We start from the raw sequence: 138,686 nt of genomic DNA, 5'->3' as shown, positions 1-138,686 counted from the left end.
CATTGAATGGGTACCAGGTAGTATTACTTTAAAGGGTGTGCATTTCCTCACCCAACCTCACATTTCTCTTAGCGCAAACAGTTTCCAGCCTTATGTCTCATCCTGCTGTGGGTCTAGATGTGTTCAATCCATGTTGCATCACCGTCCCTGAGGAAAAGTTGTAAGAGGTTTTCTCTGTCTCTCTGTCGTTTATTTTTTTCAATTTATTACTATATTGGTTACAGCTGATTTTCAAAGCTCTGTTTCTTGCTGCTGTACATCCACTTGATTCACGTACAGAGAGACATCAATAAATTCTTTTTCAGATTCTTACCAGTCGTATATATTCTTTTCCGGTGACTTGAGTGTGCTGAGTGCAGTTCTTTTAGCTACCGTGTAGGCCTTGTTGATTATCAGTTTGGTATTTGGAATGGTATCTTTGCTAATTTCAACCTCCTGGATGATGCCTCACCCCTCCCCACCTTTCCCGTTTAGCAGCCTTATGCGTGTTTTCTACATATTTGACTATGTTTTTGTTTTGTAATTTATTTCATGTGTAGCCATTTTGGATTCCACCTTTAAGTGATATCTTATGATATGTGTCTTTTTCTTTTTGAATTCTGTCACTTAGAATGATCATACGTAACTCCTCCGGAGTTGTTACAACTGGCCATATTTCATTGATTTCCAGGCTGAATAATATTCCACTCTACCTAAGTACCACATCTCTATCCATTTTTTCCCTCCAGAGACATTTAAGTTATATCCTAGTCGAGGATCTTTTAAACAGAGAGGGGGTAAACATTGGGGTGCCTGTGTCCTCTCGATTTTTGTTTTTCCCAAGATATACGCCCATGAGTGCAAGTGCCCTATGCTCTGTAGCTCATTTTTTAGATGCTTTAGTAAACACAATACACTTCTCCAGAATGGCCGTTGGCAATATACATTTCCACTATAAGTCTCACAGGGCTCCCTCTTCTCGTTGCCCTGTCCTGCATTTCTGTTGTTTATGCTTTATGAGGATGGCTCTTCTGACTGATGCGAAGTGATATCTTTTGTAGTATTGACTTCCAGTGCCCACCTGTTTGGTTGGCTAAAAAAGTGTATGCCCTTTTCTTGAATATATACAGAAAAGAACGCATACACCCTTTTTGGCCAACTGCAATGTTGGCAATGTTCAGCTCCTTTTCTTGTGCTTAATGGCGAGTCCTTTCTACCTCCTCAAATCCCTTTCCTGCCATTCTCCCTTGCTTACAAGTCCTTTTCTCTGACTTTCCTCAAGACATTTTTCAGTGATGGATATTTTCAACTCTGCAGTTTTGTGAATTTTACTGCCCCTGAGTTCCATTGTTCAACTCGTGTTTATGGGAACTGGCCACAAAGCAGCGGGATTTCCTCAAGCCCTATACTGTTTCCATGGGCAACCCTAGCCTTTGGTCAATTCGTCTTCCTGATTGGAAATTAGAGTGACATGTGCCTGTCTGAACACCTAGGACTTGTCTCTCATTGTTCCTCATCCTTCCGCTTCATCCTCTGGACAAATTCCAAACTGTACGCAACAGGATGTTGACAGTGCTGACATCTCCAAGTGGGGAGACTGTTAGTAAAGACGCTGGAGGGGTGAACCCGAGCACCAGGAGATGAGGAGATGAGATGCCTTTTCCAAACTCTTCCCGATCAGACGGTATACCATCCTCTGGGTGTGACAGACATGTTTTAGCAGTAGGAAGAGTCCCATTCATGTAAGGAGAACACCAGGGCTTTTTCAAAATCAGTGTCTCCCCGAAACCCAAACTGGGGAATTTTTTAAGCTACGGCTACACATATGTTCATTAAGGGCCTTGGGAAGTAGGCAGAGTCCAAACTTTAGATGATTGAAGTCTTCAGGGTCAGAAGCACTCACCACCAGCTTCCCTTAGGCTACACTTTAACTGTCATTGATAGATGATGTCAATAAAAATATCTATTCTTTTTCAGATTATTTCCCCTTATAGGTTATTGCAAAATGTTGAGTGTAGTTCCCTGTGCTATACAGTAGTTCCTTGTTGATGATCTATTTTATACATAGCAGTGTGTATGTGTTCATTCCAAACTGTTAATTTATCCCTCCTCCCACCTTTCCCCTTTGGTAATAATAAATTATAAGATTTTATACTTCTCAGAAATGGGGGAGCTGAAAGAGAGGTATCATTTTCAATGGAAAAGCATTTAAAACAAGATTGAAGGTTTAACCAAGATTATTAGCTGTACATCCTTGGAAAGAAATCACTTCGTTTCTCTAATATTGACCTGACAAATAAGACAAACCTTTTCACTGAACTTGCTTATAAAAAGTGATGGAAATATCAAATGGAAGTGTTAAAAACATCTTATTTTACCCGAGCCTTATACACTGTTCTATGTTAACTACAGTTTGGCTCACACATCTGTTCATTGAGGTTACAATAGTCTCAATTTCTGTTACTGATCCTCCAGAGTGGACCCCAACAAGTGTCCCCCTGCCCAGTGTCATTGGGGCCAACAGATCGAGACTGAGTTTGGTTCACAAGCAAAGGAAACTTTATATTTTGATCAGAGAATGGAGAGGTGAGAGCATGCACTACCCCGTGGGCTGTGGGCTGGGCTGCTGTGTAGAGATCCTGTCAGAGTCAGTGGGAGGGAGGGAGGCGGCGGAGCTCTCGAGGGCCGGGTTGGCTGTAGCTCAGGCTCTATATCGTGGAGTCTGCACTGGGCCCCAGGAGCTGAGGTGTCGACCCAGCCATTCTGCACTAGGAAATCTGGTCTGAAGTGCCGGGTGTGGAACCTCTGCATGCGGGACCCTAGGAGCACGTGAAATTAGACAAAGCACAAAGGATAAAAAAGGTTAGACTTGACTTTATTGCCCAGATTCTATTTTTATCTCCCAGGGATTTTTAATGGGCTTTGCTGGGGACAAACCCCTCCTCTGCTTTTTGTCCCGTTCCTCATTCTTGGAGTGCTGAGGGTGCAGACCCTTCTTCTGTAACTGCTGAGTGCTGAGTTGGGAGCCCTCATACCCTGGGGCGAGGGTCAGAGCTTCTCCCCAGCAGCCTCCCGGTGACGTTGATTGTCCCCAGGACCCCTGCCTCCCTGCTCGTCCACCTGAGCACCAGCATTGGAAGTGTTATAGATTCTAATGACCTTTAAGGGTCCAGGAAAGAGATGTGCAGAGACGCTGTGGGGGCCGGTTTCACCCCGCCCCACATTTGTTCGGCCACCTTAGGCTGACCGTCTCTGCCAGCCTAGATGCTCTGACCAGTAGTCTGCGCTTTCTTCAGTTAGGCCCCTGAATTAACGTACAAACAGCACCAGGTGTCAGAGCCCTGCCCGCTCAACTCCCAGACAGTCCAGGGTCAGTGGTGACCAAGGACCATGATGGCTACTGAGTCAACAGCCTTTTGAAGTAAACAGGAGTCCAGCCGGTCTTATTGGCCACCATCATCACGGTGTCTGTCGGCTTTTCTATGGTGACAGTGTGGTATACTGTTCCCCCGCCAAGATTATTAGCTCCCCTCTGGGTGCAGTAAGTCCTGCAAGCAGTAGTCTACTCTTTTGGGACACACTCTTGTTGTTTTATGAGAGAAACTCCAGGTCAAGTGATGTTCACACGAGTCGTCATGGTGCCCTGTTGCCCCCGGTTATCTCTCTGGATGTTGGAGTTGGAGGGCCTCCTCACTCGAGGTCGGTGTGCCCACGGAGCGAACCCTGCAACTTCAGGGCATGGTTGGTGGTTAGGATCACCACGTGGGGTCCTTTTCCCTTAGGAGGGAGGTGGCCTTTTGGGCTGCTGATTTCCAGGTTTTTAGATACCGCCAGTATCTTGGCCAGATGTGGCAGTGGGCCAAGCCCCTTAGTGACCGTAGTTTATCCTACCTGGATGGCATTCTTGCATTGTTCCATTTCAAGTGGTCCCAGTTTTTGCACTAATTCTCCAATGGCGATTCACCTTTCACCGGGAATGTAAAGGTCAAAGGGTTTAGCTAAATTAGGGAGTTCCAGGGCAAGGGTCTGAATTGACTGCTCTTTCCATTCTTGAAAGGCCACTTCTGGATTCTATTCAAAAGGATCATCATCTTTTCCTTTCAGTGTTTCATATAGAGGCCCAGCTAGTAGACTGTAGCTAGGGATCCAGAAGCAGCAAACCCTGGCCTCCCCAGGAACCCCTAAGCTGTCTTCTAGTTTTAGAAAGGGGTAAGGCTGAAAATGGTTTCTTCCCTTTCCTGGGATGGGCTTCTCTGACCTTCTGTGAGAATGAAGCCCAGGCAGGTCACCGCAGTCTGTGATATTTGAGCTTTTTCTTGGACAACTTCTATCCTTTATTGGCTTGGTAGTTCAGAGGCCTCCTTAGTAGGGCTGGTGATCAGAATGTCGTCTGCATATTGAAGGAGGGTTTCCTTTTCCAGAGGTAGAACTTTTAGGTCTTTAGCTAAGCTTTCCCCAAAGATGGTGTGGGAATTTTTGCACCCTTGGGGCCAGACGGCCCGGAAGTATTGTTTTAGTTGTATGTGGAGTCCTGCCACTCACAAGCCAAAATTTCTTGTGACTCTGGAACTAATGGAATACAAAAGAAGGCATCATTGAAGACTAATACAGAATACCATGTCCTGGTGGTTGGTAGAATGACCAGCAGGGTGTAGGAATTAGGAGCAACTGGAGGTATATCCTCGGTGGCTTCACTGACTGTCCTGACATCCTTTACCAGGTCCCCAGCAGCCCATGGGGCTCTCGTGGTCAGACCAATCCCAGAATATGGAGCTCACCTGGGCAGGTACCCCACCCCCACCCCAGCCCACGGGGCTCTCGTGGTCAGGCCCCTCCCAGGATACAGAGCTACCCTTGCAGGTACCGTGGCAGGGCTGGGCACACAGGAACCGTGCACATAGCCCTCATTGCAGAGCACCCCCAGCTCACCTGTCGCTCAGAGCTGACACAGAGCACCTCAGAGCAGGACTTGAACTAACAAACAGCAGCTGCGACAGCCTGGGCATCACTCCATGAGGCCTCCCTCCACCTGGTCTTCCAGAGACTTCCACTGCACCCGGGGCACCAGGCCTCTGTCTCCAACCACCACCCACCCCTCCTCTGCCTGACTCCTTGGTTCCTCTCATTAGGAGAGGGTTTTCTTGAAGTTGTCTCCCACTCATGGGCCAGATAAAATGATTAGAAAACAAGCCAAAGCTGCAGCCCCTTGTCTATCCTGACTCTCAGGAGCCCACACCTGTTCCTTGGACCTGGCCGGTTCAGCAAGTTCCATTTTCTGCAACTGTGAGCCCCTGAGGGGTGATGATTGGCTGACCTGGGCAGCCTTACCGTGCCGGCCAGCCCTCCCCAGGTGTGCCTGGGTTGAGATCAATATAAATACCACTCCAGGCAGCAAGAGCCCCTGCAGCCGTGCCTGACGCCATTTTCTCTGCCCTGTCAGCAGTCTCGGGGCTGGGCTGGTGGGAGGGAGTGAGAGGCCACGGCTTTGTGGGTGGCCCAGTGTGAGTGGGGCTCTGCTGGACTTTCTGCAGCAGTTGCCAGGCTGCCACCTGCTAAAGAAGAGGATGTGTCACCCATACCTGCTGCTGGAATTTCTCCCTGGGCAGAGGTGAGGAAGGAAAAAAGCAGTGGGGGCAGGGACAGGACGGGTATCTCAGGCAGGAAAATGGAAATCTTCCAGAAGAGCACCCAGGGCCAGGACCATCCTGGCTGGCCTGCAGGCACCAAGTCGGCCGGCATGCTGTCACTCTTGTGGCTCTATGGCCCTTCCTCTAGGCTTTCAAGTCCTTGTATATATTCAGGTGTTTTACCTGGGACGGGTGGGAATAGTTCAGCAGCAACTGGCCTGGGGCTCAGCTCACGTTTACTCACAGATGCCTTGGCACGGTGCCCCAGCTTTGCAATGAGGACGCTTGTTGCGTGGGGGCTGCTGGCTGAATGGGAGACGATTCCCCACCACTGACCAACTTCAGAATTGTTTACAACTGGAGCAAGTGCCCTGATACGGTTTTCCTCTGTGTAACTGGTGGGTTCTGTGTTTTTTTCTCTTTTTCGTTTTTGGTTCAAGGTAGATTTTATTCCTCTTTTTTGTATTTACAGATATAAGCATGGAAATAATTTATTCATATAAATACATGTATGTGCAGGGAATAATTGTTTTTTCTGTTTTATTTTTTAAATTTTATTTCTTTTTAATTTTGAATTTTATTTTATATTTTTATACAGCAGGTTCTTATTGGTTATCTATTTTATACATATAAATGTATACATGCCAATCCCAGTCTCTCAACTCCTCCCACCACCAACCCCCAACAGCTTTCCCCCCTTGTTGTCCATACGTTTGTTGTCTACATCTGTTGCTCTATTTATGCCTTGCAAAATGGTTAATCTGTACAGTTTTTCTAGGTTCCACATATATGCATGAATATACAAGATTTGTTTTTCTCTTTCTGACTTACTTCACTCTGTATGACAGTCTCTAGATCCATCGACGTCTCTACAAATGACCCAATTTCATTCCTTTTCATGGCTTAGTAATATTCCATTTTATATATGTACCACAGCTTTATGCATTCGTCTGTCTGTGGGCATTTAGGTTGCTTCCATTAACTCGATATTGTAAATAGTGATGCAATGAACATTGCGGTGAATGACTCTTTTTGATTTATGGTTTTGTCTGGGTATATGTCCAGTACTGGGATTGCTGTATCATATGGTAATTCTATTGTTAGTTTCTTAAGAAATTCCATATTGTTCTCCATAATGACTGTATCAATTTATATTCCCAACAATAGTGGAAGAGGGTTCCTTTTCTCCACACCCTTTCCAGCATTTTTTGTTTGTAGATTTTCAATGATGCCTATTCTACCAGGTGTGAGGTGATACCTCATTGTTGAATCCATTTTGTTGAGCAAGGGGTAGCTCTTGTCTATTACATATTTGGCTTATGGAACGGTATCTGTGCTAATTTCAAACTCTGCTTTTATGCAGCACCCCAACTCACCTTCCCCCTTAAGCAGGCATAAGTTGGTTTTCTAAACTTGAGACCCTGTTCTGTTTTGTAATTCAGTTCATGTGTAGCCAAGTTCACATTCCGTGTATTAGTGATACCTTATGATGTTTCTTTTTCTGTGTGACTTATTTCACTTAGAATCATCGTGCCTCAATGCACTCATTATGCTGGTACGGGCCTGGTGACATAGATTTCATTGCTGAGTGGTATTCTGTTGTACAGAAGTACCGCAACTTCTTTATCCATTATTTGCTCTCTGGGATATTTAACTTGTGCCGTAGAAGAGATTCCTGTAAAAAGAGCCATCCCAAATTTTGGGGTTGCTGTGTCTTTTTGATATTAATTTCCCTAAGCTATAGGACCATAAGTGGAAGTGCCCTAGGCTCTGTTGCTTTGTTTTTTAGATGTTTCAGGAAACACCATACACTTCTCCCGAGTGTCTCTTGGCAATTTACATCCCGCCCATCAGCATAACAAGGCTCCCAGTTCTCCATGGCCTGTCCTGCCTTTCTGGATTTTACACTTTATTCTGATGGCCCTTTTGACCGGGGGGAAGTGAGACTTCATTGTAGTGCAGATTTCCTTTGCAAGCTTGCTTGGTTGGCCAAAAAGGGCGTATGCGTTTTTTCCTGAATATATTCAGGAAAAAACGCATATGCCCTTTTGGCAAAGTGCATCATTGTGGACGTTCTGCCTCTTTTCCTACGCTTTCAATGCAATTCCAGTCTACCTCCTGAAATCGGTATCCTGCAATTCTGCCCCGCTTTCAAGTCCTCTTGGCAGCCTTACTTCAGTATATTTTTGGACGATAGCTGTCATTTATAACTCTGCAGGTTTGTGAATTACAGAGCCCCTGAGCTCCTTTCTTCAACTCACTTTCTTGTGAGCTGGCCGCAACACCGCAGGATTGCTTCAGGCCCTAATCTGTTTCCGCCACGGCACGCTGAGCCTTTGGTTAATTCCTCTTCCTAGTGGGAAATGAGAGTTAAATTTGCCCGTCCAGACACCTCCAGCTAGTCTCTCATTGGTTCTCCCTATTCCTGTTCATCTTCCGCAGAAATTGCAAACTGGGCCAAACAGGAGGTTAAAGGCACTGACTGTCCAAGTCGGGAGAGTGTTAGTAAAGCGCCTGTAATGTTGCACCCGAGTACCAGGGTATGAAAACTGAGACATATTTGAACACGTCTCCCGATCACACGGTTGATCATACTCTGGGTTCCACATGCATGTTTTAGCTGAAGGAAGAATACCTTAAACCTGGAGAGTTGAGACCCGTGGAATGGGTACCATGCAATATGACTTCAAAGGGTCTTCATTTGCTCACCGAACCTCTCCAATCCTATCACTGCTGCATTTATGCCCCAGTACACACGCTTGATTCTCTTTCGGAGACATAGCAATCCCTAGGTTTTAAGATACTTACTAGTCAGGTACATTCTTAGGCGTTTAATATGGGGTGTTGAGTCCATTTCGTTGAGCAAGGAGTAGCTCTTGTCTTTTCCATATTTGGCTTAAGGAACTTTATCTGTGCTCATTTCAATCTCTGGTTTTATGCAGCACCCCAACTCACCTTTCCCCTGAAGCAAGCATAAGTTGGTTTTCTAAATTTGAGACCCTGTTCTGTTTTGGAATTCAGTTCCTGTGTAGCCAAGTTTACATTCCGTGTATTAGTGATATCTTATGATGTTTCTTTTTCTGTGTGACTTATTTCAGTTAGAATCATCGTACCTGAATCCACTCATTATGCTGCTACGGGCCTTATGACATAGATTTCATTGCTGAGTGATATTGCATTGTACGTAAGTACCACAAGTTCTTTATCCATTTTTCACTTTCTGTGATATTGAACTTGTACGGTAAACGAGGTTCTTGTAAACAGAGGCGTCCCAAACTTTGGGGTGGCTGTGTCTTTTTGATTTTAACTTCCCGAAGCTATAGGACCATAAGTGGAAGTGCCCTAGGCTCTGTTGCTTTGTTTTTTAGATGTTTTAGGAAACACCATACACTTCTCCCGAGTGTCTGTTGGCAATTTACATCCCGCCCATCAGCATAACAAGGCTCCCAGTTCTCCATGGCCTGTCCTGCCTTTCTGGGTTTTACACTTTTTTCAGATGGCCCTTTTGAGCGGGGGGAAGTGAGACTTCATTGTAGTGCAGATTTCCTTTGCAAGCTTGCTTCGTTGGCCAAAAAGGGCGTATGCGTTTTTTCCTGAATATATTCAGGAAAAAACGCATACGCCCTTTTTGGCCAAGTGCATCACTGTGGACGTTCTGCCTCTTTACCTATGCTTGAAATGCAATTCCTGTCTACCTCCTGAAATCGGTTTCCTGCAATTCTGCCCCGCTTTCAAGTCCTCTTGGCAGCCTTACTTCAGTCTATTTTTGGACGATAGCTGTCATTTATAACTCTGCAGGTTTGTGAATTACAGTGCCCCTGAGCTCCTTTCTTCAACTCGCTTTCTTGTGAGCTGGCCGCAACACCGCAGGATGTCTTCATTCCCTAATGTGGTTCCGGCATGGCACGCTGAGCCTTTGGTTAATTCCTCTTCCTGGTGGGAAATGAGAGTTAAATTTGCCCATCCAGACACCTCCAGCTAGTCTCTCATTGGTTCTCGCTATTCCTGTTCATCTTCCACAGAAATTGCTAACTGGGCCAAACAGGTGGTTAAAGGGACTGACTCTCCAAGTGGGGAGAGTGTTAGTAAAGCGTCTGGAATGTTGCACCGAAGTACCAGGGGATGAAAACTGAGACATATTTGAGCATGTCTCCCCATCACACGGTTGATCATACTCTGGGTTCCACATGCATGTTTTAGCTGAAGAAAGAATACCTTAAACCTGGAGAGTTGAGACCCGTGGAATGGGTACCATGCAATATGACTTCAAAGGGTCTTCATTTGCTCACCGAATCTCTCCAATCCTATCACTGCTGCGTTTATGACCCTTGTATACACGCTTGATTCTCTTTTGGAGACATAGCAATCCATAGGTTTTAAGATACTTACTAGTCAGGTATATTCTTAGGCGTTTAATATGGGGTGTGGAGTCCATTTCGTTGAGCAAGGAGTAGCTCTTGTCTATTCCATATTTGGCTTAAGGAACTTTATCTGTGCTCATTTCAGTCTCTGGTTTTATGCAGCACCCCAACTCACCTTTCCACTTAAGCAAGCATAAGTTGGTTTTCTAAATTACAGACCCTGTTCTGTTTTGTAATTCAGTTCCTCTGTAGCCAAGTTTAAATTCCATGTATTAGTGATATTTTTTGATGTTTCTTTTTCTGTTAGACTTATTTCAGTTAGAATCACCATACCCGAATCCACTCATTATGCTGCTACGGGCCTGGTGACATAGATTTCATTGCTGAGTGATATTGCTTTGTACATGAGTACCACAACTACTTTATCCATTTTTCACTTTCTGTGATATTGAACTTGTACGGTAAACGAGGTTCTTGTATACAGAGGCGTCCCAAACTTTTGGGTGGCTGTGTCTTTTTGATTTTAATTTCCCTAAGCTATAGGACCATAAGTGGAAGTGCACTAGGCTCTGTTGCTTTGTTTTTTAGATGTTTCAGGAAACACCATACACTTCTCCGGAGTGGCTGTTGGCAATTTACATCCCGCCCATCAGCATAACAAGGCTCCCAGTTCTCCATGGCCTGTCCTGCCTTTCTGGATTTTACACTTTTTTCAGATGATCCTTTTGACCGGGGGGAAGTGAGACTTCATTGTAGTGCAGATTTCCTTTGCAAGCTTGCTTGGTTGGCCAAAAAGGGCGTATGCGTTTTTTCCTGAATATATTCAGGAAAAAACGCATACGCCCTTTTTGGCCAAGTGCATCACTGTGGACGTTCTGCCTCTTTACCTATGCTTGAAATGCAATTCCTGTCTACCTCCTGAAATCGGTTTCCTGCAATTCTGCCCCGCTTTCAAGTCCTCTTGGCAGCCTTACTTCAGTCTATTTTTGGACGATAGCTGTCATTTATAACTCTGCAGGTTTGTGAATTACAGTGCCCCTGAGCTCCTTTCTTCAACTCGCTTTCTTGTGACCTGGCCGCAACACCGCAGGATGGCTTCAGGCCCTAATCTGGTCCGGCACGGCACACTGAGCCTTTGGTTATTTACTCTTCCTGGTGGGAAATGAGAGTTAAATTTGCCCGTCCAGACACCTCCAGCTAGCCTCTCATTGGTTCTCGCTATTCCTGTTCATCTTCCTCAGAAATTGCAAACTGGGCCAAACAGGAGGTTAAAGGCGCTGACTTTCCAAGTGGGGAGAGTGTTAGTAAAGCGTCTGGAATGTTGCACCCGAGTACCAGGGGAGGAAAACTGAGACATATTTGAACACGTCTCCCGATCACATGGTTGATCATACTCTAGGTTCCACATGCATGTTTTAGCTGAAGGAAGAATACCTTAAACCTGGGTAGTTGAAACCCGTGGAATGGGTACCATGCAATATGACTTCAAAGGGTCTTCATTTGCTCACAGAACCTCTCCAATCCTATCACTGCTGCGTTTATGCCCCTGTACACATGCTTGATTCTCTTTCGGAGACATAGCAATCCATAGGTTTTAAGATACTTACTAGTCAGGTACATTCTTAGGCGTTTAATATGCGGTGTTGAGTCCATTTCGTTGAGCAAGGAGTAGCTCTTGTCTATTCCATATTTGGCTTAAGGAACTTTATCTGTTCTCATTTCAATCTCTGGTTTTATGCAGCACCCCAACTCACCTTTCCCCTTAAGCAAGCATAAGATGGTTTTCTAAATTTGAGACCCTGTTCTGTTCTGTAATTCAGTTCCTGTGTAGCCAAGTTTACATTCCGTGTATTAGTGATATCTTATGATGTGTCTTTTTCTGTGTGACTTATTTCAGTTAGAATCATCATACCTGAATCCACTCATTGTGCTGCTAAGGGCCTGATGACATAGATTTCATTGCTGAGTGATATTGCTTTGAAAGTAAATAGCAAAACTTCTTTATCCATTTTTCACTTTCTGCGATGTTGAACTTGTACTGTAAACGAGGTTCTTGTAAACAGAGGCGTCCCAAACTTTGGGGTGGCTGTGTCTTTTTGATTTTAATTTCCCTAAGCTATAGGACCATAAGTGGAAGTGCCCTAGGCTCTGTTGCTTTGTTTTTTAGATGTTTCAGGAAACACCATACACTTCTCCCGAGTGTCTGTTGGCAATTTACATCCCGCCCATCAGCATAACAAGGCTCCCAGTTCTCCATGGCCTGTCCTGCCTTTCTGGATTTTACACTTTTTTCAGATGGCCCTTTTGACCAGGGGGAAGTGAGAGTTCACTGTAGTGCAGATTTCCTTTGCAAGCTTGCTTGGTTGGCCAAAAAGGGCGTATGCGTTTTTTCCTGAATATATTCAGGAAAAAACGCATACGCCCTTTTTGGCCAAGTGCATCATTGTGGACGTTCTGCCTCTTTTCCTATGCTTTCAATGCAATTCCAGTCTACCTCCTGAAATCGGTTTCCTGCAATTCTGCCCCGCTTTCAAGTCCTCTTGGCAGCCTTACTTCAGTCTATTTTTGGACGATAGCTGTCATTTATAACTCTGCAGGTTTGTGAATTACAGTGCCCCTGAGCTCCTTTCTTCAACTCGCTTTCTTGTGACCTGGCCGCAACACCGCAGGATGGCTTCAGGCCCTAATCTGGTTCCGGCATGGCACGCTGAGCCTTTGGTTATTTCCTCTTCCTGGAGGGAATTGAGAGTTAAATTTGCCCGTCCAGACACCTCCAGCTAGTCTCTCATTGGTTCTCGCTATTCCTGTTCATCTTCCAAGAAATTGCAAACTGGGCCAAACAGGAGGTTAAAGGCGCTGACTCTCCAAGTGGGGAGAGTGTTAGTAAAGCGTCTGGAATGTTGCACCCGAGTACCAGGGGAGGAAAACTGAGACATATTTGAACACGTCTCCCGTTCACATGGTTGATCATACTTGGGTACCACATGCATCTTTTAGCTGAAGGAAGAATACCTTAAACCTGGAGAGTTAAGACCCGTGTAATGGGTACCATGCAATATGACTTCAAAGGGTCTTCATTTGCTCACCGAACCTCTCCAATCCTATCACTGCTGCGTTTATGCCCCTGTACACATGCTTGATTCTCTTTCGGAGACATAGCAATCCATAGGTTTTAAGATACTTACTAGTCAGGTACATTCTTAGGCGTTTAATATGCGGTGTTGAGTCCATTTCGTTGAGCAAGGAGTAGCTCTTGTCTATTCCATATTTGGCTTAAGGAACTTTATCTGTGCTCATTTCAATCTCTGGTTTTATGCAGCACCCCAACTCACCTTTCCCCTTAAGCAAGCATAAGTTGGTTTTCTAAATTTGAGACCCTGTTCTGTTCTGTAATTCAGTTCCTGTGTAGCCAAGTTTACATTCCATGTATTACTGATATCTTATGATGTTCCTTTTCCTGTGTGACTTATTTCAGTTAGAATCATCATACCTGAATCCACTCATTGTGCTGGTAAGGGCCTGAAGACACAGATTTCATTGCTGAGTGATATTGCTTTGTAAGTAAATACCACAACTTTTTTATCCATTTTTCACTTTCTGCAATGTTGAACTTGTACTGTAAACGAGGTTCTTGTAAACAGAGCCATTCGAAACTTTGGGGTGGCTGTGTCTTTTTGATTTTAATTTCCCTAAGCTATAGGACCATAAGTGGAAGTGACCTAGGTTCTGTTGCTTTGTTTTTTAGATGTTTCAGGAAACACCATACACTTCTCCCCAGTGGTTGTTGGCAATTTACATCCCGCCCTTCAGCATAACAAGGCTCCCAGTTCTCCATGGCCTGTCCTGCCTTTTTGGATTTTACACTTTTTTCAGATGGCCCTTTTGACCGGGGGGAAGTGAGACTTCATTGTAGTGCAGATTTCCTTTGCAAGCTTGCTTGGTTGGCCAAAAAGTGCATATGCGTTTTTTCCTGAATATATTCAGGAAAAAACGCATACGCCCTTTTTGGCCAAGTGCATCATTGTCGACTTTCTGCCTCATTTCCTATGCTTTAAATGCAATTCCAGTCTACCTCCTGAAATCGGTTTCCTGCAATTCTGCCTTTCTTTCAATGCCTCTTCATAGCCTTTCCTCAATATCCTTTTTGAAAATTGTTGGCCTTTATAACTCTGCACGTTTTTGAATTGAAGTGGCCCTGAGCTCCATTTTTCAGCTCTTATTTTTGTGATCTTGCCTCATAACCGCAGGATTCCTTCAGGCCCTATTCTTCTTGTGGGACACCTTGCTGTGCCTTTGGTTAATTCTTCTTACTGATGTGAAATTAGAGTGACATGTGCCCATTGAAACCACTACATTAGTTTCTCACTGGTTCCCCCTAACCCATTCATCCTCCGCACTATCTGCAGACTGTGCGATACTGGAACTTAAAGACATTGACTCTCCATGTGAGGTTGTTGTTAGTAAAGCGGCTGGAATGTCGATCCGGTGCCCCAGGAGAGGAACAATGAGGTGTGTTTTAGAAACCTTTCCCGATCATATGGTATACCAGTCGCTGGGTTTCCCAAGCATGGTTTAGCTGTAGGAAGATTCCCTTCAACCTGGAGTGTTGGGACCCTTGGAATGAGTAGCATGAAGTATTGCATTAAACTTTTGGCAGTTGCTCACCAAAGCTCACCAATCCTGTCAGCCCCAAGTGTCCAGCCTTATGTCTTATCCAGCTGTGGGTTTATATGTGGTCAATCCAGGTTGCATCACAGCCCCTGAGCGAATTTTGTAAGAATTTTTCTCTCTTTCATTGTTTCTGCGTTTTGTTTTTAAAATTTATTTCTATAATGGGGTTTAGCTCATCTTCACTGCTGTGTTTGTGCCGCTCTGCACACACTTGATTCCCTTATGGAGATATATCAATACATGGGTTTTAAGATTCTTATTACTCAGATATATTTCTCTGCGGTGTATAGGGTGTGTTGAGGCCAGTTCATTGAGCAAGGTGTAGATCTTGTCTAATACCTATTTGGTTTATTGAACGGTATCTGTGCTAATTTCAAACTCTGGTTTTATGCATCACCCCACCTCTCCTTTCCCCTTAAGCTGACATAAGTGTGTTTTCTAAATGTGAGACACTGTTCTGTTCTGTAATTCATTTCTTGTGCAGCCATATTTACCCTCCCTCTATAAGTGATATCTTATGATATGTTTCTTTTTCTGTTTGACTTATTTCAAGTAGTATTATCGGACCTAAATCCACTCTTTATCCTTCTACTAGCCTTATTACATTGATTTCATGGTGAAGAGATATTCCATTGTACATAAGTACCACATCTTCTTTATCCATTGTTCTCTTTCCTGGGATATTTAAGGTGTACTGAAGTTGAGGTTCTTGTAAACAGAGTAGCCCTAAACTGTGGTGTGCTTGTGTCTTGTTGATTTTTAGACTTCCCTAGATATACTCCCATGATTGGAAGTGTCCTATGCTCTGTAGCTCTGTTTTTTAGATGATTTAGGAACCACCATACACTCCTCCAGAGTGGCTCTCGGCAGTTCACACACTGCCCATCAGCGTATAAAGGCTCCCTGTTCTCCATGGCCTGTCCTGCATTTCTGGTTTTTACAATTTTTTAGGATGGCCCTTTTGACCGGTGGGAAGTGAGACTTCTTTGTTGTGCACATTTGCATTGCTTGCTTGTTTCCTTGCCCATAAGGTGCATATGCGTTTTTTCCTGGATATAATCAGGAAAAAACGCATACGCCCTTTTGGGCCAACTGCATCATTGTCGAAATTCTGCCGCTTTTCATGTGCTTTAAAGACGAGTCCAATCTATCTCTTGAAATCTGTTTCTTGCAATTCTGTCTTGCATTCAGATCCTCTTCTTTGCCTTACCTCAACATAATTTTGGACGTTAGTTTTCATTTATAACTCTGCAGGTTTGTGAATTGCAGTGACCCTGAGCTCCATTTTTTAAGTTGCTCTTTTGTGAGCTGGCCTCAAACCCGCAGGATTGCTTCAGGCCCTATTTTGGCTCCAGCGAGGTGGGCTGAGCCTTTTTTTAATTCTTATTCTTAATGGGAAATTAGAGTGATATGTGCCCGTCCAAACCCCTACAACTATTCTCTCATTGGTTCCCCCTCTTCCCGTTCATCCTCCTCACAATTTGCAAAATGTGTGAAACAGAAGTTGAAATGTGCTGATTCTCCAAGTGGGGAGATTCTAAGTAACGTGGCTGGAATGGTGAACAGGAGCACCAGGAGAGGATAAATGAGCTGCATTTTAGACACATCTCCCGATCACATGGTGTACAGTCCTCTGGGTTTTCCATGCATGTTTTAGCTGTAGGAAGATCCCTTGAACCTGCAGATTTGGGACCCATTGAATGGGCACCAGGTAGTATTACTTTAAAGGGTGTGCATTTCCTCACCCAACCTCACATTTCTCTTAGCGCGAACAGTTTCCAGCCTTATGTCTCATCCTGCTGTGGGTCTAGACGTGTTCAATCCATGTTGCATCACCGTCCCTGAGGAAAAGTTGTAAGAGGTTTTCTCTGTCTCTCTGTCGTTTATTTTTTTCAATTTATTACTATATTGGTTACAGCTGATTTTCAAAGCTCTGTTTCTTGCTGCTGTACATCCACTTGATTCACGTACAGAGAGACATCAGTAAATTCTTTTCCAGATTCTTACCAGTCGTATATATTCTTTTCCGGTGACTTGAGTGTGCTGAGTGTAGTTCTTTTAGCTACCCTGTAGGCCTTGTTGATTATCAGTTTGGTATTTGGAATGGTATCTTTGCTAATTTCAACCTCCTGGATGATGCCTCACCCCTCCCCACCATTCCCGTTTAGCAGCCTTATGCGTGTTTTCTACATATTTGACTATGTTTTTGTTTTGTAATTTATTTCATGTGTAGCTATTTTGGATTCCACCTTTAAGTGATATCTTATGATATGTGTCTTTTTCTTTTTGAATTCTGTCACTTAGAATGATCATACGTAACTCCTCTGGAGTTGTTACAACTGGCCATATTTCATTGATTTCCAGGCTGAGTAATATTCCACTCTACATAAGTACCACATCTCTATCCATTTTTTCCCTCCAGAGACATTTAAGTTATATCCTAGTCGAGGATCTTTTAAACAGAGAGGGGGTAAACATTGGGGTGCCTGTGTCCTCTCGATTTTTGTTTTTCCCAAGATATACGCCCATGAGTGCAAGTGCCCTATGCTCTGTAGCTCATTTTTTAGATGCTTTAGTAAACACAATATACTTCTCCAGAATGGCCGTTGGCAATATACATTTCCACTATAAGTCTCACAGGGCTCCCTCTTCTCGTTGCCCTGTCCTGCATTTCTGTTGTTTACGCTTTATGAGGATGGCTCTTCTGACTGATGCGAAGTGATATCTTTTGTAGTATTGATTTCCAGTGCCCACCTGTTTGGTTGGCTAAAAAAGTGTATGCCCTTTTCTTGAATATATACAGAAAAAAACGCATACACCCTTTTTGGCCAACTGCAATGTTGGCAATGTTCAGCTCCTTTTCTTGTGCTTAATGGCGAGTCCTTTCTACCTCCTCAAATCCCTTTCCTGCCATTCTCCCTTGCTTACAAGTCCTTTTCTCTGACTTTCCTCAAGACATTTTTCAGTGATGGATATTTTCAACTCTGCAGTTTCGTGAATTTTACTGCCCCTGAGTTCCATTGTTCAACTTGTGTTTATGGGAACTGGCCACAAAGCAGCAGGATTTCCTCAAGCCCTATACTGTTTCCATGGGCAACCCTAGCCTTTGGTCAATTCGTCTTCCTGATTGGAAATTAGAGTGACATGTGCCTGTCTGAACACCTAGGACTTGTCTCTCATTGTTCCTCATCCTTCCGCTTCATCCTCTGGACAAATTCCAAACTGTACGCAACAGGATGTTGACAGTGCTGACATCTCCAAGTGGGGAGAATGTTAGTAAAGACGCTGGAGGGGTGAACCCGAGCACCAGGAGATGAGGAGATGAGATGCCTTTTCCAAACTCTTCCCGATCAGATGGTATACTATCCTCTGGGTGTGACAGACATGTTTTAGCAGTAGGAAGAGTCCCATTCATGTAAGGAGAACACCAGGGCTTTTTCAAAATCAGTGTCTCCCCGAAACCCAAACTGGGGAATTTTTTAAGCTATGGCTACACATATGTTCATTAAGGGCCTTGGGAAGTAGGCAGAGTCCAAACTTTAGATGATTGAAGTCTTCAGGTTCAGAAGCACTCACCACCAGCTTCCCTTAGGCTACACTTTAACTGTCATTGATAGATGATGTCAACAAAAATATCTATTCTTTTTCAGATTATTTCCCCTTATAGGTTATTGCAAAATGTTGAGTGTAGTTCCCTGTGCTATACAGTAGTTCCTTGTTGATGATCTATTTTATACATAGCAGTGTGTATGTGTTCATCCCAAACTGTTAATTTATCCCTCCTCCCACCTTTCCCCTTTGGTAATAATAAATTATAAGATTTTATACTTCTCAGAAATGGGGGAGCTGAAAGAGAGGTATCATTTTCAATGGAAAAGCATTTAAAACAAGATTGAAGCTTTAACCAAGATTATTAGATGTACATCCTTGGAAAGAAATCACTTCGTTTCTCTAATATTGACCTGACAAATAAGACAAACCCTTTCACTGAACTTGCTTATAATAAAGTGATGGAAATATCAAATGGAAGTGTTAGAAACATCTTATTTTACCCGAGCCTTATACACTGTTCTATGTTAACTACAGTTTGGCTCACACATCTGTTCATTGAGGTTACAATAGTCTCAATTTCTGTTACTGATCCTCCAGAGTGGACCCCAACAAGTGTCCCCCTGCCCAGTGTCATTGGGGCCAACAGATCGACACTGAGTTTGGTTCACAAGCAAAGGAAACTTTATATTTTGATCAGAGAATGGAGAGGTGAGAGCATGCACTACCCCGTGGGCTGTGGGCTGGGCTGCTGTGTAGAGATCCTGTCAGAGTCATTGGGAGGGAGTGGACAGAGCTTTCAAGGGCTGGGTTGGCTGCAGCTCAGGCTCTATATCGTGGAGTCTGCACTGGGCCCCAGGAGCTGAGGTGTCGACCCAGCCATTCTGCACTAGGAAATCTGGTCTGAAGTGCCGGGTGTGGAGCCTCTGCATGCGGGACCCTAGGAGCACGTGAAATTAGACAAAGCACAAAGGATAAAAAAGTTAGACTTGACTTTATTGCACAGATTCTATTTTTATCTCCCAGGGATTTTTAATGGGCTTTGCTGGGGACAAACCCCTCCTCTGCCTTTTGTCCCGTTCCTCATTCTTGGAGTGCTGAGGGTGCAGACCCTTCTTCTGTAACTGCTGAGTGCTGAGTTGGGAGCCCTCATACCCAGGGGCGAGGGTCAGAACTTCTCCCCAGCAGCCTCCAGGTGACGTTGATTGTCCCCAGGCCCCCTGCCTCCTTGCTCGTCCACCTGAACACCAGCATTGGAAGTGTTATAGATTCTAATGACCTTTAAGGGTCCAGGAAAGAGATGTGCAGAGACGCTGTGGGGGCCGGTTTCACCCCGCCCCACATTTGTTCGGCCACCTTAGGCTGACCGTTTCTGCCAGCCTAGATGCTCTGACCAGTAGTCTGTGCTTTCTTCAATTAGGTCCCTGAATTAACGTACAAACAGCACCAGGTGTCAAAGCCCTGCCCACTCAACTCCCAGACAGTCCAGGGTCAGTGGTGATGAAGGACCATGATGGCCACTGAGTCAACAGCCTTTTGAAGTAAACAGGAGTCCAGCCGGTCTTATTGACCACCATCATCACGGTGTCTGTAGGCTTTTCTATGGTGACAGTGTGATATACGGTTCCCCCGCCAAGATTATTAGCTCCCCTCTGGGTGCAGTAAGTCCTGCAAACAGTAGTCTACTGTTTTGGGACACACTCTTGTTGTTTTATGAGAAAAACTCCAGGTCAAGTGATGTTCACACGAGTCGTCATGGTGCCCTGTTGCCCCCGGTTATCTCTCTGGATGTAGGAGTTGGAAGGCCTCCTCACTCGAGGTCGGTGTGCCAACGGAGCGAACCCTGCAACTTCAGGGCATGGTTGGTGGTTAGGATCACCACGTGGGGTCCTTTTCCCTTAGGAGGGAGGTGGCCTTTTGGGCTGCTGATTTCCAGGTTTTTAGTTACCGCCAGTATCTTGGCCAGATGTGGCAGTGGGTCAAGCCCCTTGGTGACCGTAGTTTATCCTACCTGGATGGCATTCTTGCATTGTTCCATTTCAAGTGGTCCCAGTTTTTGCACTAATTCTCCAATGGCGATTCACCTTTCACTGGGAATGTAAAGGTCAAAGGGTTTAGCTAAATTAGGGAGTTCCAGGGCAAGGGTCTGAATTGACTGCTCTTTCCATTCTTGAAAGGCCACTTCTGGATTCTATTCAAAAGGATCATCATCTTTTCCTTTCAGTGTTTCATATAGAGGCCCAGCTAGTAGACTATAGTTAGGGATCCAGAAGCAGCAAACCCTGGCCTCCCCAGGAACCCCTAAGCTGTCTTCTAGTTTTAGAAAGGGGTAAGGCTGAAAATGGTTTCTTCCCTTTCCTGGGATGGGCTTCTCCGACCTTCTGTGAGAATGAAGCCCAGGCAGGTCACCGCAGTCTGTGATATTTGAGCTTCTTTTTGGACGACTTCTATCCTTTATTGGCTTGGTAGTTCAGAGGCCTCCTTAGTAGGGCTGGTGATCAGAATGTCGTCTGCGTATTGAAGGAGGGTTTCCTTTTCCAGAGGTAGAACTTTTAGGTCTTTACCTAAGCTTTCCCCAAAGACGGTGTGGGAATTTTTGCACCCTTGGGGCAAGACGGCCCGGAAGTATTGTTTTAGTTGTATGTTGAGTCCTGCCACTCACAAGCCAAAATTTCTTGTGACTCTGGGACTAATGGAATACAAAAGAAGGCATCATTGAAGACTAATACAGAATACCATGTCCTGGTGGTTGGTAGAATGACCAGCAGGGTGTAGGAATTAGGAGCAGCTGGAGGTATATCCTCGGTGGCTTCACTGACTGTCCTGATATTCTTTACCAGGTCCCCAGCAGCCCATGGGGCTCTCGTGGTCAGACCAATCCCCGGATACAGAGCTACCCTTGCAGGTACCGTGGCAGGGCTGGGCACACAGGAACCATGCACATAGCCCTCATTGCAGAGCACCCCCAGCTCACCTGTCACTCAGAGCTGACACAGAGCACCTCAGAGCAGGACTTGAACTAACAAACAGCAGCTGCGACAGGTCTGTGACCCTGGGCATCACTCTGTACGGCCTCCCTCCACCTGGTCTTCCAGAGACTTCCACTGCACCCGGGGCACCAGGCTTCTGTCTCCAACCACCACCCACCCCTCCTCTCCCTGACTCCTGGGTTCCTCTCATTAGGAGAGTGTTTTCTTGAAGTTGTCTCCCACTCATGGGCCAGATAAAATGATTAGAAAACAAGCCAAAGCTGCAGCCCCTTGTCTATCTTGACTCTCAGGAGCCCACACCTGTTCCTTGGACCTGGCCGGTTCAGCAAGTTCCATTTTCTGCAACTGTGAGCCCCTGAGGGGTGATGATTGGCTGACCTGGGCAGCCTTACCGTGCCGGCCAGCCCTCCCCAGGTGTGCCTGGGTTGAGATCAATATAAATACCACTCCAGGCAGCAAGAGCCCCTGCAGCCGTGCCTGACGCCATTTTCTCTGCCCTGTCAGCAGTCTCGGGGCTGGGCTGGTGGGAGGGAGTGAGAGGCCACAGCTTTGTGGGTGGCCCAGTGTGAGTGGGGCTCTGCTGGACTTTCTGCAGCAGTTGCCAGGCTGCCACCTGCTAAAGAAGAGGATGTGTCACCCATACCTGCTGCTGGAATTTCTCCCTGGGCAGAGGTGAGGAAGAAAAAAAGCAGTGGGGGCAGGGACAGGACGGGTATCTCAGGCAGGGAAATGGAAATCTTCCAGAAGAGCACCCAGGGCCAGTACCATACTGGCTGGCCTGCAGGCACCAAGTCGGCTGGCATGCTGTCACTCGTGTGGCTCCATGGCCCTTCCTCTAGGCTTTCAAGTCCTTGTACATATTCAGGTGTTTTACCTGGGAAGGTTGGGAACAGTTCAGCAGCAGCTGGCCTGGGGCTCATCTCACGTTTACTCACAGATGCCTCGGCACGGTCCCCCAGGCTTGTAATGAGGACACTCCTTGCGGGGGGGCTGCTGGCTGCATGCGAGATGATTCCCCACCTCTGACCAACTTCAGAATTGTCTACCACTGAAGCAAGTGCCCTGATAGAGTTTTCATCTGTATAACTGGTGGGTTCTGTTTTGTTTTTTTCTTTTTTGTTTCAAGGTAGGTTTTATTCCTCTTTTTTGTACTTATGGATGTAAGCATGGAAATAATTCATTCATATAAATACATGTATGTGAAAGGAATAACTTTTTTCCGTTTTTTAAAAAATTTTATTTTTCATCTTATTTTATTTATTTTTATACAGCAGGTTCTTATTGGTTATCTATTTTATACATATAAATGTATACATGTCAATCCCAATCTCCCAACTCCTCCCACCGCCACCCCCCCATGGCTTTCCCCTCTTTGTGTCCATACATTTGTTCTCTACATCTGTGTCTCTATTTCTGCCCTTCAAACCGGTTCATCTGTACCATTTTTCTAGGTTCCACATATATGCGTTAATATACAATATTTGTTTTTCTCTCTCTGACTTACTTCACTCTGTATGACAGTCTCTAGATCCATCGACGTCTCTACAAATGACCCAATTTCATTCCTTTTTATGGCTAATAGTCCATTTTATATATGTACCACATCTTTATCCATTCGTCTGTCTGTGGGCATTTAGGTTGCTTCTATTACCTGGCTATTGTAAATAGTGCTGCAATGAACATTGTGGTGAAAGTGTGTTTTTGATTTATGGTTTTCTCTGGGTATATGCCCAGTAGTGGGTTGCTGGATCATATGGTAATTCTATTTTTAGTTTTTTAAGGAACCTCCATACTGTTCTCCATAGTGACTATCAATTTACATTCCCACCAATCGTGGAAGAGGGTTCCTTTTCTCCACACCCTCTCCAACATTTGTTGTTTGTAGATTTTCTGATGATGCCCATTCTAACAGGTGTGAGGTGATACCTCATTGTAGTTTTGATTTGCATTTCTCTAATAATTAGTGATGTAGAGCAGCTTTTCATGTGTTCCTTGGCCATCTCTACATCTTTTTGGAAGAAATGTCTATTTAGATCTTCTGCCCATTTTTGTATTGGGTTGTTTGTTTTTTTAATATTGAGCTGCATCAGCTGTTTATATATATTGGAGATTAATCCTTTGTCCATTGATTCAGTTGCAAATATATTCTCCCATTCTGAGGGTTGTCTTTTTGTGTTTGTAGTTTCCATTGCTTTGCAAAAGCTTTTACGTTTCATTAGGTCCCATTTGTTTAGTTTTCTTTTTTATGTCATTACTCTAGGAGGTGGATCAAAAAAGATCTTGCTGTGATTTATGTTAGAGTATTCTTCCTATGTTTTCCTCTAAGAGTTTTATACTGTCCGGTCTTACATTAAGGTCTCTAATCCATTTTGAATTTATTTTTGTGTATGGTGTTAGGGGGTGTTCTAATTTCATTCTTTTACATGTAGCTGTCCATTTTTCCCAGCACCACTGATTGAAGACACTGTCTTTTCTCCATTGTATAGTCTTGCCTACTTTGTCATAGATTAGTTGACCATAGGTGTGTAGGTTTATCTCTGGGCTTCTTTCTTTTTTATTTTCCTTTTACACCTTTATTGGAGTATAATTGCTTTACAATGGAGTGTTAGTTTCTGCTGTATAACAAAGTGAGTCAATTATACATATACATATATCACCATATCCCCTCCCTCTTACATCTCCCTCCCACCCTCCACATCCCACCCCTTTAGGTGGTCGCAAAGCACCGAGCTGATCTCCCTGTGCTATGTGGCTGCTTCCCAGTAGCTATCGATGTTACATTTGGTAATGTATATATGTCCATGGCACTCTCTCACTTCGTCCCAGCTTACCCTTCCCCCTCCCCGTGTCCTCAAGTCCTTTCTCTATGTCTGTGTCCTTAATCCTGTCCTGCCCCTAGGTTCTTCATAAACTTTTTTCTTTAGATTCCATATATCTCTGTTAGTACACGGTATTTATTTTTCTCTTTCTGACTTACTTCACTGTGTAGGACAGACTCTAAGTCCATCCCCCTCACTACAAATAACTCAGTTTTGTTTCTTTTTATGGCTGAGTAATATTCCATTTATATATGTGCCAGATATTCTTTATCCATTTATCTGTCGATGGACACTTAGGTTGCTTCCATGTCCTGGCTATTGTAAGTAGAACTGCAATGAACATTGTTGTATATAACTCTTTTTGAATTATGGTTTTCTCAGGGCAAATGCCCAGTAGTTGGATTGCTGGGTCGTATGGTACTTCTATTTTTAGTTTTTTCAGGAACCTCTATACTGTTATCCCTAGTGGGTATAGCAATTTACATTCCCAGCAACAGTGCAAGAACGTTCCCTTTTCTCCAGTAAATGCCTCTCCAGCATTTATTGTTTGTAGATTTTTTGATGATTGCCATTCTGACTGCTGGGAGTTGATACCTCACTGTAGTTTTGATTTGCATTTCTCTAATGATTAGTGATGTTCAGCATCCTTTCACGTGTTTATTGGCAATCTGTATATCTCCTTTGGAGAAATGTCTATTTAGGTCTTCTGCCCATTTTTGGATTGTGTTGTTTGTTTTTGTGATATTGAGCTACACGAGCTGCTTGTAAATTTTGGAGATTAATCTTTTGTCATTTGCTTCATTTGAAAACATTTTCTCCCATTCTGAGGGTTGTATTTTCGTCTTGTTTATGTTTTCCTTTGCTGTGCAAAAGCTTTGAAGTTTCATTAGGTCCCATTTGTTTATTTTTGTTTTTATTTCCACTTCTCTAGGAGGTGGGTCAAAAAGGATCTTGCTGTGATTTATGTCATAGAGTGTTCTGCCTATGTTTTCCTCTAATAATTTTATAGTGTCTGGTCTAACATTTAGATCTCTAATTCATTTTGAGTTTATTTTTGTGTATGGTGTTATGGAGTGTTCTAATTTCATTCTTTCACGTGTAGTTGTCCAGTTTTCCCAGCACCACTTACTGAAGAGACTGTCTTTTCTTCATTGTATATCTTTGCCTCCTTTGTCATAGATGAGTTAGCCATAGGTACGTAGGTTTATCTCTGGGCTTTCTATCTTGTTCAATTGATCTATATTTCTGTTTTTGTGCCAGTACCATATAGTCTTGATTAATGTAGCTTTGTAGTATAGTCTGAAGTTAGGAAGTCTGATTCCTCCAGCTCTTTTAATTTCCCTCAAGACTGCTTTGGCTATTCGGGGTCTTTTGTGTCTCCATACAAATTTTAAGATTTTTTTGTTCTAGTTCTGTAGAAAATGCCAGTGGTATTTGATAGGGATTGCATTGAATCTGTAGCTTGCTTTGGGTACTATAGTCATTTTCACAATATTGATTCTTCTAATCCAAGAACATGGTTTATACCTCCATATGTTTATATCATCTTTGATTTCTTTCAGCAGTGTCTTATAGTTTTCTGAGTACAGGTCTTTTACCTCCTTATGTAGGGTCATTCCTCCGTATTTTATTCTTTTTGTTGCAATGGTGAATGAGATTGTTTCCTTAATTTCTCTTTCTGATCTTTCATTGTTAGTGTATAGGAATGCAAGAGATTTCTGTGCATTAATTTTGTATCCTGCAACTTTACCAAATTCATTGATTAGCTCTGGTAGTTTTCTGGTGGCATCTTTAGGATTCACTATGTGTAGTATCGTGTCATTTGCAAACAGTGACAATTTTACTTCTTCTTTTCCAATTTGTATTCCTTTTATTTCTTTTTCTTCTCTGATTACTGTGTCTAGGACTTCCAAAAACTATGTTGAGTAATAGTGGTGAGAGTGGACATCCTTGTCTTGTTCCTGATCTTAGAGGAAATGCTTTTAGTTTTTCACTATTGAGAATGATGTTTGCTGTGGGTTTGTCATATACTGCCTTTATTATGTTGAGGTAGATTCCCTCTATGCCCACTTTTTGGAGACTTTTAATCATAAATTGGTGTTGAATTTTGTCAAAAGCTTTTCCTGCATCTATTGGGATGATCATATTTTTATTCTACAATTTGTTAATATGGTGTATCACATTGATTGATTTGTGTATATTGAAGAATTCTTGCATCCCTGGGATAAACCCCACCTGATCATGGTGCATGATCCTTTTAATGTGTTGTTTAATTCTGTTTCCTAGTATTTTGTTGAGGATTTTTACATCTATATTAATCAGTGATATTGGTCTCTAATTTTCTTTTTCTGTAGTATCTTTGTCTGGTTTTGGTATCAGGGTGATTGTGGCCTCATATAATGAGTTTGGGAGTGTTCCTTCCCCTGAAAAGTTCTGAAGAGTTTGAGAAGATTGGGTGTTAGCTCTTGTCTAAATGTTTGATAGAATTCACTTCTGATGCCATCTCGTTCTGGACTTTTGTTTGTTGGAAGATTTTTAATCACACTTTCAATTTCATTACTTGTGATTGGTCTGTTCATATTTTCTATTTCTTCCCGGTTCAGTCTTGGAAGGTTATACCTTTCTAAGAATTTGTCCATTTCTTCCAGGTTGTCCATTTTATTGGCATAGAGTTGCTTGTAGAGGTCTCTTAGGATGCTTTGTATTTCTGTGGTGTCTGTTACAACTTCTCCTGTTTCATTTCTAATTTTATTGATTTGAGTCCTCTCCCTCTTTTACTTGAGTCTGGCTAAAGTTTTATCATTTTTGTTTATCTTCTCAAAGAACCAGCTTTTAGTTTTATTGATCTTTGCTATTGTTTTTATTTCATTTATTTCTGCTCTGATCTTTATGATTTCTTTCCTTCTATTAACTTTGGGTTTTGTTCTTCATTCTCTAGTTCCTTTAGGTGTAGGGTTAGATTGTTTATTTGAGATTTTTCTGGTTTCTTGAGGTAGGCTTTTATTGCTATAAACTTCCCTCTTAGAACTGTTTTTGCTGCATCCCATAGGTTTTGGATCATCGTGTTTTTGTTGTCATTTGTCTCTAGGTATTTTTTGATTTCCTCTTTGATTTCCTCAGTGATCTCTTGGTTATTTAGAAATGTATTGTTTAGCCTCCATGTGTTTGTTTTTTACGTTACTTTCCCTGTAATTGATTTCTAATCTCATAGCATTGTGGTCGGAACAGCTGCTTGATATGATTTCAGTTTTCTTAAATTTACTGAGGCTTTATTTGTGACCCAAGATGTGATCTATCCCGGAGAATGTTCCGTGTGCCATTGAGAAGAACTTGTAGTCTGCTGTTTTTGGATGGAATGTCCTATAAATATCCATTAAATCTATCTGGTCTATTGTGTCATTTAAAGCTTGTGTTTCCTTATTAATTTTCTGTCTGGATGATCTCCATTGGTGTAAGTGAGGTGTTAAAGTCCCTTGCTATTATTGTGTTACTGTTGATTTCCTCTTTTATAGCTGTTAGCAGTTGCCTTATGTATTGAGGTGTTCCTGTGTTGGGTACATATATATTTATAATTGTTATATCTTGGATTGATCCCTTGATCATTATGTAGTGTCCTTCCTTGTCTCTTGTAACATTCTTTATTTTAAAATCTATTTTATCTGATATGAGTATTGCTACTCCAGCTTTCTTTTGATTTTCATTTGCATGGAATATATTTTTCCATCCTCTCACTTTCAGTCTGTATGTGTCCCTAGGTCTGAAATGGGTCTCTTGTAGACAGCATATATATGGATCTTGTTTTTGTATCCATTCAGTGAGCCTGTGTCATTTGGTTGGAGCATTTAATCCATTCACGTTTAAGGTAATTATCAATATGTATGTTCCTATTATTATTTTCTTAATTGTTATGGGTTTGTCTTAGTGGGTCCTTTTCTTCTCTTGTGTTTCCCACTTAGAGAAGTTCCTTTAGCATTTGTTGTAGAGCTGGTTTCGTGGTGCTGAATTCTCTTAGCTTTTGCTTGTCTGTAAAGCTTTTGATTTCTCCATCAAATCTGAATGAGATACTTGCTGGGTGGAGTACTCTTGGTGGTAGGTTCTTCCCTTTCATCACGTTAAATTTATCATGCCACTCCCTTCTGGCTTGTAGATTTTCTGCTGAGAAATCAGCTGTTAACCTTATGGGAATTCCGTTGTATGTTGTCATTTTTCCCTTGTTGCTTTCAATAATTTTTCTTTGTCTTTAATTTTTTCAATTTGATTACTGTGTGTCTCGGCATTTTTCTCCTTTGGTTTATCCTGCCTGGGACTCTCTGCGCTTCGTGGACTTCGGTGGCTATTTCTTTTCCCATGCTAGGGAAGTTTTCAACTATAATCTCTTCAGATATTTTCTCGAGTCCTTTCTCTCTCTGTTCTCCATCTGGGACCCCTATAATGCGAATGTTGTTGCATTTAATGTTGTCCCAGAAGTCTCTTAGGTTGTCTTCATTTATTTTCATTCTTTTTCTTTATTTTGTTCCATGGCAGTGATTTCCACCTTTCTGTCTTCCAGGTCACTTATCCGTTCTTCTGTCACAGTTATTCTGCTACTGATTCCTTCTAGTGTATTTTTCATTTCAGTTATTGTATTGTTCATCTCTGTTTGTTTGTTCTTTAATTCTTCTAGGTGTTTGTTCCTTAATTCTTCTAGGTCTTTGTTAAGCATTTCTTGCATCTTCTCGATCTTTGCCTCCATTATTTTTCTAAGGTTTTGGATCATCTTCACTATCATTATTCTGAATTCTTTTACTGGAAGGTTACCTATCCCCACTTCATTTCGTTGTTTTTCTGAGGATTTATCTTGTTCCTTGATCTGGTATAAAGTCCTCTGCCTTTTCATTTTCTCTATCTTTCTGTGAATGTGGTTTTCCTTCCACAGGCTGCAGAATTGTAGTTCTTCTTGCTTCTGCTGTCTGCTCTCCAGTGATTGAGTCTATCTGAGAGGCTTGTGCAAGCTTCCTTATGCGAGGGACTGGTGGTGGGTAGAGCTGGGTGTTGTTCTGGTGGGCAGAGCTTTAATCTGCTTGTCTGTGGATTAAATAAAAGTTTAATAAAAAGTTTAATCCACTTGTCTGCTGATGCATGGGGCTGGGTTCCCTCCCTGTTGGTTGTTTGGACTGAGGCGACCCAGCACTGGAGCCTACCTTGCTCTTGGTGGGGCTAATGGTGGACTCTGGGAGAGTTCACGCCAAGGAGTATTTCCCAGAACTTCTGCTGTCAGTGTCGTTGTCCCCATGGTGAGCTGCAGCCACACCCCACCTCTGCAGGAGACCCTCTAAAACTAGCAGCTAGGTATGATCATTCACCTACGGGGTGACTGCTCCTTCCCTTGGGTCCTGATGTGCACACTACTTTGTGTGTGTCCTCCAAGAGTGGAGTCTCTGTTGAGACTCTGAGTCTCTGAATGCAGTTGAGACTCTGAGTGGAGTCGCACAGACTCTGGGTCCTGTGAAGCTTCGATGTTTTGTGGTTCTAGAAATCCTATAGGAGACAGTCCACAGCAGGTGAAGCTAATGCTGTCATAGAGGTGGTGAAACCAAAGATCTGCAGTTCCGACTAGAGGTGCTGATGTACAAACAGGACAAAATCATCTCATGTGAATGTAGTTCAGGCACGTTTAAAATGAATGCAGTCATGTTAATGCCTAACATCTTCTATCTTGTGCCTCTCCTCAAGGACCCCCTCCTCAGTTCCTGAGGCTCCTGTAAGTCATGTACAGGGGAATGGAGAGTGGGCTCTGTCCAGTCTGAGCCCTGAGTTACCCTGTGTGTATCTTAGGATACTTTGTATTTCTGTGGTGGCTCTTGTAACATCATCTCTTTCAGTTCTGATTTATTTGGCCCCTCTCTTTAAAAAAAAATACTACTGTTGTCTTTTATTCTTTACAGAAGTTTAATAAGTGTTTGATCTACTACCCTTACTCTATGTATACTTTTTGCCGTGAGATTTTTACTTTTGTTTGTTTTCTTGTTACTGTCAATAATTAGTGAGAATTCTTTTAAGCTACCTTCAACATTGCTTATAAAGCTGCTTTATTAGTGATGACAGAGCTTTAATGGAAGTCGTGTTCTGGTTGTAAATTAGAATGCAATGTGCCAGCAAAAAGCCCCTTAAGTGTATGTCTCATTACTTCTCGTTCTTTTTTTCCCCTTTTTTTCTCTCTTTTTTTTCTTGTTCTTTTTTTAATGTTTATTTTTTATCAGAGCAAATTTGATTAAAATGTTTTGTTTGTTCTAGGTGTGTAAGATGTGGTTCTTTTACACATATACATGTATCTATACTTCTTCAGATCGTTTTCTCATGTAGCTTGTGACACAATGTTGAGTAGTCTTCTCTTGGTATTCCATAGGTCTTTGGTGATTATATATTTCACATGTGTTTCTATATCTATGTTAACCCCAATATCCTAATGTATCCAGTCCTCACACCTTTCCATTTGGTGAACCATAACTTTGTTTAATGAATCTGTGATTGCCTTTCTCTGTGGAAATATCTTCATTGGTATCAATTTTTAGCTAACACCTATAAGTGATATTATAGGATATGTGTCTTTTGCTGTCTGACTTAGTACAATTTGCCTGATTACCTCTAGAATCATCGACGGTGCTGCAAATGGCATTGTTTCATTTTTTTCCCTAGATAATATTCCATCTGTACATGTACCAGTTCTTCTTTGTCCACTCACCTGTTGATGGACTTTTTGGTTGCCTCCATGTCTTGGCTATTGTAATACTGCTGCACTGCACATTTGCCTGCCTGTGTCTTTACAATTCTGTCTTCTTATGTTATAGGCCCAGGAGTGGGCATCCTGTATCATATGGTATCTCGGGGTTTACCGTTTAAATGCACCACGATTCTGTGCTCATTATTGGCTCTTTCCAGGTTACATCCCACTTAAAGTTGAGGGTACGCATTTCTCCACAACACCTTCAGCATTTATTTATTTATTTATTTTTAATATCTTTATTGAAGTATAATTGCTTTACAATGGTGTGCTAGCTTGTGCTTTACAACAAAATGAATCAGTTATACATATACATATGTTCCCATATCACTTCTCTCTTGCGTCTCCCTCCCTCCCACCCTCCCTCCCCTCCAGGCGGTCACAAAGCACCGAGCTGATCTCCCTGTGCCATGCTGCTGCTTCCCACTAGCTATCTACCTTACGTTTGGTAGTGTATATATGTCCATGCCTCTCTCTCCCTTTGTCACAGCTTACCCTTCCCCCTCCCCATATCCTCAAGTCCATTCTCTAGTAGATCTCTGTCTTTATTCCTGTTTTACCCCTAGGTTCTTCATGACATTTTTTCCCTTAAATTCCAGGTATATGTGTTAGCATACGGTATTTGTCTCTCTCTTTCTGACTTACTTCACTGTGTATGACAGACTCTAGGTCTATCCACCTCATTACAAATAGCTCAATTTCGTTTCTTTTTATGGCTTCAGCATTTATTGTTTGTAGTTTTCTTGCTGATGGATATTCTGACTGGTGTGAGCTGATACCTCTTTGTGGTTGAATTTGCATATGACTCATAATCCTTTGAAATTGAGCTTTAAGTCATGTCCTTTTTATTTTTCAAACTGTGATTACAGCTTAGCTCTTCAAAGTGTTTTCTAAAGTATGTGTTACATTTTGAAATTTATTGGCCATTACCTCCCTCAAAACATTTTGAGGGCAGGTTTCATTTACAGCCCTGCAGTACTTGTTCATATGAAGTGACCATTAGCACAGGCTTTAAAGCTGCTTTTGCAGGTAACGGCCAGATTGCGGCAGCCTTTCTTTGTTCCCCATGCTGGTACTAGGGAAACAGAGCTTCCGGCCGGTGGTCTTCCTCGGTTATAAATTAGAGTGGAATGTGCCCGGATAAACCCCCAAAAGCTGATGTCTCCTTACTTTTGTTTGTTTTTTTAATTTAATTTATATTTTTATCGGAATAATATTCCATTTTGTATATGGACCACTTCTTGGTGCATTGCTCTGTTGAGGGACATTTTCGTTGCTTCCAAGTGTTGGCTATATTAAATATTGCTGGAGTGCAAGATTGCCAGCTTGTGACTTTTTGATTCTCATTTTCTCAGGTGATAGTCCCAGCAGTGGGTATGACTGATTGACTAGTAGCTCAATGTTTACCTTTTCAAAGCACCTCCATTGTGTTTTCATTAGTGGCTCTTACCATGTCTCCCTTAGAGCCGAGGGTACGAACTTCTCCACAATCCCTTCAGCATTTATAGTTTGCAGCATTTTTGCTAATGGCCAATCTGACTGTTGTGACCTGATAGGTTTTTGTAATTTGGGTTTGCATGACTTTAAAAATTCCTAAAATTCATCATTTTCCACGCCTTTTTCCTTTCTGTTAAAAATCAAGTGTGAGTACAATCTATCTCTTGAAGCTGTCTTCTTGGAAGGTTGCCCTCTTTTGAATTTTTGGTGGATATTCGACCCCAGGATTTTTTTGGAGGGCAGATGTCATTACAGAACTGCAAGTTTGGTGAATATTTAGTGACTATTAGCACTGGGTTTAAAGCTGCTGTTGTGGGAAACGGCCACAAGGAGGCAGCATTTGTCCTTTCCCAAATCTGGGTACTAGGGCAGCAGAGCCTTTCTGGAAGTCGTGGTCCTAGGTTTTAAGTTAGAATGGAATGTGCCAGGAGGAACGCCCATAAGTTTATGTCTCATTACATCTTGGTTTTTAAAATTTATTTAATCGGGGTAATGATTAGATATTGTTTGTCCAGATGTACACAATCTGGTTCATTTGTACAATATATATGTCTATTCATGTTCAGATCCTCTTCCCATGTAAAATATTACAGTGTTCCATAGACCTCCCTTGCTATATGGTCCGTCTTTTTGATATATGTTTATTATATGTATTTGTATACGTATGGTAACGTTAATCTTAATTTATCCATTCTGCCCACCTTTCCTTTTAGATAAGCATACTTAATTTCTAAGTCTGTGAGTGTCTTTCTCTGTGGAAATATGTTCATTTGTGTTAGTTATTAGATAACGCCTATAAGTGATATCATAGGATATAGGTCTTTTGCTTTCTGACTTACCTCATATTCTGTGATTATCTCCAAGCTCATCTATGGCACCTCAAATAGCAGTGTTTCATTGTTTTCCATGGTTAATATTCTATTGTGAACGTGGACCACTTCTTCTTCATCCATACATCTGTTGATGGACATTTTGGTGGCTTCACTGTCTTGGCTATTGTGAATAAGGCTGCAGTGCAGCTTTTGCAGCCTGCGTCTTCTCGATTCTGGTCTTCTCAGGTGAGAGGCCCAGTGGTGTGACTGCTGCATCGAATGGTACCTCAACTTTTACTTTTAATCGTAGCTCCTTTCTGTTCTCATTATTGGCTCTTACCACGTTACATCTCACCAGCAGCTAGAGGGTACACAGTTCTCTAAAACCCCTTCAGAATTTATTGTTTGTAGACCTTTTGCTGATGGTCAGTCGACTGGTGTGAGTTGAAACCTTTTTGTACATTAGATTTGCATGAGTCTAATAATTCCTGAGGTTGAGCTTTCACCCATTTTCCTTTTTTTAAACAAGAGAGTGAGTCAAACTTACCTCTTCATACTATCGTCTTGAAAAATTTGCCAGTTTTGAATTTTATTGTCCATTCCCTACCTCAGCACAGTTGTTTAGGGCAGGTGTCCTTTGCAGCCCTGAGTCCTTGTGAATGTTAAGAGAACATTAGCTGTGGGCTTAACGCCGCTCTTGCGGAAAACGGCCACAAGGCAGCAGAATTTCTACATTTCCAACTCTGGGTTTTTGGGCAGCAGAGCCTTCCTGGAAATCGTGTTAGTAGGCTGCAAATTAGAGTGGAATGTGCCAGAGCACATCCCCAAGAGCTTATATCTCCTTACTTCTTGTTTGTTTTATAAATTTAATTTTTATTAATTATCAGAGCAAACTTGATAAAAATATTTTGTTTCTCCTAGGTGTACAGAATCTCGTTCATTATATCAATGTATCTGTCATTTATCTTTGCATTCTTTACCATGTAGGTTATTACAGAGTGTTGCCTAGACCTCTCTTGGTATTCCATAGGTATTTTGTGATTATATATTTCATATGTATTAGTACATGTCTGTTGACCCTCATATCCTAATTCACACATTCCTTACACTTTTCCATTGGTTAAACATAATTTTTTTTTCTTAATCCATGCTTTTCCTTCTCTTGGAAATAAGTTCATGAGTATCAACTTTTAGGTAACACCTAGAAGTGATGTCATAGGATATCTGTCTTTCACTTTCTTTCTTTAATTTGAGTGATTATCTCTAGGTCCTTATATGGTGGTGCAAACGGCACTGTTTCATTGTTTTCCATGGCTTATATTCCATTGTTTACATGGACCACTTCCTCTGTGTGCATTTTTCTGTTGATGGACATTTTGGTTTCTTCCAAGTCTTGGCTATGTTAAATATTCCTGCAGTGCAGGATTGCCAGTCTGTGTCTTTTCCATTCTGCTCTGCTCAGGTGATAGGCACATCAAAGGACCTACCAGATCACATGGTAGCTCAATTTTTACCCTTAAACCCACCTCCATTATGTTCTCACTACTGGCTGTTACCAGTTTACATCCCCCCCAGCAGCTGGAGGGTACACAGTTCTCTGAAACCCCTTCAGCATTTATTCTTTGTAGACTTTTTGCTGAAGAACATTCTGACGGCTGTGAGGTGAACATTTCTGTAATTGGATTTGCATGGCTTTATTCATTGCTGATGTTGTGCATTTTTCAATTCCCTTTTATTTTAAAGAGAAAAAAAAGAAAAGACAAAATGTGCGTAAAATATGCCTCTTGACATTGTCTTCTTGAAATGTTGACGTCTTTTGAATTTTCTGGTCGATTACGACCCCAGGACATTTTTGAGGCCCGGTGTCCTTTACAGTGCTGCACATATTTTGAATATTAAGTGACCATTACCTCTTGGTTTAAAGCTGCTGTTGTGTGAAACAGTCACAAGGCGGCAGCATTTCTCCTTTACCAAATCTGGTTACCAGGGCAACAGAGCCTTAATGGAAGTCCTGTTCTAGGTTGAAAATTAGAATGGGATGTGCCAGGAAAAATTCCTTTCAGTTTATGTCTCATTATTTCTTGTTCATATTTTTAATTTAATTTTTATTTTTTATCGCAGCAAATTTGATTACAATGTTTTTTTTTTTTGTTCTAGGTGTGCAAGATGTGGTTCTTTCACACACATACATATATCTATTCTTCTTCGGAACCTTTTCCCAGGTAGGTTATGACACAATGTTGAGTAGTCTTCTCTTGGTATTCCGTAGGTCTTTGGTGATTATATATTTCACATGTGTTTCTATATCTATGTTAACCCCAATATCCTAATGTATCCAGTCCTCACACCTTTCAATTTGGGGAACCATAAGTTTGTTCAATGAATCTGTGATTGCCTTTCTCTGTGGAAATATCTTCATTGTTATCAATTTTCAGGTAACACCTATAAGTGATATACGTTAGGTGTCTTTCGCTTTCTCACTTACTACAAGTTGCATGGTTACCTCTAGACTCATCTATGGTGCTGCAAATGGCATTGTTTCACTTTTTTCCCGAGCTAATATTCCATCTCTACATGTAACAGTTCCTCTTTGTCCACTCATCTGTTGATGGACTTTTGGTTGCTTCCATGTCTTGGCTATTGTAATACTGCTGCAGTGCAGATTTGCCTGCCTGTGTCTTTCCAATTCTGTCTTCTTATGTTATAGGCCCAGGAGTGGGCCTGCTGGATCATATAATAGCTCAATATTTACCTTTTAAAGGCACCTCCACCCTGTTCCCATTAGTGACTCTTACCAGGTTACGTCCCACTTCAAATTAAGGGTATGCATTTCTCCACAACCTCTTCAGCATTGATCGTTTGTAGTTTCTTTCCTGATGGTTATTCTGAATGGTGTGAGCTGATACCTCTGTGTGGTTGGATTTGCATGTGTCTCATAATCCTTTGAAACTGAGCTTTCAGGCATGTCCTTTTATTTTTCAAACGGTTATTACAGCTTAGTTCTTCAAATGGTTTTCTTGAAATATGTGCCACATTTTGAAATACTTTGGCCTTTACCTCCCGCAAGACATGATGAAGACAGGTTTCCTTTACAGCCCTGCAGGACTTGTTCATATGAAGTGACAATTAGCATAGGTTTTAAAGCTGTTTTTTCAGGTAATGGCCAGAGGGTGGAGCATTTCATAATTCTATGAAACGTAACTGAACACACAATATATATTTTTTCTTTTAAATTTCCATTGTTACTTTTTTAAAGTACAATTATAATTGAAGTTCTTTGTAACAAGTGAAATTTAAAAAATTAAAGGAAAAGATAATATTTTACCACTTGCCATCCTTTCCCATTTACTGAAACGACCAGCATAATGTGTAGATTTCTCATTTTATCCAGGTGTTCTATACATCTGGAATATCATGCTTCTCACTGTAGAAAAACAGATTTAGCTCTCACACTTTTTATAGGCTACATAACATTCCATAGAACAGAAGTACCAACTATTTCAGACTTAGCTTTTTGAGGGACACTCAGGTTACTTTCTGTTTTATTTTGTTGTTCTTTTTTTTGGGGGGGGTAGGAGTTTATTATTTATTTATTTATTTTTGTTGTGTTTGGTCTGAGTTTCCGTGTGAGGGCTTTCTCTAGTTGTGGCAAGTGGGGGGCCACTCTTGATCTCGGTGCGCGGGCCTCTCACTATTGCGGCCTCTCTTGTTGCAGAGCACAGGCTCCAGATGCGAGGGCTCACTGGTTGTGGCTTATGGGCCTAGTTGCTCCATGGCATGTGGGATCCTCCCAGACCAGGGCTCGAACCTGTGTCCCCTGCATTAGCAGGCAGATTCTAACCACCGCACCACCAGCGAAGCCCTCTATTTTGTTGTTCTGCTAGTTTGTTTTAACCCAAGAAAATATTTTTTTAAATACAAAAAAACAAAATTAAGCTAGGGGTAAGGATTAGGGTTTAGGGTAAGATTTAGGGTTAGGGTACGGGTTAGGATTATTGTATGGCTTAGAGTATGGTTTAGGGTTATGGTTATGGTACGGGTTAGTGTTAGGGTACAGTTTAGGGTATGGCTATGGTTTAGTGTTAGGGTACGGGTTAAGGTATGGGTTAGTGTTAGGGTATGGGTTAGGATTCAGGTACGGTTTACGTTCAGGGTTATGGTTAGGTTTAGTGTATGGGTTAGTGTTAGGTAAGGGTTAGGGTTAGGTTTAGTGTTAAGGAAGGGGTACAGTTTAGGGTACAGGATAGGGAACAACAAAGGGTTAGGGTTAGGGTACGTGTTAGGGTACAGTTTAGTGTTAGTGTACGGGTTAGGATTAGGGTACGGTTTAGGGTAAGGTTTAGGGTTAGGGTTAGGGGACGGGTATGGTTTGGGGTACAGTTTAGGGTATGACCACGGGTTAGGAGTAGGGTAAGTGTTAGGGTACAGTTTAGTGTTAGTGTACAGGTTAGGATTATGGTACAGGATAGTGTAAGGGTTAGGGTTAGGGAATGGGTACAGATTAGGTTGCAGGTTAGGGTATGACAACGGGTTAAGGTTAGGGTACGTGTTAGTGTATGGGTTAGGATTAGGGTACGGGTTAGGTTATGGGTTAGTGTTAGGGGATGGGTTAGGATTAGGATACGGGTTATGGTACGGTTTAGGGAAAGGGTTAGGATACGGGGTAGGGTTAGGATAAAGTTTAGTGTATGGCTATGTGTTACTGTTAGGGTACATGTTAGCGTACGGGTTAGTGTTCGTGTACAGCTTAGGGTTAGGGTTAGGGTTAGGGAACGGGTACGGTCTCAGGTACAGGTTAGGGTATGGTAGCGGGATAGGGTTAGGGTACGTGTTAGGATGAGACTTCTTTGTAGTGCAGATTTGAATTTCCCGCTTGCTTGGTGGGCCAAAAAGTGTGTATGCATTTTATCCTGAATATACTCAGGAAAAAACGTATACGCCCTTTTTGGCCAAGTGCATCGCTGCCAAACGATGTGCCAAACAGGAGGTTACAAGCACTGACTCTCCAAGTGGGGAGATTGTTAGTAAAGCATCTGGAATGGCGAACCCGAGTACCAGAGGACGAATAATGAGATGCGTTTTAGAAACCTTGCCCGATCACACTGTGGACCATCCTCTGGGTTTCCCACGCATGTTTTAGCTGTAGGAAGAATCCCTTAAACCTGGAGGGTTGGGACCCATGGAATGGGTAGCACGCAGTACTACTTCAAAGGGTCTGCATTTGCTCACCAAACCTCACCAATCCTCACAGCCCCAAGTGTCCAGCCTTATGCCTCACTCAGCTGTGGGTGTAGATGTGGTAAATCCAGGTTTCATCACAAGCCTGAACGAGTTATTTAAGAATTTCTCTCTCTTTCACTGTCTTTGTGTTTTGATTTTGAAATTTATTTTTATAATGGGGTTTAGCTGATTTGCACTGCTGTGTTTATGCCGCTCGATGCACACTTGATTCTCTTACGGAGACATATAAATACATAGGTTTTAAGATTCTTACTACTCAGATATATTCCTCTGCGGTGAATAGGGGGTGTTGAGTCCACTTCGTTGAACAAGGAGTATATCTTGTCTATTACTGGCTTATGGAACGGTATCTGTGCTCATTTCAATCTCTGGATTTATGCAGCACCCCAACTCACCTTTCCCCTTAAGCAAGCATAAGTTGGTTTTCTAAATGTGAGACTCTGTTCTGTTTTGTAATTCAGTTCATGTGTAGCCAAGTTTACATTCCCTCTATAAGTGTTATCTTATGACTAGTTTCTTTTTCTGTGTGACTTATTTCACTCAGAATCATCGAACCTAAATCCACTCATTATGCTGCTACGGGCCTGATGACATTGATTTCATTGCGGAGTGATATTCCATTGTATGTAAGTACCACAACTTCTTTATCCATTTTTCTCTTTCTGGGATATTTAAGTTGTTCCGTTGTCGAGGTTCTTGTAAACACAGCAGCCCTAAACTTTGGGGTGGCTGTGTCTTTTTGATTTTAATTTCCCTAAGCTATAGGACCATAAGTGGAAGTGCCCGAGTCTCTGTAGCTTTGTTTTTTAGATGTTTCAGGAAACACCATACACTTCTCCAGAGTGGCTGTTGGCCATTTACATCCCGCCCATCAGCCTAACAAGGCTCCCAGTTCTCCATGGCCTGTCCTGCCTTTCTGGATTTTACACTTTTTTCAGATGGCCCATTTGACCGGTGGGAAGTGAGACTTCATTGTAGTGCGGATTTCCATTGCACGCTTCCTTGGTTGGCAAAAATGGCCGTATGCGTTTTTTCCTGGATATATTCAGGAAAAAACGCATATGCATTTTTTGGCCAAGTGCATCATTGTCGAAGTTCTGCCGCTTTTCATATGCTTTAAATGCAATTCCAATCTACCTCCTGAAATCTGTTTCCTGCAATTGTGCCTTGCTTTCAAGTCCTCTTCGCAGCCTTACCTCAATATATTTTTGGACGATAGTTGTCCTTTATAACTCTGCAAGTTTGTGAATTGCAGTGACCCTGAGCTCCTTTTTCCAACTCGCTTTTTTGTGAGCTGGACGCAAAACGGCAGGATTGCTTCAGGCCCTAATCTGGTTCCAGCGTGGCAAGCTGAGCCTTTGGTTAATTCTTCTTCTTGGTGGGAAATTAGAGTGAAATGTGCCCGTCCAAACAACTACAGCTAGTCTCTCATTGGTTCTCCCTATTCCCGTTCATCCTCCGCAGAAATTGCAGAGTGTGCCAAACAGGAGGTTACAAGCACTGACTCTCCAAGTGGGGAGATTGTTACTAAAGCGTCTGGAATGGCGAACCCGAGTACCAGAGGATGAATAATGAGATGCGTTTTAGAAACCTTGCCCAATCACACTGTGGACCATCCTCTGGGTTTCCCACGCATGTTTTAGGTGTAGGAAGAATCCCTTAAACCTGGAGAGTTGGGACCCATGGAATGGGTAGCACGCAGTACTACTTCAAAGGGTCTGCATTTGCTCACCGAATCTCACCAATTCTCTCAGCCCCAAGTGTCCAGCCTTATGTCTCACCCAGCTGTGGGTGTAGATGTGGTAAATCCAGGTTTCATCACAAGCCTGAACGAATTATTTAAGAATTTCTCTCTCTTTCACTGTCTTTCTGTTTTGTTTTTGAAGTTTATTTTTATAATGGGGTTGAGCTAATTTTCACTGCTGTGTTTATGCGTCTGTACACACACTTGATTCTCTTACGGAGACATATAAATACATAGATTTTAAGATTCTTACTAGTCAGATATATTCCTCTGCGGTGAATAGGGGGTGTTGAGTCCACTTCGCTGAGCAAGGAGTAGGTCTTGTCTATTACATATTTGGCTTATGGAACGGTATCTGTGCTCATTTCAATGTCTGGATTTATGCAGCACCCCAACTCACCTTTCCCCTTAAGCAAACATGTTTGTTTTCTAAATGTGAAACTCTGTTCTGTTTTGTAATTCAGTTCATGTGTAGCCAAGTTTACATTCCCTCTATAAGTGATATCTTATGATAAGTTTCTTTATCTGTGTGACTTATTTCCTTAGAATCATCGTACCTAAATCCACTCATTATGCTCCTATGGGCCTGATGATATTGATTTCATTGCTGAGTGATATTCCATTGTACATAAGTACCACAACTTCTTTATCCCTTTTCCTCTTTCTGGGATATTTAAATTGTACCGTAGTCGAGGTTCTTGTAAACACAGCAGCCCTAAACTTTGGGGTGGCTGTGTCTTGTTGATTTTAATTTTCCTAAGCTATAGGACCATAAGTGGAAGCAACCTAGGCTCTGTAGCTTTGTTTTTTAGAGGTTTCAGGAAACACCATACACTTCTCCAGAGTGGCTGTTGGCAATTTACATCCCGCCCATCAGCATAACAAGGCTCCCAGTTCTCCATGGCCTGTCCTGCCTTTCTGGTTTTTACACTTTTTTCAGATCGCCCTTTTGACTGGTGGGAAGTGAGACTTCATTGTAGTGCAGATCTCCGTTGCAGGCTTGCTTATTTGGACAAAAAGAGCATATGCGTTTTTTCCTGCATGTATTCAGGAAAAAAACGCATACGCCCTTTTTGGCCAAGTGCATCATTGTCAAAGTTCTGCCGCTTTTCATATGCTTTAAATGCAGTTTCCATCTACCTCCTGAAATATATTTCCTGCAATTGTGCCATGCTTTCAAGTCCTCTTCGCAGCCTTACCTCAATATATTTTTGGACGATAGCTGTCATTTATAACTCTGCAGGTTTATGAATTACAGTGCCCCTGAGGTCCTTTCTTCAACTCGGTTTCTTGTGCGCTGGCCGCAGAACTGCAGGATTGCTTCAGGCCCTAATCTTGTTTCATCACGGCACGCTGAGCCTTTTGTTAATTCCTCTTCCTGGTGGGAAATTAGAGTGAAATGTGACCGTCCAAACACCTACAGCTAGTCTCTCATTGGTTCTCCCTATTCCCGTTCAACCTCCGCAGAAATTGCTAACTGTGCCAAACAGGAGTTTTAAGGCACTGACTCTCCACGTGGGGAGATGTTTAGTAAAGCGTCTGGAATGGCGAACCTGTGTACCAGGGGACAAAAAATGAGATGGGTTTTAGAAACGTTGCCCGATCACATGGTGTACAATCCTCTGGGTTTCCCATGCATGTTTTAGCTGTAGGAAGAATCCCTTAAACCAGGAGAGTTGGGACCCAGGGAATGGGTAGCATACAGTATTACTTCAAAGGGTCTGCATTTGCTCACCGAACCTCACCAATCCTCTCAGCCCCAAATGTCCTGCCTTATGTCTCACCCAGCTGTGGGTGTAGATGTGGTAAATCCAAGTTTCATCACAAGCCCTGAACGAATTATTTAAGAACTTTCTCTCCTTCACTGTCTTTGTTTTTGAAATTTATTTTAATAATGGGGTTTAGTTGATTTTTCACGGCTGTGTATACTGCTCTACACACACTTGATTCTCTTACAGAGACATATAGATACATATGTTTTAATATTCTTATTGTCAGATATATTCCTCTGCGGTGAATAGGTGGTGTTGAGTCTAATTCGTTGAGCAAGGAGTATATCTTGTCTATTATATATTTGGCTTATGGAATAGTATCTGTGCTAATTTCAATCTCTGGTTTTACACAGCACCCCAACTCACCATTCCCCTTAAGAAAGCATAAGTTTGTTTTCTAAATGTGAGACTCTGTTCTGTTTTGTAATTCGGTTCATGTGTAGCCAAGTTTACATTCCCTCTATAAGTGATATCTTATGATAAGTTTCTTTTTCTGTGTGACTTATTTCCTTTGAATCATCGTACCTAAATCCATTCATTATGCTTGTACGGGCCTGACGACATTGATTTCATTGTTGAGTGATATTCCATTGTACGTAAGTACGAAAACTTCTTTATCCATTTCTCTCTTTCAAGGATATTTAATTTGTACCGTAGTCGAGGCTCTTGTAAACAGAGCAGCCCTAAACTTTGCGGTGGTTGTTTCTTGTTATTTTAATTTTCCTGAGCTATAGTGCTATAAGTGGGTTTAGGGTTAGGGTTAAGGTTAGCATTAGGGAACGGGTATGGTTTAGGATGCGACAATGGTTTAGGGTGAGCGAAAGTGTTAGGGTACAGGTCAGTGTTAGTGTACCGTTTAGGATTAGGGTAAGTGTTAGGGTAATGCTTCGGGTTAGGGTTACGGTTAGGGAACGGGGACGGTTTAGGGTACAGGTTAGGGTACGACAACGGTTTAGGGATAGCGTACATGTAAGGGTAAGATTTAGTGTTAGCGTACGGGTAAGGATTAGGGGACGGGTGAGGGTAAGGCTTCAGGTAAGGGTTAGGGTTAGGGTTAGGGTTAGGGGAGAGGGACAGTTTAGGGTACAGGTTAGGGTGCGACAATGGTTTAGGATGAGCGTACGTGTTAGGATACGGGTTAGTGTTAGCGTATCGGCTAGGATTAGGTGACGGGTTACAGTAAGGCTTCGGGTAAGGGTTAGGGTTAAGGTTAAGGGACGGGGACGGTATAGGGTACAGGTTAGGGTACGACAACGGTTTAGGGTGAGCATACGTGTGAGGGCACGGGTTAGTGTTAGCGTACAGGTTAGGATTAGGAGAGGGGTTAGGGTAAGGCTTCGGGTAAGGGTTAGGGTTAGGGTTAGGGGACGATTTAGGGTACAGGTTAGGGTACGACAATGGTATAGTGTGAGCGTAAGTGTGAGGGCACGGGTTAGTGTCAGCGTACGGGTTAGGATTAGGGGACGGGTTAGGGTAAGGCTTCAGGTAAGGGATAGGGTTAGGGTTAGGGTTAGGGGACAGGAACGGTTTAGGGTCCAGGTGAGGGTACGACAACACTTTAGGGGGAGCGTAGGTGTGAGGGCGTGGGTTAGTGTTAACGTACGGGTTAGGATTAGGAGATGGGTTAGGGGAAGGGTTAGGGTTAGGGTTCGGGCTAGGGTTAGGGTTAGGGGACGGGGACGGTTTAGGGTCCAGGGGAGGGTACGGCAATGCTTTAGGGGGAGTGTACGTGTGAGGGCGCGGGTTAGTGTTAGCGTACGGGTTAGGATTAGGGGACGGGTGAGGGTCAGGCTTCGGGGAAGGGTTAGGGTTAGGGTTCGGGCTAGGATTAGGGGACGGGGACGGTTTAGGGTCCAGGGGAGGATACGGCAACACTTTAGGGGGAGCGTACGTGTGAGAGCGCAGGTTAGTGTTAGCGTACGGGTTAGGATTAGGGGACGGGTGAGGGTCAGGCTTCGGGGAAGGGTTAGGGAGAGGTTTCGGGCTAGGGTTAGGGTTAGGGGACAGGGACGGTTTAGGGTCCAGGGGAGGGTACGACAACGCTTTAGGAGGAGCGTACGTGTGAGGGCGCGGGTTAGTGTTCGCGTACGGGTTAGGGGACGGGTGAGGGTCAGGCTTCGGGGAAGGGTTAGGGTTAGGGTTCGGGCTAGGGTTAGGGTTAGGGGACGGGGACGGTTTTGGGTCCAGGGGAGGGTACGGCAACGCTTTAGGGGGCGCGTACGTGTGAGGGCGCGGGTTAGTGTTAGCGTACGGGTTAGGATTAGGGGACGGGTGAGGGTCACGCTTCGGGGAAGGGTTAGAGTTAGGGTTAGGGTTAGGGTTAGGGGACGGGGACGGTTTAGGGTCCAGGGGAGGGTACGGCAACGCTTTAGGGGGCGCGTACGTGTGAGGGCGCGGGTTAGTGTTAGCGTACGGGTTAGGATTAGGGGACGGGTGAGGGTCAGGCTTCGGGGAAGTGTTAGGGTTAGGGTTCGGGCTAGGGTTAGGGTTAGGGGACGGGGACGGTTTAGGGTCCAGGGGAGGGTACGGCAACGCTTTAGGGGGAGCGTACGACTGAGCGCGCGGGTTAGTTTTAGCGTACGGGTTAGGATTAGGGGACGGGTGAGGGTCAGGCTTCGGGGAAGGGTTAGGGTTAGGGTTCGGGCTAGGGTTAGGGTTAGGGGGACGGGGACGGTTTAGGGTCCAGGGGAGGGTACGGCAACGCTTTAGGGGGAGCGTACGTGTGAGGGCACGGGTTAGTGTTAGCGTACGGGTTAGGATTAGGGGACGGGTGAGGGTCAGGCTTCGGGGAAGGGTTAGGGTTAGGGTTCGGGCTAGGGGTAGGGGACGGGGACGGTTTAGGGTCCAGGGGAGGGTACGGCAACGCTTTAGGGGGAGCGTATGTGTGAGGGCACGGGTTAGTGTTAGCGTACGGGTTAGGATTAGGGGACGGGTGAGGGTCAGGCTTCGGGGAAGGGTTAGGGTTAGGGTTCGGGCTAGGGTTAGGGTTAGGGGACGGGGACGGTTTAGGGTCCAGGTGAGGGTACGGCAATGCTTTAGGGGGAGCGTGCGTGTGAGGGCGCAGGTTACTGTTAGCGTACGGGTTAGGATTAGGGGACGGGTGAGGGTCAGGCTTCGGGGAAGGGTTAGGTTCAGGGTTCGGGCTAGGGTTAGGGTTAGGGGACGGGGACGGTTTAGGGTCCAGGTGAGGGTACGGCAACGCTTTAGGGGGAGTGTGCGTGTGAGGGCGCGGGTTAGTGTTAGCGTACGGGTTCGGATTAGGGGACGGGTGAGGGTCAGGCTTCGGGGAATGGTTAGGGTTAGGGTTCGGGCTAGGGTTAGGGTTAGGGGACGGGGACGGTTTAGGGTCCAGGGGAGGGTACGGCAACGCTTTAGGGGGAGCGTACGACTGAGCGCGCGGGTTAGTTTTAGCGTACGGGTTAGGATTAGGGGACGGGTGAGGGTCAGGCTTCGGGGAAGGGTTAGGGTTAGGGTTCGGGCTAGGGTTAGGGTTAGGGGGACGGGGACGGTTTAGGGTCCAGGGGAGGGTACGGCAACGCTTTAGGGGGAGCGTACGTGTGAGGGCACGGGTTAGTGTTAGCGTACGGGTTAGGATTAGGGGACGGGTGAGGGTCAGGCTTCGGGGAAGGGTTAGGGTTAGGGTTCGGGCTAGGGGTAGGGGACGGGGACGGTTTAGGGTCCAGGGGAGGGTACGGCAACGCTTTAGGGGGAGCGTATGTGTGAGGGCACGGGTTAGTGTTAGCGTACGGGTTAGGATTAGGGGACGGGTGAGGGTCAGGCTTCGGGGAAGGGTTAGGGTTAGGGTTCGGGCTAGGGTTAGGGTTAGGGGACGGGGACGGTTTAGGGTCCAGGTGAGGGTACGGCAATGCTTTAGGGGGAGCGTGCGTGTGAGGGCGCGGGTTACTGTTAGCGTACGGGTTAGGATTAGGGGACGGGTGAGGGTCAGGCTTCGGGGAAGGGTTAGGTTTAGGGTTCGGGCTAGGGTTAGGGTTAGGGGACGGGGACGGTTTAGGGTCCAGGTGAGGGTACGGCAACGCTTTAGGGGGAGTGTGCGTGTGAGGGCGCGGGTTAGTGTTAGCGTACGGGTTCGGATTAGGGGACGGGTGAGGGTCAGGCTTCGGGGAATGGTTAGGGTTAGGGTTCGGGCTAGGGTTAGGGTTAGGGGACGGTTTAGGGTCCAAGTGAGGGTACGGCAACGCTTTAGGGGGAGCGTGCGTATGAGGGCGCGGGTTAGTGTTAGCGTACGGGTTAGGATTAGGGGACGGGTGAGTGTCAGGCTTCGGGGAAGTTTTACGGTTAGGGTTCGGGCTAGGGTTAGGGTTAGGGGACGGGGACGGTTTAGGGTCCAGGTGAGGGTACGGCAACGCTTTAGGGGGAGCGTGCGTGTGAGGGCGCGGGGTAGTGTTAGCGTACGGGTTAGGATTAAGGGACGGGTGAGGGTCAGGCTTCGGGGAAGGGTTAGGGTTAGGGTTCGGGCTAGGGTTAGGTTTAGGGGACGGGGACGGTTTAGGGTCCAGGTGAGGGTACGGCAACGCTTTAGGGGGAGCGTGCGTGTAGGGCACGGGTTAGTGTTAGCGTACGGGTTAGGATTAGGGGACGGTTGAGGGTCATGCTTCGGGGAAGGGTTAGGGTTAGGGTTCGGGCTAGGGTTAGGGTTAGGTGACGGGGACGGTTTAGGGTCCAGGTGAGGGTACGGCAACACTTTAGGGGGAGCGTGCGTGTGAGGGCGCGGGGTAGTGTTAGCGTACGGGTTAGGATTAGGGGACGTGTGAGGGTCAGGCTTCTGGGAAGGGTTAGGGTTAGGGTTCGGGCTAGGGTTAGAGTTAGGGGACGGGGACGGTTTAGGGTCCAGGTGAGGGTACGGCAACGTTTTAGGGGGAGCGTGCGTGTGAGGGCGCGGGTTAGTGTTAGCGTACGGGTTAGGATTAGGGGACGGGTGAGGGTCAGGCTTCGGGGAAGGGTTAGGGTTAGGGTTCGGGCTAGGGTTAGGATTAGGGGACGGGGACGGTTTAGGGTCCAGGTGAGGGTACAGCAACGCTTTAGGGGGAGCGTGCGTGTGAGGGCGCGGGTTAGTGTTAGCGTACGGTATAGGATTAGGGGACGGGTGAGGGTCAGGCTTCGGGGAAGGATTAGGGTTAGGGTTCGGGCTAGGGTTACGGTTAGGGGACGGGGATGGTTTAGGGTCCAGGTGAGGGGACGGCAACGTTTTAGGGGGAGCGTGCGTGTGAGGACGCGGGTTAGTGTTAGCGTACGGGTTAGGATTAGGGGACGGGTGAGGGTCAGGCTTCGGGGAAGGGTTAGGGTTAGGGTTCGGGCTAGGGTTAAGGTTAGGGGACGGGGAAGGTTTAGGGTCCAGGTGAGGGTACGGCAACGCTTTAGGGGGAGCGTGCGTGTGAGGGCGCGGGTTAGTGTTAGCGTACGGGTTAGGATTAGGGTTCGGGCTAGGGTTAGGGTTAGGGGACTGGGACGGTTTAGGGTCCAGGTGAGGGTACGGCAATGCTTTAGGGGGAGCGTGCGTGTGAGGGCGCGGGTTAGCGTTAGCGTACGGGTTAGGTTTAGGTGACGGGTGAGGGTCAGGCTTCGGGGAAGTGTTAGGGTTAGGGTTCGGGCTAGGGTTAGGGTTAGGGGACGGGGACGTTTTAGGGTCCAGGTGAGGGTACGGCAACGCTTTAGGGGGAGCGTGTGTGTGAGGGCGCGGGTTAGTGTTAGCGTACGGGTTAGGATTAGGGGACGGGTGAGGGTCAGGCTTCGGGGAAGGGTTAGGGTTAGGGTTCGGGCTAGGGTTAGGGTTAGGGGACGGGGACGGTTTAGGGTCCAGGTGAGGGTACGGCAACGCTTTAGGGGGAGCGTGCGTGTGAGGTCGCGGGTTAGTGTTAGCGTACGGGTTAGGATTAGGGGACGGGTGAGGGTCAGGCCACGGGAAAGGGTTAGGGTTAGGGTTCGGTCTAGGGTTAGGGTTAGGGGACGGGGACGGTTTAGGGTCCAGGTGAGGGTACGGCAACGCTTTAGGGGGAGCGTGCGTGTGAGGGCGCGGGTTAGTGTTAGCATACGGGTTAGGATTAGGGGACGGGTGAGGGTCAGGCTTCGGGGAAGTGTTAGGGTTAGGGTTCGGGCTAGGGTTAGGGTTAGGGGACGGGGACGGTTTAGGGTCCAGGTGAGGGTACGGCAACGCTTTAGGGGGAGTGTGCGTGTGAGGGCGCGGGTTAGTGTTAGCGTACGGGTTCGGATTAGGGGACGGGTAAGGGTCAGGCTTCGGGGAATGGTTAGGGTTAGGGTTCGGGCTAGGGTTAGGGTTAGGGGACGGGGACGGTTTAGGGTCCAAGTGAGGGTACGGCAACGCTTTAGGGGGAGCGTGCGTATGAGGGCGCGGGTTAGTGTTAGCGTACGGGTTAGGATTAGGGGACGGGTGAGGGTCAGGCTTCGGGGAAGTTTTAGGGTTAGGGTTCGGGCTAGGGTTAGGGTTAGGGGACGGGGACGGTTTAGGGTCCAGGTGAGGGTACGGCAACGCTTTAGGGGGAGCGTGCGTGTGAGGGCGCGGGGTAGTGTTAGCGTACGGGTTAGGATTAGGGGACGGGTGAGGGTCAGGCTTCGGGGAAGGGTTAGGGTTAGGGTTCGGGCTAGGGTTAGGTTTAGGGGACGGGGACGGTTTAGGGTCCAGGTGAGGGTACGGCAACGCTTTAGGGGGAGCGTGCGTGTAGGGCACGGGTTAGTGTTAGCGTACGGGTTAGGATTAGGGGACGGTTGAGGGTCATGCTTCGGGGAAGGGTTAGGGTTAGGGTTCGGGCTAGGGTTAGGGTTAGGTGACGGGGACGGTTTAGGGTCCAGGTGAGGGTACGGCAACACTTTAGGGGGAGCGTGCGTGTGAGGGCGCGGGGTAGTGTTAGCGTACGGGTTAGGATTAGGGGACGTGTGAGGGTCAGGCTTCTGGGAAGGGTTAGGGTTAGGGTTCGGGCTAGGGTTAGAGTTAGGGGACGGGGACGGTTTAGGGTCCAGGTGAGGGTACGGCAACGTTTTAGGGGGAGCGTGCGTGTGAGGGCGCGGGTTAGTGTTAGCGTACGGGTTAGGATTAGGGGACGGGTGAGGGTCACGCTTCGGGGAAGGGTTAGAGTTAGGGTTAGGGTTAGGGTTAGGGGACGGGGACGGTTTAGGGTCCAGGGGAGGGTACGGCAACGCTTTAGGGGGCGCGTACGTGTGAGGGCGCGGGTTAGTGTTAGCGTACGGGTTAGGATTAGGGGACGGGTGAGGGTCAGGCTTCGGGGAAGTGTTAGGGTTAGGGTTCGGGCTAGGGTTAGGGTTAGGGGACGGGGACGGTTTAGGGTCCAGGGGAGGGTACGGCAACGCTTTAGGGGGAGCGTACGAGTGAGCGCGCAGGTTAGTTTTAGCGTACGGGTTAGGATTAGGGGACGGGTGAGGGTCAGGCTTCGGGGAAGAGTTAGGGTTAGGGTTCGGGCTAGGGTTAGGGTTAGGGGGACGGGGACGGTTTAGGGTCCAGGGGAGGGTACGGCAACGCTTTAGGGGGAGCGTACGTGTGAGGGCACGGGTTAGTGTTAGCGTACGGGTTAGGATTAGGGGACGGGTGAGGGTCAGGCTTCGGGGAAGGGTTAGGGTTAGGGTTCGGGCTAGGGGTAGGGGACGGGGACGGTTTAGGGTCCAGGGGAGGGTACGGCAACGCTTTAGGGGGAGCGTATGTGTGAGGGCACGGGTTAGTGTTAGCGTACGGGTTAGGATTAGGGGACGGGTGAGGGTCAGGCTTCGGGGAAGGGTTAGGGTTAGGGTTCGGGCTAGGGTTAGGGTTAGGGGACGGGGACGGTTTAGGGTCCAGGTGAGGGTACGGCAACGCTTTAGGGGGAGCGTGCGTGTGAGGGCGCGGGTTAGTGTTAGCGTACGGGTTCGGATTAGGGGACGGGTGAGGGTCAGGCTTCGGGGAATGGTTAGGGTTAGGGTTCGGGCTAGGGTTAGGGTTAGGGGACGGGGACGGTTTAGGGTCCAAGTGAGGGTACGGCAACGCTTTAGGGGGAGCGTGCGTATGAGGGCGCGGGTTAGTGTTAGCGTACGGGTTAGGATTAGGGGACGGGTGAGGGTCAGGCTTCGGGGAAGTTTTAGGGTTAGGGTTCGGGCTAGGGTTAGGGTTAGGGGACGGGGACGGTTTAGGGTCCAGGTGAGGGTACGGCAACGCTTTAGGGGGAGCGTGCGTGTGAGGGCGCGGGGTAGTGTTAGCGTACGGGTTAGGATTAAGGGACGGGTGAGGGTCAGGCTTCGGGGAAGGGTTAGGGTTAGGGTTCGGGCTAGGGTTAGGTTTAGGGGACGGGGACGGTTTAGGGTCCAGGTGAGGGTACGGCAACACTTTAGGGGGAGCGTGCGTGTAGGGCACGGGTTAGTGTTAGCGTACGGGTTAGTATTAGGGGACGGTTGAGGGTCATGCTTCGGGGAAGGGTTAGGGTTAGGGTTCGGGCTAGGGTTAGGGTTAGGTGACGGGGACGGTTTAGGGTCCAGGTGAGGGTACGGAACACTTTAGGGGGAGCGTGCGTGTGAGGGCGCGGGGTAGTGTTAGCGTACGGGTTAGGATTAGGGGACGTGTGAGGGTCAGGCTTCTGGGAAGGGTTAGGGTTAGGGTTCGGGCTAGGGTTAGAGTTAGGGGACGGGGACGGTTTAGGGTCCAGGTGAGGGTACGGCAACGTTTTAGGGGGAGCGTGCGTGTGAGGGCGCGGGTTAGTGTTAGCGTACGGGTTAGGATTAGGGGACGGGTGAGGGTCAGGCTTCGGGGAAGGGTTAGGGTTAGGGTTCGGGCTAGGGTTAGGATTAGGGGACGGGGACGGTTTAGGGTCCAGGTGAGGGTACAGCAACGCTTTAGGGGGAGCGTGCGTGTGAGGGCGCGGGTTAGTGTTAGCGTACGGTATAGGATTAGGGGACGGGTGAGGGTCAGGCTTCGGGGAAGGATTAGGGTTAGGGTTCGGACTAGGGTTACGGTTAGGGGACGGGGATGGTTTAGGGTCCAGGTGAGGAGACGGCAACGTTTTAGGGGGAGCGTGCGTGTGAGGACGCGGGTTAGTGTTAGCGTACGGGTTAGGATTAGGGGACGGGTGAGGGTCAGGCTTCGGGGAAGGGTTAGGGTTAGGGTTCGGGCTAGGGTTAAGGTTAGGGGACGGGGAAGGTTTAGGGTCCAGGTGAGGGTACGGCAACGCTTTAGGGGGAGCGTGCGTGTGAGGGCGCGGGTTAGTGTTAGCGTACGGGTTAGGATTAGGGGACGGGTGAGGGTCAGGCTTCGGGGAAGGGTTAGGGTTAGGGTTCGGGCTAGGGTTAGGGTTAGGGGACTGGGACGGTTTAGGGTCCAGGTGAGGGTACGGCAATGCTTTAGGGGGAGCGTGCGTGTGAGGGCGCGGGTTAGCGTTAGCGTACGGGTTAGGTTTAGGTGACGGGTGAGGGTCAGGCTTCGGGGAAGTGTTAGGGTTAGGGTTCGGGCTAGGGTTAGGGTTAGGGGACGGGGACGGTTTAGGGTCCAGGTGAGGGTACGGCAACGCTTTAGGGGGAGCGTGCGTGTGAGGGCGCGGGTTAGTGTTAGCGTACGGGTTAGGATTAGGGGACGGGTGAGGGTCAGGCTTCGGGGAAGGGTTAGGGTTAGGGTTCGGGCTAGGGTTAGGGTTAGGGGACGGGGACGGTTTAGGGTCCAGGTGAGGGTACGGCAACGCTTTAGGGGGAGCGTGCGTGTGAGGTCGCGGGTTAGTGTTAGCGTACGGGTTAGGATTAGGGGACGGGTGAGGGTCAGGCTTCGGGGAAGGGTTAGGGTTAGTGTTCGGGCTAGGGTTAGGGTTAGGGAACGGGGACGCTTTAGGGTCCAGGTGAGGGTATGGCAATGCTTTAGGGGGAGCGTGCGTGTGAGGGCGCGGGTTAGTGTTAGCATACGGGTTAGGATTAGGGGAAGGGTGAGGGTCAGGCTTCGGGGAAGTGTTAGGGTTAGGGTTCGGGCTAGGGTTAGGGTTAGGGGACGGGGACGGTTTAGGGTCCAGGTGAGGGTACGGCAACGCTTTAGGGGGAGTGTGCGTGTGAGGGCGCGGGTTAGTGTTAGCGTACGGGTTCGGATTAGGGGACGGGTAAGGGTCAGGCTTCGGGGAATGGTTAGGGTTAGGGTTCGGGCTAGGGTTAGGGTTAGGTGACGGGGACGGTTTAGGGTCCAAGTGAGGGTACGGCAACGCTTTAGGGGGAGCGTGCGTATGAGGGCGCGGGTTAGTGTTAGCGTACGGGTTAGGATTAGGGGACGGGTGAGGGTCAGGCTTCGGGGAAGTTTTAGGGTTAGGGTTCGGGCTAGGGTTAGGGTTAGGGGACGGGGACGGTTTAGGGTCCAGGTGAGGGTACGGCAACGCTTTAGGGGGAGCGTGCGTGTGAGGGCGCGGGGTAGTGTTAGCGTACGGGTTAGGATTAGGGGACGGGTGAGGGTCAGGCTTCGGGGAAGGGTTAGGGTTAGGGTTCGGGCTAGGGTTAGGTTTAGGGGACGGGGACGGTTTAGGGTCCAGGTGAGGGTACGGCAACGCTTTAGGGGGAGCGTGCGTGTAGGGCACGGGTTAGTGTTAGCGTACGGGTTAGGATTAGGGGACGGTTGAGGGTCATGCTTCGGGGAAGGGTTAGGGTTAGGGTTCGGGCTAGGGTTAGGGTTAGGTGACGGGGACGGTTTAGGGTCCAGGTGAGGGTACGGCAACACTTTAGGGGGAGCGTGCGTGTGAGGGCGCGGGGTAGTGTTAGCGTACGGGTTAGGATTAGGGGACGTGTGAGGGTCAGGCTTCTGTGAAGGGTTAGGGTTAGGGTTCGGGCTAGGGTTAGAGTTAGGGGACGGGGACGGTTTAGGGTCCAGGTGAGGGTACGGCAACGTTTTAGGGGGAGCGTGCGTGTGAGGGCGCGGGTTAGTGTTAGCGTACGGGTTAGGATTAGGGGACGGGTGAGGGTCAGGCTTCGGGGAAGGGTTAGTGTTAGGGTTCGGGCTAGGGTTAGGATTAGGGGACGGGGACAGTTTAGGGTCCAGGTGAGGGTACAGCAATGCTTAAGGGGGAGCGTGCGTGTGAGGGCGCGGGTTAGTGTTAGCGTACGGGTTAGGATTAGGGGACGGGTGAGGGTCAGGCTTCGGGGAAGTGTTAGGGTTAGGGTTCGGGCTAGGGTTAGGGTTAGGGGACGGGGACGGTTTAGGGTCCAGGTGAGGGTACGGCAACGCTTTAGGGGGAGCGTGCGTGTGAGGTCGCGGGTTAGTGTTAGCGTACGGGTTAGGATTAGGGGACGGGTGAGGGTCAGGCTTCGGGGAAGGGTTAGGGTTAGTGTTCGGGCTAGGGTTAGGGTTAGGGAATGGGGACGCTTTAGGGTCCAGGTGAGGGTATGGCAATGCTTTAGGGGGAGCGTGCGTGTGAGGGCGCGGGTTAGTGTTAGCGTACGGGTTAGGATTAGGGGACGGGTGAGGGTCAGGCTTCGGGGAAGTGTTAGGGTTAGGGTTCGGGCTAGGGTTAGGGGACGGGGACGGGGACTGTTTAGGGTCCAGGTGAGGGTACGGCAACGCTTTAGGGGGAGCGTGCGTGTGAGGGCGCGGGTTAGTGTTAGCGTACGGGTTAGGATTAGGGGATGGGTGAGGGTCAGGCTTCGGGGAAGGGTTAGGGTTAGGGTTCGGGCTAGGGTTAGGGTTAGGGGACGGGGACGGTTTAGGGTCCAAGTGAGGGTACGGCAACGCTTAAGGGGGAGCGTGCGTGTGAGGGCGCGGGTTAGTTTTAGCGTACGGGTTAGGATCAGGGGACGGGTGAGGGTCAGGCTTCGGGGAAGTGTTAGGGTTAGGGTTCGGGCTAGGGTTAGGGTTAGGGGACGGGGACGATTTAGGGTCCAGGTGAGGGTACGGCAACGCTTTAGGGGGAGCGTGCGTGTGAGGGCGCGGGGTAGTGTTAGCGTACGGGTTAGGATTAGGGGACGGGTGAGGGTCAGGCTTCGGGGAAGGGTTAGGGTTAGGGTTCGGGCTAGGGTTAGGGTTAGGGAACGGGGACGGTTTAGGGTCCAGGTGAGGGTACGGCAACGCTTTAGGGGGAGCGTGCGTGTGAGGGCGCGGGTTAGTGTTAGCGTACGGGTTAGGATTAGGGGACGGTTGAGGGTCATGCTTCGGGGAAGGGTTAGGGTTAGGGTTCGGGCTAGGGTTAGGGTTAGGTGACGGGACGGTTTAGGGTCCAGGTGAGGGTACGGCAACACTTTAGGGGGAGCGTGCGTGTGAGGGCGCGGGGAAGTGTTAGCGTACGGGTTAGGATTAGGGGACGGGTGAGGGTCAGGCTTCGGGGAAGGGCTAGGGTTAGGGTTCGGGCTAGGGTTAGGGTTAGGGGACGGGGATGGTTTAGGGTCCAGGTGAGGGTACGGCAACGCTTTAGGGGGAGCGTGCGTGTGAGGGCGCGGGTTAGTGTTAGCGTACGGGTTAGGATTAGGGGACGGGTGAGGGTCAGGCTTAGGGGAAGGGTTAGGGTTAGGGTTCGGGCTAGGGATAGGGTTAGGGGACGGGGACGGTTTAGGGTCCAGGTGAGGGTACGGCAACGCTTTAGGGGGAGCGTGCGTGTGAGGGCGTGGGTTAGTGTTAGCGTACGGGTTAGGATTAGGGGACGGATGAGGGTCAGGCTTCGGGGAAGGGTTAGGGTTAGGGTTCGGGCTAGGGTTAGGGTTAGGGGATGGGGACGGTTTAGGGTCCAGGTGAGGGTACGGCAACGCTTTAGGGGGAGCGTGCGTGTGAGGGCGCGGGTTAGTGTTAGCGTACGGGTTAGGATTAGGGTACGGGTGAGGGTCAGGCTTCGGGGAAGGGTTAGGGTTAGGGTTCGGGCTAGGGATAGGGTTAGGGGACGGGGACGGTTTAGGGTCCAGGTGAGGGTACGGCAACGCTTTAGGGGGAGCGTGCGTGTGAGGGCGCGGGTTAGTGTTAGCGTACGGGTTCGGATTAGGGGACGGGTGAGGGTCAGGCTTCGGGGAAGGGTTAGGGTTAGGGTTCGGGCTAGGGTTAGGGTTAGGGGACGGGGACGGTTTAGGGCCCAGATGAGGGTACGGCAACGCTTTAGGGGGAGCGTGCGTGTGAGGGCGCGGGTTAGTGTTAGCGTACAGGTTAGGATTAGGGGACGGGTGAGGGTCAGGCTTCGGGGAAGGGTTAGGGTTAGGGTTCGGGCTAGGGTTAGGGTTAGGGGACGGGGACGGTTTAGGGTCCAGGTGAGGGTACGGCAACGCTTTATGGGGAGCGTGCGTGTGAGGGCGCGGGTTAGTGTTAGCGTACGGGTTAGGATTAGGGGACGGGTGATTGTCTGGCTTGGGGGAAGGGTTAGGGTTAGGGTTCGGGCTATGGTTAGGGTTAGGGGACGGGGACGGTTTAGGGTCCAGGTGAGGGTACGGCAACGCTTTAGGGGGAGCGTGCGTGTGAGGGCGCGGGTTAGTGTTAGCGTACGGGTTAGGATTAGGGGACGGGTGAGGGTCAGGCTTCGGGGAAGGGTTAGGGTTAGGGTTCGGGCTAGGGTTAGGGTTAGGGGACGGGGACGGTTTAGGGTCCAGGTGAGGGTACGGCAACGCTTCAGGGGGAGCGTGCGTGTGAGGGCGCGGGTTAGTGTTAACGTACGGGTTAGGATTAGGGGACGGGTGAGGGTCAGGCTTCGGGGAAGGGTTAGGGTTAGGGTTCGGGCTAGGGTTAGGTTTAGGGGACGGGGACGGTTTAGGGTCCAGGTGAGGGTACGGCAACGCTTTAGGGGGAGCGTGCGTGTGAGGGCGCGGGTTAGTGTTAGCGTACGGGGTAGGATTAGGGGACGGGTGAGGGTCAGGCTTCGGGGAAGGGTTACGGTTAGGGTTCGGGCTAGGGTTAGGGTTAGGGGACGGGGACGGTTTAGGGTCCAGGTGAGGGTACGGCAACGCTTTAGGGGGAGCGTGCGTGTGAGGGCGCGGGTTAGTGTTAGCGTACGGGTTAGGATTAGGGTACGGGTGAGGGTCAGGCTTCGGGGAAGGGTTAGGGTTAGGGTTCGGGCTAGGGATAGGGTTAGGGGACGGGGACGGTTTAGGGTCCAGGTGAGGGTACGGCAACGCTTTAGGGGGAGCGTGCGTGTGAGGGCGCGGGTTAGTGTTAGCGTACGGGTTAGGATTAGGGGACGGGTGAGGGTCAGGCTTCGGGGATGTGTTAGGGTTAGGGTACGGGCTAGGGTTAGGGTTAGGGGACGGGGACGGTTTAGGGTCCAGGTGAGGGTACGGCAACGCTTTAGGGGGAGCGTGCGTGTGAGGGCACAGGTTAGTGTTAGCGTACGGGTTAGGATTAGGGGACGGGTGAGTGTCTGGCTTCGGGGAAGGGTTCGGGTTAGGGTTCGGGCTAGGGTTAGGGTTAGGGGACGGGGACGGTTTAGGGTCCAGGTGAGGGTACGGCAACGCTTTAGGGGGAGCGTGCGTGTGAGGGCGCGGGTTAGTGTTAGCGTACGGGTTAGGATTAGGGGACGGGTGAGGGTCAGGCTTCGGGGAAGGGTTAGGTTTAGGGTTCGGGCTAGGGTTAGGGTTAGGGGACGGGGACGGTTTAGGGTCCAGGTGAGGGTACGGCAACGCTTTAGGGGGAGCGTGCATGTGAGGGCGCGGGTTAGTGTTAGCGTACGGGTTAGGATTAGGGGACGGGTGAGTGTCAGGCTTCGGGGAAGGGTTAGGGTTAGGGTTCGGGCTAGGGTTAGGGTTAGGGGACGGGGACGGTTTAGGGTCCAGGTGAGGGTACGGCAATGCTTTAGGGGGAGCGTGCGTGTGAGGGTGCGGGTTATTGTTAGCGTACGGGTTAGGATTAGGGGACGGGTGAGGGTCAGGCTTCGGGGAAGGGTTAGGGTTAGGGTTCGGGCTAGGGTTAGGGTTAGGGGACGGGGACGGTTTAGGGTCCAAGTGAGGATACGGCAATGCTTTAGGGGGAGCGTGCGTGTGAGGGCGCGGGTTAGTGTTAGCGTACGGGTTAGGATTAGGGGACGGGTGAGGGTCAGGCTTCGGGGAAGGGTTAGGGTTAGGGTTCGGGCTAGGGTTAGGGTTAGGGGACGGGGACGGTTTAGGGTCCAGGTGAGGGTACGGCAACGCTTCAGGGGGAGCGTGCGTGTGAGGGCGCGGGTTAGTGTTAACGTACGGGTTAGGATTAGGGGACGGGTGAGGGTCAGGCTTCGGGGAAGGGTTAGGGTTAGGGTTCGGGCTAGGGTTACGGTTAGGGGACGGGGACGGTTTAGGGTCCAGGTGAGGGTACGGCAACGCTTTAGGGGGAGCGTGCGTGTGAGGGCGCGGGTTAGTGTTAGCGTACGGGTTAGGATTAGGGGACGGGTGAGGGTCAGGCTTCGGGGAAGGGTTAGGGTTAGGGTTCGGGCTAGGGTTAGGGTTAGGGGACGGGGATGGTTTAGGGTCCAGGTGAGGGTACGGCAACGCTTTAGGGGGAGGGTGCGTGTGAGGGCGCGGGTTAGTGTTAGCGTACGGGTTAGAATTAGAGGACGGGTGAGGGTCAGGCTTCGGGGAAGGGTTAGGGTTAGGGTTCGGGCTAGGGTTAGGGTTAGGGGACGGGGATGGTTTAGGGTCCAGGTGAGGGTACGGCAACGCTTTAGGGGGAGCGTGCGTGTGAGGGAGCGGGTTACTGTTAGCGTACGGGTTAGGATTGGGGACGGGTGAGGGTCAGGCTTCGGGGAAGGGTTAGGGTTAGGGTTCGGGCTAGGGTTAGGGTTAGGGGACGGGGACGGTTTAGGGTCCAGGTGAGGGCACAGCAACGCTTTAGGGGGAGCGTGGGTGTGAGGGCGCGGGTTAGTGTTAGCGTATGGGTTACGATTAGGGGACGGGTGAGGGTCAGGCTTCGGGGAAGGGTTAGGGTTAGGGTTCGGGCTAGGGTTAGGGTTAGGGGACGGGGACGGTTTAGGGTCCAGGTGAGGATACGGCAACGCTTTAGGGGGAGCGTGCGTGTGAGGGCGCGGGTTAGTGTTAGCGTACGGGTTAGGATTATGGGACGGGTGAGGGTCAGGCTTCGGGGAAGGGTTAGGGTTAGGGTTCGGGCTAGGGTTAGGGTTAGGGGACGGGGACGGTTTAGGGTCCAGGTGAGGGTACGGCAACGCTTTAGGGGGAGCGTGCGTGTCAGGGCGCGGGTTAGTGTTAGCGTACAGGTTAGGATTAGGGGACGGGTGAGGGTCAGGCTTTGGGGAAGGGTTAGGGTTAGGGTTCGGGCTAGGGTTAGGGTTAGGGGACGGGGACGGTTTAGGGTCCAGGTGAGGGTATGGCAACGCCTTAGGGGGAGCGTACGTGTGAGGGCGCGGGTTAGTGTTAGCGTACGGGTTAGAATTAGGGGACGGGTGAGGGTCAGGCTTCGGGGAAGTGTTAGGGTTAGGGTTCGGGCTAGGGTTAGGGTTAGGGGACGGGGACGGTTTAGGGTCCAGGTGAGGGTACGGCAACGCTTTAGGGGGAGCGTGCGTGTGAGGGCGCGCGTTAGTGTTAGCGTACGGGTTAGGATTAGGGGACGGGTGAGGGTCAGGCTTCGGGGAAGGGTTAGGGTTAGGGTTCGGGCTAGGGTTAGGGTTAGGGGACGGGGACGGTTTAGGGTCCAGGGGAGGGTACGGCAACGCTTTAGGGGGAGCGTGCGTGTGAGGGCGCGCGTTAGTGTTAGCGTACGGGCTAGGATTAGGTGACGGGTGAGGGTCAGGCTTCGAGGAAGGGTTAGGGTTAGGGTTCGGGCTAGGGTTAGGGTTAGGGGACGGGGACGGTTTAGGGTCCAGGTGAGGGCACGGCAACGCTTTAGGGGGAGCGTGCGTGTGAGGGCGCGGGTTAGTGTTAGCGTACGGGTTAGGATTAGGGGACGGGTGAGGGTCAGGCTTCGGGGAAGGGTTAGGGTTAGGGTTCGGGCTAGGGTTAGGGTTAGGGGACGGGGACGGTTTAGGGTCCAGGTGAGGGTACGGCAACGCTTTAGGGGGAGCGTGCGTGTGAGGGCGCGGGTTAGTGTTAGCGTACGGGTTAGGATTAGGGGACGGGTGAGGGTCAGGCTTCGGGGAAGGGTTAGGGTTAGGGTTCGGGCTAGGGTTAGGGTTAGGGGACGGGGACGGTTTAGGGTACAGGTGAGCGTACGGCAATGCTTTAGGGGGATCGTGCGTGTGAGGGCGCGGGTTAGTGTTAGCGTACGGGTTCGGATTAGGGGACGGGTGAGGGTCAGGCTTCGGGGAAGGGTTAGGGTTAGGGTTCGGGCTAGGCTTAGGGTTAGGGGACGGGGACGGTTTAGGGTCCAGGTGAGGGTACGGCAACGCTTTAGGGGGAGCGTGCGTGTGAGGGCGCGGGTTAGTGTTAGCGTACGGGTTAGGATTAGGGGACGGGTGAGGGTCAGGCTTCGGGGAAGGGTTAGGGTTAGGGTTCGGGCTAGGGTTAGGGTTAGGGGACGGGGACGTTTTAGGGTCCAGTTGAGCGTACGGCAACGCTTTAGGGGGAGCGTGCATGTGAGGGCGCGGGTTAGTGTTAACGTACGGTTTAGGATTAGGGGAAGGGTGAGGGTCAGGCTTCGGGGAAGGGTTAGGGTTAGGGTTCGGGCTAAGGTTAGGGTTAGATGACGGGGACGGTTTACGGTCCAGGTGAGGGTACGGCAACGCTTTAGGGGGAGCGTGCGTGTGAGGGCGCGGGTTAGAGTTAGCGTACGGGTTAGGATTAGGGGACGGGTGAGGGTCAGGCTTCGGGGTATATTTAGGGTTAGGGTTCGGGCTAGGGTTAGGGTTAGGGGACGGGAACGGTTTAGGGTCCAGGTGAGGGTACGGAAAAGCTTTAGGGGGAGCGTGCGTGTGAGGGCGTGGGTTAGTGTTAGAGTACGGGTTAGGATTAGGGGACGGGTGAGGGTCAGGCTTCGGGGAAGGTTTAGGGTTAGGGTTCGGGCTAGGGTTAGGGTTAGGGGACGGGGACGGTTTAGGGTCTAGGTGAGGGTATGGCAATGCTTTAGGGGGAGCGTGCGTGTGAGGGTGCGGGTTAGTGTTAGCGTACAGGTTAGGATTAGGGGACGGGTGAGGGTCAGGCTTCGGGGAAGGGTTAGGGTTAGGGTTCGGGCTAGGGTTAGGGTTAGGGGACGGGGACGTTTAGGGTCCAGGTGAGGGTACGGCAACGCTTTAGGGGGAACATGCGTGTGAGGGCGCGGGTTAGTGTTAGCGTACGGGTTAGGATTAGGGGACGGGTGAGGGTCAGGCTTCGGGGAAGGGTTAGGGTTAGGGTTCGGGCTAGGGTTAGGGTTAGGGGACGGGGACGGTTTAGGGTCCAGGTGAGGGTATGGCAACGCTTTAGGGGGAGCGTGCGTGTGAGGGCGCGGGTTAGTGTTAGCGTACGGGTTACGATTAGGGGACGGGTGAGGGTCAGGCTTCGGGGAAGTGTTAGGGTTAGGGTTCGGGCTAGGGTTAGGGTTAGGGGACGGCGACGGTTTAGGGTCCAGGTGAGGGTATGGCAACGCTTTAGGGGGAGCGTGGGTGTGAGGGCGCGGGTTAGTGTTAGCGTACGGGTTAGGATTAGGGGACGGGTGAGGGTCAGGCTTCGGGGAAGGGTTAGGGTTAGGGTTCGGGCTAGGGTTAGGGTTAGGGGACGGTGACGGTTTAGGGTCCAGGTGAGTGTACGGCAACGCTTTAGGGGGAGCGTGCGTGTGAGGGTGCGCATTAGTGTTAGCGTACGGGTTAGGATTAGGGGACGGGTGAGGGTCAGGCTTCGGGGAAATGTTAGGGTTAGGGTTCGGACTAGGGTTAGGGTTAGGGGACAGGGACGGTTTAGGGTCCAGGTGAGGGTACGGCAACGCTTTAGGGGGAGCGTGCGTGTGAGGGTGCAGGTTAGTGTTAGCGTACGGGTTAGGATTAGGGGACGGTTGAGGGTCATGCTTCGGGGAAGGGTTAGGGTTAGGGTTCGGGCTAGGGTTAGGGTTAGGTGACGGGGACGGTTTAGGGTCCAGGTGAGGGTACGGCAACGCTTTAGGGGGAGCGTGCGTGTGAGGGCGCGGGGTAGTGTTAGCGTACGGGTTAGGATTAGGGGACGGGTGAGGGTCAGGTTTCTGGGAAGGGTTAGGGTTAGGGTTCGGGCTAGGGTTAGGGTTAGGGGACGGGGACGGTTTAGGGTCCAGGTGAGGGTACGGCAACGCTTTAGGGGGAGCGTGCATGTGAGGGCGCGGGTTTGTGTTAGCGTACGGGTTAGGATTAGGGGACGGGTGAGGGTCAGGCTTCGGGGAAGGGTTAGGGTTAGGGTTCGGGCTAGGGTTAGGGTTAGGGGACGGGGACGGTTTAGGGTCCAGGTGAGGGTACGGCAACGCTTTAGGGGGAGCGTGCCTCTGAGGGCGTGGATTAGTGTTTGAGTACGGGTTAGGATTAGGGGACGGGTGAGGGTCAGGGTTCGGGGAAGGGTTAGGGTTAGGGTTCGGGCTAGGGTTAGTGTTAGGGGACGGGGACGGTTTAGGGTCCAGGTGAGGGTACGGCAACGCTTTAGGGGGACCGTGCGTGTGAGGGCGCGGGTTAGTGTTAGCGTACGAGTTCGGATTAGGGGACGGGTGAGGGTCAGGCTTCGGGGAAGGGTTAGAGTTAGGGTTCGGGCTAGGCTTAGGGTTAGGGGACGGGGACAGTTTATGGTCCAGGTGAGGGTACGGCAACGGTTTAGGGGGAGTGTGGGTGTGAGGGCGCGGGTTAGTGTTCTCGTACGGGTTAAGATTAGGGGACGGGTGAGGGTCAGGCTTCGGGGAAGGGTTAGGGTTAGGGTTCGGGCTAGGGTTAGGGTTAGGGGACGAGGACGGTTTAGGGTCCAGGTGAGGGTACGGCAACGCTTTAGGGGGAGCGTGCGTGTGAGGGCGCGGGTTAGTGTTAGCGTACGGGTTAGGATTAGGGGACGAGTGAGGGTAAGGCTTCGGGGAAGGGTTAGGGTTAGTTTTCGGGCTAGGGTTAGGGTTAGGGGACGGGGACGCTTTAGGGTCCAGGTGAGGGTATGGCAATGCTTTAGGGGGAGCGTGCGTGTGAGGTCGCGGGTTAGTGTTAGCGTACGGGTTAGGATTAGGGGACGGGTGAGGGTCAGGCTTCGGGGAAGGGTTAGGGTTAGGGTTCGGGCTAGGGTTAGGGTTAGTGGACGGGGACGGTTTAGGGTCCAGGTGAGGGTACGGCAATGCTTTAGGGGGAGCGTACGTGTGAGGGCATGGGTTAGTGTTAGCGTACGGGTTAGGATTAGGGGACAGGTGAGGGTCAGGCTTCGGGGAAGGGTTAGGGTTAAAGTTCGGGCTAGGGTTAGGGTTAGGGGACGGGGACGGTTTAGGGTCCAGGTGAGGGTACGGCAACGCTTTAGGGGGAGCGTACGTGTGAGGGCACGGGTTAGTGTTAGCGTACGGGTTAGGATTAGGGGACAGGTGAGTGTCAGGCTTCGGGGAAGGGTTAGGGTTAGGGTTCGGGCTAGGGTTAGGGTTAGGGGACGGGGACGGTTTAGGGTCCAGGTGAGGGTACGGCAACGCTTTAAGGGGAGCGTGCGTGTGAGGGCGCGGGTTACTGTTAGCGTACGGGTTAGGATTAGGGGACGGGTGAGTGTCAGGCTTCGGGGAAGGTTTAGGGTTAGGGTTCGGGCTAGGGTTAGGGTTAGGGGACGGGGACGGTTTAGGGTCCAGGTGAGGGTACGGCAACGCTTTAGGGGGAGCGTGCGTGTGAGGGCGCGGGTTAGTGTTAGCGTATGGGTTAGGATTAGGGGACGGGTGAGGGTCAGGCTTCGGGGAAGGGTTAGGGTTAGGGTTCGGGCTAGGGTTAGGGGACGGGGACGGTTTAGGGTCCAGGTGAGGGTACGGCAACGCTTTAGGGGGAGCGTGCGTGTGAGGGCGCGGGATAGTGTTAGCGTACGGGTTAGGATTAGGGGACGGGTGAGGGTCAGGCTTCGGGGAAGGTTTAGGGTTAGGGTTCGGGCTAGGGTTAGGGTTAGGGGACGGGGACGGTTTAGGGTCCAGGGGAGGGTACGGCAACGCTTTAGGGGTAGCGTACGTGTGAGGGCACGGGTTAGTGTTAGCGTACGGGTTAGGATTAGGGGACGGGTGAGTGTCAGGCTTCGGGGAAGGGTTAGGGTTAGGGTTCGGGCTAGGGTTAGGGTTAGGGGACGGGGACGGTTTAGGGTCCAGGTGAGGGTACGGCAACGCTTTAGGGGGAGCGTGCGTGTGAGGGCGCGGGTTAGTGTTAGCGTATGGGTTAGGATTAGGGGACGGGTGAGGGTCAGGCTTCGGGGAAGGGTTAGGGTTAGGGTTCGGGCTAGGGTTAGGGGACGGGGACGGTTTAGGGTCCAGGTGAGGGTATGGCAATGCTTTAGGGGGAGCGTGCGTGTGAGGGCGCGGGTTAGTGTTAGCGTATGGGTTAGGATTAGGGGACAGGTGAGGGTCAGGCTTCGGGGAATGGTTAGGGTTAGGGTTCGGGCTAGGGTTAGGGTTAGGGGACGGGGACGGTTTAGGGTCCAGGTGAGGTAACGGCAACGCTTTAGGGGGAGCGTGCGTGTGAGGGCGCGGGTTAGTGTTAGCGTACGGGTTAGGATTAGGGGACGGGTGAGGGTCAGGCTTCGGGGAAGGGTTAGGGTTAGGGTTCGGGCTAGGGTTAGGGTTAGGGGACGGGGACGGTTTAGGGTCCAGGTGAGGGTATGGCAACGCTTTAGGGGGAGCGTGCGTGTGAGGGCGTGGGTTAGTGTTAGCGTACGGGTTAGGATTAAGGGACGGGTGAGGGTCAGGCTTCGGGGAAGGGTTAGGGTTAGGGTTCGGGCTAGGGTTAGGGTTAGGGGTCAGGGACGGTTTAGGGTCCAGGAGAGGGTACGGAAACGCTTTAGGGGGAGCGTACGTGTGAGGGCGCGGGTTAGTGTTAGCGTACGGGTTAGGATTAGGGGACGGGTGAGGGTCAGGCTTCGGGGAAGGGTTAGGGTTAGGGTTCGGGCTAGGCTTAGGGTTAGGGGACGGGGACGGTTTAGGGTCCAGTTGAGCGTACGGCAACGCTTTAGGGGGAGCGTGCGTGTGAGGGCGCGGGTTAGTGTTAGCGTACGGTTTAGGATTAGGGGACGGGTGAGGGTCAGGCTTCGGGGAAGGGTTAGGGTTAGGGTTCGGGCTAGGGTTAGGGTTAGGGGACGGGGACGGTTTAGGGTCCAGGTGAGGGTACGGCAACGCTTTAGGGGGAGCGTGCGTGTGAGGGCGCGGGTTAGAGTTAGCGTACGGGTTAGGATTAGGGGACGGGTGAGGGTCAGGCTTCGGGGAAGTGTTAGGGTTAGGGTTCGGGCTAGGGTTAGGGTTAGGGGACGGGGACGGTTTAGGGTCTAGGTGAGGGTATGGCAACGCTTTAGGGGGAGCGTGCGTGTGAGGGTGCGGGTTAGTGTTAGCGTACAGGTTAGGATTAGGGGACGGGTGAGGGTCTGGCTTCGGGGAAGGGTTAGGGTTAGGGTTCGGGTTAGGGTTAGGGGACGGGGACGGTTTAGGGTCCAGGTGAGGGTACGGCAACGCTTTAGGGGGAGCGTGCGTGTGAGGGCGCGGGTTAGTGTTAGCGTACGGGTTAGGATTAGGGGACGGGTGAGGGTCAGGCTTCGGGGAAGGGTTAGGGTTAGGGTTCGGGCTAGGGTTAGGGTTAGGGGACGGGGACGGTTTAGGGTCCAGGTGAGGGTATGGCAACGCTTTAGGGGGAGCGTGCGTGTGAGGGCGCGGGTTAGTGTTAGCGTACGGGTTAGGATTAGGGGACGGGTGAGGGTCAGGCTTCGGGGTATATTTAGGGTTAGGGTTCGGGCTAGGGTTAGGGTTAGGGGACGGCGACGGTTTAGGGTCCAGGTGAGGGTACGGCAACGCTTTAGGGGGAGCGTGGGTGTGAGGGCGCGGGTTAGTGTTAGCGTACGGGTTAGGATTAGGGGACGGGTGAGGGTCAGGCTTCGGGGAAGGGTTAGGGTTAGGGTTCGGGCTAGGCTTAGGGTTAGGGGACGGTGACGGTTTAGGGTCCAGGTGAGGGTACGGCAACGCTTTAGGGGGAGCGTGCGTGTGAGGGCGCGCGTTAGTGTTAGCGTATGGGTTAGGATTAGGGGACGGGTGAGGGTCAGGCTTCGGGGCAGGGTTAGGGTTAGGGTTCGGGCTAGGGTTAGGGTTAGGGGACGGGGACGGTTTAGGGTCCAGGTGAGGGTACGGCAACGCTTTAGGGGGAGCGTGCGTGTGAGGGCGCGGGTTAGTGTTAGCGCACGGGGTAGGATTAGGGGACGGGTGAGGGTCAGGCTTCGGGGAAGGGTTAGGGTTAGGGTTCGGGCTAGGGTTAGGGTTAGGGGACGGGGACGGTTTAGGGTCCAGGTGAGGGTACGGCAACACTTTAGGGGGAGCGTGCGTGTGAGGGCGTGGGTTAGTGTTAGCGTACGGGTTAGGATTAGGGGACGGATGAGGGTCAGGCTTCGGGGAAGGGTTAGGGTTAGGGTTCGGGCTAGGGTTAGGGTTAGGGGACGGGGACGGTTTAGGGTCCAGGTGAGGGTACGGCAACGCTTTAGGGGGAGCGTGCGTGTGAGGGCGCGGGTTAGTGTTAGCGTACGGGTTAGGATTAGGGGACGGGTGAGGGTCAGGCTTCGGGGAAGTGTTAGGGTTAGGTTTCGGGCTAAGGTTAGGGTTAGGGGACGGGGACGGTTTAGGGTCCAGGTGAGGGTACGGCAACGCTTTAGTGGGAGCGTGCGTGTGAGGGCGCGGGTTAGTGTTAGCCTACGGGTTAGGATTAGGGGACGGGTGAGGGTCAGGCTTCGGGGAAGGGTTAGGGTTAGGGTTCAGGCTAGGGTTAGGGTTAGGGGACGGGGACGGTTTAGGGTCCAGGTGAGGGTACGGCAACGCTTTAGGGGGAGCGTGCGTGTGAGGGCGCGAGTTAGTGTTAGCGTACGAGTTAGGATTAGGGGACGGTTGAGGGTCATGCTTCGGGGAAGGTTTAGGGTTAGGGTTCGGGCTAGGGTTAGGGTTAGGGGACAGGGACGGTTTAGGGTCCAGGTGAGGGTACGGCAACGCTTTAGGGGGAGCGTGCGTGTGAGGGTGCGGGTTAGTGTTAGCGTACGGGTTAGGATTAGGGGACGGGTGAGGGTCAGGCTTCGGGGAAGGTTTAGGGTTAGGGTTCGGGCTAGGGTTAGGGTTAGGTGACGGGGACGGTTTAGGGTCCAGGTGAGGGTACGGCAACACTTTAGCGGGAGCGTGCGTGTGAGGGCGCGGGTTAGTGTTAGCGTACGAGTTAGGATTAGGGGACGGGTGAGGGTCAGGCTTCGGGGAAGGGTTAGGGTTAGGGTTCGGGCTAGGGTTAGGTTTAGGGGACGGGGACGGTTTAGGGTCCAGGTGAGGGTACGGCAACGCTTTAGGGGGAGCGTGCGTGTGAGGGTGCGGGGTAGTGTTAGCGTACAGGTTAGGATTAGGGGACGGGTGAGGGTCAGGCTTCGGGGAAGGGTTAGGGTTAGGGTTCGGGCTATGGTTAGGGTTAGGGGACGGGGACGGTTTACGGTCCAGGTGAGGGGACGGCAACGCTTTAGGGGGAGCGTGCGTGTGAGGGCGCGGGTTAGTGTTAGCGTACGGGTTAGGATTAGGGGACGGGTGAGGGTCATGCTTCGGGGAAGGGTTAGGGTTAGGGTTCGGGCTAGGGTTAGGGTTAAGGGACGGGGACGGTTTAGGGTCCAGGTGAGGGTACGGCAACGCTTTAGGGGGAGCGTGCGTGTGAGGGCGCGGGTTAGTGTTAGCGTACGGGTTAGGATTAGGGGACGGGTGAGGGTCAGGCTTAGGGGAAGGGTTAGGGTTAGGGTTCGGGCTAGGGTTAGGGTTAGGGGACGGGGACGGTTTAGGGTCCAGGTGAGGGTACGGCAACGTTTTAGGGGGAGCGTGCGTGTGAGGGCGCGGGTGAGTGTTAGCGTACGGGTTAGGATTAGGGGACGGGTGAGGGTCAGGCTTCGGGGAAGGGTTAGGGTTAGGGTTCGGGCTAGGGTTAGGGTTAGGGGACGGGGACGGTTTAGGGTCCAGGTGAGGGTACGGCAACGCTTTAGGGGGAGCGTGCGTGTGAGGGCGCGGGTTAGTGTTAGCGCACGGGTTAGGATTAGGGGACGGGTGAGGGTCAGGCTTCGGGGAAGGGTTAGGGTTAGGGTTCGGACTAGGGTTAGGGTTAGGGGACGGGGACGGTTTAGGGTCCAGGTGAGGGTACGGCAACACTTTAGGGGGAGCGTGCGTGTGAGGGCGTGGGTTAGTGTTAGCGTACGGGTTAGGATTAGGGGACGGATGAGGGTCAGGCTTCGGGGAAGGGTTAGGGTTAGGGTTCGGGCTAGGGTTAGGGTTAGGGGACGGGGACGGTTTAGGGTCCAGGTGAGGGTACGGCAACGCTTTAGGGGGAGCGTGCGTGTGAGGGTGCGGGTTAGTGTTAGCGTACAGGTTAGGATTAGGGGACGGGTGAGGGCCAGGCTTCGGGGAAGGGTTAGGGTTAGGGTTCGGGCTAGGGTTAGGGTTAGGGGACGGGGACGGTTTAGGGTCCAGGTGAGGGTACGGCAACGCTTTAGGGGGAGCGTGCGTGTGAGGGCGCTGGTTAGTGTTAGCGTACGGATTAGGATTAGGGGACGGGTGAGGGTCAGGCTTCGGGGAAAGGTTAGGGTTAGGGTTCGTGCTAGGGTTAGGGTTAGGGGACGGGGACGGTTTAGGGTCCAGGTGAGGGTACGGCAACGCTTTAGGGGGAGCGTGCGTGTGAGGGCGCGGGTTAGTGTTAGCGTACGGGTTAGGATTAGGGGACGGGTGAGGGTCAGGCTTCGGGGAAGGGTTAGGGTTAGGGTTCGGGCTAGGGTTAGGGTTAGGGGACTGGGACGGTTTAGGGTCCAGGTGAGGGTACGGCAACGCTTTAGGGGGAGCGTGGGTGTGAGGGCGCGGGTTAGTGTTAGCATACGGGTTTGGATTAGGGGACGGGTGAGGGTCAGGCTTCGGGGAAGGGTTAGGGTTAGGGTTCGGGCTAGGGTTAGGGTTAGGGGACGGGGACGGTTTAGGGTCCAGGTGAGGGTACGGCAACGCTTTAGGGGGAGCGTGCGTGTGAGGGCGCGCGTTAGTGTTAGCGTACGGGTTAGGATTAGGGGACGGGTGAGAGTCAGGCTTCGGGGAAAGGTTAGGGTTAGGGTTCGGGCTAGGGTTAGGGTTAGGGGACAGGGACGGTTTAGGGTCCAGGTGAGGGTACGGCAACGCTTTAGGGGGAGCGTGCGTGTGAGGGTGCGGGTTAGTGTTAGCGTACGGGTTAGGATTAGGGGACGGGTGAGGGTCAGGCTTCGGGGAAGGGTTAGGGTTAGGGTTCGGGCTAGGGTTAGGGTTAGGTGACGGGGACGGTTTAGGGTCCAGGTGAGGGTACGGCAACGCTTTAGGGGGAGCGTGCGTGTGAGGGCGCGGGTTAGTGTTAGCGTACGGGTTAGGATTAGGGGACGGGTGAGGGTCAGGCTTCGGGGAAGGGTTAGGGTTAGGGTTCGGGCTAGGGTTAGGTTTAGGGGACGGGGACGGTTTAGGGTCCAGGTGAGGGTACGGCAACGCTTTAGGGGGAGCGTGCGTGTGAGGGCGCGGGGTAGTGTTAGCGTACGGGTTAGGATTAGGGGACGGGTGAGGGTCAGGCTTCGGGGAAGGGTTAGGGTTAGGGTTCGGGCTATGGTTAGGGTTAGGGGACGGGGACGGTTTACGGTCCAGGTGAGGGGACGGCAACGCTTTAGGGGGAGCGTGCGTGTGAGGGCGCGGGTTAGTGTTAGCGTACGGGTTAGGATTAGGGGACGGGTGAGGGTCATGCTTCGGGGAAGGGTTAGGGTTAGGGTTCGGGCTAGGGTTAGGGTTAAGGGACGGGGACGGTTTAGGGTCCAGGTGAGGGTACGGCAACGCTTTAGGGGGAGCGTGCGTGTGAGGGCGCGGGTTAGTGTTAGCGTACGGGTTAGGATTAGGGGACGGGTGAGGGTCAGGCTTAGGGGAAGGGTTAGGGTTAGGGTTCGGGCTAGGGTTAGGGTTAGGGGACGGGGACGGTTTAGGGTCCAGGTGAGGGTACGGCAACGCTTTAGGGGGAGCGTGCCTGTGAGGGCGCGGGTGAGTGTTAGCGTACGGGTTAGGATTAGGGGACGGGTGAGGGTCAGTCTTCGGGGAAGGGTTAGGGTTAGGGTTCGGGCTAGGGTTAGGGTTAGGGGACGGGGACGGTTTAGGGTCCAGGTGAGGGGACGGCAACGTTTTAGCGGGAGCGTGCATGTGAGGACGCGGGTTAGTGTTAGCGTACGGGTAAGGATTAGGGGACGGGTGAGGTTCAGGCTTCGGGGAAGGGTTAGGGTTAGGGTTCGGGCTAGGGTTAGGGTTAGGGGACGGGGACGGTTTAGGGTCCAGGTGAGGGTACGGCAACGCTTTAGGGGGAGCGTGCGTGTGAGGGCGCGGGTTAGTGTTAGCGCACGGGTTAGGATTAGGGGACGGGTGAGGGTCAGGCTTCGGGGAAGGGTTAGGGTTAGGGTTCGGGCTAGGGTTAGGGTTAGGGGACGGGGACGGTTTAGGGTCCAGGTGAGGGTACGGCAACGCTTTAGGGGGAGCGTGCGTGTGAGGGCGCGGGTTAGTGTTAGCGCACGGGTTAGGATTAGGGGACGGGTGAGGGTCAGGCTTCGGGGAAGGGTTAGGGTTAGGGTTCGGGCTAGGGTTAGGGTTAGGGGACGGGGACGGTTTAGGGTCCAGGTGAGGGTACGGCAACCCTTTAGGGGGAGCGTGCGTGTGAGGGCGCGGGTTAGTGTTAGCGCACGGGTTAGGATTAGGGGACGGGTGAGGGTCAGGCTTCGGGGAAGGGTTAGGGTTAGGGTTCGGGCTAGGGTTAGGGTTAGGGGACGGGGACGGTTTAGGGTCCAGGTGAGGGTACGGCAACACTTTAGGGGGAGCGTGCGTGTGAGGGCGCGGGTTAGTGTTAGCGTACGGGTTAGGATTAGGGGACGGGTGAGGGTCAGGCTTCGGGGAAGGGTTAGGGTTAGGGTTTGGGCTAGGGTTAGGGTTAGGGGACGGGGACGGTTTAGGGTCCAGGTGAGGGTACGGCAACGCTTTAGTGGGAGCGTGCGTGTGAGGGCGCGGGTTAGTGTTAGCCTACGGGTTAGGATTAGGGGACGGGTGAGGGTCAGGCTTCGGGGAAGGGTTAGGGTTAGGGTTCGGGCTAGGGTTAGGGTTAGGGGATGGGGACGGTTTAGGGTCCAGGTGAGTGTACGGCAACGCTTTAGGGGCAGCGTGCGTGTGAGGGCGCGGTTTAGTGTTAGCGTACGAGTTAGGATTAGGGGACGGTTGAGGGTCATGCTTCGGGGAAGGTTTAGGGTTAGGGTTCGGGCTAGGGTTAGGGTTAGGTGAAGGGGACGGTTTAGGGTCCAGGTGAGGGTACGGCAACGCTTTAGGGGGAGCGTGCATGTGAGGGCGCGGGGTAGTGTTAGCGTACGGGTTAGGATTAGGGGACGGGTGAGGGTCAGGCTTCGGGGAAGGGTTAGGGTTAGGGTTCGGGCTAGGGTTAGGGTTAGGGGACGGGGACGGTTTAGGGTCCAGGTGAGGGTACGGCAACGCTTTAGGGGGAGCGTGCGTGTGAGGGCGCGGGTTAGTGTTAGCGCACGGGTTAGGATTAGGGGACGGGTGAGGGTCAGGCTTCGGGGAAGGGTTAGGGTTAGGGTTCGGGCTAGGGTTAGGGTTAGGGGACGGGGACGGTTTAGGGTCCAGGTGAGGGTACGGCAACGCTTTAGGGGGAGCGTGCGTGTGAGGGCGCGGGTTAGTGTTAGCGCACGGGTTAGGATTAGGGGACGGGTGAGGGTCAGGCTTCGGGGAAGGGTTAGGGTTAGGGTTCGGGCTAGGGTTAGGGTTAGGGGACGGGGACGGTTTAGGGTCCAGGTGAGGGTACGGCAACACTTTAGGGGGAGCGTGCGTGTGAGGGCGCGGGTTAGTGTTAGCGTACGGGTTAGGATTAGGGGACGGGTGAGGGTCAGGCTTCGGGGAAGGGTTAGGGTTAGGGTTCGGGCTAGGGTTAGGGTTAGGGGACGGGGACGGTTTAGGGTCCAGGTGAGGGGACGGCAACGTTTTAGCGGGAGCGTGCATGTGAGGACGCGGGTTAGTGTTAGCGTACGGGTTAGGATTAGGGGACGGGTGAGGGTCAGGCTTCGGGGAAGGGTTAGGGTTAGGGTTCGGGCTAGGGTTAGGGTTAGGGGACGGGGACGGTTTAGGGTCCAGGTGAGGGTACGGCAACGCTTTAGGGGGAGCGTGCGTGTGAGGGCGCGGGTTAGTGTTAGCGCACGGGTTAGGATTAGGGGACGGGTGAGGGTCAGGCTTCGGGGAAGGGTTAGGGTTAGGGTTCGGGCTAGGGTTAGGGTTAGGGGACGGGGACGGTTTAGGGTCCAGGTGAGGGTACGGCAACGCTTTAGGGGGAGCGTGCGTGTGAGGGCGCGGGTTAGTGTTAGCGCACGGGTTAGGATTAGGGGACGGGTGAGGGTCAGGCTTCGGGGAAGGGTTAGGGTTAGGGTTCGGGCTAGGGTTAGGGTTAGGGGACGGGGACGGTTTAGGGTCCAGGTGAGGGTACGGCAACGCTTTAGGGGGAGCGTGCGTGTGAGGGCGCGGGTTAGTGTTAGCGCACGGGTTAGGATTAGGGGACGGGTGAGGGTCAGGCTTCGGGGAAGGGTTAGGGTTAGGGTTCGGGCTAGGGTTAGGGTTAGGGGACGGGGACGGTTTAGGGTCCAGGTGAGGGTACGGCAACACTTTAGGGGGAGCGTGCGTGTGAGGGTGCGGGTTAGTGTTAGCGTACGGGTTAGGATTAGGGGACGGGTGAGGGTCAGGCTTCGAGGAAGGGTTAGGGTTAGGGTTTGGGCTAGGGTTAGGGTTAGGGGACGGGGACGGTTTAGGGTCCAGGTGAGGGTACGGCAACGCTTTAGTGGGAGCGTGCGTGTGAGGGCGCGGGTTAGTGTTAGCCTATGGGTTAGGATTAGGGGACGGGTGAGGGTCAGGCTTCGGGGAAGGGTTAGGGTTAGGGTTCGGGCTAGGGTTAGGGTTAGGGGACGGGGACGGTTTAGGGTCCAGGTGAGTGTACGGCAACGCTTTAGGGGCAGCGTGCGTGTGAGGGCGCGGGTTAGTGTTAGCGTACGAGTTAGGATTAGGGGACGGTTGAGGGTCATGCTTCGGGGAAGGTTTAGGGTTAGGGTTCGGGCTAGGGTTAGGGTTAGATGAAGGGGACGGTTTAGGGTCCAGGTGAGGGTACGGCAACGCTTTAGGGGGAGCGTGCATGTGAGGGCGCGGGGTAGTGTTAGCGTACGGGTTAGGATTAGGGGACGGGTGAGGGTCAGGCTTCGGGGAAGGGTTAGGGTTAGGGTTCGGGCTAGGGTTAGGGTTAGGGGACGGGGACGGTTTAGGGTCCAGGTGAGGGTACGGCAACGCTTTAGGGGGAGCGTGCGTGTGAGGGCGCGGGTTAGTGTTAGCGTACGGGTTAGGATTAGGGGACGGGTGAGTGTCAGGCTTCGGGGAAGGGTTAGGGTTAGGGTTCGGGCTAGGGTTAGGGTTAGGGGACGGGGACGGTTTAGGGTCCAGGTGAGGGTACGGCAACGCTTTAGGGGGAGCGTGCGTGTGAGGGCGCAGGTTAGTGTTAGCGCACGGGTTAGGATTAGGGGACGGGTGAGGGTCAGGCTTCGGGGAAGGGTTAGGGTTAGGGTTCGGGCTAGGGTTAGGGTTAGGGGACGGGGACGGTTTAGGGTCCAGGTGAGGGTACGGCAACGCTTTAGGGGGAGCGTGCGTGTGAGGGCGCGGGTTAGTGTTAGCGCACGGGTTAGGATTAGGGGACGGGTGAGGGTCAGGCTTCGGGGAAGGGTTAGGGTTAGGGTTCGGGCTAGGGTTAGGGTTAGGGGACGGGGACGGTTTAGGGTCCAGGTGAGGGTACGGCAAAGCTTTAGGGGGAGCGTGCGTGTGAGGGCGCGGGTTAGTGTTAGCGCACGGGTTAGGATTAGGGGACGGGTGAGGGTCAGGCTTCGGGGAAGGGTTAGGGTTAGGGTTCGGGCTAGGGTTAGGGTTAGGGGACGGGGACGGTTTAGGGTCCAGGTGAGGGTACGGCAACACTTTAGGGGGAGCGTGCGTGTGAGGGCGCGGGTTAGTGTTAGCGTACGGGTTAGGATTAGGGGACGGGTGAGGGTCAGGCTTCGGGGAAGGGTTAGGGTTAGGGTTCGGGCTAGGGTTAGGGTTAGGGGACGGGGACGGTTTAGGGTCCAGGTGAGTGTACGGCAACGCTTTAGGGGGAGCGTGCGTGTGAGGGCGCGGGTTAGTGTTAGCGTACGAGTTAGGATTAGGGGACGGTTGAGGGTCATGCTTCGGGGAAGGTTTAGGGTTAGGGTTCGGGCTAGGGTTAGGGTTAGGTGAAGGGGACGGTTTAGGGTCCAGGTGAGGGTACGGCAACGCTTTAGGGGGAGCGTGCATGTGAGGGCGCGGGGTAGTGTTAGCGTACGGGTTAGGATTAGGGGACGGGTGAGGGTCAGGCTTCGGGGAAGGGTTAGGGTTAGGGTTCGGGCTAGGGTTAGGGTTAGGGGACGGGGACGGTTTAGGGTCCAGGTGAGGGTACGGCAACGCTTTAGGGGGAGCGTGCGTGTGAGGGCGCGGGTTAGTGTTAGCGTACGGGTTAGGATTAGGGGACGGGTGAGGGTCAGGCTTCGGGGAAGGGTTAGGGTTAGGGTTCGGTCTAGGGTTAGGGTTAGGGGACGGGGACGGTTTAGGGTCCAGGTGAGGGTATGGCAACGCTTTAGGGGGAGCGTGCGTGTGAGGGCGCGGGTTAGTGTTAGCGTACGGGTTAGGATTAGGGGACGGGTGAGGGTCAGGCTTCGGGGTATATTTAGGGTTAGGGTTCGGTCTAGGGTTAGGGTTAGGGGACGGCGACGGTTTAGGGTCCAGGTGAGGGTACGGCAACGCTTTAGGGGGAGCGTGGGTGTGAGGGCGCGGGTTAGTGTTAGCGTACGGGTTAGGATTAGGGGACGGGTGAGGGTCAGGCTTCGGGGAAGGGTTAGGGTTAGGGTTCGGGCTAGGCTTCGGGTTAGGGGACGGTGACGGTTTAGGGTCCAGGTGAGGGTACGGCAACGCTTTAGGGGGAGCGTGCGTGTGAGGGCGCGCGTTAGTGTTAGCGTACGGGTTAGGATTAGGGGACGGGTGAGGGTCAGGCTTCGGGGAAAGGTTAGGGTTAGGGTTCGGGCTAGGGTTAGGGTTAGGGGACAGGGACGGTTTAGGGTCCAGGTGAGGGTACGGCAACGCTTTAGGGGGAGCGTGCGTGTGAGGGTGCGGGTTAGTGTTAGCGTACGGGTTAGGATTAGGGGACGGTTGAGGGTCATGCTTCGGGGAAGGGTTAGGGTTAGGGTTCGGGCTAGGGTTAGGGTTAGGGGACGGGGACGGTTTAGGGTCCAGGTGAGGGGACGGCAACGTTTTAGGGGGAGCGTGCGTGTGAGGACGCGGGTTAGTGTTAGCGTACGGGTTAGGATTAGGGGACGGGTGAGGGTCAGGCTTCGGGGCAGGGTTAGGGTTAGGGTTCGGGCTAGGGTTAGGGTTAGGGGACGGGGACGGTTTAGGGTCCAGGTGAGGGTACGGCAACGCTTTAGTGGGAGCGTGCGTGTGAGGGCGCGGGTTAGTGTTAGCGCACGGGTTAGGATTAGGGGACGGGTGAGGGTCAGGCTTCGGGGAAGGGTTAGGGTTAGGGTTCGGGCTAGGGTTAGGGTTAGGGGACGGGGACGGTTTAGGGTCCAGGTGAGGGTACGGCAACACTTTAGGGGGAGCGTGCGTGTGAGGGCGTGGGTTAGTGTTAGCGTACGGGTTAGGATTAGGGGACGGGTGAGGGTCAGGCTTCGGGGAAGGGTTAGGGTTAGGGTTCGGGCTAGGGTTAGGGTTAGGGGACGGGGACGGTTTAGGGTCCATGTGAGGGTACGGCAACGCTTTAGGGGGAGCGTGCGTGTGAGGGCGCGGGTTAGTGTTAGCGTACGGGTTAGGATTAGGGGACGGGTGAGGGTCAGGCTTCGGGGAAGTGTTAGGGTTAGGTTTCGGGCTAAGGTTAGGGTTAGGGGACGGGGACGGTTTAGGGTCCAGGTGAGGGTACGGCAACGCTTTAGTGGGAGCGTGCGTGTGAGGGCACGGGTTAGTGTTAGCCTACGGGTTAGGATTAGGGGACGGGTGAGGGTCAGGCTTCGGGGAAGGGTTAGGGTTAGGGTTCAGGCTAGGGTTAGGGTTAGGGGACGGGGACGGTTTAGGGTCCAGGTGAGGGTACGGCAACGCTTTAGGGGGAGCGTGCATGTGAGGGCGCGAGTTAGTGTTAGCGTACGAGTTAGGATTAGGGGACGGTTGAGGGTCATGCTTCGGGGAAGGTTTAGGGTTAGGGTTCGGGCTAGGGTTAGGGTTAGGTGACGGGGACGGTTTAGGGTCCAGGTGAGGGTACGGCAACCCTTTAGGGGGAGCGTGCGTGTGAGGGCGCGGGGTAGTGTTAGCGTACGGGTTAGGATTAGGGGACGGGTGAGGGCCAGGCTTCGGGGAAGGGTTAGGGTTAGGGTTCGGGCTAGGGTTAGGGTTAGGGGACGGGGACGGTTTAGGGTCCAGGTGAGGGTACGGCAACGCTTTAGGGGGAGCGTGCGTGTGAGGGCGCGGGTTAGTGTTAGCGTACGGATTAGGATTAGGGGACGGGTGAGGGTCAGGCTTCGGGGAAAGGTTAGGGTTAGGGTTCGTGCTAGGGTTAGGGTTAGGGGACGGGGACGGTTTAGGGTCCAGGTGAGGGTACGGCAACGCTTTAGGGGGAGCGTGCGTGTGAGGGCGCGGGTTAGTGTTAGCGTACGGGTTAGGATTAGGGGACGGGTGAGGGTCAGGCTTCGGGGAAGGGTTAGGGTTAGGGTTCGGGCTAGGGTTAGGGTTAGGGGACTGGGACGGTTTAGGGTCCAGGTGAGGGTACGGCAACGCTTTAGGGGGAGCGTGGGTGTGAGGGCGTGGGTTAGTGTTAGCATACGGGTTAGGATTAGGGGACGGGTGAGGGTCAGGCTTCGGGGAAGGGTTAGGGTTAGGGTTCGGGCTAGGGTTAGGGTTAGGGGACGGGGACGGTTTAGGGTCCAGGTGAAGGTACGGCAACGCTTTAGGGGGAGCGTGCATGTGAGGGCGCGCGTTAGTGTTAGCGTACGGGTTAGGATTAGGGGACGGGTGAGAGTCAGGCTTCGGGGAAAGGTTAGGGTTAGGGTTCGGGCTAGGGTTAGGGTTAGGGGACAGGGACGGTTTAGGGTCCAGGTGAGGGTACGGCAACGCTTTAGGGGGAGCGTGCGTGTGAGGGTGCGGGTTAGTGTTAGCGTACGGGTTAGGATTAGGGGACGGGTGAGGGTCAGGCTTCGGGGAAGGGTTAGGGTTAGGGTTCGGGCTAGGGTTAGGGTTAGGTGACGGGGACGGTTTAGGGTCCAGGTGAGGGTACGACAACGCTTTAGGGGGAGCGTGCGTGTGAGGGCGTGGGTTAGTGTTAGCGTACGGGTTAGGATTAGGGGACGGGTGAGGGTCAGGCTTCGGGGAAGGGTTAGGGTTAGGGTTCGGGCTAGGGTTAGGTTTAGGGGACGGGGACGGTTTAGGGTCCAGGTGAGGGTACGGCAACGCTTTAGGGGGAGCGTGCGTGTGAGGGCGCGGGGTAGTGTTAGCGTACGGGTTAGGATTAGGGGACGGGTGAGGGTCAGGCTTCGGGGAAGGGTTAGGGTTAGGGTTCGGGCTAGGGTTAGGGTTAGGGGACGGGGACGGTTTAGGGTCCAGGTGAGGGGACGGCAACGTTTTAGCGGGAGCGTGCATGTGAGGACGCGGGTTAGTGTTAGCGTACGGGTTAGGATTAGGGGACGGGTGAGGGTCAGGCTTCGGGGAAGGGTTAGGGTTAGGGTTCGGGCTAGGGTTAGGGTTAGGGGACGGGGACGGTTTAGGGTCCAGGTGAGGGTACGGCAACGCTTTAGGGGGAGCGTGCGTGTGAGGGCGCGGGTTAGTGTTAGCGCACGGGTTAGGATTAGGGGACGGGTGAGGGTCAGGCTTCGGGGAAGGGTTAGGGTTAGGGTTCGGGCTAGGGTTAGGGTTAGGGGACGGGGACGGTTTAGGGTCCAGGTGAGGGTACGGCAACGCTTTAGGGGGAGCGTGCGTGTGAGGGCGCGGGTTAGTGTTAGCGCACGGGTTAGGATTAGGGGACGGGTGAGGGTCAGGCTTCGGGGAAGGGTTAGGGTTAGGGTTCGGGCTAGGGTTAGGGTTAGGGGACGGGGACGGTTTAGGGTCCAGGTGAGGGTACGGCAACGCTTTAGGGGGAGCGTGCGTGTGAGGGCGCGGGTTAGTGTTAGCGCACGGGTTAGGATTAGGGGACGGGTGAGGGTCAGGCTTCGGGGAAGGGTTAGGGTTAGGGTTCGGGCTAGGGTTAGGGTTAGGGGACGGGGACGGTTTAGGGTCCAGGTGAGGGTACGGCAACACTTTAGGGGGAGCGTGCGTGTGAGGGTGCGGGTTAGTGTTAGCGTACGGGTTAGGATTAGGGGACGGGTGAGGGTCAGGCTTCGAGGAAGGGTTAGGGTTAGGGTTTGGGCTAGGGTTAGGGTTAGGGGACGGGGACGGTTTAGGGTCCAGGTGAGGGTACGGCAACGCTTTAGTGGGAGCGTGCGTGTGAGGGCGCGGGTTAGTGTTAGCCTATGGGTTAGGATTAGGGGACGGGTGAGGGTCAGGCTTCGGGGAAGGGTTAGGGTTAGGGTTCGGGCTAGGGTTAGGGTTAGGGGACGGGGACGGTTTAGGGTCCAGGTGAGTGTACGGCAACGCTTTAGGGGCAGCGTGCGTGTGAGGGCGCGGGTTAGTGTTAGCGTACGAGTTAGGATTAGGGGACGGTTGAGGGTCATGCTTCGGGGAAGGTTTAGGGTTAGGGTTCGGGCTAGGGTTAGGGTTAGGTGAAGGGGACGGTTTAGGGTCCAGGTGAGGGTACGGCAACGCTTTAGGGGGAGCGTGCATGTGAGGGCGCGGGGTAGTGTTAGCGTACGGGTTAGGATTAGGGGACGGGTGAGGGTCAGGCTTCGGGGAAGGGTTAGGGTTAGGGTTCGGGCTAGGGTTAGGGTTAGGGGACGGGGACGGTTTAGGGTCCAGGTGAGGGTACGGCAACGCTTTAGGGGGAGCGTGCGTGTGAGGGCGCGGGTTAGTGTTAGCGTACGGGTTAGGATTAGGGGACGGGTGAGTGTCAGGCTTCGGGGAAGGGTTAGGGTTAGGGTTCGGGCTAGGGTTAGGGTTAGGGGACGGGGACGGTTTAGGGTCCAGGTGAGGGTACGGCAACGCTTTAGGGGGAGCGTGCGTGTGAGGGCGCGGGTTAGTGTTAGCGCACGGGTTAGGATTAGGGGACGGGTGAGGGTCAGGCTTCGGGGAAGGGTTAGGGTTAGGGTTCGGGCTAGGGTTAGGGTTAGGGGACGGGGACGGTTTAGGGTCCAGGTGAGGGTACGGCAACGCTTTAGGGGGAGCGTGCGTGTGAGGGCGCGGGTTAGTGTTAGCGCACGGGTTAGGATTAGGGGACGGGTGAGGGTCAGGCTTCGGGGAAGGGTTAGGGTTAGGGTTCGGGCTAGGGTTAGGGTTAGGGGACGGGGACGGTTTAGGGTCCAGGTGAGGGTACGGCAAAGCTTTAGGGGGAGCGTGCGTGTGAGGGCGCGGGTTAGTGTTAGCGCACGGGTTAGGATTAGGGGACGGGTGAGGGTCAGGCTTCGGGGAAGGGTTAGGGTTAGGGTTCGGGCTAGGGTTAGGGTTAGGGGACGGGGACGGTTTAGGGTCCAGGTGAGGGTACGGCAACACTTTAGGGGGAGCGTGCGTGTGAGGGCGCGGGTTAGTGTTAGCGTACGGGTTAGGATTAGGGGACGGGTGAGGGTCAGGCTTCGGGGAAGTGTTAGGGTTAGGGTTCGGGCTAGGGTTAGGGTTAGGGGACGGGGACGGTTTAGGGTCCAGGTGAGGGTACGGCAACGCTTTAGTGGGAGCGTGCGTGTGAGGGCGCGGGTTAGTGTTAGCCTACGGGTTAGGATTAGGGGACGGGTGAGGGTCAGGCTTCGGGGAAGGGTTAGGGTTAGGGTTCGGGCTAGGGTTAGGGTTAGGGGACGGGGACGGTTTAGGGTCCAGGTGAGTGTACGGCAACGCTTTAGGGGGAGCGTGCGTGTGAGGGCGCGGGTTAGTGTTAGCGTACGAGTTAGGATTAGGGGACGGTTGAGGGTCATGCTTCGGGGAAGGTTTAGGGTTAGGGTTCGGGCTAGGGTTAGGGTTAGGTGAAGGGGACGGTTTAGGGTCCAGGTGAGGGTACGGCAACGCTTTAGGGGGAGCGTGCATGTGAGGGCGCGGGGTAGTGTTAGCGTACGGGTTAGGATTAGGGGACGGGTGAGGGTCAGGCTTCGGGGAAGGGTTAGGGTTAGGGTTCGGGCTAGGGTTAGGGTTAGGGGACGGGGACGGTTTAGGGTCCAGGTGAGGGTACGGCAACGCTTTAGGGGGAGCGTGCGTGTGAGGGCGCGGGTTAGTGTTAGCGTACGGGTTAGGATTAGGGGACGGGTGAGGGTCAGGCTTCGGGGAAGGGTTAGGGTTAGGGTTCGGTCTAGGGTTAGGGTTAGGGGACGGGGACGGTTTAGGGTCCAGGTGAGGGTATGGCAACGCTTTAGGGGGAGCGTGCGTGTGAGGGCGCGGGTTAGTGTTAGCGTACGGGTTAGGATTAGGGGACGGGTGAGGGTCAGGCTTCGGGGTATATTTAGGGTTAGGGTTCGGTCTAGGGTTAGGGTTAGGGGACGGCGACGGTTTAGGGTCCAGGTGAGGGTACGGCAACGCTTTAGGGGGAGCGTGGGTGTGAGGGCGCGGGTTAGTGTTAGCGTACGGGTTAGGATTAGGGGACGGGTGAGGGTCAGGCTTCGGGGAAGGGTTAGGGTTAGGGTTCGGGCTAGGCTTCGGGTTAGGGGACGGTGACGGTTTAGGGTCCAGGTGAGGGTACGGCAACGCTTTAGGGGGAGCGTGCGTGTGAGGGCGCGCGTTAGTGTTAGCGTACGGGTTAGGATTAGGGGACGGGTGAGGGTCAGGCTTCGGGGAAAGGTTAGGGTTAGGGTTCGGGCTAGGGTTAGGGTTAGGGGACAGGGACGGTTTAGGGTCCAGGTGAGGGTACGGCAACGCTTTAGGGGGAGCGTGCGTGTGAGGGTGCGGGTTAGTGTTAGCGTACGGGTTAGGATTAGGGGACGGTTGAGGGTCATGCTTCGGGGAAGGGTTAGGGTTAGGGTTCGGGCTAGGGTTAGGGTTAGGGGACGGGGACGGTTTAGGGTCCAGGTGAGGGGACGGCAACGTTTTAGGGGGAGCGTGCGTGTGAGGACGCGGGTTAGTGTTAGCGTACGGGTTAGGATTAGGGGACGGGTGAGGGTCAGGCTTCGGGGCAGGGTTAGGGTTAGGGTTCGGGCTAGGGTTAGGGTTAGGGGACGGGGACGGTTTAGGGTCCAGGTGAGGATACGGCAACGCTTTAGGGGGAGCGTGCGTGTGAGGGCGCGGGTTAGTGTTAGCGCACGGGTTAGGATTAGGGGACGGGTGAGGGTCAGGCTTCGGGGAAGGGTTAGGGTTAGGGTTCGGGCTAGGGTTAGGGTTAGGGGACGGGGACGGTTTAGGGTCCAGGTGAGGGTACGGCAACACTTTAGGGGGAGCGTGCGTGTGAGGGCGTGGGTTAGTGTTAGCGTACGGGTTAGGATTAGGGGACGGGTGAGGGTCAGGCTTCGGGGAAGGGTTAGGGTTAGGGTTCGGGCTAGGGTTAGGGTTAGGGGACGGGGACGGTTTAGGGTCCATGTGAGGGTACGGCAACGCTTTAGGGGGAGCGTGCGTGTGAGGGCGCGGGTTAGTGTTAGCGTACGGGTTAGGATTAGGGGACGGGTGAGGGTCAGGCTTCGGGGAAGTGTTAGGGTTAGGTTTCGGGCTAAGGTTAGGGTTAGGGGACGGGGACGGTTTAGGGTCCAGGTGAGGGTACGGCAACGCTTTAGTGGGAGCGTGCGTGTGAGGGCACGGGTTAGTGTTAGCCTACGGGTTAGGATTAGGGGACGGGTGAGGGTCAGGCTTCGGGGAAGGGTTAGGGTTAGGGTTCAGGCTAGGGTTAGGGTTAGGGGACGGGGACGGTTTAGGGTCCAGGTGAGGGTACGGCAACGCTTTAGGGGGAGCGTGCATGTGAGGGCGCGAGTTAGTGTTAGCGTACGAGTTAGGATTAGGGGACGGTTGAGGGTCATGCTTCGGGGAAGGTTTAGGGTTAGGGTTCGGGCTAGGGTTAGGGTTAGGTGACGGGGACGGTTTAGGGTCCAGGTGAGGGTACGGCAACCCTTTAGGGGGAGCGTGCGTGTGAGGGCGCGGGGTAGTGTTAGCGTACGGGTTAGGATTAGGGGACGGGTGAGGGTCAGGCTTCGGGGAAGGGTTAGGGTTAGGTTTCGGGCTAAGGTTAGGGTTAGGGGACGGGGACGGTTTAGGGTCCAGGTGAGGGTACGGCAACGCTTTAGTGGGAGCGTGCGTGTGAGGGCGCGGGTTAGTGTTAGCCTACGGGTTAGGATTAGGGGACGGGTGAGGGTCAGGCTTCGGGGAAGGGTTAGGGTTAGGGTTCGGGCTAGGGTTAGGGTTAGGGGACGGGGACGGTTTAGGGTCCAGGTGAGTGTACGGCAACGCTTTAGGGGGAGCGTGCGTGTGAGGGCGCGGGTTAGTGTTAGCGTACGAGTTAGGATTAGGGGACGGTTGAGGGTCATGCTTCGGGGAAGGTTTAGGGTTAGGGTTCGGGCTAGGGTTAGGGTTAGGGGACGGGGACGGTTTAGGGTCCAGGTGAGGGTACGGCAACGCTTTAGGGGGAGCGTGCGTGTGAGGGCGCGGGTTAGTGTTAGCGTACGGGTTAGGATTAGGGGACGGGTGAGGGTCAGGCTTCGGGGAAGGGTTAGGGTTAGGGTTCGGTCTAGGGTTAGGGTTAGGGGACGGGGACGGTTTAGGGTCCAGGTGAGGGTATGGCAACGCTTTAGGGGGAGCGTGCGTGTGAGGGCGCGGGTTAGTGTTAGCGTACGGGTTAGGATTAGGGGACGGGTGAGGGTCAGGCTTCGGGGTATATTTAGGGTTAGGGTTCGGTCTAGGGTTAGGGTTAGGGGACGGCGACGGTTTAGGGTCCAGGTGAGGGTACGGCAACGCTTTAGGGGGAGCGTGGGTGTGAGGGCGCGGGTTAGTGTTAGCGTACGGGTTAGGATTAGGGGACGGGTGAGGGTCAGGCTTCGGGGAAGTGTTAGGGTTAGGTTTCGGGCTAAGGTTAGGGTTAGGGGACGGGGACGGTTTAGGGTCCAGGTGAGGGTACGGCAACGCTTTATTGGGAGCGTGCGTGTGAGGGCACGGGTTAGTGTTAGCCTACGGGTTAGGATTAGGGGACGGGTGAGGGTCAGGCTTCGGGGAAGGGTTAGGGTTAGGGTTCAGGCTAGGGTTAGGGTTAGGGGACGGGGACGGTTTAGGGTCCAGGTGAGGGTACGGCAACGCTTTAGGGGGAGCGTGCATGTGAGGGCGCGAGTTAGTGTTAGCGTACGAGTTAGGATTAGGGGACGGTTGAGGGTCATGCTTCGGGGAAGGTTTAGGGTTAGGGTTCGGGCTAGGGTTAGGGTTAGGTGACGGGGACGGTTTAGGGTCCAGGTGAGGGTACGGCAACCCTTTAGGGGGAGCGTGCGTGTGAGGGCGCGGGGTAGTGTTAGCGTACGGGTTAGGATTAGGGGACGGGTGAGGGTCAGGCTTCGGGGAAGGGTTAGGGTTAGGTTTCGGGCTAAGGTTAGGGTTAGGGGACGGGGACGGTTTAGGGTCCAGGTGAGGGTACGGCAACGCTTTAGTGGGAGCGTGCGTGTGAGGGCGCGGGTTAGTGTTAGCCTACGGGTTAGGATTAGGGGACGGGTGAGGGTCAGGCTTCGGGGAAGGGTTAGGGTTAGGGTTCGGTCTAGGGTTAGGGTTAGGGGACGGGGACGGTTTAGGGTCCAGGTGAGTGTACGGCAACGCTTTAGGGGGAGCGTGCGTGTGAGGGCGCGGGTTAGTGTTAGCGTACGAGTTAGGATTAGGGGACGGTTGAGGGTCATGCTTCGGGGAAGGTTTAGGGTTAGGGTTCGGGCTAGGGTTAGGGTTAGGTGACGGGGACGGTTTAGGGTCCAGGTGAGGGTACGGCAACGCTTTAGGGGGAGCGTGCATGTGAGGGCGCGGGGTAGTGTTAGCGTACGGGTTAGGATTAGGGGACGGGTGAGGGTCAGGCTTCGGGGAAGGGTTAGGGTTAGGGTTCGGGCTAGGGTTAGGGTTAGGGGACGGGGACGGTTTAGGGTCCAGGTGAGGGTACGGCAACGCTTTAGGGGGAGCGTGCATGTGAGGGTGCGGTTAGTGTTAGCGTACAGGTTAGGATTAGGGGACGGGTGAGGGCCAGGCTTCGGGGAAGGGTTAGGGTTAGGGTTCGGGCTAGGGTTAGGGTTAGGGGACGGGGACGGTTTAGGGTCCAGGTGAGGGTACGGCAACGCTTTAGGGAGAGCGTGCGTGTGAGGGCGCGGGTTAGTGTTAGCGTACGGATTAGGATTAGGGGACGGGTGAGGGTCAGGCTTCGGGGAAAGGTTAGGGTTAGGGTTCGTGCTAGGGTTAGGGTTAGGGGACGGGGACGGTTTAGGGTCCAGGTGAGGGTACGGCAACGCTTTAGGGGGAGCGTGCGTGTGAGGGCGCGGGTTAGTGTTAGCGTACGGGTTAGGATTAGGGGACGGGTGAGGGTCAGGCTTCGGGGAAGGGTTAGGGTTAGGGTTCGGGCTAGGGTTAGGGTTAGGGGACTGGGACGGTTTAGGGTCCAGGTGAGGGTACGGCAACGCTTTAGGGGGAGCGTGGGTGTGAGGGCGTGGGTTAGTGTTAGCATACGGGTTAGGATTAGGGGACGGGTGAGGGTCAGGCTTCGGGGAAGGGTTAGGGTTAGGGTTCGGGCTAGGGTTAGGGTTAGGGGACGGGGACGGTTTAGGGTCCAGGTGAAGGTACGGCAACGCTTTAGGGGGAGCGTGCATGTGAGGGCGCGCGTTAGTGTTAGCGTACGGGTTAGGATTAGGGGACGGGTGAGAGTCAGGCTTCGGGGAAAGGTTAGGGTTAGGGTTCGGGCTAGGGTTAGGGTTAGGGGACAGGGACGGTTTAGGGTCCAGGTGAGGGTACGGCAACGCTTTAGGGGGAGCGTGCGTGTGAGGGTGCGGGTTAGTGTTAGCGTACGGGTTAGGATTAGGGGACGGGTGAGGGTCAGGCTTCGGGGAAGGGTTAGGGTTAGGGTTCGGGCTAGGGTTAGGGTTAGGTGACGGGGACGGTTTAGGGTCCAGGTGAGGGTACGACAACGCTTTAGGGGGAGCGTGCGTGTGAGGGCGTGGGTTAGTGTTAGCGTACGGGTTAGGATTAGGGGACGGGTGAGGGTCAGGCTTCGGGGAAGGGTTAGGGTTAGGGTTCGGGCTAGGGTTAGGTTTAGGGGACGGGGACGGTTTAGGGTCCAGGTGAGGGTACGGCAACGCTTTAGGGGGAGCGTGCGTGTGAGGGCGCGGGGTAGTGTTAGCGTACGGGTTAGGATTAGGGGACGGGTGAGGGTCAGGCTTCGGGGAAGGGTTAGGGTTAGGGTTCGGGCTATGGTTAGGGTTAGGGGACGGGGACGGTTTAGGGTCCAGGTGAGGGGACAGCAACGCTTTAGGGGGAGCGTGCGTGTGAGGGCGCGGGTTAGTGTTAGCGTACGGGTTAGGATTAGGGCACGGGTGAGGGTCATGCTTCGGGGAAGGGTTAGGGTTAGGGTTCGGGCTAGGGTTAGGGTTAAGGGACGGGGACGGTTTAGGGTCCAGGTGAGGGTACGGCAACGCTTTAGGGGGAGCGTGCGTGTGAGGGCGCGGGTTAGTGTTAGCGTACGGGTTAGGATTAGGGGACGGGTGAGGGTCAGGCTTAGGGGAAGGGTTAGGGTTAGGGTTCGGGCTAGGGTTAGGGTTAGGGGACGGGGACGGTTTAGGGTCCAGGTGAGGGTACGGCAACGCTTTAGGGGGAGCGTGCGTGTGAGGGCGCGGGTGAGTGTTAGCGTACGGGTTAGGATTAGGGGACGGGTGAGGGTCAGGCTTCGGGGAAGGGTTAGGGTTAGGGTTCGGGCTAGGGTTAGGGTTAGGGGACGGGGACGGTTTAGGGTCCAGGTGAGGGTACGGCAACGCTTTAGGGGGAGCGTGCGTGTGAGGGCACGAGTTAGTGTTAGCGTACGGGTTAGGATTAGGGGACGGGTGAGGGTCAGGCTTCGGGGAAGGGTTAGGGTTAGGGTTCGGGCTAGGGTTAGGGTTAGGTGACGGGGACGGTTTAGGGTCCAGGTGAGGGTACGGCAACGCTTTAGGGGGAGCGTGCGTGTGAGGGCGCGGGGTAGTGTTAGCGTACGGGTTAGGATTAGGGGACGGGTGAGTGTCAGGCTTCGGGGAAGGGTTAGGGTTAGGGTTCGGGCTAGGGTTAGGGTTAGGGGACGGGGACGGTTTAGGGTCCAGGTGAGGGGACGGCAACGTTTTAGCGGGAGCGTGCATGTGAGGACGCGGGTTAGTGTTAGCGTACGGGTTAGGATTAGGGGACGGGTGAGGGTCAGGCTTCGGGGAAGGGTTAGGGTTAGGGTTCGGGCTAGGGTTAGGGTTAGGGGACGGGGACGGTTTAGGGTCCAGGTGAGGGTACGGCAACGCTTTAGGGGGAGCGTGCGTGTGAGGGCGCGGGTTAGTGTTAGCGCACGGGTTAGGATTAGGGGACGGGTGAGGGTCAGGCTTCGGGGAAGGGTTAGGGTTAGGGTTCGGGCTAGGGTTAGGGTTAGGGGATGGGGACGGTTTAGGGTCCAGGTGAGGGTACGGCAACGCTTTAGCGGGAGCGTGCGTGTGAGGGCGCGGGTTAGTGTTAGCGCACGGGTTAGGATTAGGGGACGGGTGAGGGTCAGGCTTCGGGGAAGGGTTAGGGTTAGGGTTCGGGCTAGGGTTAGGGTTAGGGGACGGGGACGGTTTAGGGTCCAGGTGAGGGTACGGCAACGCTTTAGGGGGAGCGTGCGTGTGAGGGCGCGGGTTAGTGTTAGCGCACGGGTTAGGATTAGGGGACGGGTGAGGGGCAGGCTTCGGGGAAGGGTTAGGGTTAGGGTTCGGGCTAGGGTTAGGGTTAGGGGACGGGGACGGTTTAGGGTCCAGGTGAGGGTACGGCAACACTTTAGGGGGAGCGTGCGTGTGAGGGCGCGGGTTAGTGTTAGCGTACGGGTTAGGATTAGGGGACGGGTGAGGGTCAGGCTTCGGGGAAGGGTTAGGGTTAGGGTTCGGGCTAGGGTTAGGGTTAGGGGACGGGGACGGTTTAGGGTCCAGGTGAGGGTACGGCAACGCTTTAGGGGGAGCGTGCGTGTGAGGGCGCGGGTTAGTGTTAGCGTACGGGTTAGGATTAGGGGACGGGTGAGGGTCAGGCTTCGGGGAAGTGTTAGGGTTAGGTTTCGGGCTAAGGTTAGGGTTAGGGGACGGGGACGGTTTAGGGTCCAGGTGAGGGTACGGCAACGCTTTAGTGGGAGCGTGCGTGTGAGGGCGCGGGTTAGTGTTAGCCTACGGGTTAGGACTAGGGGACGGGTGAGGGTCAGGCTTCGGGGAAGGGTTAGGGTTAGGGTTCGGGGTAGGGTTAGGGTTAGGGGACGGGGACGGTTTAGGGTCCAGGTGAGGGTACGGCAACGCTTTAGGGGGAGCGTGCGTGTGAGGGCGCGGGTTAGTGTTAGCGTACGAGTTAGGATTAGGGGACGGTTGAGGGTCATGCTTCGGGGAAGGTTTAGGGTTAGGGTTCGGGCTAGGGTTAGGGTTAGGTGACGGGGACGGTTTAGGGTCCAGGTGAGGGTACGGCAACGCTTTAGGGGGAGCGTGCATGTGAGGGCGCGGGGTAGTGTTAGCGTACGGGTTAGGATTAGGGGACGGGTGAGGGTCAGGCTTCGGGGAAGGGTTAGGGTTAGGGTTCGGGCTAGGGTTAGGGTTAGGGGACGGGGACGGTTTAGGGTCCAGGTGAGGGTACGGCAACGCTTTAGGGGGAGCGTGCATGTGAGGGTGTGGGTTAGTGTTAGCGTACAGGTTAGGATTAGGGGACGGGTGAGGGCCAGGCTTCGGGGAAGGGTTAGGGTTAGGGTTCGGGCTAGGGTTAGGGTTAGGGGACGGGGACGGTTTAGGGTCCAGGTGAGGGTACGGCAACGCTTTAGGGGGAGCGTGCGTGTGAGGGCGCGGGTTAGTGTTAGCGTACGGATTAGGATTAGGGGACGGGTGAGGGTCAGGCTTCGGGGAAAGGTTAGGGTTAGGGTTCGGGCTAGGGTTAGGGTTAGGGGACGGGGACGGTTTAGGGTCCAGGTGAGGGTACGGCAACGCTTTAGGGGGAGCGTGCGTGTGAGGGCGCGGGTTAGTGTTAGCGTACGGGTTAGGATTAGGGGACGGGTGAGGGTCAGGCTTCGGGGAAGTGTTAGGGTTAGGGTTCGGGCTAGGGTTAGGGTTAGGGGACGGGGACGGTTTAGGGTCCAGGTGAGGGTATGGCAACACTTTAGGGGGAGCGTGCGTGTGAGGGCGCGGGTTAGTGTTAGCGTACGGGTTAGGATTAGGGGACGGGTGAGGGTCAGGCTTCGGGGAAGGGTTAGGGTTAGGGTTCGGGCTAGGGTTAGGGTTAGGGGACGGGGACGGTTTAGGGTCCAGGTGAGGGTACGGCAACGCTTTAGGGGGAGCGTGCGTGTGAGGGCGCGGGTTAGTGTTAGCGTACGGGTTAGGATTAGGGGACGGGTGAGGGTCAGGCTTCGGGGAAGGGTTAGGGTTAGGGTTCGGGCTAGGGTTAGGGTTAGGGGACGGGGACGGTTTAGGGTCCAGGTGAGGGTACGGCAACGCTTTAGGGGGAGCGTGCATGTGAGGGTGCGGGTTAGTGTTAGCGTACAGGTTAGGATTAGGGGACGGGTGAGGGTCAGGCTTCGGGGAAGGGTTAGGGTTAGGGTTCGGGCTAGGGTTAGGGTTAGGGGACGGGGACGGTTTAGGGTCCAGGTGAGGGTACGGCAACGCTTTAGGGGGAGCGTGCGTGTGAGGGCGCGGGTTAGTGTTAGCGTACGGATTAGGATTAGGGGACGGGTGAGGGTCAGGCTTCGGGGAAAGGTTAGGGTTAGGGTTCGGTCTAGGGTTAGGGTTAGGGGACGGGGATGGTTTAGGGTCCAGGTGAGGGTACGGCAACGCTTTAGGGGGAGCGTGCGTGTGAGGGCGCGGGTTAGTGTTAGCGTACGGGTTAGGATTAGGGGACGGGTGAGGGTCAGGCTTCGGGGAAGGGTTAGGGTTAGGGTTCGGGCTAGGGTTAGGGTTAGGGGACGGGGACGGTTTAGGGTCCAGGTGAGGGTACGGCAACGCTTTAGGGGGAGCGTGGGTGTGAGGGCGCGGGTTAGTGTTAGCATACGGGTTAGGATTAGGGGACGGGTGAGGGTCAGGCTTCGGGGAAGGGTTAGGGTTAGGGTTCGGGCTAGGGTTAGGTTTAGGGGACGGGGACGGTTTAGGGTCCAGGTGAGGGTACGGCAACGCTTTAGGGGGAGCGTGCATGTGAGGGCGCGCGTTAGTGTTAGCGTACGGGTTAGGATTAGGGGACGGGTGAGAGTCAGGCTTCGGGGAAAGGTTAGGGTTAGGGTTCGGGCTAGGGTTAGGGTTAGGGGACAGAGACGGTTTAGGGTCCAGGTGAGGGTACGTCAACGCTTTAGGGGGAGCGTGCGTGTGAGGGCGCGGGTTAGTGTTAGCGTACGGGTTAGGATTAGGGGACGGTTGAGGGTCATGCTTCGGGGAAGGGTTAGGGTTAGGGTTCGGGCTAGGGTTAGGGTTAGGCGACGGGGACGGTTTAGGGTCCAGGTGAGGGTACGGCAACACTTTAGTGGGAGCGTGCGTGTGAGGGCGCGGGGTAGTGTTAGCGTACGGGTTAGGATTAGGGGACGGGTGAGGGTCAGGCTTCGGGGAAGGGTTAGGGTTAGGGTTCGGGCTAGGGTTAGAGTTAGGGGACGGGGACGGTTTAGGGTCCAGGTGAGGGGACGGCAACGATTTAGGGGGAGCGTGCGTGTGAGGGCGCGGGTTAGTGTTAGCGTACGGGTTAGGATTAGGGGACGGGTGAGGGTCAGGCTTCGGGGAACGGTTAGGGTTAGGGTTCGGGCTAGGGTTATGGTTAGGGGACGGGGACAGTGTAGGGTCCAGGTGAGGGTACGGCAATGCTTTAGGGGGAGCGTGCGTGTGAGGGCGCGGGTTAGTGTTAGCGTACGGGTTAGGATAATGGGACGGGTGAGGGTCAGGCTTCGGGGAAGGGTTAGGGTGAGGGTTTGGGCTAGTGTTAGGGTTAGGGGACGGGGACGGTTTAAGGTCCAGGTGAGGGTACGGCAACGGTTTAGGGGGAGCGTGCGTGTGAGGGCGCGGGTTAGTTTTAGCGTACGGGTTAGGATTAGGGGACGGGTGAGGGTCAGGCTTCGGGGAAGGGTTAGGGTTAGGGTTCGGGCTAGGGTTAGGGTTAGGGGACGGGGACGGTTTAGGGTCCAGCTGAGGGTACGGCAACGCTTTAGGGGGAGCGTGCGTGTGAGGGCGCGGGTTAGTGTTAGCGTACGGGTTAGGAATAGGGGACGGGTGAGGGTCAGGCTTCGGGGAAGGTTTAGGGTTAGGGTTTGGGCTAGGGTTACGGTTAGGGGACGGGGACGGTTTAGGGTCCAGGTGAGGGTACGGCAACGCTTTAGGGGGAGCGTGCGCGTGAGGGCGTGGGTTAGTGTTAGCGTACGGGTTAGGATTAGGGGACGGGTGGGGGTCAGGCTTCGGGGAAGCGTTAGGGTTAGGGTTCAGGCTAGCGTTAGTGTTAGGGGACGGGGACGGTTTAGGGTCCAGGTGAGGGTACGGCAACGCTTTAGGGGGAGCGTGCGTGTGAGGGCGCGGGTTAGTGTTAGCGTACGGGTTAGGATTAGGGGACGGGTGAGGGTCAGGCTTCGGGGAAGTGTTAGGGTTAGGGTTCCGGCTAGGGTTAGGGTTAGGGGACGGGGACGGTTTAGGGTCCAGGTGAGGGTACGGCAACGCTTTAGGGGGAGCGTGCGTGTGAGGGCGCGGGTTAGTGTAGCGTACGGGTTAGGATTAGGGGACGGGTGAGGGTCATGCTTCGGGGAAGGGTTAGGGTTAGGGTTCGGGCTAGAGTTAGGGTTAGGTGATGGGGACGGTTTAGGGTCCAGGTGAGGGAACGGCAACGCTTTAGGTGGAGCGTGCGTGTGAGGGCGCGGGTTAGTGTTAGCGTACGGGTTAGGATTAGGGGACGGGTGAGGGTCAGGCTTCGGGGAAGGGTTAGGGTTAGGGTTCGGGCTAGGGTTAGGGTTAGAGGACGGGGACGGTTTCGGGTCCAGGTGAGGGTACGGCAACGCTTTAGGGGGAGCGTGCGTGTGAGGGCGTGGGTTAGTGTTAGAGTATGGGTTAGGATTAGGGGACGGGTGAGGGTCAGGCTTCGGGGAAGGGTTAGGGTTAGGGTTCGGGCTAGGGTTAGGGTTAGGGGACGGGGACGGTTTAGGGTCCAGGTTAGGGTATGGCCACGTTTTCGGGGGACCGTGCGTGTGAGGGCGCGGGTTAGTGTTAGCGTACGGGTTCGGATTAGGGGACGGTTGAGGGTCAGGCTTCGGGGAAGGGTTAGAGTTAGGGTTCGGGCTAGGTTTAGGGTTAGGGGACGGGGACGGTTTAGGGTCCAGGTGAGGGTATGGCAACGCTTTAGGGGGAGCGTGGGTGTGAGGGCGCGGGTTAGTGTTAGCGTACGGGTTAGGATTAGGGGACGGGTGAGGGTCAGGCTTCGGGGAAGGGTTAGGGTTAGGGTTCGGGCTAGGGTTAGGGTTAGGGGACGGGGACGGTTTAGGGTCCAGGTGAGGGTACGGCAACGCTTTAGGGGGAGCGTGCGTGTGAGGTCGCGGGTTAGTGTTAGCGTACGGGTTAGGATTAGGGGACGGGTGAGAGTCAGGCTTCGGGGAAGGGTTAGGGTTAGGATTCGGGCTAGGGTTAGGGTTAGGGGACGGGGACGGTTTAGGGTCCAGGTGAGGGTACGGCAACGCTTTAGGGGGAGCGTGCGTGTGAGGGCGCGGGTTAGTGTTAGCGTACGGGTTAGGATTAGGGGACGGGTGAGGGTCAGGCTTCGGGGAAGGGTTAGGGTTAGTGTTCAGGCTAGGGTTAGGGTTAGGGGACGGGGACGCTTTAGGGTCCAGGTGAGGGTACGGCAACGCTTTAGGGGGAGCGTGCGTGTGAGGGCGCGGGTTAGTGTTAGCGTACGGGTTAGGATTAGGGGACGGGTGAGGGTCAGGCTTCGGGGAAGGGTTAGGGTTAGTGTTCAGGCTAGGGTTAGGGTTAGGGTTAGGGGACGGGGACGCTTTAGGGTCCAGGTGAGGGTATGGAAATGCTTTAGGGGGAGCGTGCGTGTGAGGGCGCGGGTTAGTGTTAGCGTACGGGTTAGGATTAGGGGATGGGTGAGGGTCAGGCTTCGGCGAAGTGTTAGGGTAAGGGTTCGGGCTAGGGTTAGGGTTAGGGGACGGGGACGGTTTAGGGTCCAGGTGAGGGTACGGCAACGCTTTAGGGGGAGCGTGCGTGTGAGGGCGCGGGTTAGTGTTAGCGTACGGGTTAGGATTAGGGGACGGGTGAGGGTCAGGCTTCGGGGAAGGGTTAGGGTTATGGTTCGGGTTAGGGTTAGGGTTAGGGGACGGGGACGGTTTAGGGTCCAGGTGAGGGTACGGCAATGCTTTAGGGGGAGCGTGCGTGTGAGGGCGCGGGTTAGTGTTAGCGTACGGGTTAGGATTAGGGGACGGGTGAGGGTCAGGCTTCGGGGAAGGGTTAGGGTTAGGGTTCGGGCTAGGCTTAGGGTGAGGGGACGGGGACGGTTTAGAGTCCAGTTGAGGGTACGGCAACGCTTTAGGGGGAGCGTGCGTGTGAGGGCGCGGGTTAGTGTTAGCGTACGGGTTAGGATTAGGGGACGGGTGAGGGTCAGGCTTCGGGGAAGTGTTAGGGTTAGGGTTCGGGCTAGGGTTAGGGTTAGGGGACGGGGACGGTTTAGGGTCCAGGTGAGGGTACGGCAACACTTTAGGGGGAGCGTGCGTGTGAGGGCGCGGGTTAGTGTTAGCGTACGGGTTAGGATTAGGGGACGGGTGAGGGTCAGGCTTCGGGGAAGGGTTAGGGTTAGGGTTCGGGCTAGGGTTAGGGTTAGGGGACGGGGACGGTTTAGGGTCCAGGTGAGGGTATGGCAATGCTTTAGGGGGAGCGTGCGTGTGAGGGCGCGGGTTAGTGTTAGCGTACGGGTTAGGATTAGGGGACGGGTGAGGGTCAGGCTTCGGGGAAGTGTTAGGGTTAGGGTTCGGGCTAGGGTTAGGGTTAGGGGACGGGTACGGTTTAGGGTCCAGGTGAGGGTACGGCAACACTTTAGGGGGAGCGTGCGTGTGAGGGCGCGGGTTAGTGTTAGCGTACGGGTTAGGATTAGGGGACGGGTGAGGTTCAGGCTTCGGGGAAGGGTTAGGGTTATGGTTCGGGCTAGGGATAGGGTTAGGGGACAGGGACGGTTTAGGGTCTAGGTGAGGGTACGGCAATGCTTTAGGGGGAGTGTGCGTGTGAGGGCGCGGGTTAGTGTTAGCGTACGGGTTAGGATTAGGGGATGGGTGAGGGTCAGGCTTCGGGGAAGGGTTAGGGTTAGGGTTCGGGCTAGGGTTAGGGTTAGGGGACGGGGACGGTTTAGGGTCCAGTTGAGGGTACGGCAACGCTTTAGGGGGAGCGTGCGTGTGAGGGCGCGGGTTAGTGTTAGCGTACGGGTTAGGATTAGGGGACGGGTGAGGGTCAGGCTTCGGGGAAGGGTTAGGGTTAGGGTTCGGGCTAGGGTTAGGGTTAGGGGACGGGGACGGTTTAGGGTCCAGGTTAGGGTATGGCCACGCTTTCGGGGGACCGTGCGTGTGAGGGCGCGGGTTAGTGTTAGCGTACGGGTTCGGATTAGGGGACGGTTGAGGGTCAGGCTTCGGGGAAGGGTTAGGGTTAGGGTTCGGGCTAGGCTTAGGGTTAGCGGACGGGGACGGTTTAGGGTCCAGGTGAGGGTATGGCAACGCTTTAGGGGGAGTGTGGGTGTGAGGGCGCGGGTTAGTGTTAGCGTACGGGTTAGGATTAGGGGACGGGTGAGGGTCAGGCTTCGGGGAAGGGTTAGGGTTAGGGTTCGGGCTAGGGTTAGGGTTAGGGGACGGGGACGGTTTAGGGTCCAGGTGAGGGTACGGCAACGCTTTAGGGGGAGCGTGCGTGTGAGGTCGCGGGTTAGTGTTAGCGTACGGGTTAGGATTAGGGGACGGGTGAGAGTCAGGCTTCGGGGAAGGGTTAGGGTTAGGATTCGGGCTAGGGTTAGGGTTAGGGGACGGGGACGGTTTAGGGTCCAGGTGAGGGTACGGCAACGCTTTAGGGGGAGCGTGCGTGTGAGGGCGCGGGTTAGTGTTAGCGTACTGGTTAGGATTAGGGGAAGGGTGAGGGTCAGGCTTCGGGGAAGGGTTAGGGTTAGTGTTCAGGCTAGGGTTAGGGTTAGGGGACGGGGACGCTTTAGGGTCCAGGTGAGGGTACGGCAACGCTTTAGGGGGAGCGTGCGTGTGAGGGCGCGGGTTAGTGTTAGCGTACAGGTTAGGATTAGGGGACGGGTGAGGGTCAGGCTTCGGGGAAGGGTTAGGGTTAGTGTTCAGGCTAGGGTTAGGGTTAGGGGACGGGGACGCTTTAGGGTCCAGGTGAGGGTATGGAAATGCTTTAGGGGGAGCGTGCGTGTGAGGGCGCGGGTTAGTGTTAGCGTACGGGTTAGGATTAGGGGATGGGTGAGGGTCAGGCTTCGGGGAAGTGTTAGGGTAAGGGTTCGGGCTAGGGTTAGGGTTAGGGGACAGGGACGGTTTAGGGTCCAGGTGAGGGTACGGCAACGCTTTAGGGGGAGCGTGCATGTGAGGGCGCGGGTTAGTGTTAGCGTACGGGTTAGGATTAGGGGACGGGTGAGGGTCAGGCTTCGGGGAAGGGTTAGGGTTATGGTTCGGGCTAGGGTTAGGGTTAGGGGACGGGGACGGTTTAGGGTCCAGGTGAGGGTACGGCAATGCTTTAGGGGGAGCGTGCGTGTGAGGGCGCGGGTTAGTGTTAGCGTACGGGTTAGGATTAGGGGACGGGTGAGGGTCAGGCTTCGGGGAAGGGTTAGGGTTAGGGTTCGGGCTAGGCTTAGGGTTAGGGGACGGGGACGGTTTAGGGTCCAGTTGAGGGTACGGCAACGCTTTAGGGGGAGCGTGCGTGTGAGGGCGCGGGTTAGTGTTAGCGTACGGGTTAGGATTAGGGGACGGGTGAGGGTCAGGCTTCGGGGAAGTGTTAGGGTTAGGGTTCGGGCTAGGGTTAGGGTTAGGGGACGGGGACGGTTTAGGGTCCAGGTGAGGGTACGGCAACACTTGAGGGGGAGCGTGCGTGTGAGGGCGCGGGTTAGTGTTAGCGTACGGGTTAGGATTAGGGGACGGGTGAGGGTCAGGCTTCGGGGAAGGGTTAGGGTTAGGGTTCGGGCTAGGGTTAGGGTTAGGGGACGGGGACGGTTTAGGGTCCAGGTGAGGGTATGGCAATGCTTTAGGGGGATCGTGCGTGTGAGGGCGCGGGGTAGTGTTAGCATACGGGTTAGGATTAGGGGACGGGTGAGGGTCAGGCTTCGGGGAAGGGTTAGGGTTAGGGTTTGGGCTAGGGTTAGGGTTAGGGGACGGGGACGGTTTAGGGTCCAGGTGAGGGTACGGCAACGCTTTAGGGGGAGCGTGCGTGTGGGGGCGCGGGTTAGTGTTAGCGTACGGGTTAGGATTAGGGGACGGGTGAGGGTCAGGCTTCGGGGAAGGGTTAGGGTTAGGGTTCGGGCTACGCTTAGGGTTAGGGGACGGGGACGGTTTAGGGTCCAGGTGAGGGTACGGCAACGCTTTAGGGGGAGCATGCATGTGAGGGCGCGGGTTAGTGTTAGCATACGGGTTAGGATTAGGGGACGGGTGAGGGTCAGGCTTCGGGGAAGGGTTAGGGTTAGGGTTCGGGCTAGGGTTAGGGTTAGGGGACGGGGACGGTTTAGGGTCCAGGTGAGGGTACGGCAACGCTTTAGGGGGAGCGTGCGTGTGAGAGCGCGGGTTAGTGTTAGCGTACGGGTTAGGATTAGGGGACGGGTGAGGGTCAGGCTTCGGGGAAGGGTTAGGGTTATGGTTCGGGCTAGGGTTAGGGTTAGGGGACAGGGACGGTTTAGGGTCTAGGTGAGGGTACGGCAATGCTTTAGGGGGAGTGTGCGTGTGAGGGCGCGGGTTAGTGTTAGCGTACGGGTTAGGATTAGGGGATGGGTGAGGGTCAGGCTTCGGGGAAGGGTTAGGGTTAGGGTTCGGGCTAGGGTTAGGGTTAGGGGACGGGGACGGTTTAGGGTCCAGTTGAGGGTACGGCAACGCTTTAGGGGGAGCGTGCGTGTGAGGGCGTGGGTTAGTGTTAGCGTACGGGTTAGGATTAGGGGACGGGTGAGGGTCAGGCTTCGGGGAAGGGTTAGGGTTAGGGTTCGGGCTAGGGTTAGGGTTAGGGGACGGGGACGGTTTAGGGTCCAGGTGAGGGTATGGCAACGCTTTAGGGGGAGCGTGCGTGTGAGGGCGCGGGTTAGTGTTAGCGTACGGGTTAGGATTAGGGGACGGGTGAGGGTCAGGCTTCGGGGAAGTGTTAGGGTTAGGGTTCGGGCTAGGGTTAGGGTTAGGTGACGGGGACGGTTTAGGTTCCAGGTGAGGGTACGGCAACGCTTTAGGGGGAGCGTGCGTGTGAGGGCGCGGGGTAGTGTTAGCGTACGGGTTAGGATTAGGGGACGGGTGAGGGTCAGGCTTCGGGGAAGGGTTAGGGTTAGGGTTTGGGCTAGGGTTAGGTTTAGGGGACGGGGACGGTTTAGGGTCCAGGTGAGGGTACGGCAACGCTTTAGGGGGAGCGTGCGTGTGAGGGCGCGGGTTAGTGTTAGCGTACGGGTTAGGATTAGGGGACGGGTGAGGGTCAGGCTTCGGGGAAGGGTTAGGGTTAGGGTTCGGGCTAGGGTTAGGGTTAGGGGACGGGGACAGTTTAGGGTCCAGGTGAGGGTACGGCAACGCTTTACGGGGAGCGGGCGTGTGAGGGTGCGGGTTACTGTTAGCGTACGGGTTAGGATTAGGGGACGGTTAAGTGTCATGCTTCGGGGAAGGGTTAGGGTTAGGGTTCGGGCTAGGGTTAGGGTTAGGTGACGGGGACGGTTTAGGGTCCAGGTGAGGGGACGGCAACGTTTTAGGGGGAGCGTGCGTGTGAGGGCGCGGGTTAGTGTTAGCGTACGGGTTAGGATTAGGGGACGGGTGAGGGTCAGGCTTCGGGGAAGGGTTAGGGTTAGGGTTCGGGCTAGGGTTAGGGTTAGGGGACGGGGACGGTTTAGGGTCCAGGTGAGGGTACGGCAACGCTTTAGGGGGAGCGTGCGTGTGATGGCGCGGGATAGTGTTAGCGTATGGGTTATGATTAGGGCACGGGTGAGGGTCAGGCTTCGGGGAAGTGTTAGGGTTAGGGTTCGGGCTAGGGTTAGGATTAGGGGACGGGGACGGTTTAGGATCCAGGTGAGGGTACGGCAACGCTTTAGGGGGAGCGTGCGTGTGAGGGCGCGGGTTAGTGTTAGCGTACGGGTTAGGATTAGGGGACGGGTGAGGGTCAGGCTTCGGGGAAGGGTTAGGGTTAGGGTTCGGGCTAGGTTTAGGGTTAGGGGACAGGGACGGTTTAGGGTCCAGGTGAGGGCACAGCAACGCTTTAGGGGGAGCGTGGGTGTGAGGGCGTGGGTTAGTGTTAGCGTACGGGTTAGGATTAGGGGACGGGTGAGGGTCAGGCTTCAGGGAAGGGTTAGGGTTAGGGTTCGGGCTAGGTTTAGGGTTAGGGGACGGGGATGGTTTAGGGTCCAGGTGAGGGTACGGCAACGCTTTAGGGGGAGCGTGCGTGTGAGGGCGTGGGTTACTGTTAGCATATGGGTTAGGATTTGGGGACGGGTGAGGGTCAGGCTTCGGGGAAGTGTTAGGGTTAGGGTTCGGGCTAGGGTTAGGGTTAGGGGACGGGGACGGTTTAGGGTCCAGGTGAGGGTACGGCAACGCTTTAGGGGGAGCGTGCGTGTGAGGGCGCGGGTTAGTGTTAGCGTACGGGTTAGGATTAGGGGACGGGTGAGGGTCAGGCTTCGGGGAAGGGTTAGGGTTAGGGTTCGGGCTAGGGTTAGGGTTAGGGGACGGGGACGGTTTAGGGTCCAGGTGAGGGTACGGCAACGCTTTAGGGGGAGCGTGCGTGTCAGGGCGCGGGTTAGTGTTAGCGTACGGGTTAGGATTAGGGGACGGGTGAGGGTCAGGCTTCGGGGAAGGTTTAGGGTTAGGGTTCGGGCTAGGGTTAGGGTTAGGGGACGGGGACGGTTTAGGGTCCAGGTGAGGGTACGGCAACGGTTTAGGGGGAGCGTGCGTGTGAGGTCGCGGGTTAGTGTTAGCGTACGGGTTAGGATTAGGGGACGGGTGAGAGTCAGCCTTCGGGGAAGGGTTAGGGTTAGGGTTCGGGCTAGGGTTAGGGTTAGGGGACGGGGACGGTTTAGGGTCCAGGTGAGGGTACGGCAACGCTTTAGGGGGAGCGTGCGTGTCAGGGCGCGGGTTAGTGTTAGCGTACGGGTTAGGATTAGGGGACGGGTGAGGGTCAGGCTTCGGGGAAGGGTTAGGGTTAGGGTTCGGGCTAGGGTTAGGGTTAGGGGACGGGGAAGGTTTAGGGTCCAGGTGAGGGTACGGCAACGCTTTAGGGGGAGCGTGCGTGTGAGGGCGCGTGTTAGTGTTAGCGTACGGGTTAGGATTAGGGGACGGGTGAGGGTCAGGCTTCGGGGAAGGTTTAGGGTTAGGGTTCGGGCTAGGGTTAGGGTTAGGGGACGGGGACGGTTTAGGGTCCAGGTGAGGGTACGGCAACGGTTTAGGGGGAGCGTGCGTGTGAGGTCGCGGGTTAGTGTTAGCGTACGGGTTAGGATTAGGGGACGGGTGAGAGTCAGGCTTCGGGGAAGGGTTATGGTTCGGGCTAGGGTTAGGGTTAGGGGACGGGGACGGTTTAGGGTCCAGGTGAGGGTACGGCAACGCTTTAGGGGGAGCGTGCGTGTGAGGGCGTGGGTTAGTGTTAGCGTACGGGTTAGGATTAGGGGACGGGTGAGGGTCAGGCTTCGGGGAAAGGTTAGGGTTAGTGTTCAGGCTAGGGTTAGGGTTAGGGGACGGGGACGCTTTAGGGTCCAGGTGAGGGTACGGCAACGCTTTAGGGGGAGCGTGCGTGTGAGGGCGCGGGTTAGTGTTAGCGTACGGGTTAGGATTAGGGGACGGGTGAGGGTCAGGCTTCGGGGAAGGGTTAGGGTTAGTGTTCAGGCTAGGGTTAGGGTTAGGGGACGGGGACGCTTTAGGGTCCAGGTGAGGGTATGGCAATGCTTTAGGGGGAGCGTGCATGTGAGGGCGCGGGTTAGTGTTAGCGTACGGCTTAGGATTAGGGGATGGGTGAGGGTCAGGCTTCGGGGAAGTGTTAAGGTAAGGGTTCGGGCTAGGGTTAGGGTTAGGGGACGGGGACGGTTTAGGGTCCAGGTGAGGGTACGGCAACGCTTTAGGGGGAGCGTGCGTGTGAGGGCGCGGGTTAGCGTTAGCGTACGGGTTAGGATTAGGGGACGGGTGAGGTTCATGCTTCGGGGAAGGGTTAGGTTTAGGGTTCGGGCTAGGGTTAGGGTTAGGTGACGGGGACGGTTTAGGGTCCAGGTGAGGATACGGCAACGCTTTAGGGGGAGCGTGCGTGTGAGGGCGTGGGGTAGTGTTAGCGTACGGGTTAGGATTAGGGGACGGGTGAGGGTCAGGCTTCGGGGAAGGGTTAGGGTTAGGGTTCGGGCTAGGGTTAGGGTTAGTGGACGGGGACGGTTTAGGGTCCAGGTGAGGGTACGGCAACGCTTTAGGGGGAGCGTGCGTGTGAGGGCGCGGGTTAGTGTTAGCGTACGGGTTAGGATTAGGGGACGGGTGAGGGTCAGGCTTCGGGGAAGCGTTAGGGTTAGGGTTTGGGCTAGGCTTAGGGTTAGGGGACGGGGACGGTTTAGGGTCCAGGTGAGGGTACGGCAACGCTTTAGGGGGAGCGTGCGTGTGAGGGCGCGGGTTAGTGTTAGCGTACGGGTTAGGATTAGGGGACGGGTGAGGGTCAGGCTTCGGGGAAGGGTTAGGGTTAGGGTTCGGGCTAGGGTTAGGGTTAGGGGACGGGGACGGTTTAGGGTCCAGGTGAGGGTACGGCAACGCTTTAGGGGGAGCGTGCGTGTCAGGGCGCGGGTTAGTGTTAGCGTACGGGTTAGGATTAGGGGACGGGTGAGGGTCAGGCTTCGGGGAAGGTTTAGGGTTAGGGTTCGGGCTAGGGTTAGGGTTAGGGGACGGGGACGGTTTAGGGTCCAGGTGAGGGTACGGCAACGGTTTAGGGAGAGCGTGCGTGTGAGGTCGCGGGTTAGTGTTAGCGTACGGGTTAGGATTAGGGGACGGGTGAGAGTCAGCCTTCGGGGAAGGGTTAGGGTTAGGGTTCGGGCTAGGGTTAGGGTTAGGGGACGGGGACGGTTTAGGGTCCAGGTGAGGGTACGGCAACGCTTTAGGGGGAGCGTGCGTGTCAGGGCGCGGGTTAGTGTTAGCGTACGGGTTAGGATTAGGGGACGGGTGAGGGTCAGGCTTCGGGGAAGGGTTAGGGTTAGGGTTCGGGCTAGGGTTAGGGTTAGGGGACGGGGAAGGTTTAGGGTCCAGGTGAGGGTACGGCAACGCTTTAGGGGGAGCGTGCGTGTGAGGGCGCGTGTTAGTGTTAGCGTACGGGTTAGGATTAGGGGACGGGTGAGGGTCAGGCTTCGGGGAAGGTTTAGGGTTAGGGTTCGGGCTAGGGTTAGGGTTAGGGGACGGGGACGGTTTAGGGTCCAGGTGAGGGTACGGCAACGGTTTAGGGGGAGCGTGCGTGTGAGGTCGCGGGTTAGTGTTAGCGTACGGGTTAGGATTAGGGGACGGGTGAGAGTCAGGCTTCGGGGAAGGGTTATGGTTCGGGCTAGGGTTAGGGTTAGGGGACGGGGACGGTTTAGGGTCCAGGTGAGGGTACGGCAACGCTTTAGGGGGAGCGTGCGTGTGAGGGCGTGGGTTAGTGTTAGCGTACGGGTTAGGATTAGGGGACGGGTGAGGGTCAGGCTTCGGGGAAAGGTTAGGGTTAGTGTTCAGGCTAGGGTTAGGGTTAGGGGACGGGGACGCTTTAGGGTCCAGGTGAGGGTACGGCAACGCTTTAGGGGGAGCGTGCGTGTGAGGGCGCGGGTTAGTGTTAGCGTACGGGTTAGGATTAGGGGACGGGTGAGGGTCAGGCTTCGGGGAAGGGTTAGGGTTAGTGTTCAGGCTAGGGTTAGGGTTAGGGGACGGGGACGCTTTAGGGTCCAGGTGAGGGTATGGCAATGCTTTAGGGGGAGCGTGCATGTGAGGGCGCGGGTTAGTGTTAGCGTACGGCTTAGGATTAGGGGATGGGTGAGGGTCAGGCTTCGGGGAAGTGTTAGGGTAAGGGTTCGGGCTAGGGTTAGGGTTAGGGGACGGGGACGGTTTAGGGTCCAGGTGAGGGTACGGCAACGCTTTAGGGGGAGCGTGCGTGTGAGGGCGCGGGTTAGCGTTAGCGTACGGGTTAGGATTAGGGGACGGGTGAGGTTCATGCTTCGGGGAAGGGTTAGGTTTAGGGTTCGGGCTAGGGTTAGGGTTAGGTGACGGGGACGGTTTAGGGTCCAGGTGAGGATACGGCAACGCTTTAGGGGGAGCGTGCGTGTGAGGGCGTGGGGTAGTGTTAGCGTACGGGTTAGGATTAGGGGACGGGTGAGGGTCAGGCTTCGGGGAAGGGTTAGGGTTAGGGTTTGGGCTAGGCTTAGGGTTAGGGGACGGGGACGGTTTAGGGTCCAGGTGAGGGTACGGCAACGCTTTAGGGGGAGCATGCGTGTGAGGGCGCGGGTTAGTGTTAGCATACGGGTTAGGATTAGGGGACGGGTGAGGGTCAGGCTTCGGGGAAGCGTTAGGGTTAGGGTTTGGGCTAGGCTTAGGGTTAGGGGACGGGGACGGTTTAGGGTCCAGGTGAGGGTACGGCAACGCTTTAGGGGGAGCATGCGTGTGAGGGCGCGGGTTAGTGTTAGCATACGGGTTAGGATTAGGGGACGGGTGAGGGTCAGGCTTCGGGGAAGGGTTAGGGTTAGGGTTCGGGCTAGGGTTAGGGTTAGGGGACGGGGACGGTTTAGGGTCCAGGTGAGGGTACGGCAACGCTTTAGGGGGAGCGTGCGTGTGAGAGCGCGGGTTAGTGTTAGCGTACGGGTTAGGATTAGGGGACGGGTGAGGGTCAGGCTTCGGGGAAGGGTTAGGGTTATGGTTCGGGCTAGGGTTAGGGTTAGGGGACGGGGACGGTTTAGGGTCCAGGTGAGGGTACGGCAATGCTTTAGGGGGAGCGTGCGTGTGAGGGCGCGGGGTAGTGTTAGCGTACGGGTTAGGATTAGGGGACTGGTGAGGGTCAGGCTTCGGGGAAGGGTTAGGGTTAGGGTTTGGGCTAGGGTTAGGTTTAGGGGACGGGGACGGTTTAGGGTCCAGGTGAGGGTACGGCAACGCTTTAGGGGGAGCGTGCGTGTGAGGGCGCGCGTTAGTGTTAGCGTACGGGTTAGGATTAGGGGGCGGTGTGAGGGTCAGGCTTCGGGGAAGGGTTAGGGTTAGGGTTCGGGCTAGGGTTAGGGTTAGGGGACGGGGACAGTTTAGGGTCCAGGTGAGGGTACGGCAACGCTTTACGGGGAGCGTGCGTGTGAGGGTGCGGGTTAGTGTTAGCGTACGGGTTAGGATTAGGGGACGGTTCAGGGTCATGCTTCGGGGAAGGGTTAGGGTTAGGGTTCGGGCTAGGGTTAGGGTTAGGTGACGGGGACGGTTTAGGGTCCAGGTGAGGGTACGGCAACGCTTTAGGGGGAGCGTGCGTGTGAGGGCGCGGGTTAGTGTTAGCGTACGGGTTAGGATTAGGGGACGGGTGAGGGTCAGGCCACGGGAAAGGGTTAGGGTTAGGGTTCGGTCTAGGGTTAGGGTTAGGGGACGGGGACGGTTTAGGGTCCAGGTGAGGGTACGGCAACGCTTTAGGGGGAGCGTGCGTGTGAGGGCGCGGGTTAGTGTTACCGTACGGGTTAGGATTAGGGGACGGGTGAGGGTCTGGCTTCGGGGAAGGGTTAGGGTTAGTGTTCAGGCTAGGGTTAGGGTTAGGGGACGGGGACGCTTTAGGGTCCAGGTGAGGGTATGGCAATGCTTTAGGGGGAGCGTGCGTGTGAGGGCGCGGGTTAGTGTTAGCGTACGGGTTAGGATTAGGGGACGGGTGAGGGTCAGGCTTCGGGGAAGTGTTAGGGTAAGGGTTCGGGCTAGGGTTAGGGTTAGGGGACGGGGATGGTTTAGGGTCCAGGTGAGGGTACGGCAACGCTTTAGGGGGAGCGTGCATGTGAGGGCGCAGGTTAGTGTTAGCGTACGGGTTAGGATTAGGGGACGGGTGAGGTTCATGCTTCGGGGAAGGGTTAGGGTTAGGGTTAGGTGACGGGGACGGTTTAGGGTCCAGGTGAGGATACGGCAACGCTTTAGGGGGAGCGTGCGTGTGATGGCGCGGGTTAGTGTTAGCGTATGGGTTAGGATTAGGGGACGGGTGAGGGTCAGGCTTCGGGGAAGTTTTAGGGTTAGGGTTCGGGCTAGGGTTAGGATTAGGGGACGGGGACGGTTTAGGTTCCAGTTGAGGGTACGGCAACGCTTTTCGGGGAGCGTGCGTGTGAGGGCGCGGGTTAGTGTTAGCGTACGGGTTAGGATTAGGGGACGGGTGAGGGTCAGGCTTCGGGAAAGGGTTAGGGTTAGGGTTCGGGCTAGGTTTAGGGTTAGGGGACGGGGACGGTTTAGGGTCCAGGTGAGGGTACGGCAACGCTTTAGGGGGAGCGTGGGTGTGAGGGCGCGGGTTAGTGTTAGCGTACGGGTTAGGATTAGGGGACGGGTGAGGGTCAGGCTTCAGGGAAGGGTTAGGGTTAGGGTTCGGGCTAGGTTTAGGGTTAGGGGACGGGGACGGTTTAGGGTCCAGGTGAGGGTACGGCAACGCTTTAGGGGGAGCGTGCGTGTGAGGGCGTGGGTTACTGTTAGCGTATGGGTTAGGATTTGGGGACGGGTGAGGGTCAGGCTTCGGGGAAGTGTTAGGGTTAGGGTTCGGGCTAGGGTTAGGGTTAGGGGACGGGGACGGTTTAGGGTCCAGGTGAGGGTACGGCAACGCTTTAGGGGGAGCGTGCGTGTGAGGGCGCGGGTTAGTGTTAGCGTACGGGTTAGGATTAGGGGACGGTTCAGGGTCATGCTTCGGGGAAGGGTTAGGGTTAGGGTTCGGGCTAGGGTTAGGGTTAGGTGACGGGGACGGTTTAGGGTCCAGGTGAGGGTACGGCAACGCTTTAGGGGGAGCGTGCGTGTGAGGGCGCGGGTTAGTGTTAGCGTACGGGTTAGGATTAGGGGACGGGTGAGGGTCAGGCTTCGGGAAAGTGTTAGGGTTAGGGTTCGGGCTAGGTTTAGGGTTAGGGGACGGGGACGGTTTAGGGTCCAGGTGAGGGTACGGCAACGCTTTAGGGGGAGCGTACGTGTGATGGCGCGGGTTAGTGTTAGCGTATGGGTTAGGATTAGGGGACGGGTGAGGGTCAGGCTTCGGGGAAGTTTTAGGGTTAGGGTTCGGGCTAGGGTTAGGATTAGGGGACGGGGACGGTTTAGGTTCCAGGTGAGGGTACGGCAACGCTTTAGGGGGAGCGTGCATGTGAGGGCGCGCGTTAGTGTTAGCGTACGGGTTAGGATTAGGGGACGGGTGAGGGTCAGGCTTCGGGGAAGGGTTACGGTTAGGGTTCGGGCTAGGTTTAGGGTTAGGGGACGGGGACGGTTTAGGGTCCAGGTGAGGGTACGGCAACGCTTTAGGGGGGCGTGGGTGTGAGGGCGCGGGTTAGTGTTAGCGTACGGGTTAGGATTAGGGGACGGGTGAGGGTCAGGCTTCAGGGAAGGGTTAGGGTTAGGGTTCGGGCTAGGTTTAGGGTTAGGGGACGGGGACGGTTTAGGGTCCAGGTGAGGGTACGGCAACGCTTTAGGGGGAGCGTGCGTGTGAGGGCGCGGGTTAGTGTTAGCGTACGGGTTAGGATTAGGGGACGGGTGAGGGTCAGGCTTCGGGGAAGGGTTAGGGTTAGGGTTCGGGCTAGGGTTAGGGTTAGGGGACGGGGACGGTTTAGGGTCCAGGTGAGGGTACGGCAACGCTTTAGGGGGAGCGTGCGTGTCAGGGCGCGGGTTAGTGTTAGCGTACGGGTTAGGATTAGGGGACGGGTGAGGGTCAGGCTTCGGGGAAGGTTTAGGGTTAGGGTTCGGGCTAGGGTTAGGGTTAGGGGACGGGGACGGTTTAGGGTCCAGGTGAGGGTACGGCAACGGTTTAGGGGGAGCGTGCGTGTGAGGTCGCGGGTTAGTGTTAGCGTACGGGTTAGGATTAGGGGACGGGTGAGAGTCAGCCTTCGGGGAAGGGTTAGGGTTAGGGTTCGGGCTAGGGTTAGGGTTAGGGGACGGGGACGGTTTAGGGTCCAGGTGAGGGTACGGCAACGCTTTAGGGGGAGCGTGCGTGTCAGGGCGCGGGTTAGTGTTAGCGTACGGGTTAGGATTAGGGGACGGGTGAGGGTCAGGCTTCGGGGAAGGGTTAGGGTTAGGGTTCGGGCTAGGGTTAGGGTTAGGGGACGGGGAAGGTTTAGGGTCCAGGTGAGGGTACGGCAACGCTTTAGGGGGAGCGTGCGTGTGAGGGCGCGTGTTAGTGTTAGCGTACGGGTTAGGATTAGGGGACGGGTGAGGGTCAGGCTTCGGGGAAGGTTTAGGGTTAGGGTTCGGGCTAGGGTTAGGGTTAGGGGACGGGGACGGTTTAGGGTCCAGGTGAGGGTACGGCAACGGTTTAGGGGGAGCGTGCGTGTGAGGTCGCGGGTTAGTGTTAGCGTACGGGTTAGGATTAGGGGACGGGTGAGAGTCAGGCTTCGGGGAAGGGTTATGGTTCGGGCTAGGGTTAGGGTTAGGGGACGGGGACGGTTTAGGGTCCAGGTGAGGGTACGGCAACGCTTTAGGGGGAGCGTGCGTGTGAGGGCGTGGGTTAGTGTTAGCGTACGGGTTAGGATTAGGGGACGGGTGAGGGTCAGGCTTCGGGGAAAGGTTAGGGTTAGTGTTCAGGCTAGGGTTAGGGTTAGGGGACGGGGACGCTTTAGGGTCCAGGTGAGGGTACGGCAACGCTTTAGGGGGAGCGTGCGTGTGAGGGCGCGGGTTAGTGTTAGCGTACGGGTTAGGATTAGGGGACGGGTGAGGGTCAGGCTTCGGGGAAGGGTTAGGGTTAGTGTTCAGGCTAGGGTTAGGGTTAGGGGACGGGGACGCTTTAGGGTCCAGGTGAGGGTATGGCAATGCTTTAGGGGGAGCGTGCATGTGAGGGCGCGGGTTAGTGTTAGCGTACGGCTTAGGATTAGGGGATGGGTGAGGGTCAGGCTTCGGGGAAGTGTTAGGGTAAGGGTTCGGGCTAGGGTTAGGGTTAGGGGACGGGGACGGTTTAGGGTCCAGGTGAGGGTACGGCAACGCTTTAGGGGGAGCGTGCGTGTGAGGGCGCGGGTTAGCGTTAGCGTACGGGTTAGGATTAGGGGACGGGTGAGGTTCATGCTTCGGGGAAGGGTTAGGTTTAGGGTTCGGGCTAGGGTTAGGGTTAGGTGACGGGGACGGTTTAGGGTCCAGGTGAGGATACGGCAACGCTTTAGGGGGAGCGTGCGTGTGAGGGCGTGGGGTAGTGTTAGCGTACGGGTTAGGATTAGGGGACGGGTGAGGGTCAGGCTTCGGGGAAGGGTTAGGGTTAGGGTTCGGGCTAGGGTTAGGGTTAGTGGACGGGGACGGTTTAGGGTCCAGGTGAGGGTACGGCAACGCTTTAGGGGGAGCGTGCGTGTGAGGGCGCGGGTTAGTGTTAGCGTACGGGTTAGGATTAGGGGACGGGTGAGGGTCAGGCTTCGGGGAAGCGTTAGGGTTAGGGTTTGGGCTAGGCTTAGGGTTAGGGGACGGGGACGGTTTAGGGTCCAGGTGAGGGTACGGCAACGCTTTAGGGGGAGCGTGCGTGTGAGGGCGCGGGTTAGTGTTAGCGTACGGGTTAGGATTAGGGGACGGGTGAGGGTCAGGCTTCGGGGAAGGGTTAGGGTTAGGGTTCGGGCTAGGGTTAGGGTTAGGGGACGGGGACGGTTTAGGGTCCAGGTGAGGGTACGGCAACGCTTTAGGGGGAGCGTGCGTGTCAGGGCGCGGGTTAGTGTTAGCGTACGGGTTAGGATTAGGGGACGGGTGAGGGTCAGGCTTCGGGGAAGGTTTAGGGTTAGGGTTCGGGCTAGGGTTAGGGTTAGGGGACGGGGACGGTTTAGGGTCCAGGTGAGGGTACGGCAACGGTTTAGGGAGAGCGTGCGTGTGAGGTCGCGGGTTAGTGTTAGCGTACGGGTTAGGATTAGGGGACGGGTGAGAGTCAGCCTTCGGGGAAGGGTTAGGGTTAGGGTTCGGGCTAGGGTTAGGGTTAGGGGACGGGGACGGTTTAGGGTCCAGGTGAGGGTACGGCAACGCTTTAGGGGGAGCGTGCGTGTCAGGGCGCGGGTTAGTGTTAGCGTACGGGTTAGGATTAGGGGACGGGTGAGGGTCAGGCTTCGGGGAAGGGTTAGGGTTAGGGTTCGGGCTAGGGTTAGGGTTAGGGGACGGGGAAGGTTTAGGGTCCAGGTGAGGGTACGGCAACGCTTTAGGGGGAGCGTGCGTGTGAGGGCGCGTGTTAGTGTTAGCGTACGGGTTAGGATTAGGGGACGGGTGAGGGTCAGGCTTCGGGGAAGGTTTAGGGTTAGGGTTCGGGCTAGGGTTAGGGTTAGGGGACGGGGACGGTTTAGGGTCCAGGTGAGGGTACGGCAACGGTTTAGGGGGAGCGTGCGTGTGAGGTCGCGGGTTAGTGTTAGCGTACGGGTTAGGATTAGGGGACGGGTGAGAGTCAGGCTTCGGGGAAGGGTTATGGTTCGGGCTAGGGTTAGGGTTAGGGGACGGGGACGGTTTAGGGTCCAGGTGAGGGTACGGCAACGCTTTAGGGGGAGCGTGCGTGTGAGGGCGTGGGTTAGTGTTAGCGTACGGGTTAGGATTAGGGGACGGGTGAGGGTCAGGCTTCGGGGAAAGGTTAGGGTTAGTGTTCAGGCTAGGGTTAGGGTTAGGGGACGGGGACGCTTTAGGGTCCAGGTGAGGGTACGGCAACGCTTTAGGGGGAGCGTGCGTGTGAGGGCGCGGGTTAGTGTTAGCGTACGGGTTAGGATTAGGGGACGGGTGAGGGTCAGGCTTCGGGGAAGGGTTAGGGTTAGTGTTCAGGCTAGGGTTAGGGTTAGGGGACGGGGACGCTTTAGGGTCCAGGTGAGGGTATGGCAATGCTTTAGGGGGAGCGTGCATGTGAGGGCGCGGGTTAGTGTTAGCGTACGGCTTAGGATTAGGGGATGGGTGAGGGTCAGGCTTCGGGGAAGTGTTAGGGTAAGGGTTCGGGCTAGGGTTAGGGTTAGGGGACGGGGACGGTTTAGGGTCCAGGTGAGGGTACGGCAACGCTTTAGGGGGAGCGTGCGTGTGAGGGCGCGGGTTAGCGTTAGCGTACGGGTTAGGATTAGGGGACGGGTGAGGTTCATGCTTCGGGGAAGGGTTAGGTTTAGGGTTCGGGCTAGGGTTAGGGTTAGGTGACGGGGACGGTTTAGGGTCCAGGTGAGGATACGGCAACGCTTTAGGGGGAGCGTGCGTGTGAGGGCGTGGGGTAGTGTTAGCGTACGGGTTAGGATTAGGGGACGGGTGAGGGTCAGGCTTCGGGGAAGGGTTAGGGTTAGGGTTTGGGCTAGGCTTAGGGTTAGGGGACGGGGACGGTTTAGGGTCCAGGTGAGGGTACGGCAACGCTTTAGGGGGAGCATGCGTGTGAGGGCGCGGGTTAGTGTTAGCATACGGGTTAGGATTAGGGGACGGGTGAGGGTCAGGCTTCGGGGAAGCGTTAGGGTTAGGGTTTGGGCTAGGCTTAGGGTTAGGGGACGGGGACGGTTTAGGGTCCAGGTGAGGGTACGGCAACGCTTTAGGGGGAGCATGCGTGTGAGGGCGCGGGTTAGTGTTAGCATACGGGTTAGGATTAGGGGACGGGTGAGGGTCAGGCTTCGGGGAAGGGTTAGGGTTAGGGTTCGGGCTAGGGTTAGGGTTAGGGGACGGGGACGGTTTAGGGTCCAGGTGAGGGTACGGCAACGCTTTAGGGGGAGCGTGCGTGTGAGAGCGCGGGTTAGTGTTAGCGTACGGGTTAGGATTAGGGGACGGGTGAGGGTCAGGCTTCGGGGAAGGGTTAGGGTTATGGTTCGGGCTAGGGTTAGGGTTAGGGGACGGGGACGGTTTAGGGTCCAGGTGAGGGTACGGCAATGCTTTAGGGGGAGCGTGCGTGTGAGGGCGCGGGGTAGTGTTAGCGTACGGGTTAGGATTAGGGGACTGGTGAGGGTCAGGCTTCGGGGAAGGGTTAGGGTTAGGGTTTGGGCTAGGGTTAGGTTTAGGGGACGGGGACGGTTTAGGGTCCAGGTGAGGGTACGGCAACGCTTTAGGGGGAGCGTGCGTGTGAGGGCGCGCGTTAGTGTTAGCGTACGGGTTAGGATTAGGGGGCGGTGTGAGGGTCAGGCTTCGGGGAAGGGTTAGGGTTAGGGTTCGGGCTAGGGTTAGGGTTAGGGGACGGGGACAGTTTAGGGTCCAGGTGAGGGTACGGCAACGCTTTACGGGGAGCGTGCGTGTGAGGGTGCGGGTTAGTGTTAGCGTACGGGTTAGGATTAGGGGACGGTTCAGGGTCATGCTTCGGGGAAGGGTTAGGGTTAGGGTTCGGGCTAGGGTTAGGGTTAGGTGACGGGGACGGTTTAGGGTCCAGGTGAGGGTACGGCAACGCTTTAGGGGGAGCGTGCGTGTGAGGGCGCGGGTTAGTGTTAGCGTACGGGTTAGGATTAGGGGACGGGTGAGGGTCAGGCCACGGGAAAGGGTTAGGGTTAGGGTTCGGTCTAGGGTTAGGGTTAGGGGACGGGGACGGTTTAGGGTCCAGGTGAGGGTACGGCAACGCTTTAGGGGGAGCGTGCGTGTGAGGGCGCGGGTTAGTGTTACCGTACGGGTTAGGATTAGGGGACGGGTGAGGGTCTGGCTTCGGGGAAGGGTTAGGGTTAGTGTTCAGGCTAGGGTTAGGGTTAGGGGACGGGGACGCTTTAGGGTCCAGGTGAGGGTATGGCAATGCTTTAGGGGGAGCGTGCGTGTGAGGGCGCGGGTTAGTGTTAGCGTACGGGTTAGGATTAGGGGACGGGTGAGGGTCAGGCTTCGGGGAAGTGTTAGGGTAAGGGTTCGGGCTAGGGTTAGGGTTAGGGGACGGGGATGGTTTAGGGTCCAGGTGAGGGTACGGCAACGCTTTAGGGGGAGCGTGCATGTGAGGGCGCAGGTTAGTGTTAGCGTACGGGTTAGGATTAGGGGACGGGTGAGGTTCATGCTTCGGGGAAGGGTTAGGGTTAGGGTTAGGTGACGGGGACGGTTTAGGGTCCAGGTGAGGATACGGCAACGCTTTAGGGGGAGCGTGCGTGTGATGGCGCGGGTTAGTGTTAGCGTATGGGTTAGGATTAGGGGACGGGTGAGGGTCAGGCTTCGGGGAAGTTTTAGGGTTAGGGTTCGGGCTAGGGTTAGGATTAGGGGACGGGGACGGTTTAGGTTCCAGTTGAGGGTACGGCAACGCTTTTCGGGGAGCGTGCGTGTGAGGGCGCGGGTTAGTGTTAGCGTACGGGTTAGGATTAGGGGACGGGTGAGGGTCAGGCTTCGGGAAAGGGTTAGGGTTAGGGTTCGGGCTAGGTTTAGGGTTAGGGGACGGGGACGGTTTAGGGTCCAGGTGAGGGTACGGCAACGCTTTAGGGGGAGCGTGGGTGTGAGGGCGCGGGTTAGTGTTAGCGTACGGGTTAGGATTAGGGGACGGGTGAGGGTCAGGCTTCAGGGAAGGGTTAGGGTTAGGGTTCGGGCTAGGTTTAGGGTTAGGGGACGGGGACGGTTTAGGGTCCAGGTGAGGGTACGGCAACGCTTTAGGGGGAGCGTGCGTGTGAGGGCGTGGGTTACTGTTAGCGTATGGGTTAGGATTTGGGGACGGGTGAGGGTCAGGCTTCGGGGAAGTGTTAGGGTTAGGGTTCGGGCTAGGGTTAGGGTTAGGGGACGGGGACGGTTTAGGGTCCAGGTGAGGGTACGGCAACGCTTTAGGGGGAGCGTGCGTGTGAGGGCGCGGGTTAGTGTTAGCGTACGGGTTAGGATTAGGGGACGGTTCAGGGTCATGCTTCGGGGAAGGGTTAGGGTTAGGGTTCGGGCTAGGGTTAGGGTTAGGTGACGGGGACGGTTTAGGGTCCAGGTGAGGGTACGGCAACGCTTTAGGGGGAGCGTGCGTGTGAGGGCGCGGGTTAGTGTTAGCGTACGGGTTAGGATTAGGGGACGGGTGAGGGTCAGGCTTCGGGAAAGTGTTAGGGTTAGGGTTCGGGCTAGGTTTAGGGTTAGGGGACGGGGACGGTTTAGGGTCCAGGTGAGGGTACGGCAACGCTTTAGGGGGAGCGTACGTGTGATGGCGCGGGTTAGTGTTAGCGTATGGGTTAGGATTAGGGGACGGGTGAGGGTCAGGCTTCGGGGAAGTTTTAGGGTTAGGGTTCGGGCTAGGGTTAGGATTAGGGGACGGGGACGGTTTAGGTTCCAGGTGAGGGTACGGCAACGCTTTAGGGGGAGCGTGCATGTGAGGGCGCGCGTTAGTGTTAGCGTACGGGTTAGGATTAGGGGACGGGTGAGGGTCAGGCTTCGGGGAAGGGTTACGGTTAGGGTTCGGGCTAGGTTTAGGGTTAGGGGACGGGGACGGTTTAGGGTCCAGGTGAGGGTACGGCAACGCTTTAGGGGGGCGTGGGTGTGAGGGCGCGGGTTAGTGTTAGCGTACGGGTTAGGATTAGGGGACGGGTGAGGGTCAGGCTTCAGGGAAGGGTTAGGGTTAGGGTTCGGGCTAGGTTTAGGGTTAGGGGACGGGGACGGTTTAGGGTCCAGGTGAGGGTACGGCAACGCTTTAGGGGGAGCGTGCGTGTGAGGGCGTGGGTTACTGTTAGCGTATGGGTTAGGATTTTGGGACGGGTGAGGGTCAGGCTTCGGGGAAGTGTTAGGGTTAGGGTTCGGGCTAGGGTTAGGGTTAGGGGACGGGGACGGTTTAGGGTCCAGGTGAGGGTACGGCAACGCTTTAGGGGGAGCGTGCGTGTGAGGGCGCGGGTTAGTGTTAGCGTACGGGTTAGGATTAGGGGACGGTTCAGGGTCATGCTTCGGGGAAGGGTTAGGGTTAGGGTTCGGGCTAGGGTTAGGGTTAGGTGACGGGGACGGTTTAGGGTCCAGGTGAGGGTACGGCAACCCTTTAGGGGGAGCATGCGTGTGAGGGCGCGGGTTAGTGTTAGCGTACGGGTTAGGATTAGGGGGCGGTGTGAGGGTCAGGCTTCGGGGAAGGGTTAGGGTTAGGGTTCGGGCTAGGGTTAGGGTTAGGGGACGGGGACAGTTTAGGGTCCAGGTGAGGGTACGGCAACGCTTTACGGGGAGCGTGCGTGTGAGGGTGCGGGTTAGTGTTAGCGTACGGGTTAGGATTAGGGGACGGTTCAGGGTCATGCTTCGGGGAAGGGTTAGGGTTAGGGTTCGGGCTAGGGTTAGGGTTAGGTGACGGGGACGGTTTAGGGTCCAGGTGAGGGTACGGCAACGCTTTAGGGGGAGCGTGCGTGTGAGGGCGCGGGTTAGTGTTAGCGTACGGGTTAGGATTAGGGGACGGGTGAGGGTCAGGCCACGGGAAAGGGTTAGGGTTAGGGTTCGGTCTAGGGTTAGGGTTAGGGGACGGGGACGGTTTAGGGTCCAGGTGAGGGTACGGCAACGCTTTAGGGGGAGCGTGCGTGTGAGGGCGCGGGTTAGTGTTACCGTACGGGTTAGGATTAGGGGACGGGTGAGGGTCTGGCTTCGGGGAAGGGTTAGGGTTAGTGTTCAGGCTAGGGTTAGGGTTAGGGGACGGGGACGCTTTAGGGTCCAGGTGAGGGTATGGCAATGCTTTAGGGGGAGCGTGCGTGTGAGGGCGCGGGTTAGTGTTAGCGTACGGGTTAGGATTAGGGGACGGGTGAGGGTCAGGCTTCGGGGAAGTGTTAGGGTAAGGGTTCGGGCTAGGGTTAGGGTTAGTGGACGGGGATGGTTTAGGGTCCAGGTGAGGGTACGGCAACGCTTTAGGGGGAGCGTGCATGTGAGGGCGCAGGTTAGTGTTAGCGTACGGGTTAGGATTAGGGGACGGGTGAGGTTCATGCTTCGGGGAAGGGTTAGGGTTAGGGTTAGGTGACGGGGACGGTTTAGGGTCCAGGTGAGGATACGGCAACGCTTTAGGGGGAGCGTGCGTGTGATGGCGCGGGTTAGTGTTAGCGTATGGGTTAGGATTAGTGGACGGGTGAGGGTCAGGCTTCGGGGAAGTTTTAGGGTTAGGGTTCGGGCTAGGGTTAGGATTAGGGGACGGGGACGGTTTAGGTTCCAGTTGAGGGTACGGCAACGCTTTACGGGGAGCGTGCGTGTGAGGGCGCGGGTTAGTGTTAGCGTACGGGTTAGGATTAGGGGACGGGTGAGGGTCAGGCTTCGGGAAAGGGTTAGGGTTAGGGTTCGGGCTAGGTTTAGGGTTAGGGGACGGGGACGGTTTAGGGTCCAGGTGAGGGTACGGCAACGCTTTAGGGGGAGCGTGGGTGTGAGGGCGCGGGTTAGTGTTAGCGTACGGGTTAGGATTAGGGGACGGGTGAGGGTCAGGCTTCAGGGAAGGGTTAGGGTTAGGGTTCGGGCTAGGTTTAGGGTTAGGGGACGGGGACGGTTTAGAGTCCAGGTGAGGGTACGGCAACGCTTTAGGGGGAGCGTGCGTGTGAGGGCGTGGGTTACTGTTAGCGTATGGGTTAGGATTTGGGGACGGGTGAGGGTCAGGCTTCGGGGAAGTGTTAGGGTTAGGGTTCGGGCTAGGGTTAGGGTTAGGGGACGGGGACGGTTTAGGGTCCAGGTGAGGGTACGGCAACGCTTTAGGGGGAGCGTGCGTGTGAGGGCGCGGGTTAGTGTTAGCGTACGGGTTAGGATTAGGGGACGGTTCAGGGTCATGCTTCGGGGAAGGGTTAGGGTTAGGGTTCGGGCTAGGGTTAGGGTTAGGTGACGGGGACGGTTTAGGGTCCAGGTGAGGGTACGGCAACGCTTTAGGGGGAGCGTGCGTGTGAGGGCGCGGGTTAGTGTTAGCGTACGGGTTAGGATTAGGGGACGGGTGAGGGTCAGGCTTCGGGAAAGTGTTAGGGTTAGGGTTCGGGCTAGGTTTAGGGTTAGGGGACGGGGACGGTTTAGGGTCCAGGTGAGGGTACGGCAACGCTTTAGGGGGAGCGTACGTGTGATGGCGCGGGTTAGTGTTAGCGTATGGGTTAGGATTAGGGGACGGGTGAGGGTCAGGCTTCGGGGAAGTTTTAGGGTTAGGGTTCGGGCTAGGGTTAGGATTAGGGGACGGGGACGGTTTAGGTTCCAGGTGAGGGTACGGCAACGCTTTAGGGGGAGCGTGCATGTGAGGGCGCGCGTTAGTGTTAGCGTACGGGTTAGGATTAGGGGACGGGTGAGGGTCAGGCTTCGGGGAAGGGTTACGGTTAGGGTTCGGGCTAGGTTTAGGGTTAGGGGACGGGGACGGTTTAGGGTCCAGGTGAGGGTACGGCAACGCTTTAGGGGGGCGTGGGTGTGAGGGCGCGGGTTAGTGTTAGCGTACGGGTTAGGATTAGGGGACGGGTGAGGGTCAGGCTTCAGGGAAGGGTTAGGGTTAGGGTTCGGGCTAGGTTTAGGGTTAGGGGACGGGGACGGTTTAGGGTCCAGGTGAGGGTACGGCAACGCTTTAGGGGGAGCGTGCGTGTGAGGGCGTGGGTTACTGTTAGCGTATGGGTTAGGATTTTGGAACGGGTGAGGGTCAGGCTTCGGGGAAGTGTTAGGGTTAGGGTTCGGGCTAGGGTTAGGGTTAGGGGACGGGGACGGTTTAGGGTCCAGGTGAGGGTACGGCAACGCTTTAGGGGGAGCGTGCGTGTGAGGGCGCGGGTTAGTGTTAGCGTACGGGTTAGGATTAGGGGACGGTTCAGGGTCATGCTTCGGGGAAGGGTTAGGGTTAGGGTTCGGGCTAGGGTTAGGGTTAGGTGACGGGGACGGTTTAGGGTCCAGGTGAGGGTACGGCAACCCTTTAGGGGGAGCATGCGTGTGAGGGCGCGGGTTAGTGTTAGCGTACGGGTTAGGATTAGGGGATGGGTGAGGGTCAGGCTTCGGGGAAGGGTTAGGGTTAGGGTTCGGGCTAGGGTTAGGGTTAGGGGACGGGGACGGTTTAGGGTCCAGGTGAGGGTACGGCAACGCTTTAGGGGGAGCGTGCGTGTGAGGGCGCGGGTTAGTGTTAGCGTACGGGTTAGGATTAGGGGACGGGTGAGGGTCAGGCTTCGGGGAAGGGTTAGGGTTAGGGTTCGGGCTAGGGTTAGGGTTAGGGGACGGGGACGGTTTAGGGTCCAGGTGAGGGTACGGCAACGCTTTAGGGGGAGCGTGCGTGTGAGGGCGCGGGTTAGTGTTAGCGTACGGGTTAGGATTAGGGGACGGGTGAGGGTCAGGCTTCGGGGAAGGGTTAGGGTTAGGGTTCGGGCTAGGGTTAGGGTTAGGGGACGGGGACGGTTTAGGGTCCAGGTGAGGGTACGGCAACGCTTTAGGGGGAGCGGGCATGTGAGGGCGTGTGTTAGTGTTAGCGTACGGGTTAGGATTAGGGGACGGGTGAGGGTCAGGCTTCGGGGAAGCGTTAGGGTTAGGGTTCGGGCTAGGGTTAGGGTTAGGGGACGGGGACTGTTTAGGGTCCAGGTGAGGGTACGGCAACGCTTTAGGGGGAGCGTGCGTGTGAGGGCGCGGGTTAGTGTTAGCGTACGGGTTAGGATTAGGGAACGGGTGAGGGTTAGGCTTCGGGGAAGGGTTAGGGTTAGGGTTCGGGCTACGGTTAGGGTTAGGGGACGGGGATGGTTTAGGGTCCAGGTGAGGGTACGGCAACGCTTTAGGGGGAGCGTGCATGTGAGGGCGCGGGTTAGTGTTAGCGTACGGGTTAGGATTAGGGGACGGGTGAGGATCAGGCTTCGGGGAAGCGTTAGGGTTAGGGTTCGGGCTAGGGTTAGGGTTAGGGGACGGGGACGGTTTAGGGCCCAGGTGAGCGTACGGCAATGCTTTAGGGGGAGCGTGCGTGTGAGGGCGCGGGTTAGTGTTAGCTTACGGGTTAGGATTAGGGGAGGGGTGAGGGTCAGGCTTTGGGGAAGGGTTAGGGTTAGGGTTCGGGATAGGGTTAGGGTTAGGGGACGGGGACGGTTTAGGGTCCAGGTGAGTGTACGGCAACGCTTTAGGGGGAGCGTGCGTGTGAGGGCGCGGGGTAGTGTTAGCGTACGGGTTAGGATTTGGGGACGGGTGAGGGTCAGGCTTCGGGGAAGGGTTAGGGTTAGGGTTCAGTCTAGGGTTAGCGTTAGGGGACGGGGACGGTTTAGGGTCCAGGTGAGGGTACGGCAACGCTTTACGGGGAGCGTGCGTGTGAGGGCGCGGGTTAGTGTTAGCGTACGGGTTAGGATTAGGTGACGGGTGAGGGTCAGGCTTCGGGGAAGGGTTAGGGTTAGGGTTCGGGCTAGGGTTAGGGTTAGAGGACGGGGATGGTTTAGGGTCCAGGTGAGGGTACGGCAACGCTTTAGGGGGAGCATGCGTGTGAGGGCGTGTGTTAGTGTTAGCGTACGGGTTAGGATTAGGGGACGGGTGAGGGTCAGGCTTCGGGGAAGGGTTAGGGTTAGGGTTCGGTTTAGGGTTAGTGTTAGGGGACGGGGACGGTTTAGGGTCCAGGGGAGGGTACGGCAACGCTTTAGGTGGAGCGTGCGTGTGAGGGCGCGGGTTAGTGTTAGCGTACGGGTTAGGATTAGGGGACGGGTGAGGGTCAGGCTTCGGGGAAGGGTTAGGGTTAGGGTTCGGGCTAGGGTTAGGGTTGGGGGACGGGGACGGTTTAGGGTCCATGTGAGGGTACGGCAAAGCTTTAGGGGGAGTGTGCGTGTGAGGTCGCGGGTTAGTGTTAGCGTACGGGTTAGGATTAGGGGACGGGTGAGGGTCAGGCTTTGGGGAAGGGTTAGGGTAAGGGTTCGGGCTAGGGTTAGGGTTAGTGGACGGGGACGGTGTAGGGTCCAATTGAGGGTACGGCAACGCTTTAGGGGGAGCGTGCGTGTGAGGGCGCGGGTTAGTGTTAGCGTACGGGTTAGGATTAGGGGACGGGTGAGGGTCAGGCTTCGGGGAAGGGTTAGGGTTAGGGTTCGGGCTAGGGTTAGGGTTAGGGGACGGGGACGGTTTAGGGTCCAGGTGAGGGTACGGCAATGTTTTAGGGGGAGCGTGCATGTGAGGGCGTGGGTTAGTGTTAGCGTACGGGTTAGGATTAGGGGACGGGTGAGGGTCAGGCTTCGGGGAAGCGTTAGGGTTAGGGTTCAGGCTAGGGTTAGGGTTAGGGGACGGGGACGGTTTAGGGTCCAGGTGAGGGTACGGCAACGCTTTAGGGGGAGCGTGCGTGTGAGGGCGCGGGTTAGTGTTAGCGTACGGGTTAGGATTAGGGGACGGGTGAGGGTCAGGCTTCGGGGAAGGGTTAGGGTTAGGGTTCGGGCTAGGGTTAAGGTTAGGGGACGGGGAAGGTTTAGGGTCCAGGTGAGGGTACGGCAACGCTTTAGGGGGAGCGTGCGTGTGAGGGCGCGGGTTAGTGTTAGCGTACGTGTTAGGATTAGGGGACGGGTGAGGGTCATGCTTCTGGGAAGGGTTAGGGTTAGGGTTCGGGCTAGGGTTAGGGTTAGGTGACGGGGACGGTTTAGGGTCCAGGTGAGGGTACGGCAACGCTTTAGGGGGAGCGTGCGTGTGAGGGCGCGGGGTAGTGTTAGCGTACGTGTTAGGTTTAGGGGACGGGTGAGGGTCAGGCTTCGTGGAAGGGTTAGGGTTAGGGTTCGGGCTAGGGTTAGGGTTAGGGGATGGGGACGGTTTAGGGTCCAGGTGAGGGTACGGCAACGCTTTAGGGGGAGCGTGCGTGTGAGGGCGAGGGTTAGTGTTAGCGTACGGGTTAGGATTAGGGGACGGGTGAGGGTCAGGCTTCGGGGAAGGGTTAGGGTTAGGGTTCGGGCTAGGGATAGGGTTAGGGGACGGGGACGGTTTAGGGTCCAGGTGAGGGTACGGCAACGCTTTAGGGGGAGCGTGCCTGTGAGGGCGCGGGTTAGTGTTAGCGTACGGGTTAGGATTAGGGGACGGGTGAGGGTCAGGCTTCGGGGAAGTGTAAGGGTTAGGGTTCGGGCTAGGGTTAGGGTTAGGGGACGGGGACGGTTTAGGGTCCAGGTGAGGGTACGGCAACGCTTTAGGGGGAGCGTGCGTGTGAGGGCGCGGGTTAGTGTTAGCGTACGGGTTAGGATTAGGGGACGGGTGAGGGTCAGGCTTCGGGGAAGTTTTAGGGTTAGGGTTCGGGCTAGGGTTAGGGTTAGGGGACGGGGACGGTTTAGGGTCCAGGTGAGGGTACGGCAACGCTTTAGGGGGAGCGTGCGTGTGAGGGCACGGGTTAGTGTTAGCGTACGGGTTAGGATTAGTGGACGGGTGAGGGTCAGGCTTCGGGGAAGGGTTACGGTTAGGGTTCGGGCTAGGGTTAGGGTTAAGGGACGGGGACGGTTTAGGGTCCAGGTGAGGGTACAGCAACGCTTTAGGGGGAGCGTGGGTGTGAGGGCGCAGGTTAGTGTTAGCGTACGGGTTAGGATTAGGGGACGGGTGAGGGTCAGGCTTCGGGGAAGGGTTAGGGTTAGGGTTCGGGCTAGGGTTAGGGTTAGGGGACGGGGACGGTGTAGGGTCCAGGTGAGGGTACAGCAACGCTTTAGGGGGAGCGTGCGTGTGAGGGCGTGGGTTACTGTTAGCGTACGGGTTAGGATTAGGGGACGGGTGAGAGTCAGGCTTCGGGGAAGTGTTAGGGTTAGGGTTCGGGCTAGGGTTAGGGTTAGGGGACGGGGACGGTTTAGGGTCCAGGTGAGGGTACGGCAACGCTTTAAGGGGAGCGTGCGTGTGAGGGTGCGGGTTAGTGTTAGCGTACGGGTTAGGATTAGGTGACGGGTGAGGGTCAGGCTTCGGGGAAGGGTTAGGGTTAGGGTTCGGGCTAGGGTTAGGGTTAGAGGACGGGGATGGTTTAGGGTCCAGGTGAGGGTACGGCAACGCTTTAGGTGGAGCATGCGTGTGAGGGCGTGTGTTAGTGTTAGCGTACGGGTTAGGATTAGGGGACGGGTGAGGGTCAGGCTTCGGGGAAGGGTTAGGGTTAGGGTTCGGGTTAGGGTTAGGGTTAGGGGACGGGGACGGTTTAGGGTCCAGGGGAGGGTACGTCAACGCTTTAGGTGGAGCGTGCGTGTGAGGGCGCGGGTTAGTGTTAGCGTACGGGTTAAGATTAGGGGACGGGTGAGGGTCAGGCTTCGGGGGAGGGTTAGGGTTAGGGTTCGGGCTAGGGTTAGGGTTAGGGGACGGGGACGGTTTAGGGTCCAGGTGAGGGTACGGCAACGCTTTATGGGGAGAGTGCGTGTGAGGGCGCGGGTTAGTGTTAGCGTACGGGTTAGGATTAGGGGACGGGTGAGGGTCAGGTTTCGGGGAAGGGTTAGGGTTAGGGTTCGGGCTAGGGTTAGGGTTAGGGGACGGGGACGGTTTAGGGTCCAGGTGAGGGTACGGCAACGCTTTAGGGGGAGCGTGCGTGTGAGGTCGTGTGTTAGTGTTAACGTACGGGTTAGGATTAGGGGACGGGTGAGGGTCAGGCTTCGGGGAAGGCTTAGGGTTAGGGTTCGGGCTAGGGTTAGGTTTAGGGGACGGGGACGGTTTAGAGTCCAGGTGAGGGTACGGCAACGCTTTAGGGGGAGATTGCGTATGAGGGCGCGGGTTAGTGTTAGCGTACGGAATAGGATTAGGGGACGGGTGAGGGTCAGGCTTCGGGGAAGGGTTAGGGTTAGGGTTCGGGCTAGGGTTAGGGTTAGGGGACGGGGACGGTTTAGGGTCCAGGTGAGGGTACGGCAACGCTTTAGGGGGAGCGTGCGTGTGAGGGCGCGGGTTAGTGTTAGCGTACGGGTTAGGATTAGTGGACGGGTGAGGGTCAGGCTTCGGGGAAGGGTTACGGTTAGGGTTCGGGCTAGGGTTAGGGTTAAGGGACGGGGACGGTTTAGGGTCCAGGTGAGGGTACAGCAACGCTTTAGGGGGAGCGTGGGTGTGAGGGCGCAGGTTAGTGTTAGCGTACGGGTTAGGATTAGGGGACGGGTGAGGGTCAGGCTTTGGGGAAGGGTTAGGGTTAGGGTTCGGGCTAGGGTTAGGGTTAGGGGACGGGGACGGTGTAGGGTCCAGGTGAGGGTACAGCAACGCTTTAGGGGGAGCGTGCGTGTGAGGGCGTGGGTTAGTGTTAGCGTACGGGTTAGGATTAGGGGACGGGTGAGAGTCAGGCTTCGGGGAAGTGTTAGGGTTAGGGTTCGGGCTAGGGTTAGGGTTAGGGGACGGGGACGGTTTAGGGTCCAGGTGAGGGTACTGCAACGCTTTAGGTGGAGCATGCGTGTGAGGGCGTGTGTTAGTGTTAGCGTACGGGTTAGGATTAGGGGACGGGTGAGGGTCAGGCTTCGGGGAAGTGTTAGGGTTAGGGTTCGGGTTAGGGTTAGGGTTAGGGGACGGGGACGGTTTAGGGTCCAGGGGAGGGTACGGCAACGCTTTAGGTGGAGCGTGCGTGTGAGGGCGCGGGTTAGTGTTAGCGTACGGGTTAAGATTAGGGGACGGGTGAGGGTCAGGCTTCGGGGAAGTGTTAGGGTTAGGGTTCGGGCTAGGGTTAGGGTTAGGGGACGGGGACGGTTTAGGGTCCAGGTGAGGGTACGGCAACGCTTTAAGGGGAGCGTGCGTGTGAGGGTGCGGGTTAGTGTTAGCGTACGGGTTAGGATTAGGTGACGGGTGAGGGTCAGGCTTCGGGGAAGGGTTAGGGTTAGGGTTCGGGCTAGGGTTAGGGTTAGAGGACGGGGATGGTTTAGGGTCCAGGTGAGGGTACGGCAACGCTTTAGGTGGAGCATGCGTGTGAGGGCGTGTGTTAGTGTTAGCGTACGGGTTAGGATTAGGGGACGGGTGAGGGTCAGGCTTCGGGGAAGGGTTAGGGTTAGGGTTCGGGTTAGGGTTAGGGTTAGGGGACGGGGACGGTTTAGGGTCCAGGGGAGGGTACGTCAACGCTTTAGGTGGAGCGTGCGTGTGAGGGCGCGGGTTAGTGTTAGCGTACGGGTTAAGATTAGGGGACGGGTGAGGGTCAGGCTTCGGGGGAGGGTTAGGGTTAGGGTTCGGGCTAGGGTTAGGGTTAGGGGACGGGGACGGTTTAGGGTCCAGGTGAGGGTACGGCAACGCTTTATGGGGAGAGTGCGTGTGAGGGCGCGGGTTAGTGTTAGCGTACGGGTTAGGATTAGGGGACGGGTGAGGGTCAGGTTTCGGGGAAGGGTTAGGGTTAGGGTTCGGGCTAGGGTTAGGGTTAGGGGACGGGGACGGTTTAGGGTCCAGGTGAGGGTACGGCAACGCTTTAGGGGGAGCGTGCGTGTGAGGTCGTGTGTTAGTGTTAACGTACGGGTTAGGATTAGGGGACGGGTGAGGGTCAGGCTTCGGGGAAGGCTTAGGGTTAGGGTTCGGGCTAGGGTTAGGTTTAGGGGACGGGGACGGTTTAGAGTCCAGGTGAGGGTACGGCAACGCTTTAGGGGGAGATTGCGTATGAGGGCGCGGGTTAGTGTTAGCGTACGGAATAGGATTAGGGGACGGGTGAGGGTCAGGCTTCGGGGAAGGGTTAGGGTTAGGGTTCGGGCTAGGGTTAGGGTTAGGGGACGGGGACGGTTTAGGGTCCAGGTGAGGGTACGGCAACGCTTTAGGGGGAGCGTGCGTGTGAGGGCGCGGGTTAGTGTTAGCGTACGGGTTAGGATTAGTGGACGGGTGAGGGTCAGGCTTCGGGGAAGTGTTACGGTTAGGGTTCGGGCTAGGGTTAGGGTTAAGGGACGGGGACGGTTTAGGGTCCAGGTGAGGGTACAGCAACGCTTTAGGGGGAGCGTGGGTGTGAGGGCGCAGGTTAGTGTTAGCGTACGGGTTAGGATTAGGGGACGGGTGAGGGTCAGGCTTTGGGGAAGGGTTAGGGTTAGGGTTCGGGCTAGGGTTAGGGTTAGGGGACGGGGACGGTGTAGGGTCCAGGTGAGGGTACAGCAACGCTTTAGGGGGAGCGTGCGTGTGAGGGCGTGGGTTAGTGTTAGCGTACGGGTTAGGATTAGGGGACGGGTGAGAGTCAGGCTTCGGGGAAGTGTTAGGGTTAGGGTTCGGGCTAGGGTTAGGGTTAGGGGACGGGGACGGTTTAGGGTCCAGGTGAGGGTACTGCAACGCTTTAGGTGGAGCATGCGTGTGAGGGCGTGTGTTAGTGTTAGCGTACGGGTTAGGATTAGGGGACGGGTGAGGGTCAGGCTTCGGGGAAGTGTTAGGGTTAGGGTTCGGGTTAGGGTTAGGGTTAGGGGACGGGGACGGTTTAGGGTCCAGGGGAGGGTACGGCAACGCTTTAGGTGGAGCGTGCGTGTGAGGGCGCGGGTTAGTGTTAGCGTACGGGTTAAGATTAGGGGACGGGTGAGGGTCAGGCTTCGGGGAAGGGTTAGGGTTAGGGTTCGGGCTAGGGTTAGGGTTAGGGGACGGGGACGGTTTAGGGTCCAGGTGAGGGTACGGCAACGCTTTATGGGGAGAGTGCATGTGAGGGCGCGGGTTAGTGTTAGCGTACGGGTTAGGATTAGGGGACGGGTGAGGGTCAGGTTTCGGGGAAGGGTTAGGGTTAGGGTTCGGGCTAGGGTTAGGGTTAGGGGACGGGGACGGTTTAGGGTCCATGTGAGGGTACGGCAAAGCTTTAGGGGGAGCGTGCGTGTGAGGGCGCGGCTTAGTGTTAGCGTACGGGTTAGGATTAGGGGACGGGTGAGGGTCAGGCTTTGGGGAAGGGTTAGGGTAAAGGTTCGGGCTAGGGTTAGGGTTAGGGGACGGGGACGGTTTAGGGTCCAGGTGAGGGTACGGCAACGCTTTAGGGGGAGCGTGCGTGTGAGGGCGCGGGTTAGTGTTAGCGTACGGGTTAGGATTAGGGGACGGGTGAGGGTCAGGCTTCGGGGAAGGGTTAGGGTTACGGTTCGGGCTAGGGTTAGGGTTAGGGGACGGGGACGGTTTAGGGTCCAGGTGAGGGTACGGCAACGCTTTAGGGGGAGCGTGCATGTGAGGGCGTGGGTTAGTGTTAGCGTACGGGTTAGGATTAGGGGACGGGTGAGGGTCAGGCTTCAGGGAAGCATTAGGGTTACCGTTAAGGCTAGGGTTAGGGTTAGGGGACGGGGACGTTTTAGGGTCCAGGTGAGGGTACGGCAACGCTTTAGGGGGAGCGTGCGTGTGAGGGCGCGGGTTAGTGTTAGCGTACGTGTTAGGATTAGGGGACGGGTGAGGGTCATGCTTCTGGGAAGGGTTAGGGTTAGGGTTCGGGCTAGGGTTAGGGTTAGGTGACGGGGACGGTTTAGGGTCCAGATGAGGGTACGGCAACGCTTTAGGGGGAGCGTGCGTGTGAGGGCGCGGGTTAGTGTTAGCGTACGGGTTAGGATTAGGTGACGGGTGAGGGTCAGGCTTCGGGGAAGGGTTAGAGTTAGGGTTCGGGCTAGGGTTAGGGTTAGAGGACGGGGACGGTTTAGGGTCCAGGTGAGGGTACGGCAACGCTTTAGGGGGAGCGTGCGTGTGAGGTCGTGTGTTATTGTTAGCGTACGGGTTAGGATTAGGGGACGGGTGAGGGTCAGGCTTCGGGGAAGGCTTGGGTTAGGGTTCGGGCTAGGGTTAGGTTTAGGGGACGGGGACGGTTTAGAGTCCAGGTGAGGGTACGGCAACGCTTTAGGGGGAGATTGCGTGTGAGGGCGCGGGTTAGTGTTAGCGTACGGAATAGGATTAGGGGACGGGTGAGGGTCAGGCTTCAGGGAAGGGTTACGGTTAGGGTTCGGGCTAGGGTTACGGTTAGGGGACGGGGACGGTTTAGGGTCCAGGTGAGGGTACGGGAACGCTTTAGGGGGAGCGTGCGTGTGAGGGCGCGGGTTAGTGTTAGCGTACGGGTTAGGATTAGGGGACAGGTGAGGGTCAAGCTTTGGGGAAGGGTTAGGGTAAGGGTTAGGGCTAGGGTTAGGGTTAGGGGACGGGGACGGTTTAGGGTCCAGGTGAGGGTACGGCAACGCTTTAGGGGGAGCGTGCGTGTGAGGGCGCGTGTTAGTGTTAGCGTACGGGTTAGGATTAGGGGACGGGTGAGGGTCAGGCTTCGGGGAAGGGTTAGGGTTAGGGTTCGGGCTAGGGTTAGGGTTAGGGGACGGGGACGGTTTAGGGTCCAGGTGAGGGTACGGCAACGCTTTAGGGGGAGCGTGCGTGTGAGGGCGCGGGTTAGTGTTAGCGTACGGGTTAGGATTAGGGGACGGGTGAGGGTCAGGCTTCGGGGAAGGGTTAGGGTTAGGGTTCGGGCTAGGGTTAGGGTTAGGGGACGGGGACGGTTTAGGGTCCAGGTGAGGGTACGGCAACGCTTTAGGGGGAGCGTGCGTGTCAGGGCGCGGGTTAGTGTTAGCGTACGGGTTAGGATTAGGGGACGGGTGAGGGTCAGGCTTCGGGGAAGGTTTAGGGTTAGGGTTCGGGCTAGGGTTAGGGTTAGGGGACGGGGACGGTTTAGGGTCCAGGTGAGGGTACGGCAACGGTTTAGGGGGAGCGTGCGTGTGAGGTCGCGGGTTAGTGTTAGCGTACGGGTTAGGATTAGGGGACGGGTGAGAGTCAGGCTTCGGGGAAGGGTTAGGTTTAGGGTTCGGGCTAGGGTTAGGGTTAGGGGACGGGGACGGTTTAGGGTCCAGGTGAGGGTACGGCAACGCTTTAGGGGGAGCGTGCGTGTCAGGGCGCGGGTTAGTGTTAGCGTACGGGTTAGGATTAGGGGACGGGTGAGGGTCAGGCTTCGGGGAAGGGTTAGGGTTAGGGTTCGGGCTAGGGTTAGGGTTAGGGGACGGGGACGGTTTAGGGTCCAGGTGAGGGTACGGCAACGCTTTAGGGGGAGCGTGCGTGTGAGGGCGCGGGTTAGTGTTAGCGTACGGGTTAGGATTAGGGGACGGGTGAGGGTCAGGCTTCGGGAAAGGGTTAGGGTTAGGGTTCGGGCTAGGGTTAGGGTTAGGGGACGGGGACGGTTTAGGGTCCAGGTGAGGGTACGGCAACGCTTTAGGGGGAGCGTGCGTGTGATGGCGCGGGTTAGTGTTAGCGTATGGGTTAGGATTAGGGGACGGGTGAGGGTCAGGCTTCGGGGAAGTTTTAGGGTTAGGGTTCGGGCTAGGGTTAGGATTAGGGGACGGGGACGGTTTAGGGTCCAGGTGAGGGTACGGCAACGCTTTAGGGGGAGCGTGCGTGTGAGGGCGCGGGTTAGTGTTAGCGTACGGGTTAGGATTAGGGGACGGGTGAGGGTCAGGCTTCGGGGAAGGGTTACGGTTAGGGTTCGGGCTAGGTTTAGGGTTAGGGGACGGGGACGGTTTAGGGTCCAGGTGAGGGTACGGCAACGCTTTAGGGGGAGCGTGGGTGTGAGGGCGCGGGTTAGTGTTAGCGTACGGGTTAGGATTAGGGGACGGGTGAGGGTCAGGCTTCAGGGAAGGGTTAGGGTTAGGGTTCGGGCTAGGTTTAGGGTTAGGGGACGGGGACGGTTTAGGTTCCAGGTGAGGGTACGGCAACGCTTTAGGGGGAGCGTGCGTGTGAGTGCGTGGGTTACTGTTAGCGTATGGGTTAGGATTTTGGGACGGGTGAGGGTCAGGCTTCGGGGAAGTGTTAGGGTTAGGGTTCGGGCTAGGGTTAGGGTTAGGGGACGGGGACGGTTTAGGGTCCAGGTGAGGGTACGGCAACGCTTTAGGGGGAGCGTGCGTGTGAGGGCGCGGGTTAGTGTTAGCGTACGGGTTAGGATTAGGGGACGGTTCAGGGTCATGCTTCGGGGAAGGGTTAGGGTTAGGGTTCGGGCTAGGGTTAGGGTTAGGTGACGGGGACGGTTTAGGGTCCAGGTGAGGGTACGGCAACGCTTTAGGGGGAGCGTGCGTGTGAGGGCGCGGGTTAGTGTTAGCGTACGGGTTAGGATTAGGGGACGGGTGAGGGTCAGGCTTCGGGGAAGGGTTAGGGTTAGGGTTCGGGCTAGGGTTAGGGTTAGGGGACGGGGACGGTTTAGGGTCCAGGTGAGGGTACGGCAACGCTTTAGGGGGAGCGTGCGTGTGAGGGCGCGGGGTAGTGTTAGCGTACGGGTTAGGATTAGGGGACGGGTGAGGGTCAGGCTTCGGGGAAGTTTTAGGGTTAGGGTTCGGGCTAGGGTTAGGATTAGGAGACGGGGACGGTTTAGGTTCCAGGTGAGGGTACGGCAACGCTTTAGGGGGAGCGTGCGTGTGAGGGCGCGGGTTAGTGTTAGCGTACGGGTTAGGATTAGGTGACGGGTGAGGGTCAGGCTTCGGGGAAGGGTTAGGGTTAGGGTTCGGGCTAGGGTTAGGGTTAGAGGACGGGGATGGTTTAGGGTCCAGGTGACGGTACGGCAACGCTTTAGGGGGAGCATGCGTGTGAGGGCGTGTGTTAGTGTTAGCGTACGGGTTAGGATTAGGGGACGGGTGAGGGTCAGGCTTCGGGGAAGGGTTAGGGTTAGGGTTCGGTTTAGGGTTAGGGTTAGGGGACGGGGACGGTTTAGGGTCCAGGGGAGGGTACGGCAACGCTTTAGGTGGAGCGTGCGTGTGAGGGCGCGGGTTAGTGTTAGCGTACGGGTTAGGATTAGGGGACGGGTGAGGGTCAGGCTTCGGGGAAGGGTTAGGGTTAGGGTTCGGGCTAGGGTTAGGGTTGGGGGACGGGGACGGTTTAGGGTCCATGTGAGGGTACGGCAAAGCTTTAGGGGGAGTGTGCGTGTGAGGTCGCGGGTTAGTGTTAGCGTACGGGTTAGGATTAGGGGACGGGTGAGGGTCAGGCTTTGGGGAAGGGTTAGGGTAAGGGTTCGGGCTAGGGTTAGGGTTAGTGGACGGGGACGGTTTAGGGTCCAGGTGAGGGTACGGCAACGCTTTAGGGGGAGCGTGCGTGTGAGGGCGCGGGTTAGTGTTAGCGTACGGGTTAGGATTAGGGGACGGGTGAGGGTCAGGCTTCGGCGAAGCGTTAGGGTTAGGGTTCAGGCTAGGGTTAGGGTTAGGGGACGGGGACGGTTTAGGGTCCAGGTGAGGGTACGGCAACGCTTTAGGGGGAGCGTGCGTGTGAGGGCGCGGGTTAGTGTTAGCGTACGTGTTAGGATTAGGGGACGGGTGAGGGTCATGCTTCTGGGAAGGGTTAGGGTTAGGGTTCGGGCTAGGGTTAGGGTTAGGTGACGGGGACGGTTTAGGGTCCAGGTGAGGGTACGGCAACGCTTTAGGGGGAGCGTGCGTGTGAGGGCGTGGGGTAGTGTTAGCGTACGTGTTAGGTTTAGGGGACGGGTGAGGGTCAGGCTTCGTGGAAGGGTTAGGGTTAGGGTTCGGGCTAGGGTTAGGGTTAGGGGACGGGGACGGTTTAGGGTCCAGGTGAGGGTACGGCAACGCTTTAGGGGGAGCGTGCGTGTGAGGGCGAGGGTTAGTGTTAGCGTACGGGTTAGGATTAGGGGACGGGTGAGGGTCAGGCTTCGGGGAAGGGTTAGGGTTAGGGTTCGGGCTAGGGATAGGGTTAGGGGACGGGGAAGGTTTAGGGTCCAGGTGAGGGTACGGCAACGCTTTAGGGGGAGCGTGCCTGTGAGGGCGCGGGTTAGTGTTAGCTTACGGGTTAGGATTAGGGGACGGGTGAGGGTCAGGCTTCGGGGAAGGGTAAGGGTTAGGGTTCGGGCTAGGGTTAGGGTTAGGGGACGGGGACGGTTTAGGGTCCAGGTGAGGGTACGGCAACGCTTTAGGGGGAGCGTGCGTGTGAGGGCGCGGGTTAGTGTTAGCGTACGGGTTAGGATTAGGGGACGGGTGAGGGTCAGGCTTCGGGGAAGTTTTAGGGTTAGGGTTCGGGCTAGGGTTAGGGTTAGGGGACGGGGACGGTTTAGGGTCCAGGTGAGGGTACGGCAACGCTTTAGGGGGAGCGTGCGTGTGAGGGCACGGGTTAGTGTTAGCGTACGGGTTAGGATTAGTGGACGGGTGAGGGTCAGGCTTCGGGGAAGGGTTACGGTTAGGGTTCGGGCTAGGGTTAGGGTTAAGGGACGGGGACGGTTTAGGGTCCAGGTGAGGGTACAGCAACGCTTTAGGGGGAGCGTGGGTGTGAGGGCGCAGGTTAGTGTTAGCGTACGGGTTAGGATTAGGGGACGGGTGAGGGTCAGGCTTCGGGGAAGGGTTAGGGTTAGGGTTCGGGCTAGGGTTAGGGTTAGGGGACGGGGACGGTGTAGGGTCCAGGTGAGGGTACAGCAACGATTTAGGGGGAGCGTGCGTGTGAGGGCGTGGGTTAGTGTTAGCGTACGGGTTAGGATTAGGGAACGGGTGAGAGTCAGGCTTCGGGGAAGTGTTAGGGTTAGGGTTCGGGCTAGGGTTAGGGTTAGGGGACGGGGACGGTTTAGGGTCCAGGTGAGGGTACGGCAACGCTTTAGGGGGACGGTACGTGTGAGGGCGCGGGTTAGTGTTAGCGTACGGGTTAGGATTAGGTGACGGGCGAGGGTCAGGCTTCGGGGAAGAGTTAGGGTTAGGGTTCGGGCTAGGGTTAGGATTAGAGGACGGGGACGGTTTAGGGTCCAGGTGAGGGTACGGCAACGCTTTAGGGGGAGCGTGCGTGTGAGAGCGTGTGTTAGTGTTAGTGTACGGGTTAGGATTAGGGGACGGGTGAGGGTCAGGCTTCGGGGAAGGGTTAGGTTTAGGGTTCGGGCTAGGGTTAGGGTTAGGGGACGGGGACGGTTTAGGGTCCAGGGGAGGGTACGGCAACGCTTTAGGGGGAGCGTGCGTGTGAGGGGGCGGGTTAGTGTTAGCGTACGGGTTAAGATTAGGGGACGGGTGAGGGTCAGGCTTCGGGGAAGGGTTAGGGTTAGGGTTCGGGCTAGGGTTAGGGTTAGGGGACGGGGACATTTTAGGGTCCAGGTGAGGGTACAGCAACGCTTTAGGGGGAGAGTGCGTGTGAGGACGCGGGTTAGTGTTAGCGTACTGGTTAGGATTAGGGGACGGGTGAGGGTCAGGCTTCGGGGAAGGGTTAGGGTTAGGGTTCGGGCTAGGGTTAGGGTTAGGGGACGGGGACGGTTTAGGGTCTAGGTGAGGGTATGGCAACGCTTTAGGGGGAGCGTGCGTGTGATGGCGATGGTTAGTGTTAGCGTACGGGTTAGGATTAGGGGACGGGTGAGGGTCAGGCTTTGGGGAAGCTTTAGGGTAAGGGTTCGGTCTAGGGTTAGGGTTAGGGGACGGGGACGGTTTAGGGTCCAGGTGAGTGTACGGCAACGCTTTAGGGGGAGCGTGGGTGTGAGGGCGTGGGTTAGTGTTAGCGTACGGGTTAGGATTAGGGGACGGGTGAGGGTCAGGCTTCGGGGAAGGGTTAGAATTACGGTTCGGGCTAGGGTTAGGGTTAGGGGACGGGGATGGTTTAGGGTCCAGGTGAGGGTACGGCAACGCTTTAGGGGGAGCGTGCGTGTGAGGGCGCGGGTTAGTGTTAGCGTACGAGTTAGGATTAGGGGACGGGTGAGGGTCAGGCTTCGGGGAAGGTTTAGAGTTAGGGTTAGGGGACGGGGACGGTTTAGGGTCCAGGTGAGGGTACGGCAACGCTTTAGGGGAAGCGTGCGTGTGAGGGCGCGGTGTAGTGTTAGCGTACGGGTTAGGATTAGGGTACGGGTGACGGTCAGGCTTCGGGGAAGGGTTAGGGTTAGGGTTCGGGCTAGGGTTAGGGATAGGGGACGGGGATGGTTTAGGGTCCAGGAGAGGGTACGGCAACGCTTTAGGGGGAGCGTGCATGTGAGGGCGCGGGTTAGTGTTAGCGTACGGGTTAGGATTAGGGGACGGGTGAGGGTCAGGCTTCGGGGAAGTGTTAGGGTTAGGGTTCGGGTTAGGGTTAGGGGACGGGGACGGTTTAGGGTCCAGGTGAGGGTACGGCAACGCTTTAGGGGGAGCGTGCGTGTGAGGGCGCGGGTTAGTGTTAGCGTACGGGTTAGGATTAGGGGACGGGTGAGGGTCAGGCTTCGGGGAAGGGTTAGTGTTAGGGTTCGGGCTAGGGTTAGGGTTAGGGGACGGGGACGGTTGAGGGTCCAGGTGCGGGTACGGCAACGCTTTAAGGGGAGCCTGCGTGTGAGGGCGCGGGTTAGTGTTAGCGTACGGGTTAGGATTAGGGGACGGGTGAGGGTCAGGTTTCGGGGAAGGGTTAGGGTTAGGGTTCGGGCTAGAGTTAGGGTTAGGGGACGGGGACGGTTTAGGGTCCAGGTGAGGGTACGGCAACGCTTTAGGGGGAGCGTGCATGTGAGGGCGCGGGGTAGTGTTAGCGTACGGGTTAGGATTAGGGGACGGGTGAGGGTCAGGCTTCGGGGAAGGGTTAGGGTTAGGGTTCGGGCTAGGGTTAGGGGACGGGGACGGGGACGGTTTAGGGTCCAGGTGAGGGTACGGCAACGCTTTAGGGGGAGCGTGCGTGTGAGGGCGCGGGTTAGTGTTAGCGTACGGCTTAGGATTAGGGGACGGGTGAGGGTCAGGCTTCGGGGAAGGGTTAGAATTACGGTTCGGGCTAGGGTTAGGGTTAGGGGACGGGGATGGTTTAGGGTACAGGTGAGGGTACGGCAACGCTTTAGGGGGAGCGTGCGTGTGAGGGCGCGAGTTAGTGTTAGCGTACGAGTTAGGATTAGGGGACGGGTGAGGGTCAGGCTTCGGGGAAGGGTTAGGGTTAGGGTTAGGGGACGGGGACGGTTTAGGGTCCAGGTGAGGGTACGGCAACGCTTTAGGGGGAGCGTGCATGTGACGGCGCGGGTTAGTGTTAGCGTATGGGTTAGGATTAGGGGACGGGTGAGGGTCAGGCTTCGGGGAAGTGTTAGGGTTAGGGTTCGGGCTAGGGTTAGGGTTAGGGGACGGGGACGATTGAGGGTCCAGGTGAGGGTACGGCAACGCTTTAAGGGGAGCCTGCGTGTGAGGGCGCGGGTTAGTGTTAGCGTACGGGTTAGGATTAGGGGACGGGTGAGGGTCAGGTTTCGGGGAAGGGTTAGGGTTAGGGTTCGGGCTAGAGTTAGGGTTAGGGGACGGGGACGGTTTAGGGTCCAGGTGAGGGTACGGCAACGCTTTAGGGGGAGCGTGCGTGTGAGGGCGCGGGTTAGTGTTAGCGTACGGGTTAGGATTAGGGGACGGGTGAGGGTCAGGCTTCGGGGAAGGGTTAGGGTTAGGGTTCGGGCTAGGGTTAGGGGACGGGGACGGGGACGGTTTAGGGTCCAGGTGAGGGTACGGCAACGCTTTAGGGGGAGCGTGCGTGTGAGGGCGCGGGTTAGTGTTAGCGTACGGCTTAGGATTAGGGGACGGGTGAGGGTCAGGCTTCGGGGAAGGGTTAGAATTACGGTTCGGGCTAGGGTTAGGGTTAGGGGACGGGGATGGTTTAGGGTACAGGTGAGGGTACGGCAACGCTTTAGGGGGAGCGTGCGTGTGAGGGCGCGAGTTAGTGTTAGCGTACGAGTTAGGATTAGGGGACGGGTGAGGGTCAGGCTTCGGGGAAGGGTTAGGGTTAGGGTTAGGGGACGGGGACGGTTTAGGGTCCAGGTGAGGGTACGGCAACGCTTTAGGGGGAGCGTGCATGTGACGGCGCGGGTTAGTGTTAGCGTATGGGTTAGGATTAGGGGACGGGTGAGGGTCAGGCTTCGGGGAAGTGTTAGGGTTAGGGTTCGGGCTAGGGTTAGGGTTAGGGGACGGGGACGATTGAGGGTCCAGGTGAGGGTACGGCAACGCTTTAAGGGGAGCCTGCGTGTGAGGGCGCGGGTTAGTGTTAGCGTACGGGTTAGGATTAGGGGACGGGTGAGGGTCAGGTTTCGGGGAAGGGTTAGGGTTAGGGTTCGGGCTAGAGTTAGGGTTAGGGGACGGGGACGGTTTAGGGTCCAGGTGAGGGTACGGCAATGCTTTAGGGGGAGCGTGCGTGTGAGGGCGCGGGGTAGTGTTAGCGTACGGGTTAGGATTTGGGGACGGTTGAGGGTCATGCTTCGGGGAAGGGTTAGGGTTAGGGTTAGGGCTAGGGTTAGGGTTAGGTGACGGGGATGGTTTAGGGTCCAGGTGAGGGTACGGCAACGCTTTAGGGGGAGCGTGCGTGTGAGGGCGCGGGGTAGTGTTAGCGTACGGGTTAGGATTAGGGGACGGGTGAGGGTCAGGCTTCGGGGAAGGGTTATGGTTAGGGTTCGGGCTAGGGTTAGGGTTAGGGGACGGGAAAGGTTTAGGGTCCAGGTGAGGGTACGGCACAGCTTTAGGGGGAGCGTGTGTGTGAGGGTGCGGGTTAGTGTTAGCGTATGGCTTAGGATTAGGGGACGGGTGAGGGTCATGTTTCGGGGAAGGTTTAAAGTTAGGGTTCGGGCTAGGGTTAGGGTTAGGTGACGGGGACGGTTTAGGGTCCAGGTGAGGGTACGGCAACACTTTAGGGGGAGCGTGCGTGTGAGGGCGCGGTGTAGTGTTAGCGTACGGGTTAGGATTAGGGGACGGGTGAGGGTCAGGCTTCGGGGAAGGGTTAGGGTTAGGGTTCGGGCTAGGGTTAGGGTTAGGTGACGGGGACGGTTTAGGGTCCAGGTGAGGGTACGGCAACGCTTTAGGGGGAGCGTGCGTGTGAGGGCGCGGGATAGTATTAGCGTACGGGTTAGGATTAGGGGACGGGTGAGGGTCAGGCTTCGGGGAAGGGTTAGGGTTAGGGTTCGGGCTAGGGTTAGGGGACGGGGACGGGGACGGTTTAGGGTCCAGGTGAGGGTACGGCAACGCTTTAGGGGGAGCGTGCGTGTGAGGGCGCGGGTTAGTGTTAGCGTACGGCTTAGGATTAGGGGACGGGAGAGGGTCAGGCTTCAGGGAAGGGTTAGGGTTATGGTTCAGGCTAGGGTTAGGGTTAGGGGACGGGGACGGTTTAGGGTCCAGGTGAGGGTACGGCAACGCTTTAGGGGGAGCGTGCGTGTGAGGGCGCGGGTTAGTGTTAGCGTACGGGTTAGGATTAGGGGACGTGTGAGGGTCAGGCTTCGGGGAAGGGTTAGGGTTAGGGTTCGGGCTAGGGTTAGGGTTAGGACTGGGGACGGTTTAGGGTCCAGGTGAGGGTACGGCAACGCTTTAGGGGGAGCGTGCGTGTGAGGGCGCGGGTTAGTGTTAACGTACGGGTTAGGATTAGGGGACGGGTGAGGGTCAGGCTTCGGGGAAGGGTTAGGGTTAGGGTTCGGGCTAGGGTTAGGGTTAGGGGACGGGGACGGTTTAGGGTCCAGGTGAGGGTACGGCAATGCTTTAGGGGGAGCGTGCGTGTGAGGGCGCGGGTTAGTGTTAGCGTACGAGTTAGGATTATGGGACGGGTGAGGGTCATGCTTCGGGGAAGGGTTAGGGTTAGGGTTCGGGCTAGGGTTAGGGTTAGGTGACGGGGACGGTTTAGGGTCCAGGTGAGGGTACGGCAACGCTTTAGGGGGAGCGTGCGTGTGAGGGCGCGGGGTAGTGTTAGCGTACGGGTTAGGATTAGGGGACGGGTGAGGGTCAGGCTTCAGGGAAGGGTTAGGGTTAGGGTTCGGACTAGGGTTAGGGTTAGGGGACGGGGACGGTTTAGGGTCCAGGTGAGGGTACGGCAACGCTTTAGGGGGAGCGTGCGTGTGAGGGCGCGGGTTAGTGTTAACGTACGGGTTAGGATTAGGGGACGGGTGAGGGTCAGGCTTCGGGGAAGGGTTAGGGTTAGGGTTCGCCTAGGATTAGTGTTAGGGGACGGGGACGGTTTAGGGTCCAGGTGAGGGTACGGCAATGCTTTAGGGGGAGCGTGCATGTGAGGGCGCGGGTTAGTGTTAGCGTACGGGTTAGGATTAGCGGACGGGTGAGGGTCAGGCTTCGGGGAAGGGTTAGGGTTAGGGTTCGGGCTAGGGTTAGGGTTAGGGGACGGGGACGGTTTAGGGTCCAGGTGAGGGTACGGCAATGCTTTAGGGGGAGCGTGCGTGTGAGGGCGCGGGTTAGTGTTAGCGTACGGGTTAGGATTAGGGGACGGGTGAGGGTCAGGCTTCGGGGAAGGATTAGGGTTAGGGTTCGGGCTAGGGTTAGGTTTAGGGGACGGGGAGGGTTTAGGGTCCAGGTGAGGGTACGGCAACGCTTTAGGGGGAGCGTGCATGTGAGGGTGCGGGTTAGTGTTAGCGTACGGGTTAGGATTAGGGGACGGGTGAGGGTCAGGCTTCGGGGAAGGGTTAGGGTTAGGGTTCGGGCTAGGGTTAGGGTTAGGGGACGGGGACGGTTTAGGGTCCAGGTGAGGGTACGGCAACGCTTTAGGGGGAGCGTGGGTGTGAGGGCGTGTGTTAGTGTTAGCGTACGGGTTAGGATTAGGGGACGGGTGAGGGTCAGGCTTCGGGGAAGTGTTAGGGTTATGGTTAGGGCTAGGGTTAGGGTTAGGGGACGGAGACGGTTTAGGGTCCAGGTGAGGGTACGGCAACGCTTTAGGGGGAGCGTGCGAGTGAGGGCGCGGGTTAGTGTTAGCGTACGTGTTAGGTTTAGGGAACGGGTGAGGGTCAGGCTTCGTGGAAGGGTTAGGGTTAGGGTTCGGGCTAGGGTAAGGGTTAGGGGACGGGGACGGTTTAGGGTCCAGGTGAGGGTACGGCAACGCTTTAGGGGGAGCGTGCGTGTGAGGGCGAGGGTTAGTGTTAGCTTACGGGTTAGGATTAGGGGACGGGTGAGGGTCAGGCTTCGGGGAAGGGTTAGGGTTAGGGTTCGGGCTAGGGTTAGGGTTAGGGGACGGGGACGGTTTAGGGTCCAGGTGAGGGTACGGCAACGCTTTAGGGGAAGCGTGCGTGTGAGGGCGCGGGGTAGTGTTAGCGTACGGGTTAGGATTAGGGGACGGGTGAGGGTCAGGCTTCGGGGAAGGGTTAGGGTTATGGTTCGGGCTAGGGTTAGGGTTAGGGGACGGGGACGGTTTAGGGTCCAGGTGAGGGTACGGCAACGCTTTAGGGGGAGCGTGCGTGTGAGGGCGCGGGGTAGTGTTAGCGTACGGGTTAGGATTATGGGACGGGTGAGGGTCAGGCTTCGGGGAAGGCTTAGGGTTAGGGTTCGGGCTAGGGATAGGGTAAGGTGACGGGGACGGTTTAGGGTCCAGGTGAGGGTACGGCAACGCTTTAGGGGGAGCATGCGTGTGAGGGCGCGGGTTAGTGTTAGTGTACGGGTTAGGATTAGGGGACGGGTGAGGGTCAGGCTTAGAGGTAGGATTAGGGTTACGGTTCGGGCTAGGGTTAGGGTTAGGGGCGGGGATGGTTTAGGGTCCAGGTGAGGGTACGGCAACGCTTTAGGGGGAGCGTGCATGTGAGGGCGTGGGTTAGTGTTAGCGTATGGGTTAGGATTAGGGGACGGGTGAGGGTCAGGCTTCGGGGAAGTGTTAGGGTTAGGGTTCGGGCTAGGGTTAGGGTTAGGGGACGGGGACGGTTTAGGGTCCAGGTGAGGGTACGGTAACGCTTTAGGGGGAGCGTGCGTGTGAGGGCGCGGGTTAGTGTTAGCGTACGGGTTAGGATTAGGGGACGGGTGAGGGTCAGGCTTCGGGGAAGGGTTAGGGTTAGGGTTCGGGCTAGGGTTAGGGTTAGGGGACGGGGACGGTTTAGGGTCCAGGTGAGGGTACGGCAACGCTTTAGGGGGAGCGTGGGTGTGAGGGCGTGGGTTAGTGTTAGGGTACGGGTTAGGATTAGGGGACGGGTGAGGGTCAGGCTTCGGGGAAGTGTTAGGATTAGGGTTCGGGCTAGGGTTAGGGTTAGGGGACGGGGACGGTTTAGGGTCCAGGTGAGGGTACGGCAACGCTTTAGGGGGAGCGTGCGTATGAGGGCGCGGGTTAGTGTTAGCGTACGGGTTAGGATTAGGGGACGGATGAGGGTCAGGCTTCGGGGAAGGGTTAGGGTTAGGGTTCGGGCTAGGGTTAGGGTTAGGGGACGGGGACGGTTTAGGGTCCAGGTGAGGGTACGGCAACGCTTTAGGGGGAGCGTGCGTGTGAGGGCGCGGGTTAGTGTTAGCGTAAGGCTTAGGATTAGGGGACGGGTGAGGGTCAGGCTTCGGGGAAGGGTTAGGTTTAGGGTTCGGGCTAGGGTTAGGGTTAGGGGATGGGGACGGTTTAGGGTCCAGGTAAGAGTACGGCAACGCTTTAAAGGGAGCGTGCGTGTGAGCGCGAGGGTTAGTGTTAGCGTACGTGTTAGGTTTAGGGAACGGGTGAGGGTCAGGCTTCGGGGAAGGTTTAGGTTTAGAGTTCGGGCTAGGGTTATGGTTAGGGGACGTGGACGGTTTAGGGTGCAGGAGAGGGTACGGCAACGTTTTAGGGGGAGCGTGCGTGTGAGGGCACGGGTTAGTGTTAGCGTACGGGTTAGGATTAGGGGACGGGTGAGGGTCAGGCTTCGGGGAAGGGTTAGGGTTAGGGTTCGGGCTAGGGTTAGATTTAGGTGACGGGGACGGTTTAGGGTCCAGGTGAGGGTACGGCAACGCTTTAGGGGGAGCGTGCGTGTGAGGGCGCGGTTTAGTGTTAGCGTACGGGTTAGGATTAGTGGATGGGTGAGGGTCAGGCTTCGGGGAAGGGTTAGGGTTAGGGTTCGGGCTAGGGTCAGGGTTAGGGGACGGGGACGGTTTAGGGTCCAGGTGAGGGTACGACAACGCTTTAGGGGGAGCGTGCGTGTGAGGGCGCGGGTTAGTGTTAGCGTACGAGTTAGGATTAGGGGACGGGTGAGGGTCATGCTTCGGGGAAGGGTTAGGGTTAGGGTTCGGGCTAGGGTTAGGGTTAGGTGACGGGGACAGTTTAGGGTCCAGGTGAGGGTACGGCAACGCTTTAGGGGGAGCGTGCGTGTGAGGGCGCGGGGTAGTGTTAGCGTACGGGTTAGGATTAGGGGACGGGTGAAGGTCAGGCTTCGGGGAAGGGTTAGGTTTAGGGTTCGGGCTAGGGTTAGGGTTAGGGGATGGGGACGGTTTAGGGTCCAGGTAAGAGTACGGCAACGCTTTAAGGGGAGCGTGCGTGTGAGCGCGAGGGTTAGTGTTAGCGTACGTGTTAGGTTTAGGGAACGGGTGAGGGTCAGGCTTCGGGGAAGGGTTAGGGTTAGGATTCGGGCTAAGGTTAGGGTTAGGGGATGGGGACGGTTTAGAGTCCAGGTGAGGGTACGGCAACACTTTAGGGAGAGAGTGCGTGTGAGGGCGCGGGTTAGTGTTAGTGTACGGGTTAGGATTAGTGGATGGGTGAGGGTCAGGCTTCGGGGAAGGTTTAGGTTTAGAGTTCGGGCTAGGGTTAGGGTTAGGGGACGTGGACGGTTTAGGGTCCAGGTGAGGGTACGGCAACGCTTTAGGGGGAGCGTGCGTGTGAGGGCGCGGGTTAGTGTTAGCGTAAGGCTTAGGATTAGGGGACGGGTGAGGGTCAGGCTTCGGGGAAGGGTTAGGTTTAGGGTTCGGGCTAGGGTTAGGGTTAGGGGATGGGGACGGTTTAGGGTCCAGGTAAGAGTACGGCAACGCTTTAAGGGGAGTGTGCGTGTGAGCGCGAGGGTTAGTGTTAGCGTACGTGTTAGGTTTAGGGAACGTGTGAGGGTCAGGCTTCGGGGAAGGTTTAGGTTTAGAGTTCGGGCTAGGGTTATGGTTAGGGGACGTGGACGGTTTAGGGTCCAGGAGAGGGTACGGCAACGTTTTAGGGGGAGCGTGCGTGTGAGGGCACGGGTTAGTGTTAGCGTACGGGTTAGGATTAGGGGACGGGTGAGGGTCAGGCTTCGGGGAAGGGTTAGGGTTAGGGTTCGGGCTACGGTTAGATTTAGGTGACGGGGACGGTTTAGGGTCCAGGTGAGGGTACGGCAACGCTTTAGGGGGAGCGTGCGTGTGAGGGCGCGGTTTAGTGTTAGCGTAAGGGTTAGGATTAGTGGATGGGTGAGGGTCAGGCTTCGGGGAAGGGTTAGGGTTAGGGTTCGGGCTAGGGTCAGGGTTAGGGGACGGGGACGGTTTAGGGTCCAGGTGAGGGTACGGCAACGCTTTAGGGGGAGCGTGCGTGTGAGGGCGCGGGTTAGTGTTAGCGTACGAGTTAGGATTAGGGGACGGGTGAGGGTCATGCTTCGGGGAAGGGTTAGGGTTAGGGTTCGGGCTAGGGTTAGGGTTAGGTGACGGGGACGGTTTAGGGTCCAGGTGAGGGTACGGCAACGCTTTAGGGGGAGCGTGCGTGTGAGGGCGCGGGGTAGTGTTAGCGTACGGGTTAGGATTAGGGGACGGGTGAAGGTCAGGCTTCGGGGAAGGGTTAGGTTTAGGGTTCGGGCTAGGGTTAGGGTTAGGGGATGGGGACGGTTTAGGGTCCAGGTAAGAGTACGGCAACGCTTTAAGGGGAGCGTGCGTGTGAGCGCGAGGGTTAGTGTTAGCGTACGTGTTAGGTTTAGGGAACGGGTGAGGGTCAGGCTTCGGGGAAGGGTTAGGGTTAGGATTCGGGCTAAGGTTAGGGTTAGGGGACGGGGACGGTTTAGAGTCCAGGTGAGGGTACGGCAACACTTTAGGGAGAGAGTGCGTGTGAGGGCGCGGGTTAGTGTTAGTGTACGGGTTAGGATTAGTGGATGGGTGAGGGTCAGGCTTCGGGGAAGGTTTAGGTTTAGAGTTCGGGCTAGGGTTAGGGTTAGGGGACGTGGAAGGTTTAGGGTCCAGGAGAGGGTACGGCAACGTTTTAGGGGGAGCGTGCGTGTGAGGGCACGGGTTAGTGTTAGCGTACGGGTTAGGATTATGGGACGGGTGAGGGTCAGGCTTCGGGGAAGGGTTAGGGTTAGGGTTCGGGCTAGGGTTAGGGTTAAGTGACGGGTACGGTTTAGGGTCCAGGTTTGGGTACGGCAACGCTTTAGGGGCAGCGTGCGTGTGAGGGCGCGGGGTAGTGTTAGCGTACGAGTTAGGATTAGGGGACGGGTGAGGGTCAGGCTTCGGGGAAGGGTTAGGGTTAGGGTTTGGACTAGGGTTAGGGTTAGGGGACGGGGACGGTTTAGGGTCCAGGTGAGGGTACGGCAACGCTTTAGGGGGAGCGTGCGTGTGAGGGCGCGGGTTAGTGTTAACGTACGGGTTAGGATTAGGGGATGGGTGAGGGTCAGGCTTCGGGGAAGGGTTAGGGTTAGGGTTCGCCTAGGATTAGTGTTAGGGGACGGGGACGGTTTAGGGTCCAGGTGAGGGTACGGCAATGCTTTAGGGGGAGCGTGCGTGTGAGGGCGCGGGTTAGTGTTAGCGTACGGGTTAGGATTAGCGGACGGGTGAGGGTCAGGCTTCGGGGAAGGGTTAGGGTTAGGGTTCGGGCTAGGGTTAGGGTTAGGGGACGGGGACGGTTTAGGGTCCAGGTGAGGGTACGGCAATGCTTTAGGGGGAGCGTGCGTGTGAGGGCGCGGGTTAGTGTTAGCGTACGGGTTAGGATTAGGGGACGGGTGAGGGTCAGGCTTCGGGGAAGGATTAGGGTTAGGGTTCGGGCTAGGGTTAGGTTTAGGGGACGGGGACGGTTTAGGGTCCAGGTGAGGGTACGGCAACGCTTTAGGGGAAGCGTGCGTGTGAGGGCGCGGGGTAGTTTTAGCGTACGGGTTAGGATTATGGGACGGGTGAGGGTCAGGCTTCGGGGAAGGCTTAGGGTTAGGGTTCGGGCTAGGTTTAGGGTAAGGTGACGGGGACGGTTTAGGGTC

This window comes from Delphinus delphis, chromosome 8, assembly GCF_949987515.2.
Source record: "Delphinus delphis chromosome 8, mDelDel1.2, whole genome shotgun sequence".
NCBI classification, from domain to species: domain Eukaryota; kingdom Metazoa; phylum Chordata; class Mammalia; order Artiodactyla; family Delphinidae; genus Delphinus; species Delphinus delphis.
This window is presented reverse-complemented; position numbering follows the sequence as displayed.